A 139862-nucleotide genomic window follows, 5' to 3' on the forward strand; every position below is an offset into this window, starting at 1 on the left:
TCAAACTCCCTCAAAACCCACAACTTTCCCCTTCAGAACTCCACCTGAATTTCCCCCCTGGGGCTCCCCAAGGTCACCCAAACTTTCCCTGGGACCCCCAAACCCTTTTTGGTGTCCCCCAAACACCACCCTGAACCCTCAACTCTCCCCCTCTTGAAGCCCCCAGATCCCTTTGGGGCCACACAAACACTTTCTAGAACCCCACAAACACCCCCTGGGACCCCCAAATCCAATGGGGACCCTCAATCTCCTGCTGGGAGACCCCAACGCCCTCACCCAGAAACACTCCAGCCCCTCCCATTTGAGACCCCTAAACTTCCCCAGGGACCCCCAATCCCAAGTTCATCCCTGATGGAGCTGCATGGCATGGGAACTGCAAGTCCCAGGGACTTGAGCCCACCTGTCCCTGCATGCTGACACCACCTGAGAACTGCATGGGGACAGCAGCTGGAGTTCCAGGCACACACAGTTGGACATGGAGATTTCCAGCAGGGTGGCAAAGACAGAACAGCAGCTGATAACTGGTGCAGGATCAAGCTCTGAGGGGAGTGGGCAAAGATGGAGAACCAACCAAAGCAGTGGTGCAAGGACTTGCTGTGGCCATGGCAGTGTTAAGGAAAGGATCCAGGGTGAGCATTCCCAAGACTCTCTGGGAAAGCTCCCAAGGCAAGAGATTTTAACTGCTGGAACTGGAGCCCCTTCACAGAGGTGGCTTCAGTGACCCCACAGGTCACATTTCCCCCCCTTTTCCCCTGAAGTTTCTCACCACTTTTCCCCTCACACTTCCCGCCCTTTTGTCTCCTCATATTTCCTATCATTTTTTTGGCTTTATATTTCCTGCCTTTTTTCTCCTTATCTTTTGCAGCCTCTTTTCCTCTTCACATTTTCCCTATTTTACCCGTCACGTTTCCTGTTCTTCTTTCCACCTCACGCTTCTTGCCATTTTGTCCCCTCACATTTTTCCCTCCTCACACTTCCTGCCCTTCTATCTCCTCACATTTGCCATCATTTTCTCCTCTGACATTTCCCACCTTTTTTGGACATGTTCTTTCTCTCATTTCCTGTCTTTTTTGCTCAAGTTTCCTGTTCTTTTTTGCCTTCCATTTCCCTTTTCTTCCCTCATGTTTCCATCCTTTTCCCCCATCATGTTTCCTGCCCTTTTGTCCCCTCACACTCCCTTCCATTTGGTTCCTTCATGTTTCCCACCCTTTTCTCCCCTCACGTTTCCTGCCCTTCTCTCCCCTCATGTTCCCCACCATTTTGTCCCATCATGATCCCCACCATTTTGTCCCTTTATTTTTTGTACCCTACTGTCTCCTCACATTTCCCACCCACAATTCTTGCTCATCCACGCCAAGTTTCTCTTTTAGATTTAACGTAAGTGCTTCCATTTTGCTTCAAAAGTGGTGCACTATATGTGTAGGTAGAGTTACCAGTGTGAGCAATCATTATAATTTCTGTAATATATTTAAATAGATTGTTTGTTTTATTTATAAAGCTTATATATGTACAGCTTGTTGTAATGCATTAAGAAACATGGTATGATCCGGAGATATACCCTCTGAGCTGCAGAGGGGTTAGTCCCCTCCCCTGACTCCTCCCTTGTAATTTTTTCCTATTGGTTGTAATTTGTAACCCTTCGCCCTTTCCCATCCCTTCAAAAAGCAGCGTGGGGTCAGTCTCTTCCTCTTTTCTGCACCGAATCCCCTGAATAAAGCTGGGACCTTGTCCCAGGAGGGAAAGAGCCTAGTATTTATCTCTAATCCTTGCTATTTAGATATAACTCCCACCTCTTCTGGACCATGGCTGGGCAGAACACAGCCCCAGGCAAGCAGGGGACTACAATAACAGTTGGCGCCCATTGGGGGGCTTTTTAGAGCCCTGCCTCGAGCGGCTGGAAACTCAGGTGTGGGTTTCACAAGCCTGGAGGACATCAGCTACCTTGGGAGCTACAGTGTAGGCACAGCCCACAAGGAGGAGGCTGGCAGCCTTCTCAAGCCCAGAGAGGGTCAGTCACAGGAACAGGGATCTTCTTACACTGCCCAAGACAACCGAGGACATAAAAGCAGTGAGTCAGACCGGCCGACAGCAGCTGCAGCCACACAGGCGAGCGGCGTGGCTGAGTGGGAGGGTGAGGGCGGCGGTGGGCACCGAGCCGGAGTGCATGGGCCAGGCCAGTGGCGGTCTTGACCCGCACCCGGCGCCGGGCAAGTGGTGCTGCAGGTGAGCAGTGTCAAGGTTAAACTTGGCTGGACACACACCCAGGGTGGCAGCTTGGTGAGCACGGCCTGTGCGGGTGGCGGTGGGCAGCCGGGCGGTGAGGAGCACTGCGGAGCCCGGCGGCTGTGGCAGAGTGGGTTCAAGTGGGCCGTTCAAGCAGTGGGCTCGGCGCAGAGACGGCTGCAGAGCATTGCGTGGGACAACCTTGTGACACAGGCATGTGGGCGCCGCATGACCCAGCGGCCGTGATGCGAGGGATGGGCGGCGGCGTTTTCACAGCCTCGGCCACATGGTTTTAGTGGCTCAGCAGAAGCAGCTACGGATGGGCTTAGCAGTTTGTGTCTTACCCTGGTGTGTGGCAGGGGGCCGAACTGAGAGAAGCCTGCCACTGCTGGCTTTGTTACTTTTATGGTGAAAGAAGGTAAGAAATGAGTTATGCTAACAGCTTTCTAACAGCAGAAATGGGATCTAAGATGTCTGCATCTGAAAAGAATTTTGAATCCAAATTGCAAGAATTTTTAAGCACCGCAGATGTTAAGATTTCTAAAAATAAGTTGAAACATTTTATCTCATGGCTGTCTCATAACTTTCCACAGCTTGACATGCTAGATGTAGATTCTGTCCCTGCATGGGATAGGATCGGAATCTTGTTGTCCTAGTTTAGGGCAAATTTGCGAGAGAACCTCTAAATGGGGTTCCCCCAGGAAAGCAAAATTCAAACGATCCCTCCCCCCAACTGGTTCAGGAAAAAAGAGATTTCCTTGGAGAGAAGTGGAAAAAACTGTTTATTTAACAGAAATTGAATAATATTAAACAATAAAACCTCTCACTCTTCGATGGGATGGCAAATCCAGGAAGAAAAGTCCTTTCCATGTGGTGTAGCTCAGCCCACTCAGCTTCTTATCAGTCCCTCAGGTGCCAGATAGTCCCAAGACCCAGGCCCTGGTGGGCCACAGGCGTGAGCTCCTGGGGTTTGTCTGGGTGTTTTTCAGTCCAGAGCAGGTTTGCACAGATCTGAGAAAAAAGGAAGAAAAAGATCCAGGGAACTCCTCTGCCTCAGCTAGCTAAAACTAAAAGCCAAAGAGAAGCTCTGTCCCGCTGTCTCTCCGTGCTGCAGACACCACAGTCTAGGAGCAGGACGCGGGGGAGTGATGTTTTCTTCCAACACAACCTGTGTGCTTCTTCTTCCCCCACTTCACTCTCAGAGCCAGTCTTAAAGGTGCTAAACTTAATATATAGCATAAACCAGGCGACTGAGGATACCAGTATCATAAAGTCACCCCAGGACATTCCACCCCTTATCCCCATATCGTCAACTTATTATCAAAATTAATATATATTCTAACTCTACAACACATACATTATATACAGACAAGGGCATTCATTCATGATCTTCACCCAACCATCAGATCTCCCTGAGGTACACATTGTGTTGTTCCATCCTTCTGCATTATCCACCCTGTGCAGCCCGGTCCCTGAGCAAAGACAACCCCACGAATGGGTTTGTCTGTACTCGGGGTAGAATTGATCTAAACTGTCTTTCCTAACAAACCTCTGAGATGTACCACTGGGACTTTGTCTCCATCTACTGTATGCAGGGGCTCAGATTGGGCTGGGCCTGCTCGGTTGGTGGAACCTCGGGTATTAACTATCCAGGTGGCTTTTGCTACATACCGCTCCCAGTTTTTGAAAGATCCCCCACCCAACGCTTTCAAGGTAGTCTTTAACAGTCCATTGTACCTCTCCACTTTCCCTGCAGCAGGTGCATGGTAGGGGATATGGTACACTCACTCGATGCCATGTTCCCTAGCCCAGGTATTTATAAGGTTATTCTTGAAATGAGTCCCATTGTCTGACTCAATCCTCTCAGGGGTGCCATGCCTCCAAAGGACCTGCTTTTCAAGTCCCAGGATGGTGTTCTGGGCAGTGGCATGAGGCACAGGGTAGGTTTCCAACCATCCAGTGGTGGCTTCTACCATCGTGAGCACATAGCGCTTGCCTTGGCGGGTTTGGGGCAGTGTGATGTAGTCAATCTGCCAGGCCTCCCCATACTTGTATCTGGACCACCGCCCACCGTACCAGAGGGGCTTCAACCGCTTGGCCTGCTTGATCGTGGCACACGTCTCACAGTCATGGATAACCTGGGAAATACTGTCCATGGTTAGATCAACCCCTCGGTCTCGTGCCCACTTATAGGTGGCATCTCTACCCTGATGACCTGAGGCGTCATGGGCCCATCGAGCTAGGAACAACTCTCCCTTGTGTTGCCAATCTAAGTCTGTCTTTGACACCTCTATCTTTGCAGCCTGATCCACCTGCTCATTGTTTCGGTGCTCTTCATTAGCCCGACTCCTGGGGACACGGGCATCTACATGACGGACCCTCACAGTTTCTTTACCCTGGTGGCGATGTCTCTCCACTCATCAGCAGCCCAGATTGGCTTTCCTCTGCATTGCCAGTTGGCCTTTTTCCACCTTTCCAACCATCCCCACAGAGCATTGGCTACCATCCATGAATCCGTGTAGAGGTAGAGTTTTGGCCACTTCTCTCTTTCAGCAATGTCCAGGGCCAGTTGAACAGCTTTGAGTTCAGCAAGTTGGCTTGATCCACCTTCTCCTTCAGTGGCCTCTGCGACCTGTCGTGTGGGGCTCCATACGGCTGCTTTCCACTTCCGGCTCATCCCTACGATGCGACAGGAACCATCAGTGAACAGAGCGTAGCGTGTTTCTTCTGCTGGCAGCTGGTTATACGGTGGAGCTTCTTCAGCCCGTGTCACTTGTTCCTGCTCCTCTTCATCAGTGAGACCAAAGTTTTCACCTTCCGGCCAGTTTGTAATTATCTCCAGGACAGACCATGGCTCCCAGCTAGAGAATACAGCACATTCTTCATATCTGGTCCTGTCCTAAATGGGCCAAGAGCTACTGCATGAACAATCTCCTGCTTGATCTAGGCAAAGGCTTGTTGTTGTTCAGGACCCCAGTGGAAATCATTCTTTTTGCGGGTGACCAGGTAAAGAGGGCTCATGATCTGACTGTACTCAGGAATGTGCATTCTCCAAAAACCTATAGCACCTAGGAAAGCTTGTGTTAACTTATTGTTGGCTGGTGGAGACATTGCTGTGATCTTGTTGATGACATCGGTAGGAATCTGACGCCGTCCATCTCGCCACTTTACCCCCAGGAAATGAATTTCATGAGCTGGTCTCTTAACTTTGTTCTTCTTGATGATGAAAGCAGCTTCCAGGAGAATCTGGATGATTTTCTCTCCTTTCTCAAAGACCTCTGCAGCCGTATTTCCACACACAATGATGTCATCAATGTACTGCAGATGTTCTGGAGCCTCACCCTTTTCCAGGGCAGCCTGGATCAGTCCAGGCAGATGGTGGGGCTGTGCTTCCACCCCTGGGGCAATCTCCTGTAAGTTATATAACGATAGAGTATAAAACATGTTCATCTTGAAACCAAGTCGGGTCAGATTTGAGTATGTGTATACCCCTGACACCCAGAGCTCTTTAATAAAGCACCTTCATAGAATCATTCTATGATTATGTGTTCCTGAACACTAACAATAGAACTACAAGAATAAGAAACCAGAATAAAACTTTTAGAAACTTTTCTTTCTTCCACTTAACAGTTTCTTTTCTTAAATGATACCATAGAGACAAAACCTGGGATGTTAAAGTAGTACTAACTATACAATAGTCTTTTCATCAGTCTTTGTAGAGACAGGAGTTTTTTCTTGTCATTTTATGGAGAGTTCTCTACAAGAAAAACAGTTTTTCCATGTCTTTTCATTTCCATGCCTGGCGGCCACCCAGAAAAACACTCTGCTATCATGCCTTCCTCCCATTTTCACACTACTCTGAGGTGCATTCATGGGCTATGAACTCAATGTGTATTATTTTAAGGATGAGTTATTCAAAGGCAAAGGTTCTCTTCATTTGTCTCTGTGATCATCTCTGGGAACAGAGGTTTTCTTCTCTCCCTTGGGGCAAAGGGTTTTCATCAGCTCTTCTCTCTCGCTTTGCTCATGCATCTCATGGGATCACAGCTACTCTACCATCTGCTTACTTCATTAACAGAAACTTTTGCTCAGATTTACAGTTTGAATAGTTCATTCCCCCCCAGTATTCTTTCATGAATTAAAGGGGTTTTTCAGAATATTATTGTCTATCTTCATGGCCCTACCAAAAGAATATTTCAGCTTATTAAAGCATCTCCTCATTCTCCATTTATCTGGAGCTCGACTCTTTCTCTTACTGACTCTGATGTTTCCTGTTGTCTCTTTACATGTTGATCTCTCCCACTTTCCTCTTTCATGTAGAGGGAATTTAAGTCTGCAGGTCTCATCTGCGTAGCAAAAGGGTTAAATCTGGCCCAAGCCGCGACCAGGTGTTCATGGTGTCGGATTTCAGCACTGCAGCTGCTGGAAGGCAGCGATGGTTTTCAGCTGTTTTTCAGCCTGTAGCTATCTGTGTGGGCCGTGGCAGTGGGGAGGGGGGGGTAAGATGTCAACAGCCATGGCCCAGCCCAGCCTAGGGCCAGTGGCCCCCCTGAGAAAGGCTTCAGCCACCCCACTGGAATGGGACTCAGAAGGCATCCCAAGAAGTGCTGCAGCAGATCCTGGCCTCAGCCTGCGGCCAGGGGAGCCCCTCAGTCTCCATCCCCTGCCCGGGAGCTGCTGGAGGCTGAGCCAAACCCCACCGGGCTGCACAGGCCACGGGGGGAAAGCAGGGCCAGCCACACCAGAGCTCTGATAGCTTTCAAAGCCAAAACAAAAGCAACCCGAAGTTCCCTGGCTTGGGTTTAAAAGGTGGTATTCAAAAAGGTGATATTACTTTTCAGTGGTCCAAAATGCTGTCAGTTCTGAGGACTGGCTAGCTATTGGCCTGATCTCAAGCAGACAAAAAACTCCCAGCAGCATCTCTCAAGAGTCACTTCCGTGGGTGTTTCCCACTTTTTTTTTTTTAAATGCCAAACTATCACATTCAATGGGTGAAAAAGTTTAGGGTATAAGCTATATTAGAGAATAAAAGACAATATGGAGGATTTAGGGCATTGTCTCTTTCTCCTCCTTCTTCCTTCTTGTTCTCCTTCTAAGGGTTTTTGGGTAATAATGAGTGATAAAGAAATCCACAGTGCAGCACACAGGTGTGGGGTCACTGGGTCATGAAATAAAATAACTTACTTAGCATTTGATTATTGGACAAATAGACACATAAAAGACTTTGGAAAGATTCCTCATTCTCTATTTTGCACCTTTCTATTTTAGTATATATAGCTCCTTGTACTCTATATATAAGTAATATAGATAAAGAAAGAATGAAGAAATAATAAACAACTAAGCCCAAACACAAAAAAACAGTCTCTCTCTCATCAGTCTTGGTCCTAGGGAAAAAGAACCTAGCCACCAATGTTGCACCTTGGAAATTTTTGGAATGATTTGGGGTGATTTGGGGTGTTTTAGGGTGATTTTGAGGGTTTGGGGGGGTTCTTGAGGCAATTTTGGGGCTTTTTGGGGATGCCACTTCCCAAAGATCAAACTCTGAGGGGGTTAGGAGACACGGGAAGAAACCTCAGAGATCGGCCAGAACTAACTCATTAGATGTTAAAGCAGCTCTTACCATTCCCTTAAAGATCTCACTGCTGCCAAACTCCCTTTGGACTTTACAGATCTCTTTTATGTTTTGGTAAGAGAAAGGCTGATTATGTCTATTCACCCTTCTCTTACCAGTATATATGACAGGAGCAGCTGAGGGTATGGCTTCCTCTTCCTGATCCCTAGGGTCCCCATCCCCTGGGTCACTCCCCCCTCCCCCTCCAGGGTACCAGGCAGGGGCCCAGCCCTCACACCATGGGAGCAGGGAAGGGGGATACCCCCCCACCGTGGGAACGGGCTGGGGGCCACCCCCCATCCCCTCCACCGTGTCCAAGGAGGGGCCCAGCCCTCTCCCCCGTGGGAGCAGGGGGCGGACCTACCCCTCATCCCATGGGAACCAGGTGGGGACCCATCCTTCCCACTGCGGGAACGGGGTGGGGAGCATGGGAACCAGGGTTGCAACACCTGGGGGAAGGTTGCAGGGTGATGTCATGCGGGGCAGGAACATGGTGGAAGGGGAGGGATATCTGAGGGAAGGAAGGGGTTGTGGTAGGGGTAAGGGTTGGGGACAGGTGGGTAAAAGGGATTGTGAGAAGAAGAAAGGTAGGATGGAGGGTCCACCACGTGGACGGCCACTACGTGGCCAGTGCCATCTTGGCCCCCAGCCGTGTGGGGATAGCGGGGGTCTTTTAAAGTTAACAGTGAAACAGAGAAATTAAGAATTAGGAAATAAACATAAAGAAATGCTTGACTAAAAGGGGAGTTTGACAAAAAACATACCCTGACACCGTGAACCACAAGAGCGGGAAAAGGGTCAGACTGCAAGATAAGATAAGGAGCTGGAATACACAAACAAGATGCAAAGACAAAGGCACCACAGGATAAAGGGGATTCCTCGGACCCTAAGCCGGAAGGAATGGATTTAAAGTCCCAAAAGGTGGCCAAAGGACTGAAAGGGGCATGGAGCTAATTGTAATATGAAGTGAAGACAGGCGGGGTTAGGAAATTAATATGTATTAGGCGTATTGTGTAAACCTGCTCTGTAAAGGATAAAAAAGGAAAACCAAATCAAAAAGGTGTGCATGCTTTTCAGAGGAGATATCCCCCATGCACCTCAGCGCTGAATCAATTTATACCTACTCTTATAACTACTCTGCGAGTTATAGAGTTCCTTTTATTCCACATATCGTTTTGGCGAGCCAGGCAGGAGGGTCTCTGTCTGGCTGCGGGAGCGGCCGAGGAACGGATTCCCTGGCGCGCCCCCAGGACTTCCCGGGAGGGACCCCGAGCCTTGGTTCGCTCACCACGGGGACAGACAACAACCTGCCGGTCTGTGGATAATGGTATGAATTAAATATCAAGGAAAGGGCTGCTGGTAAAGCGAGCAGAGACGTCTGTCGTACAGCACAGTCCCGGTGGGCTTGCAAGCAGCCGGCCAGGAGGGGCCGGGGACAGAGGGAAAGGATCAATCCTGGCCGATAGCGCGGCCGATGAGGGGGGTTCTCACTGAGCTGATAGAGCAGCCCGTAGCGACTCTGGGGGTGAGTCGAGCGAACCCTTGTTTTGTGTGAATGCTACGTCCGGACACGGTGAGTCACTGAGTGTGTTTGGTGTGTGAATGAGCGAGTGAGACGCACCAGAGGTGCGGAGCGAGTGTGGAGCTCTATCCACGGTTCCGACCTCGAGTTTTCTCTGGAGACTGAGGCGGCCAGAGAAAAGTGAAAGCGACGGGAGTCAGTGTGGGGCAAACCCAAGTGTAAATGAAGAGTGTTGTGCTTGAGTGTTAAGTGGTTAATATTTGTTTTAACCGTGGGTAGACGCTGGTATTGTTGCTTTAATAACCATCAGGGCATATGCTCCACGTGCAAAGTGAAAACTGAAGTTTGTGTGTGGAAAGTCACATTGGGTGCCCAGAAATTGCAATTGTGTGTGAGAATACTGGGAAGAGGCAGTGGAATTGTGTGAGGAAAAGTTTAGGTGGAAACAGGACAGGAAAAGAAGGGGGAAATAATGGGCACTAGACAGTAGAAACAAAGAAATCCCCAAAGCAAGTCCACTAGGTTGTATTCTTGCACATTGGAAAGATATTGCTAGACATGGGGGAACTGAGAACAAGAGGGATTTAATCAGGTTCTGTAAGGACTGGTGGCCACTATATAAATTGGATGAGGGAGTGAAGTGGCCACCTAGTGAAACTTTGGACTATAACATGTTATTGCAACTCGTGCTCTTTCTCAGCAGGGAAGTGGAAAAGGTATCATATGCTGATATGTTTTTCTCCCTTCAAAATCACCCCGAATGGCAGAGGGACTGTGGGATCAGGGCTCCCTCTGACCCTCTGGCATTGGCCCTGGAGAAGGAGAATAAGACTAAGAGGGGGAGGCTTAAGCGGTGTTGTTCAGCACATAGCATAGGGCAAAGATGCACAAAATCAGATAAAGTTTACCAGAATGTGGCCCAGGAACAAGATCTGGCAGACGATTTGCTTAAGCCTCCCCACATAAGACCAGAAAGGGAGGAGGATGAGGATGTGGACTCAGGGGACATAGACACCCCTCCAGTTGCACACCGCACTAGACAACAGACCCACATGTTACAGGCACCTCTGCATGAGGCAGTGGCACCAGAGGGAGGAGTGGTATTGGTTAAAGTTCCCTTCTCCACAATCGATTTGGAGGCATGGGAGAAGGTTGCTAAAAATTACCGCAATGATCCAGTTAACACAGCTAAACGTCTGCGATATATAATAAAACAACACAATCCAGACTGGAGTGATATGCAATTATTATTGGATGCACTGACCAAGACAGAAAAACAATTAATTATAAAAACAGCAGGGGATCTGGCAGAAGATTATTATAAAACCCAGCAATTGGATGTGAAAGATTATTTCCCACTCCAAGACCCATAGTGGGATCCAAACAGATTAGCAGAATTGAAAAAACTAGAAAGCTATCAAGAGTAGATCGCAAAGGGGATGGAAAGAGCCATCCCCAAAACTATAAATTGGTCAGCCTTATATGCAATCAGGCAGGGGCCCTCTGAGTCGCCATCCAAATTCCTCAAAAAATTAAGAGATGTCATGCGCCGTCACACATCACTGGAGCCTGGGTCTGAAGTAGGGATACAGCAGTTAGTTAATTTATTCCTGGGGCAGTCTACGGGTGACATAAGGCGCAAACTCCAAAAGCTTCGGGGGGCAGATGGGAGGAACTTAGAGACTTTGTTAGATGAGGCGTGGAGAGTTTTTAGTAACCGGGAAGAAGGATATAAACAAGGAATGAGGAAGTTTGTAGCTGTTGTAAGTGAGGGAGAGAGAGGAAAACATAGACAGGGATCATATAGACAAGGTCCGTCCCAACTGGGCAGAGACCAGTGTGCCATCTGTAAGAAATATGGTCACTGGAAAAATCAGTGCCCAGAGCGGAGATGGGGTGGCTTCCAGGAAAAGGGAGACCAGGAAAAAGGAAAAATGATTGCATATGTGAAAGAAGATTGAAGAGGACCAGTAGATCTCACCCCAGAAGATCCACTGGTTATAAAATTGAAACTGGGGAACAAAGGGAAAGAGGTGGAATTTCTGGTTGACACGGGGGCAACATATTCAGCCTTGAATAAGACTTTAGCACCTGTGGGGAAGATTATGTTACAGTAATAGGAGCAACTGGTCAACCTGAAAAAGCATATTTTTGCAAGCCATTAAAGTATAAGCTTGGAAAGCAATAGGGCATTCATAAATTCCTGTATCTGCCCAGCTCCCCAAGACATCTGTTGGGTAGAGACTTGTTAGAACAATTACAAGTAACTATTAAATTTAAAAATGGAGAGGTTATTCTGGAGGCAAATGATGAACAGTACACAGAGCATTGAGTTTAATGTTGACAGCCGTTCACATGGAGGGGGAAATTAGTGAAGAAATAATAAATCAAGTATTTCCTGGAGTGTGGGCCTCCGATGTACCAGGGAGAGCGAAAAATGCACTTCCAATATTAATCAAACTCAAGGAAGGAAGACAACCAGTTAGAATTAAACAGTCCCCCCTGAAAAGGGAAGATAAGGAAGGAATTAGACCCATAATTGAAAACTTTTTGCAGTTAAGCTTGTTAAAAGAGTGCCCATCTGAGTTCAATACTCCCATTTTGCCAGTCTGAAAACCTGATGGGTCATATCGGATAGTACAAGATCTAAGGGCTGTTAACAAAATAACTGAGGATCTCTATCCTGTAGTCACAAATCCATACATTCTGCTAACGTGCCTGACACCTGAGCTAACTTGGTTTACTGTTTTAGACCTGAAAGATGCCTTCTTTTGTCTCCCTATCCATGAGGACAGCCAGAAAATTTTTGCATTTGAATGGGAAAACCCCAAAAGTGGGCACAAATCCCAGCTCACTTGGACTGTGTTGCCTCAAGGATTTAAAAACTCTCCTACTCTGTTTGGGGAGCAACTTGCCAAGGATCTGGAATCCTGGGAGGCTCCCCCAGAAGAAGGAAAGATACTGCAGTACGTGGATGACATCCTCATAGCCACCCGGACAACAGAGGCATGCATAGCCTGGACTGTAAGCCTGCTAAACTTTCTGGGACTTCAGGGATACAGGGTAGCAAAGAAAAAGGCCCAGGTAGGGAAGCCAAAGGTAATTTATCTGGGTTATGAGATCAGTGCTGGACAGCGGACTCTAGGGCAAGATCGCAAAGAAGCGATATCCCAAACCCCAAAACCTCAAACAGTGAAGGAGCTGCGAACGTTCTTAGGGATGACAGGATGGTGCAGACTATGGATACACAGCTACGGGTTGCCTGTGAAACCTCTGTATGAACTCATTACAAGCAGGAACAGAGAACTCCAGTGGACAAAAGAGGCCACACAAGCCTTCCACCAGCTGAAGAATGCCCTAATGTCGGCTCCATCGCTTGGATTCCCGGATGTAAGTAAACCGTTCTTCCTGTTTTCCCATGAGAAGCAGGGAATTGCCCTGGGAATACTGGCCCAGGACTTGGGTCCGTATAGAAGAGCAGTTGCTTACTTCTCCAAACAACTAGATGCAACAGCCAAGGGATGGCCAGGATGCCTTAGAGCTGTTGCTGCCGTGGTGCTGAATATTCAGGAAGAACACAAATTCACCCTGGGCCAGAAAATGACTGTATTGGTGTCTCACACAGTGTCTGCAGTCCTAGAAGTAAAGGGCGGGCACTGCCTTTCCCCACAAAGGTTCCTGAAATACCAAGCCATCATGGTAGGACAAGATGATGTAGAGATAGTTGTAACTAACATTATCAACCCAGCTTCTTTTCTCAGTGGGAATCAAGGGGAGCCGGTGCACCACGACTGCCTGGAGACCATCGAAGCCTCCTACTCCAGCCGCCCAGAGCTGAAAGACACCCCACTGAATGACACAGAAACCTGGTTCACTGATGGGAGCAGCTACATCATCAGTGGAAAGAGACATGCTGGATATGCAGTTACCACCTGCAAAGAGGTAATAGAATCTGGACCCTTGCCAGCAGATACCTCTGCACAAAAGGCAGAGATCATCGCTCTAACGCGTGCCCTGGAGATTGCAAAGGGAAGAAAAATAAACATCTATACAGACTCGAGATCTGCATTTGGGGTTATACACGCACATAGAACCATCTGAAAAGAAAGAAGACTGTTAAGCTCGCAAAGAAAAAGCATCAAACACGCACAGAAAATATTGCAGCTACTGGAAGCAGTCCAGCTACCTGAGCAGGTAGCAATTATGCACATTAAGGCACACCAGAAGGTGAGCTCAGAATCAGAAAAAGGAAACGAGCTGGTGGACAGAGAGGCAAAAGGTGAGATAATGATTGAGGGTGCCCTAATTCCCGATGGACAGGTCTCCCTTAAAAGTAAACCAGTATATACCAGAAAAGATAGAAAACTAATTCAAGATCAAGGAAAAAAATATAACCAAGAAGGATGGGCTATTACTGCAGAAAGGACAATAGTCATCCCTTCTCATTTATTATAGTCACTAGTAAGAGAAGAGCACCAGAAAACACATTAGGGAATAAATGTCCTGTATGACTATCTCATCAAAAAAAATCACTGCCAGAAATCTATACTCTACTGTCATTCAAGTAACCCAGCAGTGTGACATTTGCCTCCAGACTAGACCCAAGAATACCCCCAAACCAAAACTTAGTCAGATTAGGAAAAGCCACAGGCCTGGACAACAGCGACAAATTGACTTTTCAGAACTCCCAAGAAAAGGGGGGTATCAATATTTGCTGGTTTTAACAGATACCTTTTCAGGGTGCCCAGAGGCTTTTCCCACCAGGACTGCCAAAGCCCAGGAGGTAACCAAGGTATTGTTACAAGAGGTAATACCACACTTTGGGGTTCCAGCCACAATATCTTCAGATAGGGGGCCACATTTTATCTCAAAAATAGTACAACAAATCAGTTGTCAGCTGGGGATAGACTGTGACCTCCATACCCCTTATCGTCCCCAGTCAAGTGGCCAAGTGGAAAAAATGAATCATTTAATTAAACAGCAAACTGTGAGGCTAAGACAAGAAGTTAATTTACCCTAGCTTCAATCTCTCCCATTGGCATTGATGTGGATCCGAACCAAGCCTAGAGCCAAAGAAAAACTAAGTCCCTTTGAAATGCTTTATGGGAGATCGTGTGGCATACAAAAAAGATTGTCTACCCAAGTGAGAGAGGAGAGGCTGACTGCCTGTATGATAGCCTTAAGCAAGCAACTCAGAGCAATTGAGAAACATGTGGCTGGAGCCCAGAGCAGAAAGCTGGATAGGCCAGTACATCACATACAGCCTAAAAATTATGTGTAAAGTCTCCTACAAAAAAATCTTTAGAGCCACAGTGGGAAGGACCGTTCCAAGTGCTCCTCACCATCTTCACTGAAGTTAAGATCGAAGAACAGAGCGCCTAAATTCACCATTCTCGAGTGAAGAAGGCTCTAAAAGCCCCTTAGAAAGTAACACTGAGTGACAATAAACTGAAACTAAAACTTAGGCAAACAAAATGAGTACACTGCAGTTAAGAGTATTCCATGATTTAGCTTGCAGAAACCTAGTTAATAGAATCATTCTGTTTGTGTTACTTGTAACTATAAATGTAATCCCAGAATTGGAAAGCACCTCTAGCCAGAAAAGTGCTAAATGGCCTCAGTCCCAAACTTTCATTCAACCCACTGGATTCATGGGAAAATATTCTGATATAAAGGATTTAAACCTGTCAACTGTGGTTATGCATGAAAACCAGGTGTATAAAAAGCAAGAATGGCAAAGAGAAAAGTTGTGGTTCCTTCAAAGGACTATAAGAAAAGTAATCAGAATAAGAAGCCAAATGATTAACAAAACTATGAAAAGGCAATTCAAATTAGTGTTTCAACTTACCCCACAGGCAAGCACCGAAAAATTTGTAATCATCTAAGTGGATTGGATTGTTAGTATAACTTCACATTAGTGCAGACAGTAAATGTGGTTTGCCTGTGGAGTTGTGGTATTACTAGGCTCTCATTCAAATTTAAAATAAAAGCCATGCCTATTTCAACAACCAAATCAACTGTAACCCAAGCTCAGGCCACACCACCTAAAATTGAACCTGAAATTTATGAAGTTGGCCCCTATGTAATAAGGAATAGGAGACAACAACAACTTTTATTTAACCCAGAGTGGTCTCTCAAGCGTATTGAATTACTAATGCAAACTAAAATCTCTGAGATTCAGCCAGCCTGCTCCTCTTTCCTAAAGACAACATCTGAGGGCTGGGCAACATGGCTGCAAAAACAAATTTACTTCAAAAGCAAAAGACAGAGATTTAACTGAAATATTAGGAACAATATTAGGAGTCCTAAATAGAATTCATTCAAAAATATTAATGAATAAATTAGCTGCTACAACAAGTGATTTGACCAAACTAAAACAGCCCTTACAATCCTCTTTATTAACACTAAGAACTAACCAATGGCAAATTTCCAAAGTTTTACCAAAATAAGAAGAAACTAGAAGCCAAGACCACAATCTAATAATAAATGCACTTAATATGGCCCAAAACAATGTGTCCTTAGCCCTCAGCTGCATACAAGCACAATTATGAGTACAATCAATAGTTGCTTTAATAATAAGAGAAGGAAATGAAGGTGCTTTCCCAATTGAGATTTGGAAGATTGTCTGGGACAATGCAAACAATTTAGAAAGGAAACTTCAGTTCTGGTGGACTCTGGTAAACTTTACTTATGACCCCACCACCGAGACCGCTACTACTTTTAAACTAACTATACGTAATTCCACAATTTACAATAGCCACCCTATTATTGCATTAGGATTGAATCATGAAAGGACAGGGGCCATGCTCTACCCCTCGGAGCATAGAGCATGGGCCCAGATGATAAATGAAAAATGGCAAACTGTAAATTTAGAATCTTGTGTTACCCGAGAACAACAAAGGTTTATCTGTGAGACTAACACAATTGATGCACTAAATATATGTCTGGACACTGAGCAAAACATTTGCCACTTTAAGATTCATCCAGATACTGATCAAAGACTGTACTTATATATCTTAGCCTAAGCTGTGTATGTTTAAGAACTGCATGTGTTCCCATAGAAATAAATGATAACAATGTAGCCTTACCTACCAAGAATCATTCTAATTTCTGTATTTGTAATTTTGTTAAAATAATAGGGTGTGATTTTTCATATGTGGCACCAGTTACATCCCACCAGTTAATAAGATCTAACTGCACAATGTACAATACATTATCACTTACACCCATTGGAATGAACCTTACATTAATAAGATAGCTAATGAACCACCAAGACTTGGCAAAAATCCTGTAAGGAATTCAAGAAAATGGTCAAAAGACTCTAGTTACTGTTTATCACGATATAAAAGAAATAAGCAAAGTATTACAAAAAGTAAACCAAGACACAAATCATCACTGGTGGGATGCACTTTTTGGATAGTCACCAACTGCAACTGAGATTTTGAACACACTTTGTCACCCTATCATTGTCATACTGACATTAGTAAGTGTAAGTCTGGTGCTATCTATTACACTGCTTGTTTAGAATTGAAAGATGTTAAAATGAATGGCAGTACTGACTTCCCTAGCAGCAGCATATGGTAATGCAATGAGGGATACATACCGAAGACAGCAAGCTGTGGAAGTAGACTGAAAAAAAAAAAGCATTAGTATTGCTAAGTAAAAAAATTTACTGATTTTCTAGAAAAAGGGGGACTGAAACAGAAAAATTAAGAATTAGAAAATAAACATAAAGAAATGCTTGACTGAAAATGGGGGGTTTGACAAAAACCATACCCTGACACCCTGATCCACAAGAACAAGAAAAATGTCAGACTGCAAGATAAGATAAGGAGCTAGAATATGCAAACAAGATGAAAAGACAAAAGCACCACAGGATAAAGGGGATTCCTCAGACCCTAAGCCAGAAGGAATGGATTTAAAGTCCCAAAAAGTGATCAAAAGACTGAAAAGGGCATAAAGCTAATTGTAATATAAAGTGAGGACAGGCAGAGTTAAGAAATGAATATGTATTAGGCGTATTGTGTAACCCTAGTTTGTAAAAGATAAAAAGAGAAAAACAAATCTCAAAAGTGTGCATGCTTTTTGGAAGAAATATCCCCATGCACCTCAGCGCTGAATAAAATTCATACCTACTCTTATAACTATTCTGCAAGTTATAGAGTTCTTTTTCTATCCGCATATCGCTCCAGAGAATCCTGTGTGGGGAGCAGCCTGGGAGCAGGGTTTATATGTCAGGGAGGGAATTCAGAGCCCTTTTCTCCCCTGTGGCCGGAGGCTCTGGCCCTTGCCCTTTCCAAGGGCCCTGCAGCTGCCTGCCAAGGGGCCTTTTTCACTCGGATAAGAGTCCTGCTGCAAGGCTGTCTTCAATCTGCTTTTGCTGCCAATATGCCTGAGGAATGCTCATTGCTTGCAGTCTGAGGCGCTGTGTGTGTGAAGGTGAAACTACAGGAGAGAGCAGCTCTGCTGGGGGCGGAGTTGTCTTTTTCTTGGTGTGTTTTTTTTATTAACTTTCCCTGTCAGCTGTGGGCAGAGCTCTGTAACTGTGTCTGACACTTGTCTGTGGCACTGGGGAGGTGGCCAAGGGGACCTTCCCCGAGCTGTCTGCAGAGAAATCCACATCAGCCCAGGCTGGGGGTGCTCTGTGGCCGCTCAGTTCTGCTGAATGGACACAGCTCTGGGCACTTCCCTTGGAGCATCTCCAGGGAGGGAACGCTGGGGCTGCCACGGCTGTGGTGTCACTGCCAGGGGAACGCTGGGGCTGTCCCGGCTGTGGTGTCACTGCCAGGGGAACGCTGGGGCTGTCATAGCTGTGGTGTCACTGCCAGGGGAACGCTGGGGCTGTCATAGCTGTGGTGTCACTGCCAGGGGAACACTGGGGCTGCCCCGGCTGTGGTGTCACTGCCAGGGGAACGCTGGGGCTGCCCCGGCTGTGGTGTCACTGCCAGGAGAACGCTGGCACTGCCACGGCTGTGGTGTCACTGCCAGGGGAACGCTGGAGCTGTCATAGCTGTGGTGTCACTGCCAGGGGAACGCTGGGGCTGTCATGGCTGTGGTGTCACTGCCAGGGGAACGCTGGGGCTGCCCCGGCTGTGGTGTCACTGCCAGGGCAACGCTGGCACTGCCACGGCTGTGGTGTCACTGCCAGGGCAACGCTGGGGCTGCCCCGGCTGTGGTGTCACTGCCAGGGCAACGCTGGCACTGCCACGGCTGTGGTGTCACTGCCAGGGCAACGCTGGAGCTGTCATAGCTGTGGTGTCACTGCCAGGGGAACGCTGGGGCTGCCCCGGCTGTGGTGTCACTGCCAGGGCAACGCTGGGGCTGCCACGGCTGTGGTGTCACTGCCAGGGGAGCGCTGGGGCTGTCATAGCTGTGGTGTCACTGCCAGGGGAACGTTGGGGCTGCCACGGCTGTGGTGTCACAGATAGGGGAACGTTGGGGCTGTCATAGCTGTGGTGTCACTGCCAGGGGAACGCTGGGGCTGTCATAGCTGTGGTGTCACTGCCAGGGGAACGCTGGGGCTGCCCCGGCTGTGGTGTCACTGCCAGGGGAACGCTGGGGCTGCCCCGGCTGTGGTGTCACTGCCAGGGGAACGCTGGGGCTGCCCCGGCTGTGGTGTCACTGACAGGGGAGCGCTGGCACTGCCCCGGCTGTGGTGTCACTGCCAGGGGAACGCTGGGGCTGTCATGGCTGTGGTGTCACTGCCAGGGGAACGCTGGCACTGCCACGGCTGTGGTGTCACTGCCAGGGCAACGCTGGCACTGCCACGGCTGTGGTGTCACAGATAGGGGAACGCTGGGGCTGCCCCGGCTGTGGTGTCACTGCCAGGGCAACGCTGGCACTGCCACGGCTGTGGTGTCACGGATAGGGGAACGCTGGGGCTGTCCCGGCTGTGGTGTCACTGCCAGGGGAACGCTGGGGCTGCCCCGGCTGTGGTGTCACTGCCAGGGGAACGCTGGCACTGCCACGGCTGTGGTGTCACTGCCAGGGGAACGCTGGGGCTGCCCCGCTCCTGCCCCACCCCATCAGCTCTGCCAGCGCCTCCAGGGGACACAAAGGCTGAGCCAAAGGGTGAGAGTTGCACAAGGGGCTGAGCTGGGATCTGGGACCCATTGGGATCATGGAGTCCAGCCCCCGGCCCTGCACAGACACCCCAACAATCGCAGCCTGTGCATCCCTGGCAGCGCTGGCCAAAGGCTCCTGGAGCTGCGGCAGCCTCGGGGCCGTGCCCATTCCCTGGGGAGCCTGGGCAGTGCCCATTCCCTGGGGAGCCTGGTCAATGGCCAAGCCACCTGCAGAGGAAGAAGCTTTTGCTGATCTCCAGCCCAGCCCTGCCCCGGTTCAGCCGCAGCCGTTCCCTTGGGTGCTGTCCCTGCTCACCTGGGCAGAGATCGGAGCTGCCCTTGTGCTGCCCCTCTGCCACTCGGGAGGAGCTGCAGCCCCCAGGGAGTCCGAGATCCATCTGCTGGGCTGTGGCCAAACTGACTCCGTGCCTGCAGAGCTCGGGGGAAAGGTCCTGCCCTGCTGGAGTCTGGAATACAGTGTGTGCCCTTGTTTCTGATACTTAGTTTTAAGATCCATAAAAACACTGAATTTCATATAATATGAAATTCATGAGCATGTTTTCATGGTGATACATGAGAACAAATGTTAAAGTTAGATAGAAAAAGCTAAAAGTGTGTGTAGATTAGAAAATTTTCTTAAATCACTGGGTGAAAAAGTTAGTTTACAGAACAAGAGACAAGATGGAGGATTTAGGGTGTTGTCTCTTGTCCCTTCTTTCTTCTTCATGTTCTTCTCCTAGAGGTTTTTGGGTAATAGTAAGTGATTGGACAGAAGATGTTGCAGTGCAGCACATAGGTGAAGGGTCATTGGGTCATTAAGAAAAATAATATACGTGTCTATTGTTAATTGGGTAAAAATAGGTATAAAGATAAAATAACTGTGTATTTCAGGGCCATTTTGTGCATCAGACACGAAGTGTGCCACAAGGCCTTGTTTGTGCCATCAGAAGAAAGAAATACACCAGATTGCAAAGATATAACCTTGAGTAACCAGCCTGGAGAGACCTGTTAAGTTTTGTGATGACCTCTTAATAAACATAAGAAACAAGATTCTAACAAGCTTGGGAGTTTTCTTCAAATCATAAGAACTGAGATAAGCAGGGCTCCCCACGAGGGAGGATCCCAAAAGAATTCAGTCCAAAGGAGGCTGAGAAATCCAGGAAGAAAAAGAAAAATACAGAAGAAATGCAGCAGGATCAGAGAAACAGAAAAAAGATTTTTTAGAGAAAAGTTACCCTGCCCTTTCCCTGTCTCTTTCTTAATCACCGCAGGCAATTTTTGGTGCATTGCTGAGCTTCTCCTTTTGTGATTCTTTGCTTCTTTGAACTTTAGAAAATTACAATGATTCCTTCAGTTGGTGTCTGTGTCTTTGGTGCTGACCTTGCCCATTGGTAAAACCAAATTGGAGTACTCCAGCCGGATCACCACAAAATGTCTCTTTTTAAATGCAAATGTAAGGAATCAGTCCCATCTGAAATCCCCAGACAGAAAGACCTTCCCTAGAGTTTATGGCCTCTGAAGGGTCTGAGGTCAGAGCACCATGCAAGCAATGGAGCAGTTGAACCACTGGATGTATTAAAATGCATCAAAAAACTACATTTTGGAGAAGAACTTGTGGGTTTGGGAAGACAAGGATGAATTTTGTTAGCAGCATATTGGAAACAGCACCAACAGAAGGAACAATTGTTTTTGCAATGCTCCCACACGGACCAACAGAAGAAGGTTTTAATCTTGAGCTCATGTTCATTTGTGCAAATGAAATAATAACAATGACAATAGTATACAACAAAATATATGTTTATACATGTGGGAACTGACAATGGTCAAATAAGAGATTTTTAGGCTTTCAGGCATTAGCTTGAGTCTGTGTGAAACCAAGTCAGACTGGCCTGAGAAGTGTGGCCTGGGAAATCATAAGGAGAAATCAAAATAGTCCTTGGAGAAGGAAAACAACCTTTGCGGGTATTGTTTGGATCCTTGTTGTTTACTTGCAAGAAACAGTCAAGGGGTGGTGTTCCCCAGCTGTCCAATGATGGTGATGTGTTACTTTAATGACCAATAAGAGTTTTACCTCTCCGGACCTTCTCAGACCTGTCTATAAAAGAAGATCTGGAATAATAAAACTTGCTCTCTTGTGTAACCCAGAAGAGAGTCTGTGTCGTGCTTCTGCCATTCCTAATATAGCACAACATATATATATATATATCATTAAAAATTGCTAATGTGAAATAATGCTGACAATACTAATTTGTTAGCTTTGGTGTAACGCTAAATACCCTACAGAAAAGAACCAGCCAAGACCCAAATGTCACTGGCAAACTTAGTGAGATTGTATACAATGAAAAAATGAGGAAGGGATGAAATTGGCTATTTTTATAGGATGTGGAATGCTTTGTTTGCTGCTGTGAGAAATAAAGTGATTAAGACTTCTGGGTTTTTAATATACCAGACTATCCACAAGCTGCAGGATTGATTGAATGGATGAAGGGATTGTTAAAAAAGCAGTAGAAAAAATGAGATGTGAACCTGTCCCAGTGGAGAACCCATCTCCCAGATGTGTTCCATGCCCTTAACAATGGGCCCACTGGGGAAATGGAAACTCCCCAGATGTGCACAGCTGGACCTAATTTGCAAACACAGCCGTGGACAGTGAGACTTGGACTGCCTTGGAAATTGTTCTGAGTGCGATGGCCTTGGGCAGGGCCACCCCAGAGGCTGCAGGGCTGGATCTTCATGCACTGGAATTAATTAGGATAAATCAGAAGCAAATGAGAGTTATTAATATCGAAACAGAAATTCAGATTTCTCCAGGACACTTTGGCTGGGTAACTGCTCACTGGAGCTTGGCCTTGAAAAGTGTTCATGTCACAGGAAAAGTAACTGATGTAGATTATCAAGGAGAAATCAAAGTAATCCTTTTAAACAATGGTGAATGAGATTGGATTATTTAGCCCTATGGCACAGTAGCACAATTATTGATATTCCAGTTTTAAAAACAACAATGAAAAAAGGATATCCAGCTCAAATCAGCACTGTTTGTGGAGATAAAGGGTTTGGATCCAGCAGTCCTAATAATGGAGCCAAACTGGGGGTCCAGAGACCAAATGGCCCTCCTGAACCAGCTGAAGGAACAGCTCTGGGGAGAGACAACACTGTTTGAATCCTGAAACCTGGGCTGGAATAATGGGAATATATCTCTGCAGCCAAGTGTTCTCTGCCAGAACAAGCTGATGTTATGGGATATTGTTTTACACATGCTGCCAGACCAAATCTCCCTGTTTGCCCCAATGACCCCTTTGGAAAATGCTCTGATCCATGGGGCTCCATGTGAAGGTTGATGTGACACTGAGGGACTTCCACACCAATTCCAGCCAGGAGCCTGGGTGTCCCTCAGGGACTGGGACCCCAGCAAGCCTTGTTAGCCACAGACAGCGCGGTAAAGCTGAACAGCAAAGGACCTTGGGGGCATTATTCTGGAATTAAAAAGGTGCCAGCTCCATGGACAACAGAATTATTGTTCCTAACCCAAATAAGATTGAGGAAAAAGAATGACTAACCTTGTCACTGAAGTACTGCTTATGTCTGTATGCTGTATCTTGAGAGTCAGCCAGAACCTTTCTGTTTGCCAGAAACACCTCTAGAGTTTCACCAAGGATTAGTCATGAAAAGTCTTACGAAAATGTCAAGATCAAAGTAGCCAAAATACTCAATGTAACTAATTGCTGGGTACGTTCTTAACCAGTGATCTAGTGCAGGGACACTTAGAGAAAACTGTGCTGTGGAACACGGGAACACAATTACCAGTTTTACAGGATTCACTGAGATTTCCCTTCAGGACAAACCAAACCCTGTTCTAGTTGGAGGCCACAATGTGAAAGGATTTCTGTGCTTTACCATCACTCCCAATATCAATGGAACTTGGGGTGCTGGAGCTGGTTAGTGTCAGTGTTACACCACTCCCAACTGCAGGGTCACTGTGAAATTCCTCTGGCCCAAAGGCACAGGGGACACAACAGGGGCACAGGGAGGAGCCCCGGATCTATCAGCAGCCAGTGGGAAATAGAAAATCAGACCTTTGGTACTGGGAATGGGAGCTGCTGGGTGTGTGGACACTGCCCAGAAATGGCTTCCGAAAGGATGGTTTGAGTCCTGTTTCCAGGCAGTATTGATGCCTCCCCTGAGGGTACTTGGGCAACAACAAGAAGGAAGAGTTGGGGCCAAGAGAACATTTTCCACCCAAGGAGTGCCTTTGATTTCAGAAAGCAAAAGATTCTGGTTCACCTTGTGCCCCAGGTGCACTGCCTCATCCTGTGGAGTTTACATTAATGAGCTAAACTGATTATTAGAAGAAGTAGAAAATGATGCTGTTAAACTATCCAATAGCACATCCTATGAGCTCCAACAAACATGACTGGGGACTCCAATAGAACTGCAGGGCCTTGGATTATCTGCTTGCTGGCCAAGAAGGAACCTGGGCTATTACAGGACAGGAATGTTGCACTTCTGTCAGTGCTGGGTGTCAGGAATCACCCTGATAGAAAGAGCAGTAGAAGAGTGGCAGAAAGAAAATTCTTGGTGGGACTGCCTTCATGGCTGCCAGATTGGAGGCTGCTAGGAAATGCATTTGTGGAAATCACCATAACCACTGCAGTGTGAGCACTTGGTGTATCACGATTCCATGTCAGAGCTGCTGTGACACTTTGTACTGGGAAACAGAGAACTGAAACTTGTCTTAATAGAGACACAGTCTCAAGAAAAAGTGGGGATTTGATAAACAACAGAGAATAGCAACTAATTAGGCATGTTTTAAAAGGAATGGGAATTACAGCTCTGAGTAATGAACCTGACCAGCACTTTAATTAAAGAACAAGAGGCGATGCCTTTATGCCTCATACCTAAATCTAAGATTCAATTATTAAAAGAATGGTTATGGAGGTTGAAGTTCATCTGTAGGTCAAAGCACTGACTGAAGACCCAAGCCCTGAACAGCAGGCCTGACTGAGGCCTGAACAACAGGCCCTGAGGCAAAGGTGCCCTCTAGATGAACCAAATGTTGTATTTATATCTGCTCATTAATGCAGCATTGTTAGCAATATGAGCTGTATATATCTGCATTGGTGAAATGTGGATTTATCTTTCTAATGGAAAACTGCTCGGAATATTCACAGAGTCCTTACAGAGGTAAAAGTGAACTTCACTTTATTTCTATCTTTAGCACACTCTTATAGGGTCCTGCAGGGTTAGCGCGGTTTAATAAGCTACTATTGGCTAATACATTTTGTGTATCATTCCTTTTCTTGTACACAACATCATTGTTTTTCTTCATTCTTGCTGCTCTAGGAAAGTTCCAAGGACACTGTCTCTGGAATTGTCGTCTGGGTTGAAAGCTGGGCTGTGCAGACAGGCTTTGACTAAAATATCATGCCCTTGCTTGTTAAAATGTTCTCCTACATCTTTCTGTATTTAGAAGCCAGACAATGCCACATCTGGCTTTGTCTGGGGGTGTTTGGTCAAAGTCAACTCCCTTGGTTCCTCCTCGAGACCTGGCCAGGCTTTGGGAGAAACCAACAGGAAAATTAAACCAGATGTTCCTGCACTTGAAGTGCTGTCAGTTTTATTCAACATTGTCAAAGCTGGGCTCTCTCACAGTAAGGCTGGAAGCCATACCTGTGTCTGGATGCACCTGCAGGAATTCCCAGTGTCCAGGAGTTGCTCTCCAATCCTTGGCTGTGACAGCTTCCCCCAGCTGATGTGTGGATCTGGGTGATGGTAAAGGCTGAGGGGAACTGGTGCTGGATCTTTCTAAACCATTACGGGCAATCTTTGGTAGTGATGATTGGGTGCATTGCTGAGCTGCTCCTTTTGTAATCCTTTGCTAATGATTATGGGCTTTGCTGAGCTTCTCCTTTTGTGATTCTTTGCAGATTTGCACTATATAAATTATACAATTCCTTAAATTGGTGTCTGTGTCTTCAGTGCTAACCCTGCCCACTGGTGTAACAGGGCCCCCTCCTGCCTAAGTGTTATCTGGGAAGACGAGAACCATCACTTTAAATATCCCCTCCTTTCTACCTTCTTCCCCCCATGTTATACACAGAGTGTGATATCCTATAGTCTGGGATATCCCTGGGGTCAGTTTGGGTCACTTGTCCTGGCTGTGTGAAAGGCCTTGTCTCTGCAAGCTCAGCAAGAGCAAAACCATCTCTGTGTGATCAGCCCTGTGCTCAGCACCCGACCCCAGCAGTGTCTCAGTGCCAGCATCCGTGGCACCGGTCCTCACAAGGGGTTTCCATGGCAACTGCCAGGACAGGTGACCCAGGTGTGGCGTCCCAGTGAGGGTTGCCATGGAAACAGGTCCCAGCACTGATCCTTTCTGTCTGGCTGAGCTGACCTTTGGCCCTGGCAGTGGCGTTTGCTGCTGGTTCCACGACGCCTGAGCAGCCAGCGCGGCACAGGGCAGGTGGCCGTGGCACAAGCCCCCAGCAAGGGATCCCCTCTGGCTCTGGGCAGTGACAGCAGCCCTGGGCAAAGGGCTGGCACAGTGGGGTCAGTGCAGTGTCCATGGCAACAGCCCCTTGCAATGGCCCAGGGCAGGTTGGGATGATAATCCACCCTCACAGCTGGCCCAGGGCAGCTCTGCAGTGCCCTTCCCCACAGCCTGGCTGCACAGAAACACTTCCAGGGCTCTCTGCATTTCCCTTCCCTCACTCCTGGGTCACTCACACACCTCCCAACAACCCACTGGGTGCTTTCAGCTGAAAGGAGTTCAAAGTTGCTCTGTCCTTCAGCATTTGGTCTAATTCTGCCCTAAACCAACTCAGGATTTGTGTTTATTGTACAACTTCCTGCATACTGAGAGGGATGATGGGTTTGTCTTTACAAACAAGCTGTGGGTCTGCTGATAAGATGAAACTATCACTGAGAGATAACAGAAACAATGGGATGGACTCCACTGAAAGATGAAAGAGGCACTGAGGAAGCACCAAGAATTCCACAAGAGTTAAGAATTAAGAAGGGATTATGCATTGTGGGGTGGGGAAGGTATTGAAGGTATCAGGCGTTCTGGGCAGTCTGTACCTCTCAAGTACCTCAGCCTATGGGGAAAGGGAGAAGGGACAAGCGGCCGGGAATTAGGATAAAAGGGAGGCTGAGCCCTCCAAAAATTTGAGAGACCCCAGGGGAATGCCCCATGGCCTCTCCCTTTATTCAAATAAAGAAGAAGGACTCCTCTGTCTCCTTTTTGGACATAAACCTCTGGTGTTTGTGGATTAATTTTCCTGACAATACCTAAAACATTCCTTGCATGGTTCTGCCTTGGAGGCAGCTTGGCCTTGGAACACACTTGAGAAGGGTGTCAGTTTGCAATGGGGAAACTCAGGAGTTTTAAATTGCTTCAAAAAATAAAAGAAGAAAACCCCTCTTTGCCTGCATACAGCCAGTTCTCTGAGCAAAGCAGGTGAGTGAGGAGAGACAGGATAGGCTGGGGAATGTGGAGCAAGGTTGTCCACACTCGGTCAGACCTCAAGGCACAGCTTCTCTGACCTGGCCAGACCTCCTTAGGAGAGACCCTGGATCAATATTGATCACTGAATGCTGCCATCACCTCTGCTCTAAATAGAACAGGAATAAATTGCACACTTTAAAAGAGGAATATGTTTCCTAGAAGATCGTTGAAATATTCCTCCATAACTGTAGTAGGAAACTTTCCCAATGAACTGCACCAGACCAGAGAGAAATCAAGGCAGAGCCATGGTTTGTTGGGATTTGCTTCATCCTAATGAGCCCCGTGGTGCATTTGGAACTGACCCCTTGAACCTCAGGACCTGAGAGGAGATTGCACAAACCTTTCCAGGAGTCAGTCAGAGGAAAAACCCAAAGTGTCTCAAAGTATTAATGGGTCCCACTGAGGTCCATCCCCAACACAGGCTCCTTGGAGAAGAGAACTGGAAGCCGGGATTGCATAAAAACCCCTCAAGAGACTCAGTGTGGGAAGGCAAAATCCAAAGTACCTTAAAAACCTTGAATATCTCAAAGCATTAATAGCTCCACTGAGTGTCAATGCAAAGCTCTTAAGGGACTCATTAAAGCAGATAACTGGGGCCATGATTGCACAAACCTCTCACAGAGTCTGTATCAAAAGGAAAACACCAAGTACCTTAAAAGATTGAAGTACCATGATCCATTAATGAGCCCCACTGAGTGTTGTTACTGACAAAGTTTCTCAAGGGACTAATTAAAGCAGAATTGGAGGCCATGACTGCACAAACCTCTCAGAGATGCCAGTACAAAAACAAAACCCAAAGTCCTTTGAAAACTCTGCAGTCCCCGGGAGCATTAAGGAGCCCCCCAGGGCCATTCCTGACCAAGGCACCTCAGGGGATGTGGGGGATTTTGGGTTTGAGGGAGTTGAGGCTGCCTGGGAGGAACTTGGAGGTTGCTCAGGGCTTTGGGGACCCCAGGACGAGCAGCTCTGGCTGTGCTGGGAGACCCTGGTGGAGGTTCTGGAGAGCTGATCAAGGACCCCCTGTCCCAGAACTGTCCCCATGTCCCCCGGTCCTGGTTCCACCACCCAGGACTCCCCTCCCTACGTTGTCACTCCTCTTGCCTGTTCCCGTGCCATACCTCTCCCGGTCCCGTCCGGATCCCATCCCAGTCCCGATCCCATTCCCAGCTTCAGTCCCTGTCCCATATTCTGTCTGGTTGCCGTTCCCATATTCCCAGTCCCATATTCCCCGTCGTGTTCATATTCTCCTATTCTCGGTCCCGATGACGGTCCTGCATTTCCATTTCTATATTCCCTGTCCCGTTCCCATATTCCCAGTCCTGTTGCCGTATTCCTGTTTCCGATCCTGCTCCCATCTTCCTAATCCTCAACCCATAGTCTCTCTCTGGTTGCTGTTTCCATATTCCCTGTCCAGTTCCCATATTCCCATTCCAGGTCCCATTCCCGCTCCCTGTCCTGTGTTCCCGGTCCTATTCCCGGTCCCTGTGCTCATTTCTGGGCCCATTCCCAGTTCCTGTCCCGTATTCCCGGTCCCTGTCCCATTCCCAGCCGCTATCCCCACTCCCTGTCCTGTATTCCCGGTCCCTGTCCCATTCCCTGTCCCCATTCCCGGTCCCTGTGCCCATTTCTGGGCCCATTCCCAGTTCCTGTCCCGTATTCCCGGTCCCTGTCCCATTCCCAGCCGCCGTCCCCATTCCCGGTCCCTGTCCCTGTGCCCATTTCTGGGCCCATTCCCATTCCCTGTCCCCATTTCCTGTCCCCATTCCCGGTCCCTGTGCCCATTCCCGGGCCCATTCCCAGTTCCTGTCCCGTATTCCCGGTCCCTATCCCATTCCCATTCCCATTCCCATTCCCATTCCCATTCCCATTCCCATTCCCTGTCCCTGTCCCCATTCCCGGTCCCTGTCCCCTCTCACCAGACGCCGCCGCCATCGCTCCGGCCCCTCCAGCCCTCACGTGACCAGAGAAACACTGGAATGCTCCCGCCCACCAATCACAGCGCGCGATCGCTCTGTTATTTGCATAATCACGCCCTTTCTGTTTGGCCACGCCCACCGCGGGTTGCAGTCCTGTCCGGGCGCTGTTCCCTCCCAGTTCCCCCCAGTGCTCCCAGTAAGAGCCGCACTGGGAGGGAAAGCGCTCCCGGTTCCCTCCAGTGCTCCCAGTAAGAGCCGCACTGGGAGGGAAAGCGCTCCCGGTTCCCTCCAGTGCTCCCAGTAAGAGCCGCACTGGGAGGGAAAGCGCTCCCGGTTCCCCCCAGTGCTCCCAGTAAGAGCCGCACTGGGAGGGAAAGCGCTCCCGGTTCCCCCCAGTGCTCCCAGTAAGAGCCGCACTGGGAGGGAAAGCGCTCCCGGTTCCCTCCAGTGCTCCCAGTAAGAGCCGCACTGGGAGGGAAAGCGCTCCCAGTTCCTTCCCGGTGCTCCCAGTAAGAGCCGCACTGGGAGGGAAAGCGCTCCCAGTTCCTTCCCGGTGCTCCCAGTATCGCTCCCAGTGCCGCGCGAGGCGGGGCCGCATTGGGAGACGCCCCAGGGCAGAGCTCGGCTGCTTTTGGGTGTCGGCAGCTGCCGGGGCCGGCCTGGGAGAGGAGGAGGAGCGGGAGGAAGAGGAGGAGCAGGAAGAGGAGGAAGGGAAGCAGCGGGAGGAAGAGGAGCAGCAGAACCACGCGGTTTCCCCGCCCGCCCGCAGCTTCCCCGGCTCCAGCAGCATCACCTGACGCCCCCCCGGAACCCGCAGGTGAGCGGGGAGGGGGACTCGCCCTAAATCCATCGTGGGAGTCTCCGGGAGGGTTTTCTTGCAGGGCGGGGGATATTTGGACCTTGCAGGACCGCAGAACTGAGCAGCAGATGCCCTTTGTGGGGGTCCCACGTGGCGATCGCCGCTATCGGTGGGCAGAGGGGCGATATCGGATTTGAGGATCCCCGGAGGAGCCGGGGGAGAACGCGAGAGCCCCGGAGTGGGGAGAGCACAGAGGGGCGATCCCGGAGCCAGGAAACCCCTAAAGCCTGCAGGGGGTGGGGGAGGCTGCGATGAGCAGGGTCCGGGCCCCCCCGAGACTGAAAGGGCCGGCGACTTCTCCAGCTGGACTTCGGCAGCGGCATCACCACACCCAATGCGCTCAGCCCTTTTTTTCCACCCAAACCAGGATGTCCCATTCCCAAACCTTGGCCCGATGGAGGTGGAGGCAGCTGTGAGGAAGAGGAAGATGTCCCGGGAGCCCCAGGTGAGGAGGAAGTCAGTGCCCCTTTCCCCCTCTCTCCTGCTCCATCTCCCAGCCCAGCCCGGCCCCCGGCTGCAGGACAACCCCGCTGCCGACGCCGTCCTGCCGGGGACGCACTGGGGGGGATCTCCTTCCCCTTCCCTCTGGCACGGAGGCAAATCCCATCCTCTCCTTGTCCTTCCTCCCCCAGACAAGAAACACTTATAAATTAAAAGCTAGACTTGCCAATACATCAAGCAATATACTAAATTTATTAATTTGTTCAATAAAAGGGTGATCAATGACAAGTCTGGGTGCACAGGCATCTCCGCCCCAAGAAATGCACAAATTCAGATCTCAAACTTAGCCTCATATACCATTCTAGGCACTTCACTTCCTCAAGTTTTCAGTTATTTTCTACTTCTTTTTCTTCATAATCAGCAGTTGTGGTTTTTGAAGATCTGTTGGGGAGGTGGTCTGAGATGGTCTTCTCATGTCTCTCCAGCCTCCCATTCTTCTTTTAAAATATCTTTCTTCCACTAGCATTATTTTTGGTTATACAGTTTGTTTAAGCAAGCATACATATTCTGTTAGTCAGCATACATTTTGCAAGCCTTCTTTCATTCATTTCACAACCTAAAGCTAGCATGTCTAAAAAATGTCTTCATAGGGCCTCTTCCTCAGTTATAAAGTCAGCATGTTTTAAAATGCCTTTATAGAGCCTTTCAGCTCATGTTAGTCCTACTTCCCCTTTTTAAATGATTACCAATTCTTTCATATTCAAAGAAATTATAACTTGTACAAAAGATAGCTTGAAACTTATAGTACAAGTTAGTTTGAAGTTTATATTAATTGCTTGCAAGTAATTACAGTTTTGTTGTTAAATTATTAGCTAAAAGTTTACTGTTATATAGTTACCTTGTTAAACCCTACTTCCACGCCTTACTTGTTTTCACCTAAAATTTTAAATCCACTGTTTTCTCCTAAAATTACTATGCAATTTTTAACCTTTTCCTTCCAGCTTGGCCCATTAGGAATGTCATGGCTTCTTCCTAGCTACAGCATTGGTAATGAAGTTTTTTCAGCTGATTTTTAAAACTCTTCTTTATAATAATCCCATCGTCTCTGTCCATATTGCCCACAGACACACATACATAGGTGAATGCTATTCAATTGACACAAATTACAACCTGATTTCTCACAGAGCTGAGGATGGAGACACGGGGGGACAAATCCCTGCAGCAGAACCTCATGGAAGAGGCCGTTTTGAGCAGCTCCATGGCGCAGGAATCCAACGGGGAGGAAAATCCCCAGAAATCCCTCACAAGGAGGGGCTGCAAACGCAGATCACAGGGATCTGAGGGGTTAAGAGCCACCTTGGGCCGGAGAGGCGACTGGAGCTCAGAGCTGGGGGTCCATGAGAAGCTTCACAATGGAGAGAAGTCCTACAAGTGCTCAAAATGTGGGAAGAGCTTAAGCCAGAGATCCTCTCTGATCCGCCACTTGAGAATCCACACCGGGGAGAGGCCCTATGAGTGTGAGAAATGCAGGAAGAGATTTCATTACAGATCCACTCTCCTCAGGCATCAGCAGACTCACACAGAGGAGAGACCCTTCTGCTGCCCTGACTGTGGGAAGGGCTTCAAGCTCAACTCCGCCCTTGTCACCCACCGGCGCATCCACACCAGGGAGAGGCCCTACGAGTGTGGGGAGTGTGGGATGAGCTTCACCCAGAGCTCCACCCTGACTGCCCACCAGAGGAGACACACAGGGGAACGGCCCTATGAGTGTGCTGAGTGTGAGAGGTGCTTCAGGACGAGCTCTGAACTGACTGTCCACCAGAGGATCCACACGGGGGAACGGCCCTACGAGTGTGGGCAGTGTAAGAAGAGCTTCAGACGGAGGTGCCACCTGTTCCGCCACATGGGAGTGCACACAGGGGAACGGCCCTATGAGTGTGGGGAGTGTGGGAAGAGCTTCAGGACGAGCTCTGAACTGATTGTTCACCAGAGGAGCCACACAGGAGAGCGGCCTTACGAGTGTGATAAATGCAGGAAGAGGTTTCACACCACTTCCCATCTCCTCCTGCACCAGCGGATTCACACAGAGGAGAGGCCCTTCCGCTGCCCTGACTGCAGGAAGGGCTTCAGGCAAAACTCTGACCTTATCAAGCACCGGCGCATCCACACCGGGGAGAGGCCCTACGAGTGTCCTGAGTGTGGGAAGAGCTTCTCACAGAGCTCTAGCTTGACCCAACACCAACAGAGGCTCCACAAAGGTAGCCCTGCAAGTGCCCCAAATGCAGGAAGAGCTCCATGCACTGCTCCAGCTCCATCCCCCGTGGGAGGATGTGCGCTGGATGATCCTCAGTGATGCCTGATGGGCAGAGTCCCTGTGATCCATGGTGCCAGTGATCTGTGTTGGCAAGACACCTGGCTGGGGGACTCCACCTCCTCCTGGCTCCCCGTGGACACCTGGACACATCCACAGACCAACATCAGAAATCCATCGTGGACAACAGAATTGTTGACTTCTGACCCCAGAAAAATCTCACTTTTTGCATCTTCTGGTGGCATCAAGCAACACTGGATGGCCTTGGAGGTCTTCTCCAACATAAATCCATTGTTTTAATTCTCCCTGCCCACAGGCATCTTCAACAGCCAAGTGGGGATGGATTGGGGCAAAACTCACGATTTTGGAGACAGTGGGGTGGAAACACTTCCAAAAATGGTTCTTCCCACCCACCCAAGCACATGGATGCTGTGCTGGCAGGGACACATAAATCCTTTTGTTTTGGCCTTGAAAGGAAAAAGTTTCTTTTCATCCCTTTGAAAGCCCTGAAACAGGGGTAAAAACAAAGAAGTTGAACTGAGGCATGGATGGGGCCATGGGGAAATAATGACATGGGGACCATGGCCAAGGATGGGGACATGTACATAAATGGGGACTTAGCCATGGATGGGGACATGGGGGGGACACGTGGGGACACAGCCCTGGGTGGGGACATGAGGGGACATGGGGAACATGGATGGGGACATGCGGGGACACAGACATGGAGAGTTAAATGGGGAGGACATGGACATGGATGGGGACATGAACTGGGACAGCATCAGTGCCACCACCTGTGTTACCAGCATCTTCATCTTGGCCATGGCAAAGCGCTGCCCGATGCAGTTCCTGCCACCACGTCCCCACTGTTACCACCACGGTATCCCAGCCAAATTGACAAGTGGGCCAGACATGAGTTGAAGCCACCAGGGTGTCCCAGGGCACTGAAATCAGGGGACCCCAACTGCCCCTGGGGATAGACTGGGGACGGGGCAAGGGTCAGTGTGACCCAGGGGGTCACATGGCCCTGCACTGGATGTCACCAGAGGTGTTGTGGCAGCATCCCCACAGGTGTGGTGACACTGTCCCCTGATGTGTGTCCTGGTGGCATCATGTCCCCTCCCTATGTCCCCATCCCCTGCTTTGGGTCCCTGTCAGCTATTTGTGTGTCACTGTCCTGCCCTGGGTGTCCCTGTGCCTCCAGTGAGTTCCTGTCACCATCTCTCCTGTGTGTCCCCATCCCTCCCCCGTTGTCCCTGTCCCCCACCCTGGTGGAGCCAAGGTCTCTGAGGTCCCAGGCCCACGTCCTGCAGGGTGTCCCCATGTCCTACCGTGTCCCTCAGGATATTCCCGTAGCTGCTCCTGGTGCTGAGTGTCTACACCCACCCCAGCACATTTAGGGACACTCCAGGACACCCATTCTCCTCTGATTTTGGGTCCTTTCCCCCTCTTTTAGATCCTTTCTCACTCTTTTGGGTCCCTTCTCCTTCTTTTGAGTCCTTTCTCCCTATTTTGGATACTTTCTTCCTATTTTGGGTCTGTTCTCCCCTCTTCTGGATCCTTTACCCATATTTTACATCCTTTCCCCCAATTTTGGGCACCCTCCCCTTGACTTTAATACATTTTTGGGTGTATCCCCCCCTGTCCCACCCCCTCTGCACCCCTTAACCCCCTCACTCCCCACCCCCTGTCCCCCCAGGCGTGTCACCAGCTGTGTCCCAACTATCCCCCCATGCCACATGGACTCTGTGCTTGCCATCCTTCATGCCCTTGAGTCCCTGGCTCAGGACTGTGGATCTTCTCTTCCAGGAGATCCAGAGCTGGGCTGGCTTCCAGGAGACACCAGTGGCCCCAGGGCTCAGGGTGGGTGGCCTGGTGGGGTTGGTGGGAGGGGGTTTGGGGTCATCTTGGCACTGACCGTGAGTCTTGTCCACTCTGCAGTGAGGAGCAGCCCAGGCTGGGGAGCTTGGGATGGGTGGGGGCAGGAGAGATTGGGCACTGGTCCAGATGGACACCAGACCATGGATCCCAGCTGGACACTGGAATGGATAGCCCCTGGCCCACCCCACTGGCCCACCAGCCCATCCCTGTAGCCCCCACCCCAAAATCCCACAAAATGAACCGAATTCCGTAACACCAGCTCCAGGTGGTCCCTGCAGAGCAAGGGGGAAACAGGCATGGGCTGGGGTGGGGGCGGGGGATGACTTTACAGTAGTGGGAGGAGACTTGGGGACCCACCCTGGAGACACCAAAATGAGCAATCACCCCCCAAATTGTCACCACAGAATCCTGCGCCCCTCCAGCTGTCCCACTGGGAGGGCTTCAGGAGCCACTGCAACCCTGCAGTCCCTTTGAGGGGTGAGCCCTCGGTGTCACCAGTGTGTCCCCAGCAGGAGAAGCGACATCACCTCCTGGAGGAGGAGGAGGAGGAGGAGGTGAGGGTGTGAGTAAAGCTCCTGCCCGGTCACACGGGGAAGCCGCGACATGAACCAGGCACAGCAGCGGAGGTCCTGCAGGGATGGGGTGGGGGACACAGGGACAGTCCCCAAGGTCCCCTTGGGGTATGCTGTGGCTGGAGAAGCGTAGTGGGTGCTGGGTCAAGCAGCATCCTTGGGGGGGATGTGGGGGGGTGGAAGTGGCTGGGGTTGAATCGCGATTTTTGAAGGGTTAAGATTTAGCTAAGGGTTAGAAACAATTTATAGTGATTAAAATGTCAATCAGATAAGGAAATGGTAAGTTAATGATTATTAGATGCTTAAGCCAGAGCTGATTGTTATATTGTTTGCTATTATGAGCCTGTTTATAGAAGAAAGTGGAGTAAGTGAACTGTTATAAGAACAGATTGAAACCAGTGAGAACAATGCCAGCACCAGGACTCTATACCAATCAATCACCAAGCAGAGCGTCTTGGATTGTGCCAGAGGGTCACAGATGTAGGAGTCTAGAAATGCAGGGACATTATATATATATATATAATTATATATAATATTGACATTATATATATATATAATTATATATAATATTGACAGAAAGGCTTCCAAATATCCCTGAGCAAGCCAGAGTTAGTGAGAAATTAAATAGAAAGTAGAAAAATGTTTCTTTTAACACAGAGGTGAAAATATAGATTTTAAGAGGGTTTCACACATGGAGTAAAGATGGAGGAAAAAGGGTGTAGTTTTTAATCCTTCTTCCTTCTTATCCATGCTTCTGCAGTTTATAGAAGCACAAAATATGATTGGTTTAGAGTTAGTCGCACTTTTAATTACGTGAGTAGATATAGAAAACTTATTTGTTAAGATATAATAACAATACACGTGTCTGTAGTTAATAGGATAAAAATTAGTATAAAGGTGAAAAGACCGCGTGGTTCGAGGCCATTTTGTATCGTTAGTACGAGATGAGCCAGGCTGTGGTGATTTGAGCTTGTGCAGCTAGTCTGGATAGACCTGCCAAGTTTTGTAAGGATCCTTTAATAAACACAAGAAACCTGAATCTAATGAGCCCAGGAGTTTTCTTCGAGTAATAAGGACTGAGATAAGTGGGACTCCCCACGAGGGAGGATCCCAAGGGAATTCAGCCCAAATGAGGCAAGGAGAGAAGATACAACAGAGACCTGATGAAGACCTTCCTGACTTCATCTTTCAAGGACCACTGACCCAATTTGCGACCACCGACTCAAATCAAGAGAAGAATTGCACATGTGTGAAGGACTAATAGCCTTATTATCAGTATTAATCAGTATTAATATCAGTATTTTAATATTGAATGGGGATGAGAGGTGCTGAGGTTATGTGTAGGTATTGTATGTAGTATTTTGGGAAATAGAGGGGAGAGAACCTTGTTCAAGGCAGTCACGCCTTTTGGGGATGATCCCCGTGCCACCCACTGAACACAGAATAAACATACTGCTTTCTAACTTTAACTAGTCAGAGGGTCTTTGTCTGTGATCATATCAGTTTTTAACAATTCATTTTGGTGAGCCAGGCAGAAGCAAGCTCTGCTTGGCTGTGAGACCAGCTCAGGTTGTGGAGCCCCCTCGGGCACCGCCAGGATATTCCTGGAAGAGTGGACTCCACTGCTCAGCCTGTTCATCTAGCAGCAGACAAGGACTCCTGATTACTAAAATTCCAGACAAAAGGGTACATTTTAAGGAAAAATTTTTGAAATAGTTTAAACAAGGAACTGTAAGGCATACACGTGGTCAGAAGAGGAGTGTTGGTAAGTCATGGGAGATGTCCCAATGTCCTGGGTTGATTATGATGTTAAATTGTATCCCCATTCGTCCACCTAACCCAGACACCGGTTTTGTATTCTTAAAATTTCATCTAAGAGTAAAAGTGAGTGGAAAAGAAGCACCGAGTCTGTTATCAGAGACTGTACTTGCTCCCCCCGCATCGGGAGTTTTGACTACAGCACAGACAGACAACAAGACACAGATCGCCTTGGCTTTCCAACTAGCCGGAGCAGAGAGGTCTTCCTGGACTGTTTTCTTTCCCTTTTTCTGAAACGAATCGAACCTGCTCTGGACTGGGGACTCGGGGGAGCACCGGGAGCTTGCACCCGTGGACTACCGGGAGCCCAGCCTGGGCAGTGGCATTTTCCAGCGCCAGAGGGACTGATAACAGAGCGAACACCCACAGGAAAGAGACCCTCTGAAGTTTGTCATCTCTTCTGAATGGCGAGAGGTTTTGTAATTTGATATCGTTCATTCTTGTGCTGGGTAGTGCTGTGCCTGTGAAATAAACAGGTTTTTTCCACTTCTCTCAGAGAAATCTCTTCCTGAACCAGTTGGGGGGTGAGAGAAAAGGGCCACGTGGGTTTGCTTCCCTGGGGGAGCCCCATTGGAAGTTTTCTCCCAAATTTGCCCTAAACCAAGACAAATACACCCACACACAACCTGTGCCTCTGTAGAGAGCTTGCAAGCAGAACTGCTCTCTGCTCAGTCGTATTTGGTTGCCAGATATAGAGGACAGAGCCGTTGTGCCAGGCTGGGGAGGACTCGGGCTTCGGCTGCTGGCAGAAGGGGATTTTGCCATTTTTTGTGCCATAGAGGGCAATGGAGAAAAAGGGTTTCTGGAAGTTTTATTCTGGTTTCTTATTCTTGTAGTTTTTGTTAATAAACTTTCTTTGTTCCTTTTAAATTTCAAGCCTGTTTTGCTCTTTTTCTAATCCATATCTCACAGCAAGAAATAAGTTTTCTAGTGATTTTTTAGCTAATGCTTTAAAACCACAACATGGACACCAGAGCCATGGATCCCACACTGGATGGACATGGGTCCAGATGGACAACAAACCCATGCATACCACTATAGATGGACACTGCTCCAGATGGACACCAGAGCCATGGATCCCACCCTGGATGGACACTGGTCCAACAGTTTGTGTTCTAATGGATCTCAGCTGGACACACACCGGTCCATGTGGTCACCAGAACCAAAGACCCCACTCTAGATGCGGGACAAAAAGCACAGGTGCCACCTCGGGGATGGCACAGAGAGGGTGTCCTGCAGTGCCACCAAGCCCTCACCGCTGAGGGGCACCCCAGGGTGACAGAGAGGGGCCAGGGGTGTCCCACGGTGGGAGTGGGGCGGGGAGGGGAAGCATGGTCAAGGCGCAATGAAACGTCTCCATTCCTGCCTTTGCCTGGGGCACAGGGGTGGCTGGGCACCTGTCCCCCTGTCCCCCGTTGTCACCCACTGTCACCTCTGCCAGGCAGCAAGGGCTGGTGGCACACCCAGATGGCCACATGGGTGTCCAGGCGGATCCACACTCATCCACTGTGGGCGTAGTTGTCAAATGTGACCTGGGGACATGGAGTGGCACTCTCATTGTCACTGTCACCATCACTGTCAGTGTCACTGTCACTGCCATCATCACTGTCACTGTCACAGCACTCGCTGGCTGCCCCCCAGGGCCTGCAGAGGGAGTGGGTGACAGCCAAAGGACAGAGGGACACTCGAGAGGGACATGAGGGGTACATGAGAGACATTGGGACACCAGGAAGGACATGAGTGACACAAAATGGACATGAAAGGATACAAGGACACTCAGGAGAGACTGAAGGGACACCTGGGGACATTTAGGGGACATTGGGGGACACTTGGAGGATACTGGGGACACTCAGAGGACACCCAGAGGACACTTGAGGGACACTGGGGACACTTTGGGTTATTTGAGGACACTCAGAGACATTTGGGGACACTCAAGGTGACACTGAAGGTGTAGCAGTCGGGGATTTCATGGTTCAGCCGCACTTGCATATTGATGGCCTTGAGATAGAACTCCACATTGGCACTGATCAGGCTGATGGGATAAAAAACATCCCAGGAGGCTCCAAAATCCCCAAAAAAGAGAAAAATTCCACCTCAAAATCCAAAAAGAAACCAATGAAAAAGGGAAAATTCCACCCCAAAATTCCCAAAAAAACAGGAGAAAAAATCTGCTCCAAAATCCCATGAGTTCCCAAAGTCAAAAAAAAAAAAAAAAACACTCAGAAAATGAAAAATTCCATCCCCATATCCCCCAGAAATGAAAATTCCACACCAAAATCCCCCAAAAAACAATGGGAGTGGAAAATTCCACCTGAAATACCAAGAAAAACAAAAACAAAGGGAGTTCCCAAAATCCCCCCAAAAAACCCTAGAAAAGGAAAAATTCTGCCCTAAAATCCCCCCAAAAAAAACAATGGGAAAGGGAAAACTTGGCCACCAAATTCCCCCAAAAATCCTGGGAAAGGGAAAATTCTGCCCCAAAATCCCACACAGGAATATGGGAAAAGGGACAGCAAATCCCACACTGGAGATTTTAAGGATGGGAAATGCCCCTGGGTGAGATTTCTGGGAATTTTGAGGGTTTTTGGAATTTACCTGTGGAATTGGAGGCTGAAGTTGCTGGTGGTGCCATCCAGTGCTGGCAGCCAGGGGTCCCTGGGAGCACCCTCAGGCACTTTGTGGGGTCAGGGAATGCCAGGAACCCAAAGCCCCTGGGACTTTCCAAAGCCTGAATCCCAAATGCCCCAGGACCACTCTGAATGTTCCAGGACCATCCCAAATCCCAAACCCCAAATCCCAAACCCTGAATCCCAAATCACCTGGGGCCCTCCCAAATCCTCTGAGACCATCCCAAATCCTGAATCTCAAACTCCAAACACCCTGGGACCATCCCAAACCCCAAATGTCAAATCCCAAACCCCACATCCCTCGGGACCATCCCAAACCCCAAACCTCAAACCCCAAACCCCTCATCCTGCACCCAAATTCCCAAGTGTCCCCATTAGTGACAACCCCGGGGTTGATGTCGAAGGTGTCATTGCCAGGGTCGGTGTGTCCCCTGTGGAAGAGGTGCTGGCACAGCTGGAGCCTGGTGCCAACTCCAGTGCCACTGTAGGTGTAGTGGTCCAGGGTCTTGCTAGGGACAGCCAGGTACTGTGGGGACAGGGACACTAGGGCTGGAGGTGGCCCTGGGGCACCTTGATGGCCCCAAACCACCCCATGGCCCCAAAATATATCTATGACTCCAAAACATCTCCATGACCCCAAAGATCTTCACAACCTCAAAATAACTGTGTCCCCACCAGTAGCTGTGGTGGCCAAAGCTCTCGTTGGGGACAGCCAGGTACTGCAAGGATGGAACACGGGGCTGGAGGTGGCACTGCCACCTCTCAGTGTCCCCAAATCACCCTGGTGACACCAGTCACTTCCATGGCCCTAAAGACCTCCATGTCCTCAAACCACCACTCAAAGCCAACTCCTCCAATGTCCCCAACCCCTCCCAGTGTCCCCAGCCACCCTGGTGTTCCTGTGCCACCTTCTCGAGGGCATAGGCCACATGCTCCAAGTCTCTGTGTCCCCAAACCCCTTCTGGTTTCCCCAACCCTCCTGATGTCCCCAACCCTCTCCCGATGTCCTCAACCCCTCCCAGTGTCCCTGTGCCAACTTCTCAAGGGCTTAAGCCAGGTGCACCAGGAGGTCCCAGTGTCCCAAATCCCTCCTGGTGTCCCCAGCCACCCCAGTGTCCCTGTTCCACCTTCTTGAGGGCATAGGCAACATGCTCCAAGAGGTCCCAGTGTCCCCAACCCCTCCTGGTGTCCCCATCCCCTCCCAATGTCCCCAACCCCTCACCGTGTCCCCATGTCACCATCTCGAGGACAAAAGGCCAGGTTCTCCAGGAGGTCCCCACAGGTGTAGATGGCCTGGGTGTCACTGGCACCATCCTCATAGCCCTTGAGGAACAGGTGCTTGAAGGCCACTGTTGTTCTCCTTGAAGGCCACCACCAGCTGGCTGCTAAGCTCAAACAGGATCAGCTGGGGATAAAGGCCACCATCTTCGTCACCACCTGTCCCATCATGGTGACACTGCTGTGTTTTGTCCCAAAATGGTGTTACAGCTTGGGGACAAAGGCCATCACTCATGTCAGCCCCTGTCCCACCACAGTGATGCAGCTGTGTTTTGTCCCAAAATAGTGCCACTCCATGCTTGGGAACAAAAGCCATCATGGTCAGGCCTTGTCCCACCCTGGTGGCACCACCATGTTTCATCCCAAAATGGTGTCACCCTATGGTTGGGGACAAAGGTCAGTGCTGCCATCAGCCCCTGTCCCACCACAGTGGCGCTGCCATGCTTTGTCCCAGGACACCCCAGCATCCCTTCTGAAGTGTCCCCATGTCCCTGTGCTCCCTCCATGCTGTCCCTGCCTCCCAAGCCCACCATCCTCACTGTCTCCGGTGTCCCCATGTCCCTGTCCCCCCTCTTTGGTGTCCCAGCCCATCACACTGCTGTCCCTGCCTGCCACCCCACTATTCCCAGCCCGCTGTCTCTGCTGTGACAGTCTCTGCACGGTGACACGGACGATCTTGGTAAGCTGCAGCAGAGGCTTCATGGGCCACCTGCCTCAGGCCCGGTCTTCTCACAGGGGCTCATGAGGAAATCCTTGAGGGGGCACCGCAGTTCCTCCTCCTCCTCCTCCTCCTCCTCCTCCTCCTCCTCCTCCTCCTCCTCCTCCTCCGCCGGCGCTGGCGCCGGCGCCGTGCTGAGACCACCCTGGCCATGCCGTACCCGGAGCCGCAGCTCAGCAGCTGTTCGGTCTCTGGGGACACCTGCCAGTGTCACCTCAGTCCGGTGTCCCCCCTGCTCAGTGTCGCTCCCCCAGTCTGTATCCCCATTGCTCTGGTGTCACTCCCCTGCCCCGGTGTCGCCGCTGCCCAGTCCACAGTGTCCCCTGTCCCCGTTAAACCCCACCCCAGTCCGGATTCCCTGTCCTCAGTGTCACTCCTGTCACCGAGTAACCCCTACTCCCTGTCCCCGCTGCCCGGTGCACAGTGTGCCCCATACCCGTTAGCCCTTCCGGCCAGCTCCCCGGTGTCTCCCCTCGCCCCGGGGTCATCTCCCCCTGCCCGGTTCCCGGTACTCCTTGTCCCCATGTCCGCCTTGTCCCGGTCCCATTCCCGGTCGCTGTCTCCATTCCCGGTCCCATTCCCGGTCGCCGTCTCCATTCCCGATCCCATTCCCGGTCGCTGTCTCCATTCCCGGTCGCTGTCTCCATTCCCAGTCCCATTCCCGGTCGCTGTCTCCATTCCCGGTCCCATTCCCGGTCTCATTCCTGGTCACTGTCTCCATTCCCGCTCCCATTCCCGGTCGCTGTCTCCATTCCTGATCGCATTCCCGGTCGCTGTCTCCATTCCCGATCCCATTCCCGGTCCCATTCCCGGTCCCATTCCCGGTCGTTGTCTCCATTCCCGGTCCCATTCCCGGTCGCTGTCTCCATTCCCGGTCCCATTCCCGGTCGCTGTCTCCATTCCCGGTCCCATTCCCGGTCGTTGTCTCCATTCCCGGTCCCATTCCCAGTCGTTGTCTCCATTCCCGGTCCCATTCCCGGTCACTGTCTCCATTCCCGGTCCCATTCCCGGTCGCTGTCTCCATTCCCGGTCCCATTCCCGGTCTCATTCCTGGTCACTGTCTCCATTCCCAGTCCCATTCCCGGTCGCTGTCTCCATTCCCGGTCGCTGTCTCCATTCCCGGTCCCATTCCCGGTCGCTGTCTCCATTCCCGGTCCCATTCCCGGTCGTTGTCTCCATTCCCGGTCCCATTCCCGGTCGCTGTCTCCATTCCCGGTCCCATTCCCGGTCGCTGTCTCCATTCCCGGTCCCATTCCCGGTCCCTGCCCCCTCTCACTCGCCGCCGCCCCCGCCGCCATCGCTTCGGCCCCCTCGGCCCTCACGTGACTGTGACAATGACGCGCTGCTTCCGCCCACCAATCACAGAGCGCAATCGCTCCTGTATTTGCATAACCACGCCTTTCTGTCTTGGCCACGCCCACCGTTGTCTGTGGGCGCGTTCGGGCGCTGTTCCCTCCCAGTTCCCTCCCAGTTCCCTCCCAGTTCCCTCCCAGTTCCCTCCCAGTACCGCTCTTACTGGGAGCACTGGGAGGGAAAGCGCTCCCAGTTCCTTCCCGGTGCTCCCACTATCGCTCCCAGTGCCGCGCGGGGCGGGGCCGCTTTGGGAACCGCTCCGCCCAGGGCACAGCGCGGCTGCTTTTGAGTGTCGGCACCTGCCCGGGCCGGCCTGGGAGAGGAGGAGGAGGAGGAGGAGCGGGAGGAAGAGGAGTGACAGAGGAGGACGAGGAAGAGCAGGAACAGGAGAAAGAGGAGCACCTGCAGCAGAACCCAGCGGTTCCCCGGCCCGCAGCTCTCCCGGCTCCGGCAGCATCGCCCCCCGCCGGAACACGATGGTGAGCAGGGGAGCTCCCCCCAAATCCATCGGGAGCGGGGGGTCGGGGAGGCTCCTGGAGGGTTTTTTTTTGCAGGACAGGGCATGTTTGGCTCTGGTAGGACCCCAAAGCTGAGCCTCAAATGCCCCTGGAGGGTTCTTGGAGGGTCCCATGTGGCAGCCGCCCGGTACCGGTGGGCAGAAGGGGAGATCGAGTTGGGGAATCGCCGGGAGATGTCCGGAGTGGGGAGAGCGCAGAGGGGCGATCCCATAGCCGGGGGATCCCCGGCAGCCTGGAGGAGCGAGGGAGGCTGGATATGAGGGGGATATGAGCTCCCCGAGGCTGAAAGGGGCAGTGACTTCTTGAGCTGCATTTGGGCACCGGGACCATCAATCCCAAAACGCTGAGACCTTGTTTTCCCCCCCAAACCAGTATTTCCCATTCCCAAACCCTGGCTGAATAGAGGAGGAGGAGGAGGAGGAGGCCACGAAGAAGAGGAAGATGCCCCGAGACACCCAGGCAGGTGAGGAGGAAGTCAGTGCCCCTTTCCCCCTCTCTCCTGCTCCATCTCCCAGCCCAGCCCGGCCCCCGGCTGCAGGACAACCCCGCTGCCGACGCCGTCCTGCCGGGGACGCACTGGGGGGATCTCCTTCCCCTTCCCTCTGGCACGGAGGCAAATCCCATCCTCTTCTTGTCCTTCCTCCCCCAGACAAGGAGCTGAGGATGGAGACCAGGGAGGACAAATCCCTGCAGCAGAACCTGGTGGAAGAGGCTGATTTGAGAGGCTCCACGGCACAGGAATCCAACAGGGAGGAAAAGCCCCAGAGATCCTGCTTGATGAGGGCCTGCAAACGCAGACCACAGACATCCGAGGAGGAAAGACCCACCCGGGGCCAGAGATGTGGCCAGAGCTCAGAGCTGGGAGTCCATGAGCAGCTTCATGGCAGGGAGAAGCCCTACAAGTGCTCGAAATGTGGGAAGAGCTTTGGCCAGAGATACTCTCTGATCCGCCACTGGAAAATCCACACAGGGGAACGGCCCTATGAGTGTGGGGAGTGTGGGAAGAGCTTCTGCGAGCACTCCAAGCTGGTTGTCCACCAGAGGATCCACACCGGGGAGAGGCCCTATGAGTGTGATAAATGCAGGAAGAGGTTTCAGATCAGCTCCACTCTCGTCAGGCATCAGCGGATTCACACGGATGAGAGGCCCTTCCGCTGCCTCGACTGTGGGAAAAGCTTCAACCGCAATTGCACCCTCACCAAGCACCGGCGCATCCACACCGGGGAGAGGCCCTACGAGTGTCCCCAGTGTGGGAAGAAATTCTCACAGAGCTCTAACCTGGCCCAACACCAACAGAGGTTCCACAAAGGTAGCCCTGCAAGTGCCCCAAATGCAGGAAGAGCTCCATGCACTGCTCCAGCTCCATCCTCTGTGGGTGGATATGCACTGGATGATCCCCAGTGATGCCTGATGGGCAGAGCCCTGTGATCTGTGTTGGGAAGATACAGCTGGGGGACTCCACCTCCTCCTGGCTCCCCGTGGACACCTGGACACATCCACAGACCAACATCAGAAATCCATCGTGGACAACAGAATTGTTGACTTCTGACCCCAGAAAAATCTCACTTTTTGCATCTTCTGGTGGCATCAAGCAACACTGGATGGCCTTGGAGGTCTTTTCCAACATAAATCCATTGTTTTAATTCTCTCTGGCCCACAGGCATCTTCCACAGCTAAATGGGGATGGACTGGGGCAAAACCAATGTTTCTGGAGACAGTGGAGTGGAAATCCCTCCAAAAAAGTTTCTTCTCACCCACTCAAGCACATGGATGCTGTGCTGGCAGGGACACATAAATCCTTTTGTTTTGGCCTTGATTTTCTTTTCTTTTCCATTCATCCCTTTGAAACCCCCGAAACTGGGGAAAAATAAAGACATTGAACCAAAGCATGGATGGGGACATGTTGGGGACAATGACATGGGTGGGTGGGGACAAGGAAATAGATGGGGACATGGGGGACACAGACTTGGAGAGTGACATGGGGGTGATGTGTAAAGTCTTAGCTTACATATTATTCAGATTCTGTACTGCCTTGGTGTGTAACTATGAACTTCATATTAAGTGTTAGTAAGTTCTCTTCACAGGGTAGTTAGACAAAACAGTCCTTTTCCAGCTTGAGAAGCAAGGACAACCATTACAGCCTCAGGCCCAAAAAGCATAAACAATGGTGAATTGAAGAGAGCAAGCAAGGAGGATGGGACTTCATAACCTGAAGCTGTAATTGGACAATTAACCTAAATACATAAATGTATCAAAACTTAGAAAAGTGTGAAAACTTGTGACTGGTAGTCCATCTTGTGTCTATCTTGGGCAGAGCCTTGGCTGGGCTCTTGTACTGCCCAAGGTGTATCCTTTAAAGGATAAGGATAAATAAAAGGATATTTAAAGGATAAATATCTACTTTATTCCTTTAACTCTGTCTAGACTCTGCTCCAGGTCAGCCTCTTTTAGGCATCAGGGGGACATGGACATGGATGTGCAGAATGTGGATGGGGACACGAACTGGGACAGCACTAGTGCCATCACAGTGCCACCACCACCATCATCATCTTGGCCACACTGAAGTGCTACTCGATGCAGTTCCTGCCACCACATCCCCACTGTCACCACTGTGGTGTCCCCCCCACAGGGGGGGATGGGGACCTTGTACAGCTAGTGACAAGTGGCCTGGAAATGAGTGACAGTCACCAGGGTGTACCAGGGCCACTGAGCTCACAGGACCCCAATTGCCCCTGGGGACAAACTGGAGACAGGTCAAGGGTCAGTGTCATCCAGGGTGTCACATGGCCTGGTGGCAGCATCCTGATATGTCCTGCTGGCTTCATGCTCTGATATGTCCTAGTGGCATCATCCCCACTTGTGTGGTGACATTGTCCCCTGATGTGTATCCTGGTGGCATTGTGTCCCCTCCCATCCCTGTGTCCCCATCCCCCACTGTGGCTCTCTGTCATATCTCTGTGTGTCCCCATCCTGCCCCATTTGTCCCTGTCCTCCCTTTGAATCCCTGTCCTCATCTCCCCTGTGTGTCCCTGTCCCACTCTGTGTGTCCCTGACCCCTGTCCCCAGTAAGGCCAAAGTCCCCAAGGTCCCGGGGCCATGTCCTGCAGGGTGTCCCCATGTCCCACAGGGTGTCCTTGTGTCCTGCAGAGTGTCCCTCAAGGATGTTCCTATGGCTGCTCCTGGCACTGAGCATCTGCGCCCAGCACAGGTAGGGACATGCTGCAACGCCCTGTGACAGCCTTTCTGATTTCAGGTCCTTTCCCTCTTATTTTGTGTCATTTCCCCCTATTTTGGGTCCTTTCCCCTTGATTTGGATTCTTTCCCCCAATTTTGGGTTCCCTCTCCTTACTTTTGGCACGTTTTTGGGTGCCTCCACCTCCTCTAACCTCCTCCCCACACCTTAAGCCCGCTCATTTCCCACCCCCTGTCCCCCAGCTGTGTCCCCAGCTGTCCCCCTGTGCCACATGGACTTTGTACTCACCATCCTGAATGCCCTTGAGTCCCTGGCGCGGGGGGTTCCACTGGCACTGCCACAGCCTTGGGGAGGGCTCTGTGAGTCTGCAGCACTCCGGGGTGCCGAGTATTGCTGGGTGAGCCCCCTGGGACCCCTGAACGCCCTCCAGCTCTCACCCCGGGCCAGTGGCAGCTCCTGACCAAGCTCCTCTGCCACAACCCAGCGACTCCAGAGCTGGGGTTGGTGCTGGCCCCTGACGGTTCCACAGTGGCCCTTGGTCCCCTACTCGCTGGCATTGAGGCGGGGCTGGGATCCAGCAGCTTTGGGTGACCCCTCCTGCTATAACTGCGTATCTTCTGCATCTCTATAACTACCTTCCTCCTCACAGTAGCCAGGGAAGCAGAAGAGATACTATAGCCTTGAACAGAGAAACTAAACTGAGGCCCTTTCCCTTGCTGAGATAGAAGTGCAGCTTTATTTCTTGGGATCCCGCGGAGAAGGAGAGCTGGAGGGAAAGAGGAAGAAGTATTGATAAGCGCCTCTTTTTGAAGGCAGGGGGAAGAGGGTGGCTTACTTTCACACAGCCAATAAGGGGATCTGGGGGGAAAGAGATAAGGGAAAGAAGCTAACATTCTACATTTTCGGGGGTACATTCTTTGGGTTATACCGTTTTTTCTAAATGCATTACAACACCCTCCCCACCCTCAACCCGCCCACCGACCCCCTCTTGGCTGTCACCTCTGCCAAGGCTTTGGGGACATCCTTCCTGCTGGTGCAGGGGGATGACAACAACGGCTCCGTGCTGGGACCTGGCAGCTGCTGGGACACCATGGAGAACCCCCAAAATTACACCTTGAGGGGTCCCCCAACCCCATGGCCATTGGGACCATGGATGGTGTTCTCCTGGGGGTGCAGCTGGCCCAGGGACCCCTCCTGGTGGCCAAGCTGCTCCAGGGCTACTGGGAATGGCTCAGTGTGGCACTCTTGGGAACGGTGAGGCAGTACAACACGGGCTCTCCTGTTCAACTCACAACAGCGTCCGTGTTGTTCTGCTTCACCGCTCTCAATAGTGCGACAGCTTGGAAGCGGGGAGACCCCCAGCAGTTACTGACGCCGGGATTTTGGGGCACTAGTGGGACAGGGATGGCTGGAGAAGGAGGTGGCAGCAATTTCAGGGGTGCTGAGGATGCTGTCGCCCAGCCTGGAGCTCCTGAGGGTCGTGAGGACAAAGGAGGTGGCAGCTGTGGCTCGTCGGGCAGCTACTTGGGTATGGGCAGGGTAGCACCTGCTAAATGGTGGTGTCACCCCTCAAATGAGGGTTGTCACCTCCCAAATGGCAGTTGTCAAACCTAAACAGGGCTTGTCACCTCCCAGTCAGGGATTGTCACCCCCTATGTCCCCATCAAGCCCCATATCCCCCAAAGGAATCCCTTTTCCCCACATGGCCTCTGCCATGTCCCCAAGGAGCCTCTTGGCTGTCATATGGTCTCTGTAATGTCCCCAGTGGCTCACAGGAAATACCCAGCCCCTTGTCCCCATGTGGACACCACCAGAACGCCAAGGAGCCCCTTGTGGATCTTCTGGTGCCAGAGAAAGTAGAAATTGCTGCAGCTCTTCACACATTCCAAGCACTGAGAGGGCCATTCCCCAGTGTGCATCCACTGGTGGTAGAGGAGGTGGGAGCCATGCCTGTACCTCTTCCCACATTCCCCATACTCATAGGGCCATTCCGCCATGTGCACTTGAAGGTGGGTGAGGAGATCGAAGCTGAAGCTCTTCCCACATTCCAAGCATTTGTAGGGCTTCTCTTCCATCATGAAGCTGCTCAGGGACCATCAGATCTGAGCTCCAGCTGGATCTCCAGCTGCGTCCCCTGCCCTGGGTGCGTCTTTCCTCCTCAGACCACCCTGGGATAGTTTTATCCTGCAGCAGGGAGCCATTCTGGGCTGGGAGATGGAGTAGGAGAGGGGGAAAGGGGCAGTGACTTTCTCCTCACCTTCCAGGTGTCCTGGGCCATCTTCCTCTTCCTCACAGCCTCCTCCTCCATCCAGCCAAGTTTTGGGAAGGGGAAATCCAGGTTTGGGGGGAAAACAAGGTGTGAGAGGGTTTGGTTGGGGATTCCTTCTGAACAAGCCCATCTCTAGAAGTCACTGGACATCTTGTATGCATGAAAAACCTCCAGACCATCAAGATTTAGCTGGAAAAGCCCTCAGAAATACCAAGACTGAATCCCTCAAGACTTGAATTAATCATAATCATCCCAAAAAAAGCTCCCCAGGAGTTTGTCCTTTCTGGTCTCCCCACTTTGGAGTTCTGGGGGTCCTGCATGTATTGATGATTCTTCTCTCTGGGGTCCCCACCCACTCCAGGCTATCAGAGGTCCCAGGAATCCCTAGTGTCCCCCCTCTCTGCTCTTCTGACCTTGGGCTTCTGAAGCTCCCCCTTCTCTGTGCTGCTGGAGGTTGCCTGCAGACCCTGGGTGTTCCCTGGCTCCCTCTCTCTGGGCTCCCACTTAGCGATGCTGGGGCTCTTGGGGTCCCAGTGCTCCCATTTCCCCTGACTCTGCTCCAGGCTGCGGGGAGCTCCAGGCATTGCCCCTCACCAGGGTGTTCCCCTCTCCAGGCTGAATCCTGGAGGTCTCCTCTCCCTGGACTGCAAACTTCGGTGTCCTCAGTGTTCTCCCCTCTCCTGCCCACCCCCGCAAAAAAAACAACCTCTCGGGAACCCTCCAAAACTTCCCCAAAAGCCATTTGCGACTTAGCTTTGGAGTCCTTCAAGCTCCAAAACTGCCCACTCTCTTTCCCCCCTACAATCCCCCCAAAATACCCTCCCCCAGCATATTTGGGCGAGCTCCCCTTCTGTGGTCACCTGCGAGATATGGGGGAACAATGCCCCAGGGGCCGCGAGGGCTGCGGACACAGCAAGGGCTGGACCGCGTGGTCCCTCCGCTTCCTCTGCTCCTCCTCCTCCTCTATCCCAGGTCTTCCTCCCACTCCTCCTCCTCCTCTTCCTGTTCCTCCTCCACTCCTCCTCCTTCTCTTAATCCCTCCAGCCCTTCTCCTGCTGCTTCTCCATCACCACTCCACCATCCTCATTCCTCCTGCCCGGTTCCCGAACCCCTCACAGCCCACGGCAGGAGCGGGGATGGAGCCAGGACAGGTCGGGATGGGCAGCGCGGGGCTCTCCGCTGCTCCCACCCGCTGGGGACGGGGGGAACCCGGCCCGGGGAAAAGGAGAGGGAAACTGGGAAAATTGGGGGCTGCAGATCCAACCTGGGTCTGGCTGGGGACCCTGGGTAGGGAATTACAACCCTTTGGGCTGATGCCTGAAAGATACACATTACATTGAATAACGTTATTTGTATCGGGTTATATAGGTATAAAAGTTATGATTCAGGTTACATAGGTATAAAAAGCTATAATTCAATACAGATATCAGGTCATATGGATATATAAAAAGTCATGATTTAGGTTATATTGGTATCAGGTTATATAGATATATCAAGTTATGTTGATATCCTATAACTCAAGCTATAGAAGCATCGTGTAACTTAGATCAAAGTTATACTGGCATCAGGGCTCTTCCCACAGGCCTGGAGATGTTGGAGCAGGGACTGCAGAGATGGGTGAAAGATCCCAAGAGTGGGATTTCGGGGATAGGATCTGTGGGGATGGGAATATCCCGCTCCCTTCCTGAGGCAGGGTCACACCTGAGCCAGGTGTGCAGGACCTTGTCCTGACCCCGAGCACTGTCCCTGCTGCAGGATCTGCTTCCCATTGGCCTCTTCCTCCTGCAGCCCCAGGCCCAGCTTGGTGCTGAACAAAGGCGCTGGGGCAGGGTCATCCCCTGGTGGGGGCTGCACACCCCTTCTGCCCCCTCCCCAAATTCTCTCCCAGGGGAGCAGGAGCTGGGTCAGGAGCCCTGTGGGAGGGAAAAGGGGGTGACACCAGGATGGGGGGGTCACACACAGCCCCCGAGGAATCCCCCTCACTCCCATGTTGTCAGGAAGAAAAACACCTACATGGAGCCCTCATCTCCCAGCAACATCTTGAGGGTGAGGTCTGGTGGCAGCTTTAAGGGTCTGGGGGTCATGACCAGCATACAATCCCCTCCCAGCCCCACAGCCACTCCTGGAACCCTCAAACCTCTGCACAGATCACAGCCAGGACCCTCCCCAACCACTCTGTGCAACAGAAATGGCCCCAAGAACCACCAAAACTCCTTTCCCATCTCTCCCAAGACCCATACAGATTGTCTCCAAGCCACACAGCCTGGCCAGGACCTCCAAAACCCCCTCACAGACTGCTCCAAAAGACCCCTAAAGCCACTCCCACACCACAAATGTCCCCAAGAGCCACCAAAATCCTCTTCCAATCCCTTCAGGATCCCCTACACCCCTTCCCAGCCCCCATGGTACTGACCAGGAGAGATTTGCAGACAGGAATATCCACAGCTGGGAGCAGTTTAGGTACTTCAGCAAGGTTTTAGGCACTTCCATCCCCTTGGGGTCTTCCCAGAGGCCTGGAGATGTTGGTGGGGGGACTGCAGAGAAGGATGAGGGATCCCAAGAGTGGGATTTCTGGGGACAGGATGAGGGGCTGTGTGAGTCACTTGCTGGGGTGTTGGTCTGGAGACCACTCTGGTGGTCCTGGGACCCCAGGCTGCAGAGTTGCCACCACCTTCTACTTCAGGTGGTGGTTCTGGTGGGACCTCCATTCCTTGGGGCTCTTCCTGCAGCCAGAGAACTTGTAGGGATCCTCCTCTGGGTGGGTCCTCCAGGTGTTCCATGAGCTTTGGGCTTCTACTGGAAGTGACTGGACTCTCCTGGGATCATACAGAGATTATCACACTGTGACGCTGCTCTTGGCTGCACTGGAGCTCCGGGGTAGCTCTACGGTGCCACTCCGGCACGGGCAGTCTCCAGGAGTGGGGAACTGCAGGGGAAAGGCGATCCCACTGCAGAACCTTCAGAGCACCGAATCCTGCTGGGCTCTGCCAAATCAGGCGTCGTGGGTGATGGCAAAAGGAAGGAGGAGACTCACTCGGCTGTACTTCCCTGGAACAGGTTTATTTGGGAGAGGGGATGAGCACAAGGGTCTGGGCTGGGAGAAATCAGGACCGAAGAGAGCCCAGAGCATCTCTGTGCACGGGGTTTTATCTCAGGGGTGGGCACAGTCCAGGGTCCAATGGGAGCTCACGGAGGGAGGGGTAAGGGGACGAGGTTACAATGTCAGGGACCGATGGGGATACAAAGAAGGCAGGAATATAACATAACAACCAATAGTGTTTTGAGGAAGGGATGATGTACATGGAAGGAGCTGGAAGGAGAGGTGGGGTTTATGATAATGGATGGGGGAGATGGGGCAGGGTAAAGGTGATTGACGGGGAACATTCAGGAAAACTGGGAGGGGTTTACATAACAGACAAATGGAACCAACCAAAGCAGTAAATGGGGGAGAACCAGGAACATACCAAACAGACAAAACACCAACAATATTAACAGAACTGAATAAACATACCACAACACCCTACCAACCCTAAAAACTGCCGTAACTCTTTTTTGTCTGGGGTAATGGCATCTGTAAAATCCCTTGTATTCTTTCTGAATCAATACTCCACAACTCTCCAGTTAGATTGTGTGCTCAATATTTGGCAATTTTTTGCAAAAAAAATTATTTTTTTTTTCCTACCAACTGGCCTTCTTTTCAGACACTCTAAGTCTTTTTTTAGCAAGAAAATTAAGCAGCTTTACAGTAGCCTCTTCAACCACCTTCTCCTGTTCCCCTGACAAAAGAAAATCACCCACATACTGCAACAACCTAACTCCTGAGGCTGGAGTAAACTCTCTTAGTATTTTCTGCAAAGCTTGACCAAACAAAACCAGTGACGCTGTATATCCCTGTGGGAGGACTGTCCATGTCAATTGTTGTTGTACCCTTTTCCATCCTTTTGTTCCACTGATTTTCCTTTCAAACATGATCCAGTTCAGTTCAAGCAACGCCACTGCCTAAAACCAATCACTTTTTTTTTTTTTTAGTAACCAATTGCTCCCTGTCCCAATTTTTCACATCAAGTCCATCTTAGGCATTGGGACGTGTCTAACAAATTTACCAAGGAAAGATAATACAATACTTTCCCCTAAAGTTTTCCTATAACCCCCAGAGAAAGCTGCATGAGAAATACCTGGGCCTGCATGGGGACAACACCAGCCCCACAAGGAAGCAGCTGCAGAATCAGCCTCAGGATTAGAATCTGCCAATTCTAGCTCTCCACAACAGACCACAGACTGGTGGGGGGTTCCCTAACAAGGTAAGAGTTTCAGAATTGGCTTCAGAACTGAAACCTGCCAATTCTGTCATTTTACAACAAAACATACAAAAAGCAGAGGGGTGTAGTCCCCTCCAAACTGGAGCCTTTCAGTTCTGCACAAAACCCCATGCAGACAAATGAATTAAATCACTAAATTAATTTACTACAATTTCCACAATTTTCTCAGAGAAAAATGCGTTCAAACTTCTGAGCCTACAGAAGAAACCACAGTTTTCACAACTTGTTTGAACAAAGATCCTTTTGACAATTTTTCCCCCTCTGGTATAAAATTTAAGGTGGATTGACAGGCCCTGTGTGTCCTGTGTGGGCACACACCTCCTCTCAATCCGGACCCACCTTAAAAGTTAACATAGGCTCCAGGGTGGTGGGTCCTTGGTACAATGGGAGCCCTTGACACCCCTAACAATCCATTTCCATTCTCCTCTGGACTTCCTCCTCTTGAGGGTCCAGCTGTTTTTGTGGACACTGCCGTTCCCAGTGTCCCTCTGCCCTGCAGACAGCACACTGATTTTTCCCAACCGCTATTTGGGTTGGGTCTCCCCTGCTGGGGAAGGAATGCCTCTGCCACACCCTTGTGGTCGACCCTGTCCCCTCTGTCCCAGGGAACCCCTCGGGCCCTGCAATTTTTCCCTCTTGGGCCGGAAAAATTCTGCCATCACCTTCGCCTTTCCTCCTTGTGCTCACTCTGTTCACCACACACCGTATACCAGAGCCAGTCCCTGTCCTGCCACATTGTCCAAACAGCTCCTCCCCTCTCTGGCACTCCACCCGCGGCCAGGGCATCCCACAGCCTCATGGGGCCAGCGGCCACTGCCACCCCTGCCCAGGGCTGGTGGGGTCAGGCACTACCCAGCACTGAGTCCCAGCAGCCCCACAGGCCCCTAGCCCGTGCTCCTGGTCCCACACCTCCACGCCTGGTCCTGCTGCTCCTTGCCTCAAACATATCTCCTCACCACACTCCCCTTTAACCCGTTCTGTTCCAACACACCAACATGATCCGTCCATCCCCTGTTATCAAGACTCCTTCTTGACTCCCCTTATTGCCCCCCAGGTATGGATTCTCAAGACCCCTTCTCAACTCCCCTGATTGCCCCCCCTGGGCATGGAGTGCCAAGACCCCTTCCTTTATTGCCCCCTTTGGGCATCTATATCCTTAATGTTATAAATGCAATGGCAAAATAGGGTTAATAAAAAAGCGATTTATTATAAAACAATTTCAAGCACCAGCAACGAGAGAAAAAAAACACAATAAATAGATCAGCGCAGCGCCGGGTGGACAGGGATCTGTACCCAGAGGTACCGAGTTCCTAAATCCACGAAGTAGGCACTGCAGTCCAGGGTTCTTATAGGGGTTTTCGTATCCTGGGGCAAAATGCGGAGTAAGCACCGTCCAACAAAGGTGTTTGAATAGACTTTCCAGATCCGTTGAGCTGAGTCAATGGTCGGTGGAGCAGAGTCCTTTCACATGCGAGAGGCTCTGAGTGTCCTCCGATTGCATTTCCCAGAATGGAGCGGCCAGTTTGGGTGCGGGAGCAGATGGATATCTCGATGGAGCAGAGTCCCTTTCACATGCAAAATGGCTCCAAGTGTTTTCTGATTGCACCTACCGGGGTGGAGTGGCCAGTTTGGGTGCAGAGGAGGTGGATATCTCGACCGGGCCACTCTCATTGTCTGGTTTGATTGCTCGTGTCCTGCTCTTTATTTTGTGTTGATAAGCGTTGCTGCCGATCTTACTGCCCGACTCGGGAAGGTATCTCTGGATTATTTTATATTTTGTATCTTTACAGTATTACAAATATAACATATAATTCTTTATTCTCTTTCACGAATTTTTATGCAATGTTATATTTATCACACTTAACTACCTCTGGGAGAACATGCAAACCAACATTCTTCCAAGGGATTCTTTGGAGATATTTTGGGATCGTCATCCCTTTTGCTGGGCCCCTTCCTGGCTGTACCCTTGCAACCCACCATGGGTGCCTTATTTTACCTGTGCTACCCTCCATGGCTGCCCTCTCAGGTTTACCTGTGCTACCCTCCATGGGTGCCCTCCCAGTTTTGCGCTCCAAAGATCCCATTTTACTCACTGGTGAGATTTTCAGGAGTCCTTCCCTGTGGACTCTTCACGGACCCCCCTGGTCCACCTCTCGTCTGTCTCCTGGACAGTCTCGGGAGCCCAATCGATCACCCAGTGTCAGCCACCACCAAGGGGAGCTGATCACCGAAACTGGGTGAGGCACCTTCAGCTCCACTCGTCGCCTGCTGCCCTGGATGGTGGAAATATCCCAGACTGAGCGCCCAAATTGTCAGGAAAATTAATCCACAAACACCAGAGGTTTATGTCCAAAAAGGAGACAGAGGAGTCCTTTCACTTTATTTGATTAAAGGGAGAGGCCATGGGGCATTCCCCTGAGGTCTCTCCTATTTTTGGAAGGTGCAGCCTTCTTTTTTATCCTAATTCCCAGCCGTATGTGTCTTCTCTCTTTCCCCATAGGCTGAGGGACTTGAGAGGTACAGACTGCCCAGAACACCTGATACCTGCGATACCTCCTCACCCCACCTCCCCCCCCCCCACCCCAAAGCATAATCTCCTTCTTAATTCTTAACTCTTGTGGAATTTTATCGTGTTTCCCCAGTGTCCCTTTCATCTTTCGCTCAATCAGTGGAATCCATCCTTTTGTTTCTGCTATCTCTCAGTGATAGTTTCATCTTATTAGCAGACCCACAGCTTCTTTGTAAAGACAAACCTGTCATTCCTCTCAAGACTATCCCCTCTTTTTAAAAGAAAATAAAAAGGGGCAGTTGCAGAATGCCCCTGCCTCATGAGGGGGGGATTCTACCTAGACAGACAGCATCGGGTGAGAGGCATAATTTAAAGAAGATTCCGTTCCTCCACCCTATGGGGCGTGCCCCTGCAAGCCTGGGAAAAGACACTCCACCCCATTTTGCCAGATAAGGAATGGCCCAAGAATGTTCTTCTTTTCCTTTGCCCTCATGGGTTTAAATTCTACTGCAGTGTCCCCGCCTTAGTTCTTTCCATTGCTTGTCCTCCTCGACCCACCCCTTTGCAGTCCCCTGCTCCTCTCGCTATTCAGTCTGGACTTTAAACTCCACCCCTACCCTGGCATATAAAACCCATGACTCTACCCTAGTTCTTGTCTTGGTCCCTAGCTCAATAAAGGATCCTGAATTCTAAACCATGACTCATCCTGTTGTCTTTTCCTTTTGGTTGTTAGTAGCTGCCTGAGGTCTGAGACTCCAGGGCCTGGGGCAGTTGTTGTGCCCCTCCCTGTGGTGGAACACAACAACAAAAAAAGTTCATTAACAGGAAAAAAAAATATAATAAAAATCAGAATAAACCTTCAGAACACTTCTCCTCCCCCCATAGCTCTTGTTTCTCACTGACAATGTGCAGAGACAAAACCTGGGACTTTCAGTCAGTTTACCACTTCTACAATAGTTGTTTTCAGTCCACTTAAGGAGATGAGTCTCTCTTGCCATGCCATGGAGACATCTCCACAAGAAACAGTTTTCTTGTGGCTTTTAATTTCCACAAATAGCAGCTGCCCAAAAATCTGCAATTATGAATCCCTCCCATCTTTTACAGCTTTTCCACAGCTGCATTGTTGACCCATGTCAGCTTAATTGAGTGCTGTTTTGAAGGATGAGCTCCATGTCCATGCTGCTTTCTCTATGTGTTTTCACTCCTTTTTCTTGACACAGGAAAGAATTTGTGTTCATAGGTTTATTTGTTCTCAAGCTTTATCAGTTGAAACAGTTTTTATAGAGTTCTGTATCGTTGGACTGATTGATCTCATCCAGGCTCCGCAATCAAGGAATCACTGTTTTTGCTGCCATGGTGCCCACCAGCACTGCCCTCGCTGTGCTGGCTGCCGGTGCCACCTCGCGTTTTTCCTTCCTGTGGGGCACCAGGAAAAAAAAAGAAAAAAAGCTTTTGTCCTTCAGTCTGCAGCATAGCTAAAAACAGCTAAGCAAGCAAAGTCTATTGAGTCATGCTGAGATAACTGTGGCTGCACGGTGCCACCCTGGCCCCTCTGATCCCAGCCATGCAGCCCTGGCCACGTGGCTGCTCCTGGTTGTCGGTGGCTGCTTGGCTGCTCCTGCCCCCAGCCCTTTTTGGTTTCAGGGCCGCTCCTGGCCCTGGACCCTCTTGGCTTTGGGGCCACCCCTGGCCCCAGACCCTCTCAGCTTTGGGGCCACTCCCAGCACCAGCCGTGGGGCCATTCCCGGTGCTGGTCCCCAGGCTCCACCAGGAAAGGGGCCTGGCCCAGTTGAGAAGGGGCCCCAGCCATCCACCAGGATGGGGCCTGGAAAGCTTCCTGGTGACAGGCTCTGCAGCCTGCTCTCCACACCTCTGGGGGCTGAAAAACTCAACCGTGCTGTGTGGCAGCTGCCACGGCGACACACCGACTTGGCAGTGGCGGGAGGGCCGTCCTGGGCCTGGCAGCGGGGTCCGTGTGGGGCCAGCCCAGGCCCAACCTGTTCAAAGGCCACAAGTCAAGAGAGATTTCCCAGGCTTTTTTTCCTTTATAAAATGTGCTTTTCCAAAGAGGCATATTCAACTCTTTTAAGTGGTTTAACCAGGTGTCAATCTTCAAATTTAGACAGATGATTGGCTCGTCAAAACCAGGCAGTTCATTGGCTCTGGCAGGTTCCCTACAGAGAACCACTCCCGCAGTCTGAGGACCTCTTCCCCTCAACTGAAACCAGAATTCATTAAACCACAACACTGTCCATGGGCACAGCCCCAGGGGATGGGATGGGATGGGATGGGATGGGATGGGATGGGATGGGATGGGATGGGATGGGATGGGATGGGATGGGATGGGATGGGATGGGATGGGATGGGATGGGATGGGATGGGATGGGGCAATGCTGGCTGGAAGTTCCAGCTTTGGAGCCCAGCTCTCCCACTCACCCTCCTGCAGCGGCTGGAACTGCTGCACCTCTTCAGTCTCATATTCAGGAGCAGCTCCAGGGCCTCCTTCGTCCTCCTCTACCCAGGCCAGCTTGGGCACTCTTGGGGGCCTCTTCTCCATGTCTTTTCCTATCCTTCTCCATCCTGTCCATGGGCACAACCCAACGGGATGGGATGGGATGGGATGGGATGGGATGGGATGGGATGGGATGGGATGGGATGGGATGGGATGGGATGGGATGGGATGGGATGGGATGGGATGGGATGGAATGGGATGGGATGGGATGGGATGGGATGAGATGGGATGGGATGGGATGGGATGGGATGGGATGGGATGGGATGGGATGGGATGGGATGAGATGAGATGAGATGAGATGAGATGAGATGAGATGAGATGAGATGAGATGAGATGAGATGAGATGAGATGAGATGAGATGAGATGAGATGAGATGAGACGTGATGGGATGGGATGGGATGGGATGGGATGGGATGGGATGGGATGGGATGGGATGGGATGGGGCAATGCCCACTGGAATGAAGTTCCAGCTGGAAGTTCCAGCTTTGGAGCCCAGCTCTCCCACTCACCCTCCTGCAGTGGCTGGAACTGCTGCACCTCTTCAATCTCATATTCAGGAGCAGCTCCAGGGCCTCCTTCGTCCTCCTCTACCCAGGCCAGCTTGGGCACTCTTGGGGGCCTCTGCTCCATGTCTTTTCCCATCCTCCTCCTTCCTGTCCATGGGCACAACCCAACAGGATGGGATGGGATGGGATAGGAAGAGATGGGGCTGGATGGGATGGGATGGGGCAATGCTGGCTGTAAGTGCCAGCTTTGGAGTCCAGCTCTCCCACTCACCCTCCTGCAGCGGCTGAAACTGCTGCACCTCTTCAGTCTCATATTCAGGAGCAGCTCCAGGGCCTCCTTCGTCTTCCTCTACCCAGGCCAGCTTGGGCACTCTTGGGGGCCTCTGCTCCATGTCTTTTCCTATCCTTCTCCATCCTGTCCATGGGCACAACCCAACGGGATGGGATGGGATGGGATGGGATGGGATGGGATGGGATGGGATGGGATGGGATGGGATGGGATGGGATGGGATGGGATGGGATGGGATGGGATGGGATGGGATGGGATGGGATGGGATGGGATGGGATAGGATGGGATGAGATGGGATGAGATGAGACATGATGGGATGGGATGGGGCAATGCTCACTGGAAGTTCCAGCTTTGGAGCCCAGCTCTGCCACTCACCCTCCTGCAGCGGCTGGAACTGCTGCACCTCTTCAATCTCATATTCAGGAAGAGCTCCAGGGGCTCCTTCGTCCTCCTCTACCCAGGCCAGCTTAGGCACTCTTGGGGGTCTTTTCTCCATGCTAGTGCCTGAATTTATGGCTATTTGCAAGTGAGATGCTTTGGAAAAGACCTGATGTTCTGCAGTCCAGCAAGTCCTGCATATACGTGTGGAAGACACCCGGCAGAGGGAAGTCTCAAGAATGTGACAGGCCAGCAAGTCCTGCAGTTGCCTCTTGATTGCTCCTGCCACAAGGACAAGAGACGCCTTGTCGAGGTTTGTATTCAGCAAATCCCACAGTCTGCCCTTGAGGGCACCAGGAGGTCTAATGCCTCCAAAAAGCTCTGGGGCAGGCACCAATGAGTGCACTCTGTAGGGGCTCCTCGCAGCACGGCTCTGGTGCGTCCTGTCCTGTTGTGTGCACCAAGCACTGTGGTGTAGCCCTGTCACTGCCAGCTCCCATGTCCCTACGTGTCACAAAGGGCCCTCTGACACCTGGTCCCATTCCATTCCACGGTGACCATGCTACACCGTGTCACAAAGAGCCCTTGCACACACTTCCAGCTGCCCTGCTTCCACCCCATCCCCCCCAAAGTGGCCCAGGTTGGAAGGAATCCCTTGCCCAAAGCGTCTAAGACAGCCCGACAGGATCTTTAGGAACGCCTCAAACCATCAGCAAACGCTGCCCTGCTCTGCAGGCTCAGGGCAGCAGAAGGAGCCCCCAGGGCTGCCGACGCAGCCGCAGCAGGAAGGGCACGGGGCCTTGCACAGAAGCTGGCACGGCCTCCTTGGGACACGTCCCAGCTGGTGGCCATTCTAAACCCGCAGGTGTGACACAGACAAGGAACGTGTGGGCCAGGGCACGAATGCTGCTCTGAGCCCTGGGGCCCGGCCAGCACTGAAATCAGCAGGTGTAGCAGAGTCCCCGCCAAGGCAGACCTGACAGTGCTGGTGCCCATCTCCTGCCCCAGAGACCTGTACCCCTGGGGGGCTTCTGTGCCAGAGGGCAGCCAAAGCCCACATGCATTGGGGACAGTGCTCCTTCCTGCAGGGGCTGTTGGCAGGAGCTCCTGGAGCTACTGCTGGCCACTCTTGCTATCTGTCAGATGATGTTGCTCCTTCCTGGAATGAAGATTTTTCATGTAAAATATTGGCAGTAACACCAGAACACCATCAGTTTCTGCGTTTCCCTGGATAATTAGATTGCAAAGAGACACTGTGAACTTTCCTTTGATTTTTCTGTCTCTTCTGTATTCTGGAAAAAGAATCATCTGCCTGGGCTCTGATATTCTACGCTCCACTTGCTGCATGTCTGGCTGTGGCAGCTCATGTCCAGACACAACTGCGTCCCTGATGAACATGGCAATGGATGGCCACAGACAGGGAGGTTCCCAGTGATCTTCAAGGTGGGAGGGTGTTACCTTCAGAGTGCCCTCAGCAATGTATATTTGCCACTTGCAATGGGAGTTCCACTGCCTTGGGGAGCCTGAGGGTTTCTGTTGCATATTTGACGATCTTTAGTGCAGTCAGGATTCCTCTTTCCCTCCATATGGCTCCGTGGGCATGAACAATTCCATAAGCATACTTGGAATCAGGGCAAATATTAAAGTCACTTTTATCGTTTATTTCAAAGCGATGGGCAGCTGGCCAAGAGGTGGGGAAATTCATAGACTATTGTGATGAGACCCCCTTGCTCTGGGAAGCAGGTGTGAGGTACAGAACAGGCCGCTCCTTACAAGTCCCTGCTCAGCAGCAGGAGTGAAGGCAGTGTACCTTGACAGCACAACAAGCACACCTGCAAACCATCACCTGGCAAGCACCCACCTCAACCAGGCCAGAACCCCTGCACAAAGTCCCCTGGGGTCTTCAGGGTCTCGGTCTCTGTTCTTGTGATGGTTGTGAGGCAGATGAGGAAAACTTCAGACCACCTCTTACACCACCCTGTGACTCATGATCATCGTTAAGAGGGTTCTTTCTTAGTGTTGTTGCAAAGTCTTCAGTCAAAGTTGGAAAACGGAGATAGAAAATTAGACAGAAAAGAAAAGGAAGTAGGAAAGGAAAAGTAGGAAAAAGATAAGGGAAAGGAAAAATAAAAACAAAAACAAATGGTCAATTTTCAATTAAAATATACATTCAATTTCTTATTACAAAGAATGAACAATTTCAATTAATGCAACACAATCAAAACAAGCAATTTCAGTCAATTTCCTTATCATGATGGCTGATTTCCCATTTTAATTGCTCGTGTTGTTTGCCTTATATCAATAACCTTGGGGGCACCTGCAGCGAATGGGATATTGACTAAATTGTGTACGTTCATTATAGCTGTCAGTTGTGTTAAGCGTTTCATCATTTTCCAGTTTATAATGTATAAGATTGCTGATAAAACAAAACCAATAAAAACTAAAATCAAGGCAACAATGATGAGATGACACAATTTGTTCAGGACACCTGTAGCAGTAGGTGACCACCCAAAAAGAGTATCCCACCATCCATGCTTGGCATCTTTCTTTACTGTTTCCAAAACACAATGTATTTCTCTCACATTGTGATGAACAATTACTAAGGTTTTCTGTCCATTATTCTTGACCTTTTCCAAAACTTCAGTTAAATCATGGTGAACCAACAATTGCTTTACCAGAGTGAGGTTCATCCAAATAGAGGTAGGCAATAGATGGTGGATCAGTGTGTAATTGGACAGTAAAAGGTGATAAGAAATAACTTGGACTGCATAAGAAAAATCACATCCTGCAATTTTAGTAAAGTTACAAACACAAAAATTTGCATGATTTTTTTGTATTCACTACTAAATTTTCTATAAGTACACTATCACAAGCAATTCTCAAACATGTACATCCATGGCCTATATGCACAAGTACTGTCTCAGGAGTCTTGTTAGGATGAATTTCAAAGTTACAGACATTTTGTTCTGTGTCCAAACAAATATCTTGAGCTCTGATTCCATTACTTTTACAGATAAACCCTTGTTATTCCTGGACAATACAAGTTTCCAAATTAACCGTTTTCCACTTCTCACCAATTTGACAGGCCCTTTCCCTATGCTCAAAAGGATAGAGAGCAGCTCCATCATGATTCAGCCCTAATGCAATGATAGGGAATTGTTGGGGGTTAGGTGTCCTTTTTTAGTTCTGGCTTGCCCGTGGAATTTTTATCCATTAGTTGCGGGGACAACCTAACTCTGGGTACTTGGTGGGTGCTTGACAAAAGACAAAGAGTGGCCGGGCCCAGGGGGGGAAGGGGAGCAGGAAAAAGGAGTGTGGGGACAGTTTGGCGGGCTTTCTTCAGCTTCAGGGAAAGATATTTTTTGGGCGCGGAGCTGTTGCGGTGGAGAGAAGGGAATTTCGCCATCACCCAGACAGAGCTGCTGCTTCTTCTCCTTCTTCCCTCTTTGTTGGTGTCCTCACACCCCCTGTCCTGCTGGGACGTGTGGCAGTGCCAGGCACCGCCGTGGAGGTGCTGATCCACCTCATCCACCAGCCCAGGATCTCAGCTCATCCCTGCTGATCCACCTCATCCACCAGCCCAGGATCTCAGCTCATCCCTGCTGATCCACCTCAGCCACCAGCCCAGGATCTCAGCTCATCCCTGCTGTTCCACCTCATCCACCAGCCCAGGATCTCAGCTCATCCCTGCTGTTCCAGCTGAGTGTTCCTCAGAGCCCTGCAGGAGCACCAGGACTGACTGCCCGAGGGGTTTGTGAAAACAAAGCCTCTCCTCCATCCCATCTCAGCCGAGGAAGCTGTCCCGGGGTCCCTGGGTCTGTGTTCTTGTTATTGCTGTAGTTATTGTTGTTTGTTTGCCTGGTTATACTAGTAAAGAACTGTTATTCCTATCCCCAGATCTCTGCCTGAAAGCCCCCTTGATTTCAGAATTATAATAATTTGGAGGGAGGGGGTCTACATTCTTTCATTCCAAGGGAGGCTCCTGCCCTCCCTAGCAGACACCTGTCTTCTAGAACTGAGACACCATGTCACTAATTTGTAAGGACCTTCAATTCTTCCACTCTCAGGGTCTCTCATCAACACTGGTGGATGTTCCTTGTGTTTGTGTTTGCTATGAGGGGAGAAATGCTTAACCACTGGGGGGTTTTGATCTTCCATAGAACAGTTTAAAAAGTTGAGAGTGAACAGGGCTTTGCATAATCTTTCCTGTGGTGTTAACTTTACTTTGTTTCCCATTTTTCAAAACTCTTTTGAGTGATGGGTGTGCTCTCTCCACCACTGCTTGACCTGTTGGAGAGTGGGGGATTCGGTCTTGTGTCTCACTCCCCATTCCTCCAAAAATTCTTTAAACACTTTGGAAATACATGCTGGTCCATTATCTGTTTTAATTTCTTTAGGGATTCCTAGCACAGAAAAAGCTTGCAACAGGTGCTTTGTGGCATGCACACCTTTTTCTCCTGCATGGGCCGAGGCAAAAATTGCTCCAGAGAAGGTATCGATGGATACATGTACATATTTTACCTGTCCAAATTCAGGAATGTGTGTTATATCAGTTTGCCATACTTCACAGCTTTCAAGTCCCCTTGGATTGACTCCAGCACCCAGAGATGGCAGAGCTGTGCGCTGACAGTGGGGACATGTGGCCACAATGGCTTTGGCTTGATCTCGTTTCAGATTAAACTGTCAAATCAAACCTGGCACATTCTGATGAAACATTTCATGGCTTAATTTTGCCTGTTGAAACAGGTCAGGGAGTCTGGCCAGCCCAACAGGGGCAGCAGCCAGGGAATCAGCTCTGTCATTCCCTTCTGCTATGAAACCAGGTAATTCCATGTGCGACCGGGTATGCATAACAAAATAGGGATGTTCTCGATGGGACACTGCATCAATCAATTTTGAGAGCAATTCAAACAACGTTCTGTTTGAGATCTCCTTGGGGACTGCATTCTCTGCTCTGGAAACCACTCCTGCTACATAAGCTGAATCAGTGACCAAATTGAATGGTTCTGAAAACCTCCCAAATGCTCTAACCACTGCTGCTAACTCAGCAATTTGAGGGGATCCTTCCACATAATCAACATCTGATTCCCACTGCTGCGTCTGAGGATCCTTCCAGGTCATTACTGACCTTCGGGATGCTTCAGAAGCATCAGTAAAAACAGTCAAAGCCTCAAGGGGCTTCTGACTTCTCTTATCTTTTGGTACCAAATTAAATTTTGAATTAAACAATTTGTGAGCAGGGGCATGAACTGAAATCTGCCCAGTAAAATTCTCCAGAGCAATTTGCAGGGTCTCTTGATTCCTCAAGAGGTGCTCAAACATTTCCTTGGTCATCTTCACTGAGGAGGTTTCTTCCTCAGAGAGGCTTAGGGGCAAATGTATACATGAAAAATCACAGCCAGCAAGTTCTCTCAGTCTCAGCCTGGCCTTTCCAACCAACAGGGACATCAATTCCTGTGGCCTTGTAATATTTTTGGACCGATGGTGACTGAGAAAGACCCACTCTATGATAATCAAATGGTCTTTCTGGTCCTTGTCCCACTGAAAAATCAACCCCTGAAGGTGTGGCAATTTCCCCATTACAATAAATTTGAAAGGCAGCTCTGGATGGCATCTATGTGCCTGTCTCTTCTCCATCATGCTGCTTACCTTCTCTAAAGCATCCCTGGCTTCTGGAGTCAGAGTCCTTGGAGCACTCAGCTCATTTCCCCCTTTCAATAAATTGAAAAGAGGGGCTAGGTCATCCGTGGCAATGCCTAGCCAAGGCCTAACCCAATTCAGTGTTCCACACAGGGAGTGCAAGTCGGCTAAGGTTTTGGGATTGCTGTTAAAAGCCAATTTCTGAGGAACAATTGTTTTTGCAGTGATTTCCAGACCTAGGTATTTCCAAGGAGGCATCTTTTGCACTTTTTCCTCCTGAAGGGTGAATCCTGCAGTTGTTAAAACTTCAGTCACCCAGTCCAGTGTGGACTGGAGCAATTTTTCCTATGGGGCAATTTTTCCTACTAGCACATCATCCATATAATGCAGGATGATGGCTTCCCCCACCTCAGCTCGCACAGGGGATAACAAGGCGGCAACATACCATTGGCAAATCACAGGTGAATTTTTCATCCCTTGGGGGAGGGATTTCCAATGAAACCTTCTCATTGGGCCTTCTCTGTTGAGGGAAGGCACAGAAAAAGCAAACCTGGGGGCGTCAATAGAGTCTAGAGGAATTTTGAAAGAGCAATCTTTCACGTCAATCACAGCCAATTCCCAATCTTGAGGAAGCACGGCAGGGGAAGGCATTCCTGGCTGAAGAGGTCCTATGTCCACAATGACTTTGTTAATTTCTGTCAGATCATGAACCAATCTCCACTTGTCTTTCCCTGGCTTTTTAATGACAAACACAGGGGAGTTCCAAGGGCTAAAAGTGGGTTCAATATTGCCTTGAGCCAATTGCTCATTTACTAACTCATTTAGCGCCTTTAATTTCTCTTTGTTTAGCGGCCACTGGGGTATCCAAATTGGGCAATCTGTGGTCCATTCTAGTTTCTGGGTCTGGTGCTTCTCAGTGGCCGCAATCAAAAATCCCAAGGTGTTTTCGGAATTTCAATGCGGACTCCCCGTTGGGACATGACATCTCTTCCCCACAGGGGATCCTGGAAATCAGTGACAATGGGGCGAATAGATGCTATTTTCCCATCAGGTCCTCTAATCTGAATGGGTTCCTTTGATACCTTGGCCAATTGGGCTCCCCCTATACCTTGGATGTTGTTTACCATCGGTTGCAATTCCCATTGCGGTGGCCATCTCCTTTCAGGGATGACAGTCACATCTGCTCCTGTGTCTATCATGCCTGTCATTCCCATGCCTTCACTACCTTTTTTCAAATGGCATGAGGTGATGGGTTTGTTTTCTCCCACTGCTTGAGCCCAGTAGATCTGAGGTGCTACATCATCTACTGGGATCCCTGATGGAAATGGAATAGCTTGAGCAATTACCTGCCCTTGTGCCAGGTAGAATGGTGGGTTGATGCACCGTGCCTGAAGGATGAGTGCATCCAAGTCAGCTGAAAGAGTGACAGGAGAAATTTCAATCTCTGGGGGTGTGTTTTTTGTGTCCCCAATAACAAGAAACTTACAATTCAGGTCGGGGGTCAGTTTTTCCCTCAGCAGGTCAATGGAAACAACCGTCCAGTGGCGAGATCTAAAAAAATTATCTTTCACAGTAAACAATTTGAGAGGTAATTTTGGCTTCCAAACCTCACAATCCTTGGTGTAATTTCGGTGGCAGAAGTCAGACCTGTGAGAAATGTCACATTTAAGAGTGTTATCACATTCAATTTTCCCTCTCCTGTGACTTCTATTCCACTTGTGTCTCTGCGTGGAATAGATTCTTGCTGGGTATCTAGTTTTTTTTGTTCTGAGGACCCTCTCTCTTTTCCCAGTTTCCCTGTCCTTGCTTGTTAGGATATGGCACTTGGCAGAACTTTGCACAATGTCCTGTCTGTCCACACCGATGACAGGTGAATGGTCCCTTCGGCTTGGCTGGTGATGGCAGGGTGGGTACAGCTGTGGCTGCAATTCTTCCTGGGGTTCTCTGGGAATCCTCAGTCCTTGGCATTGAAGTGCTGATTACATCCGTACACATCTCAATTAAAGTTGTCAAGGTCGGTGATGGATCCTTTGGCAGCATTTAAATCAGTGCTTTGCAGGCTTCATTCGCATTCACTCGAGCCATTTCCAACAGCAAGTCAGAGTGCAGGGTGGTATTCTGCACTTGTCTTTCAATCTGTACCTTTAATCTATTCACAAAGTCTACAAATCTTTCATCAGAATGATGAGCATAGGAAACAACAGATTCAGAAAGAGGAATATTGAAAAATGCTTTCTCTGCAGCCTTCTGTATTTTTTCTCTAGCTCCTTTTGGCAAATTTTGGGCCTGGTCAATAGGTTCGCTCCAATCACCTTCGTCACATAAATGATTCATGGTAATTATTTTACCATTTTCATCTCAAGTTTCAAAATCACTGCTCAGTAATTCTCCCAAAAGGGTTTTCAACAATCTTTTCCAAGCCCCTTCCCAGAGCAAATACTCTCCTGGGGATAGAAGGCAGGAAAATAAATCCTTCAAATCATGTGGGAACAATTGATTGGAGGGGAGGGTTGCCTTTAAAAGACTTTTAAAAAATTGGCTTTCCTTTCCAAACTCTTTTGCTGCTTTGCATAATTCCATTTTCAACCGAAATGACATTGCATTCCATTCTGGTAATGTTTCTCCCCTCCCATAAGTTACAGGTGCTGCAAAGAAGGCAGGCCTCTGTTCCTGGTGTGTCCCTTCACCCCTTCCCTTCTCCACAGCTGGAGGGGGTGACCTGGGAGCCAGCAGCAGAGAGAGGGCAGGCGGGGTTGCAGGGGGGGTAGGAGGGGTCAGGGGCGGGGTGCCTTGGGAGGGAGACACCCCTGGGAGGTGGGGCTGAGGCAGAGGAGGGAGGAGGTCTTGAGGACCAGGAGGGAGGAGGTCTTGAGGGAGGAAACGGTTGAGGGAGGGGAAACAAAGGGATTGTGGGAAGAAGAAGCAACCTGGGGGTCGACCATGTGCTCACCAGCATTTTGAAGCTCCTGGGCCCTTTGTGTAACACCTGGTGGGGGGGACCCACCATGTGGTCTCCTCCATTTTGTGCACCCAAAAGAACACCAGGAACAAAAGGAGAGGGATATTGAGGGTAAAGAGGGGTAGGAGAGGGAGCTGGGATGGATTTTAGGGAAAGGTTTCCAAGAGCTTGGTCAGAGCTGCTGGAACAGGGGTGCTGAGAGCACTCCCCCAGCTTAGGGTAACAGGGTTGAGGTAAAGAGACGGTTATCAGGGTTAGGATTGGGTAAGCTTTTTTCCTTTTCTTCTTTTTCAATAAGGGTTAGTCTAATCAAAACAAACAAATGGATTACTTTCGCTGCTGAACTATCTCCAGCATTCACAGATTCAGTCAATTTTGTCCCCACTCTGTTCCAGAAGGAAATAGAAGTTACATCTGCAGGAGATACTTGAGGAAAGTTTAAAAAAAAACCAATTCACTAATTTTTTCACTTTTTTCTTAGAAAACGGTTTCTCTCCAATTTGCAAAATGCTAATCACTTGATTAAAAATCCCCCTTTGTGTTACATACAGTCTTGCACCCATCTCTGTGATCTCACCTGTCTGTTACAGCTATTTCACCAACAGCTCCAAACTGCTCTGCATCCAGAAGTTTCACCCGGGATGGGACTCTTCTCTCACCCACTCCCTCTTCACCACTTCCCCCTTTTGAGAAATTCAGTCTTCTGCATGCTCCTGCCATTGTCTCGCTCTCAAAAGCAGCCCCTTGGTGCTCAGGGGTTCTTGCTTTTCTCCCCAACACGTCTTCCACTTAGAACAGCGAAGAGACACTTCTGGGGTAGATGTCGTCCCAGTGGTGGTCAGAATCTCACCTTCCGTGGTTCTTCTGTCCCCTTTATTGAGGGACAGGCCAGCCCCACGTTCTGGGCGCCACCTGACTCGATCTTCTCGAGTGTGGCCCGGCTGGCTCAGTGATGAGGTTTCTCTTCACTCTGGTTTCAAACCAGCATATGTTTGTGGGGTTCACTGATTTTCTTCAAGAATCCGAGTCTATCAAGCGAACAAAGAAATCAGGGGTGGACTCTCTCCCTGGGGTTGCATTCTGCAGTTTGTTTCTGTGAAGGGGAATCCAAGGGACGAGAGACAAAGGATTTGCGGTCTGGTGGTCTCTTTTTAACAGGGTTTCTCGGAGGGAGGGAACATCAGAGAGAGAAACAATTATTTTTCTCAGTTAGTACATCTTACAAACTTTCTACAAATCAAGGTCACACACACCAAGATAAGAAAAAACAGACACCAACTTCAAATGCCCACAAAGGTGTAGGAGTATTCTCCACAGAGGGGCAGAGGGGGAGAGAGGGGAATCCATGGTTTCCTGGCAACACGGGGTGTTATAGATACATATGTTGTTGGCTTTTCGCAAATATTAAAATGAATGTTATATGTATAAGAATGGAAATTTTTGTTGTATTAATATAATTTTCTTTATTTCTGTTATTGATGAAACTTAGAAATAGTGGTATAATACGAATATGTTAGGCTATGGCATAGTATTAAAATAAAAACTACTTTTGTCTGTATAACCCAAAGACTGAAAAAGATAGCTGGAGACACTTTCTTTTTCCTTTTGTAAACTATCTTATCCAGATGAAGACAGCAGTGACCAGAACTCTGGGGAGACAGATTTATTGCATTTCTGGTATCAGGGGATGTAAATCTCAATGGCGCCAAGAAGACTGATCTATTGGGAAGAGGGCAAGAGAAAACTAAACAGAAGAACACCAAAGATCCTAAGAAGAATGTATGAATATGTATGAGAATTTAGGGATATGTAGCAGGGTTCTGTTTTTAAGGGACAATCCTTTGTCAGTAAGGTGTGTTCTCTTAGCTGAATGCAGAGACACCCGGCCGTATCTGTATACTTTATTTTTTTCTCCTAATTGTTTTTTTGTTAAACTTTTCAATTCTATAAAAATTATGTGAACCTCGTTTTTCACAGGGGGGAAAGAAAGGCAAGGCAAGAATACCCTTGTGGCTTCCATAACTCAGAGGCATTCTGGGACCAGAAAAACAGAGTTACAAACTTCCATGTTGGAAAGAAGAGTCTCCTGGGCTAAAGAAATTTCAAGCAGCTGGAAATGCCAGAAGGTCTCCCCTCCACTCCATCCGACTTCTCTCGCAGTGGAGCTGAGGAGAAAAACTTCAGTAACCATGGGAACTTGACACCAGGTAAACAGTTAGGAGAAAAAGAAGTGGGGAGGGGGAAAATCACAACTAAAATAGGGGAAAGGATACATTTCAAGCTATCAACTACTAACATAAACTAACTTAACAACATTCTAACAACTCTACCACAACAAAAATGTATAAAAAGCAAAAATCTTTTTGTCATCATCTCAACTTTCCCACCCTGCTTAAAGCAAGAAATTGAAAACAGTCTCAGGAAATCTCCTGATCTTTACAGCAATCCCAGGCTCACCTTCCTTTGGGAAGTGTCCTCCGGAGCTGTGTCCAGGCAGGTCTGGAGCTGGGAGCAGCCCTGCCCCACACAGCCCCTCTCAGCAGCAGCCCCTGCCCTGCTCAGGGTGGCTCCTTCCCCCCACAGCTTCTCCCCAGCGCTGGGAGCAGCTCCCCGGGCCGGCTGAGAGCTGTCCCTGGCAGGCAGCAGAGTCCCTGCCCCAGCACAGCGCCCTGGGCTGCAGGACCCTGCTCTGCAGGACAGCCCTGGGCACCCCTGGCTGCTCTACACAAGGGATACTCAGAGAATGTACTCACAGAGTCTGCAGGCACTGGTGTTGCTCTGTTAGGAACGGTGAGAAGAACAACACAGACTCTCTTGTGCGTTGAACAGGAGAGCGAGGTTTATTACCTCAGATCTTCTTTTATAGACCAATATGTGAAAGTACAGAAAGGCAAAACTCTTGTTTTCAGTGAACTAACACATGACCATCACTGGTCAGTGGGGTTCACCACCCCTCGACCTTCTCTTGTAAGAAAACAAGAAACTGACAAACAGCTCCTGCAAGGCTGCCTTCTATCTCTAAGGATTGTTTTAATTCCTCTTTATGATTTCCCAAGCCACTTTCTCAGGCAAGACTGAGAAAGTTATGCGGCCTGCTTTTCCACAGGCACTGTGCTCCCTGCTTTTGCTCATAGTTAGCATCCATACACTGAGGATCTGCAGAAAATCTATAGGTGATATATTGAGGATCTACAAGGGATCTATAGGTGTCTCCAGGGGCCTGGCAAGGGTTCAGGGGTGCTTAGGGGAGTCTGGGATCTATAGGGGATTGGAGAGTATCTGGGGAACCATAAAGGGGGTCTGGGGCATCCATAGGGGCTCTGTAGGCTCCCCCAGGAGCCTATAGAGAGTCCAGGATCTCTATAAAGGAATTCTGGGGTCTTTAAAGGAAATTTTTGACAATTTTGGGCTCTGTACAAGGAATTCTTGGGAATTTGGCATCCCTATAGGGAAGTTTGTGATTCCTATAGAGAATTTTGGGGTCTCTTGGGAATTTTCAGGTGCCCACAAGGAAATTTTTTAATTCTGGAGTCCTTAAAGAGAATTTGGAAATCTGTAGGGGATTTTGGGAAGTTTGGGGCCTATATTGAAAATTTTAGGAATTGTGGAGTCTCCACAGGGAGTTTTTTTGAGTATTTGGTCCCAACATGGGAATTTTTACATCTCTGTTGGGACTTTTTGAGATTTTGGTGTCCTCAATGGGAATTTTTGGGGTTCCCATAGGAAACTGTTGGGAATTTTGGGGTCCCTATAGAGAATTTTGGGTCCAAACATGGGAAGTCTGGGTTCTCTATAGGAGATTTTTGGGAATTTTGGAGTCTACGAAGGGAATATTTGTGAATTTGGGGTCCAAAAGTGGGAATTTTGGGGTCTCTGGAGGGAATCTGGGGGGATTTTGGGTGCCTAAAGATGCTGGTGAACAGCTGGCCTGAAGCCTCCCAGAGCCCTGAAGTCGATAAGGCCGTTCCTGTGAAAGAATGGAAATCAAACACCTTTGGGAGAGAGGGCACGGAGAAGCAGAGGCACTCGGCTGCAGAGGAGCGCGGACGCAGGCAGCTATCGGTCAGTGGCTGGGGGGGCACCAAGGTTCCGGCCCATCGGGATCAACCATCAAAAAGCAACTCCTGAACAATAAAGATTGCTCTTGCCATGTGAACCTCGCTGCGTCGTGTGTCCGTCTCGAGCGCCACAGTGGCACTCTGCAAAGAGAGCTGCACCTGACTGAAAATGAATGGGACAGAAATCAGGAACTCTGAAAGTTTGATTTCCTATCAAATACAGCCCAGCCAGCCAGCCCCACACAATCCCCATCCCACCGCTCCAAATGTGGATCCCACTTCTCCCAACCTCCTTCTGGCCTGGGGTGACTTTATGATGCTTGGATCCCCAGGTGTCTGTTCTGTTTCTGCTGCCTATTAAGTTCTGCACCTTCAAGACTGGCTCTGAGAGCAAAGCGGGGGAAGAAGAAGCTGCAGTTTGTTTGCAGAAATGGCACTCACTGCCTTGCACACTTCCCCAGACTGTCGTCTGCAGCACAGACAGACAGCAGGACAGAGCTCTCCTTTGCTTTTGGTTAGTTTAGTTTAGTTTAGTTTTTAGTTTTAGTTTCATTTAGTTAGCTTTTAGGTAGCTGAGGCAGAGAAGTTGCCCAGACTGTTTTTTCCCTTTTTTCTTGGATCTGTTCAAATCTGCTGTTGACTGAGAACCCAGACAAACCCCGGGAGCTCAAGGCTGTGGCCCACTGAGGCCTGAGCCTCAGAACATTCCAGCACAGGAGGAACAGATCAGCGAATGAGTGAGCTGAGCTACACTCCATGAAAAGGACTTTTCTGGATTTGCCATCACTTCAAACAGCAAGAGGTTTTATTGTTTAATATTAATCATCTTTTTTATGTTTGTAGATACTTTTCTTGTTTAAAAAACAGCCTTTTACCCTTTTTCTCCAAGGAAATATATTTCCCAAAACAGATGGGGGAGAGGCCACTTAAATTTGCTTTCTGGAGGGACCCCATTCAGAGGTTTTCTCCCAAATTTGCGCCAAACCACAACACCTTCCAACCCCATCTCATTCTGCCGCCAGTGGAATCAAAGACATCTCCCATGGGATTGAGTTTTTCTGAGGTGGTACAAGCCATTTTGAGGTGGGATTGAGCCCTTTGGGGATAAGATTTACTTATTTTCAGTGGGATTGAGTTGTTTTCAGGTAACAGATCAATCCCCCTTGGCATTTGGAGTGCAAAGAGATGGAGAATATGGCCCAAAACGCCCCAAGAACCCAGAAATCTTCCAGAATGTGTCCCCAAACCCTATATTCCCCCTCAAACACCTGTGAAATGGTGGGACAATAGACACAGTTGATCAACTTCTTTCTTTTAACCCTGTTTGGGCTGTTTTTAAGGGATGAAGATGAATCAGAAGAAAACTGAGGCCAAAACAGAAGGAGAAGCAGCCAGGTGGATTCCCAAGGTGGATCCCAGGGAATGTGGGTCACAAAGCTCTTCCCGCACTCGGGGCACTCGCAGGGCTTCCCTTACCAGTGCCTCTGTTGGTGTTGGGTCAAGGCTGAGCTCAGTGAGAAACTCTTCCCACACTGGGGACACTCTGGGGCCTCTCCCTGGTGTGGATGCGCCGGTGAGTGACAAGGCTGACGTTGTGCTTGAAGCCCTTCCCACAGTCGGAGCACTGGAAGGGCCTCTCCTCTGTGTGAGTCCGATAGTGCAGGAAGAGACTGGAGCTGGTCTGAAACCTCTTCCCACATTTGGAACACTCGTAGGGCCTCTCCCCAGTGTGGATCACTTGGTGGCTGATCAGATTGAATCTCTGTCTGAAGCTCTTCCCACATTCCCCACACTCATAGGGCCGTTCCCCCGTGTGCATCCTCTGGTGCAGGATCAGGTGGGAGCTCTGTCTGAACCTCTTCCCACATTCCCTACACTCGTAGGGCCTCTCCCCAGTGTGGGTCCTCTGGTGCTGGATCAGGCTGGTCCTGTCTCTGAAGCTCATCCCACATTCCCTACACTTGTGGGGCCTCTCCCCAGTGTGGATCCTCTGGTGGCAGATCAGGTGGGAGCTGCGGCTGAAGCTCTTCCCACATTGCTCACACTTGTGGGGCCTCTCCCCAGTGTGGATGCGCTGGTGCCTGACAAGATGGGCATTTTGCCTGAATCCCTTCTTGCAGTCAGGGCAGCGGAAGGGCTTCTCCACAGTGTGCGTGCGCTGGTGCAGGAGGAGACTGGAAGTGAACTGAAACCTCTTTCCACATTCCCCACACGCGTGCGGCCGTTCCCCAGTGTGGATCATCTGGTGCCTGATCAGTTCGGAGCTCCACCTGAAGCTCTTCCCACACTCCAAGCACTTGTGGGGCTTCTCCCCATTGTGAGGCTGCTCATGGACCACCAGCTCAGAGCCCTGGCTGGATCTCCGGCCGCCTTCCCGGCACAGGCTGGGTCTGTCCTCCTCAGATCCCCGTGATCTGCGTTTGCAGCCCCTCCTCGTGCGGGATCTCCGGGACTTTTCCACCCTGTTGGATTCCTGTGCTGTGGAACTGCACAAAACGGCCTCTTCCACCAGGTTCTGCTGCAGGGATTTGTCCTCCCTGGTCTCCATCCTCAGCTCCTTGTCTGGGGGAGGAAGGACAAGGACAGGATGGGATTTGCCTCCGTGCCAGAGGGAAGGGGAAGGAGATCCCCCCAGTGCGTCCCCGGCAGGACGGCGTCGGCAGCGGGGTTGTCCTGCAGCCAGGGGCCGAGCTGGGCTGGGAGATGGAGCAGGAGAGAGGGGGAAAGGGGCACTGACTTCCTCCTCACCTGCCTGGGTGTCCTGGGGCATCTTCCTCTTCCTCACAGCTTCCACCTCCATCCTGCTAAGCGCTGGGATTGGGAAATCCTGGTTTGGGTGGAAAACAATGAAGGAGCACATTGAGTTTGAAGGTCCCTCTGCCCAAGTCCATCTCTACAAGTCACCGGCCATCTGGGGCCCATAACAACCTCCCAAACACCAAGATTCAGCCCTAAAAAAGCCTCCCAGGAGTTCCCCATCTCTGTTCTCTCCCCTTTGGTGTTCGGGAGTTCTCCCCTGTCCCAGCTGATTGGGGACACACTTGGATTGGGGCTCCCCCTTCTACTCGGTCCCCCACCTCCCCAGGCTGCTGGGAGTCCCAGGAACCCCAAAAGCTCCCCCCATTTCCATCTCCTCACTTAGGGATACTGGGATCACTGGGCTCTTGCTGGGAGCAGCCACTGCCGGCACCGGGAGCCCCAAACCCCTTTCCCGGCCATGCCGCCCCTCCAGCCCCAGCACCCCCGCCGGGGTCCCGGCAATCCCAGGGGTCCCCCCCTCTCGGGGTCCCGGCTTTGCGGCTCTGGGGCTCTCCTCTCTCTGGGGTCCCGCTCAGGGAAGCCGCGGCTCTCCCGGGGCTCCCCAAAACCGCTCTCCCCCCACTCCCGCACGGTCCCCACATGGCCCCGGCAGAGCTCGGCGGGCCCGGCCCGGGAAGCCCAACCCCCACCGCGGGGGGACCCGCATCCCCCCGGCCCCTCTGCCGGGGCTCTGCCGCCACCGCCGCCGGGACCCCCCAAAAACACCTCCCGGGGACCCCCGCTGTCCCCCCGAGGGGCATCTGCGCCTCGGCTCTGGAGCCCTGCCATCCACAAACATCCCCCACAAAAACCCCAAACCCACGGACCCCCGGGGGATCTGGGGCGAGCTCCCCCTCCCCGCCCACCTGCGGGATGGGGGGCGATGGTCCCGGGGGGCTGCGAGCTCAGGGATGGCTGGAGCCTCTCGGGTCCTCCTTTGCTCTGCTCCTCCTCCTTCCTGCTGCCGCTGCGCCCCTTCCTCCCCCCTCCTCCTCCTCCTCCTATTTTCCCTTCCTCCTCCTCCTCCTCCTCCTCCTCCTGCCCCGTTCCCGAATCCCGAACTGGGAGCGCGGATCAAGGAAAGGGCGGGAACTGTGAGGGGAAAGGGGCGGGGCCAAAGGGACGCGCGGCTCTCGGGGGACCCGCTTTGGCCTCAAATCACCCAAAAGGGCCTCAAATGCAGCCTAAATACACCGGCTTTGGCCGAAAATCAGCCAGAGGGGCCAAAACCCATAGGAAGGGTTCTAAAGTCATACACATTTGCATACACCTGTCCGAAGTGGCCGAAAATACATTCTCAAACCGATCAGGTTCTGCCTAAAATCGCCCAAAGAAGCCTGAAATCCCCACAAAATGGCCTGAAATCATCCCAAGGAACCTAAACGCCACGCTAAATCCATATGGTTTGGGCAAAAATCAGTCAAATGGTGTTAAAATCATCCCAAGGGGTCTAAAGTCCAACCAAAACGACCAAACTGCTGGAAAACCCACAAAAAATGGCCTAAAATCACCCTTGAATCTCCCAAGGGGGCGTAATATCCACCCTGAAAGTCGCTGGTTTTGCCTAAAATCACCCAAAGGGCCCCAACATCACCCAAACTGGCCTGAAATGCACACAAAGGGACCTAAAATCACCCGAAAAGGGCTCGGTTCGAGCGGCACCTGGACTGGGAGTGAGACCAAGACTGGGCCTGAGACTGGGACTGAATCCGGCACCGGCACCGAGACCGGCACCGCTCCGGGACCGGGACTGAGACCGGGACCGGCACCGCTGCGCCATTGAGATCGACACCGGGACCGAAATCGGCTCCGGGAGTGCCCCGGAACTGCTCCGAGACTGAGACCGAGGCCAGCACAGGGACTGGGATCAACACCAGGAGTGCTCCGAGACCGAGATTGAGACCAGAACCGGGACCAGCACCAGGATCACTCCAGGACCAGCACCGGAATCAGCACCAGGACCAGCACCGGGATCAGCACCGGGATCGATACAGGACCAGCACCGGGATCGCTCCAGGACCAGCATCGGGATCACTCCGGGAGCAGCACCGGGATCACTCCAGGACCAGCACTGGGATCGCTCCAGGACCAGCACCAGGATCACTCCAGGACCAGCACCGGGATCACTCCGGGACCAGCACCAGGATCGCTCCAGGACCAGCACCGGGATCACTCCAGGACCAGCACTGGGATCGCTCCAGGACCAGCACTGGGATCACTCCGGGACCAGCACCAGGACCAGCACCGGGATCGCTCTGGGACCAGCACTGGGATCGCTCCAGGACCAGCACCAGGATCACTCTAGGACCAGCACCAGGATCACTCCAGGACCAGCACCGGGATCGCTCCAGGACCTCTGCGTTCACCCCTGGGAGTTCTGGCCATGCCTGCAGGTAAAACTGCGTGAGACTGCGAGGGACTGCGAGGGGTCCCTGGGCAGGGCGGGACCGCCTCGGTTCGCATCGTGCCGGTGCAGCCATCCCGGTCCATGGGGTCCCGGTCCATGTGATCCCAATCTCTGGTGCTGATCCATATGCTCCCAGCCTGTGCAATCCCAGTCCATACAGTCCCAGGGCAGCTTATCCCACTATGGTCCCAGTCCGTATGCTCCCAGCCTGCGCAATCCCAGTCTGTCGCATCCCACCACTCCAAATGTGGATCCCACCTCTCCCCATCTCCTTCCAACCCCATCTCACTCTGGTGCCTGTGGAACCATTGAAGTTTGGGGTGGGATTGACTTTTTCTGAGGTGGTACAAGCCATTTTGAGGTGGGATTGAGCCCTTTTGGGGATAAGATTTACTTGTTTTCAGTGGGATTGAGTTGTTTTCAGGTAACAGATCAATCCCCCTTGGCATTTGGAGTGCAAAGAGTTGGAGAACATGGCCCAAAACGCCCCAAGAACCCAGAAATCTTCCAGAATGTGTCCCCAAACCCTATATTCCCCCTCAAACACCTGTGAAATGGTGGGACAATAGACACAGTTGATCAACTTCTTTCTTTTTAACCCTGTTTGGGCTGTTTTTAAGGGATGAAGATGAATCAGAAGAAAAATGAGGCCAAAACAGAAGGAGAAGCAGCCAGGTGGATTCCCAAGGTGGATCCCAGGGAATGTGGGTCACAAAGCTCTTCCCGCACTCGGGGCACTCGCAGGCCTTCCCTTACCAGTGCCTCCGTTGGTGTTGGGTCAAGGCTGAGCTCTGTGAGAAGCTCTTCCCACACTGGGGACACTCTGGGGCCTCTCCCTGGTGTGCATGCGCTGGTGAGTGACAAGGCTGACGTTGTGCTTGAAGCCCTTCCCACAGTCGGAGCACTGGAAGGGCCTCTCCTCTGTGTGAGTCCGATAGTGCAGGAAGAGACTGGAGTTGGTGGGAAACCTCTTCCCACACTTGGAACACTCGTAGGGCCTCTCCCCAGTGTGGATCAGTTGGTGGCTGATCAGATTGGATCTCTGTCTGAAGCTCTTCCCACATTCCCTACACTCGTAGGGCCTCTCCCCGGTGTGGGTCCTCTGGTGCTGGATCAGGTTGGCACTCTGTCTGAAGCTCATCCCACATTCCCTACACTCGTGGGGCCTCTCCCCAGTGTGGATCCTCTGGTGGCGGTTCAGGTGGGAGCTGCGGCTGAAGCTCTTCCCACATTGCTCACACTTGTGGGGCCTCTCCCCAGTGTGGATGCGCTGGTGCCTGACAAGATGGGAATTTTTCCTGAATCCCTTCTTGCAGTCAGGGCAGCGGAAGGGCTTCTCCTCAGTGTGCGTGCGCTGGTGCATGAGGAGATTGGAAGTGAGCTGAAACCTCTTTCCACATTCCGCACACTCATAGGGCCTCTCCCCAGTGTGGACCACTTGGTGACGCATCAGGGTGTAGATCATCTGAAACCTCTTCCCACACTCCCCACACTCATAGGGCCTCTCCCCAGTGTGGATCATCTGGTGCCTGATCAGTCGGCAGCTCCACCTGAAGCTCTTCCCACACTTCAAGCACTTGTGGGGCTTCTCCCCATTGTGAGGCTGCTCATGGACCACCAGCTCAGAGCCCTGGCTGGATCTCCGGCCGCCTTCCCGGCACAGGCTGGGTCTGTCCTCCTCAGATCCCCGTGATCTGCGTTTGCAGCCCCTCCTCGTGCGGGATCTCCGGGCCTTTTCCGCCCCGTTGGATTCCTGTGCTGTGGAACTGCACAAAACGGCCTCTTCCACCAGGTTCTGCTGCAGGGATTTGTCCTCCCTGGTCTCCATCCTCAGCTCCTTGTCTGGGGGAGGAAGGACAAGGACAGGATGGGATTTGCCTCCGTGCCAGAGGGAAGGGGAAGGAGATCCCCCCAGTGCGTCCCCGGCAGGACGGCGTCGGCAGCGGGGTTGTCCTGCAGCCAGGGGCCGAGCTGGGCTGGGAGATGGAGCAGGAGAGAGGGGGAAAGGGGCACTGACTTCCTCCTCACCTGCCTGGGTGTCCTGGGGCATCTTCCTCTTCCTCACAGCTTCCACCTCCATCCTGCTAAGCGCTGGGATTGGGAAATCCTGGTTTGGGTGGAAAACAATGAAGGAGCACATTGAGTTTGAAGGTCCCTCTGCCCAAGTCCATCTCTACAAGTCACCGGCCATCTGGGGCCCATAACAACCTCCCAAACACCAAGATTCAGCCCTAAAAAAGCCTCCCAGGAGTTCCCCATCTCTGTTCTCTCCCCTTTGGTGTTCGGGAGTTCTCCCCTGTCCCAGCTGATTGGGGACACACTTGGATTGGGGCTCCCCCTTCTACTCGGTCCCCCACCTCCCCAGGCTGCTGGGAGTCCCAGGAACCCCAAAAGCTCCCCCCATTTCCATCTCCTCACTTAGGGATACTGGGATCACTGGGCTCTTGCTGGGAGCAGCCACTGCCGGCACCGGGAGCCCCAAACCCCTTTCCCGGCCATGCCGCCCCTCCAGCCCCAGCACCCCCGCCGGGGTCCCGGCAATCCCAGGGGTCCCCCCCTCTCGGGGTCCCGGCTTTGCGGCTCTGGGGCTCTCCTCTCTCTGGGGTCCCGCTCAGCGAAGCCGCGGCTCTCCCGGGGCTCCCCAAAACCGCTCTCCCCCCGCTCCCGCACGGTCCCCACATGGCCCCGGCAGAGCTCGGCGGGCCCGGCCCGGGAAGCCCAACCCCCACCGCGGGGGGACCCGCATCCCCCCGGCCCCTCTGCCGGGGCTCTGCCGCCACCGCCGCCGGGACCCCCCAAAAACACCTCCCGGGGACCCCCGCTGTCCCCCCGAGGGGCATCTGCGCCTCGGCTCTGGAGCCCTGCCATCCACAAACATCCCCCACAAAAACCCCAAACCCACGGACCCCCGGGGGATCTGGGGCGAGCTCCCCCTCCCCGCCCACCTGCGGGATGGGGGGCGATGGTCCCGGGGGGCTGCGAGCTCAGGGATGGCTGGAGCCTCTCGGGTCCTCCTTTGCTCTGCTCCTCCTCCTTCCTGCTGCCGCTGCGCCCCTTCCTCCCCCCTCCTCCTCCTCCTCCTATTTTCCCTTCCTCCTCCTCCTCCTGCCCCGTTCCCGAATCCCGAACTGGGAGCGCGGATCAAGGAAAGGGCGGGAACTGTGAGGGGAAAGGGGCGGGGCCAAAGGGACGCGCGGCTCTCAGGGGACCCGCTTTGGCCTCAAATCACCCAAAAGGGCCTCAAATGCAGCCTAAATACACCGGCTTTGGCCGAAAATCAGCCAGAGGGGCCAAAACCCATAGGAAGGGTTCTAAAGTCATACACATTTGCATACACCTGTCCGAAGTGGCCGAAAATACATTCTCAAACCGATGAGGTTCTGCCTAAAATCGCCCAAAGAAGCCTGAAATCCCCACAAAATGGCCTGAAATCATCCCAAGGAACCTAAACGCCACGCTAAATCCATATGGTTTGGGCAAAAATCAGTCAAATGGTGTTAAAATCATCCCAAGGGGTCTAAAGTCCAACCAAAACGACCAAACTGCTGGAAAACCCACAAAAAATGGCCTAAAATCACCCTTGAATCTCCCAAGGGGGCGTAATATCCACCCTGAAAGTCGCTGGTTTTGCCTAAAATCACCCAAAGGGCCCCAACATCACCCAAACTGGCCTGAAATGCACACAAAGGGACCTAAAATCACCCGAAAAGGGCTCGGTTCGAGCGGCACCTGGACTGGGAGTGAGACCAAGACTGGGCCTGAGACTGGGACTGAATCCGGCACCGGCACCGAGACCGGCACCGCTCCGGGACCGGGACTGAGACCGGGACCGGCACCGCTGCGCCACTGAGATCGACACCGGGACCGGAATCGGCTCCGGGAGTGCCCCGGGACTGCTCCGAGACTGAGACCGAGGCCAGCACAGGGACTGGGATCAACACCAGGAGTGCTCCGAGACCGAGATTGAGACCAGAACCGGGACCAGCACCAGGATCACTCCAGGACCAGCACCGGAATCAGCACCAGGACCAGCACCGGGATCAGCACCGGGATCGATACAGGACCAGCACTGGGATCGCTCCGGGACCAGCACCGGGATCAGCACCGGGATCAGCACTGGGATCACTCCAGGACCAGCACCGGGATCGCTCCAGGACCAGCATCGGGATCACTCCGGGAGCAGCACCGGGATCACTCCAGGACCAGCACTGGGATCGCTCCAGGACCAGCACCAGGATCACTCCAGGACCAGCACCGGGATCACTCCGGGACCAGCACCAGGATCGCTCCAGGACCAGCACCGGGATCACTCCAGGACCAGCACTGGGATCGCTCCAGGACCAGCACTGGGATCACTCCGGGACCAGCACCAGGACCAGCACCGGGATCGCTCTGGGACCAGCACTGGGATCGCTCCAGGACCAGCACCAGGATCACTCTAGGACCAGCACCAGGATCACTCCAGGACCAGCACCGGGATCGCTCCAGGACCTCTGCGTTCACCCCTGGGAGTTCTGGCCGTGCCTGCAGGTAAAACTGCGTGAGACTGCGAGGGACTGCGAGGGGTCCCTGGGCAGGGCGGGACCGCCTCGGTTCGCATCGTGCCGGTGCAGCCATCCCAGTCCATGGGGTCCCGGTCCATGTGATCCCAATCTCTGGTGCTGATCCATATGCTCCCAGCCTGTGCAATCCCAGTCCATACAGTCCCAGGGCAGCTTATCCCACTATGGTCCCAGTCCGTATGCTCCCAGCCTGCGCAATCCCAGTCTGTCGCATCCCACCACTCCAAATGTGGATCCCACCTCTCCCCATCTCCTTCCAACCCCATCTCACTCTGGTGCCTGTGGAACCATTGAAGTTTGGGGTGGGATTGACTTTTTCTGAGGTGGTACAAGCCATTTTGAGGTGGGATTGAGCCCTTTTGGGGATAAGATTTACTTGTTTTCAGTGGGATTGAGTTGTTTTCAGGTAACAGATCAATCCCCCTTGGCATTTGGAGTGCAAAGAGTTGGAGAACATGGCCCAAAACGCCCCAAGAACCCAGAAATCTTCCAGAATGTGTCCCCAAACCCTATATTCCCCCTCAAACACCTGTGAAATGGTGGGACAATAGACACAGTTGATCAACTTCTTTCTTTTTAACCCTGTTTGGGCTGTTTTTAAGGGATGAAGATGAATCAGAAGAAAAATGAGGCCAAAACAGAAGGAGAAGCAGCCAGGTGGATTCCCAAGGTGGATCCCAGGGAATGTGGGTCACAAAGCTCTTCCCGCACTCGGGGCACTCGCAGGCCTTCCCTTACCAGTGCCTCCGTTGGTGTTGGGTCAAGGCTGAGCTCTGTGAGAAGCTCTTCCCACACTGGGGACACTCTGGGGCCTCTCCCTGGTGTGCATGCGCTGGTGAGTGACAAGGCTGACGTTGTGCTTGAAGCCCTTCCCACAGTCGGAGCACTGGAAGGGCCTCTCCTCTGTGTGAGTCCGATAGTGCAGGAAGAGACTGGAGTTGGTGGGAAACCTCTTCCCACACTTGGAACACTCGTAGGGCCTCTCCCCAGTGTGGATCAGTTGGTGGCTGATCAGATTGGATCTCTGTCTGAAGCTCTTCCCACATTCCCTACACTCGTAGGGCCTCTCCCCGGTGTGGGTCCTCTGGTGCTGGATCAGGTTGGCACTCTGTCTGAAGCTCATCCCACATTCCCTACACTCGTGGGGCCTCTCCCCAGTGTGGATCCTCTGGTGGCGGTTCAGGTGGGAGCTGCGGCTGAAGCTCTTCCCACATTGCTCACACTTGTGGGGCCTCTCCCCAGTGTGGATGCGCTGGTGCCTGACAAGATGGGAATTTTTCCTGAATCCCTTCTTGCAGTCAGGGCAGCGGAAGGGCTTCTCCTCAGTGTGCGTGCGCTGGTGCATGAGGAGATTGGAAGTGAGCTGAAACCTCTTTCCACATTCCGCACACTCATAGGGCCTCTCCCCAGTGTGGACCACTTGGTGACGCATCAGGGTGTAGATCATCTGAAACCTCTTCCCACACTCCCCACACTCATAGGGCCTCTCCCCAGTGTGGATCATCTGGTGCCTGATCAGTCGGCAGCTCCACCTGAAGCTCTTCCCACACTTCAAGCACTTGTGGGGCTTCTCCCCATTGTGAGGCTGCTCATGGACCACCAGCTCAGAGCCCTGGCTGGATCTCCGGCCGCCTTCCCGGCACAGGCTGGGTCTGTCCTCCTCAGATCCCCGTGATCTGCGTTTGCAGCCCCTCCTCGTGCGGGATCTCCGGGCCTTTTCCGCCCCGTTGGATTCCTGTGCTGTGGAACTGCACAAAACGGCCTCTTCCACCAGGTTCTGCTGCAGGGATTTGTCCTCCCTGGTCTCCATCCTCAGCTCCTTGTCTGGGGGAGGAAGGACAAGGACAGGATGGGATTTGCCTCCGTGCCAGAGGGAAGGGGAAGGAGATCCCCCCAGTGCGTCCCCGGCAGGACGGCGTCGGCAGCGGGGTTGTCCTGCAGCCAGGGGCCGAGCTGGGCTGGGAGATGGAGCAGGAGAGAGGGGGAAAGGGGCACTGACTTCCTCCTCACCTGCCTGGGTGTCCTGGGGCATCTTCCTCTTCCTCACAGCTTCCACCTCCATCCTGCTAAGCGCTGGGATTGGGAAATCCTGGTTTGGGTGGAAAACAATGAAGGAGCACATTGAGTTTGAAGGTCCCTCTGCCCAAGTCCATCTCTACAAGTCACCGGCCATCTGGGGCCCATAACAACCTCCCAAACACCAAGATTCAGCCCTAAAAAAGCCTCCCAGGAGTTCCCCATCTCTGTTCTCTCCCCTTTGGTGTTCGGGAGTTCTCCCCTGTCCCAGCTGATTGGGGACACACTTGGATTGGGGCTCCCCCTTCTACTCGGTCCCCCACCTCCCCAGGCTGCTGGGAGTCCCAGGAACCCCAAAAGCTCCCCCCATTTCCATCTCCTCACTTAGGGATACTGGGATCACTGGGCTCTTGCTGGGAGCAGCCACTGCCGGCACCGGGAGCCCCAAACCCCTTTCCCGGCCATGCCGCCCCTCCAGCCCCAGCACCCCCGCCGGGGTCCCGGCAATCCCAGGGGTCCCCCCCTCTCGGGGTCCCGGCTTTGCGGCTCTGGGGCTCTCCTCTCTCTGGGGTCCCGCTCAGCGAAGCCGCGGCTCTCCCGGGGCTCCCCAAAACCGCTCTCCCCCCGCTCCCGCACGGTCCCCACATGGCCCCGGCAGAGCTCGGCGGGCCCGGCCCGGGAAGCCCAACCCCCACCGCGGGGGGACCCGCATCCCCCCGGCCCCTCTGCCGGGGCTCTGCCGCCACCGCCGCCGGGACCCCCCAAAAACACCTCCCGGGGACCCCCGCTGTCCCCCCGAGGGGCATCTGCGCCTCGGCTCTGGAGCCCTGCCATCCACAAACATCCCCCACAAAAACCCCAAACCCACGGACCCCCGGGGGATCTGGGGCGAGCTCCCCCTCCCCGCCCACCTGCGGGATGGGGGGCGATGGTCCCGGGGGGCTGCGAGCTCAGGGATGGCTGGAGCCTCTCGGGTCCTCCTTTGCTCTGCTCCTCCTCCTTCCTGCTGCCGCTGCGCCCCTTCCTCCCCCCTCCTCCTCCTCCTCCTATTTTCCCTTCCTCCTCCTCCTCCTCCTCCTCCTCCTGCCCCGTTCCCGAATCCCGAACTGGGAGCGCGGATCAAGGAAAGGGCGGGAACTGTGAGGGGAAAGGGGCGGGGCCAAAGGGACGCGCGGCTCTCAGGGGACCCGCTTTGGCCTCAAATCACCCAAAAGGGCCTCAAATGCAGCCTAAATACACCGGCTTTGGCCGAAAATCAGCCAGAGGGGCCAAAACCCATAGGAAGGGTTCTAAAGTCATACACATTTGCATACACCTGTCCGAAGTGGCCGAAAATACATTCTCAAACCGATCAGGTTCTGCCTAAAATCGCCCAAAGAAGCCTGAAATCCCCACAAAATGGCCTGAAATCATCCCAAGGAACCTAAACGCCACGCTAAATCCATATGGTTTGGGCAAAAATCAGTCAAATGGTGTTAAAATCATCCCAAGGGGTCTAAAGTCCAACCAAAACGACCAAACTGCTGGAAAACCCACAAAAAATGGCCTAAAATCACCCTTGAATCTCCCAAGGGGGCGTAATATCCACCCTGAAAGTCGCTGGTTTTGCCTAAAATCACCCAAAGGGCCCCAACATCACCCAAACTGGCCTGAAATGCACACAAAGGGACCTAAAATCACCCGAAAAGGGCTCGGTTCGAGCGGCACCTGGACTGGGAGTGAGACCAAGACTGGGCCTGAGACTGGGACTGAATCCGGCACCGGCACCGAGACCGGCACCGCTCCGGGACCGGGACTGAGACCGGGACCGGCACCGCTGCGCCATTGAGATCGACACCGGGACCGAAATCGGCTCCGGGAGTGCCCCGGGACTGCTCCGAGACTGAGACCGAGGCCAGCACAGGGACTGGGATCAACACCAGGAGTGCTCCGAGACCGAGATTGAGACCAGAACCGGGACCAGCACCAGGATCACTCCAGGACCAGCACCGGAATCAGCACCAGGACCAGCACCGGGATCAGCACCGGGATCGATACAGGACCAGCACTGGGATCGCTCCGGGACCAGCACCGGGATCAGCACCGGGATCAGCACTGGGATCACTCCAGGACCAGCACCGGGATCGCTCCAGGACCAGCATCGGGATCACTCCGGGAGCAGCACCGGGATCACTCCAGGACCAGCACTGGGATCGCTCCAGGACCAGCACCAGGATCACTCCAGGACCAGCACCGGGATCACTCCGGGACCAGCACCAGGATCGCTCCAGGACCAGCACCAGGATCACTCCAGGACCAGCACTGGGATCGCTCCAGGACCAGCACTGGGATCACTCCGGGACCAGCACCAGGACCAGCACCGGGATCGCTCTGGGACCAGCACTGGGATCGCTCCAGGACCAGCACCAGGATCACTCTAGGACCAGCACCAGGATCACTCCAGGACCAGCACCGGGATCGCTCCAGGACCTCTGCGTTCACCCCTGGGAGTTCTGGCCGTGCCTGCAGGTAAAACTGCGTGAGACTGCGAGGGACTGCGAGGGGTCCCTGGGCAGGGCGGGACCGCCTCGGTTCGCATCGTGCCGGTGCAGCCATCCCGGTCCATGGGGTCCCGGTCCATGTGATCCCAATCTCTGGTGCTGATCCATATGCTCCCAGCCTGTGCAATCCCAGTCCATACAGTCCCAGGGCAGCTTATCCCACTATGGTCCCAGTCCGTATGCTCCCAGCCTGCGCAATCCCAGTCTGTCGCATCCCACCACTCCAAATGTGGATCCCACCTCTCCCCATCTCCTTCCAACCCCATCTCACTCTGGTGCCTGTGGAACCATTGAAGTTTGGGGTGGGATTGACTTTTTCTGAGGTGGTACAAGCCATTTTGAGGTGGGATTGAGCCCTTTTGGGGATAAGATTTACTTGTTTTCAGTGGGATTGAGTTGTTTTCAGGTAACAGATCAATCCCCCTTGGCATTTGGAGTGCAAAGAGTTGGAGAACATGGCCCAAAACGCCCCAAGAACCCAGAAATCTTCCAGAATGTGTCCCCAAACCCTATATTCCCCCTCAAACACCTGTGAAATGGTGGGACAATAGACACAGTTGATCAACTTCTTTCTTTTTAACCCTGTTTGGGCTGTTTTTAAGGGATGAAGATGAATCAGAAGAAAAATGAGGCCAAAACAGAAGGAGAAGCAGCCAGGTGGATTCCCAAGGTGGATCCCAGGGAATGTGGGTCACAAAGCTCTTCCCGCACTCGGGGCACTCGCAGGCCTTCCCTTACCAGTGCCTCCGTTGGTGTTGGGTCAAGGCTGAGCTCTGTGAGAAGCTCTTCCCACACTGGGGACACTCTGGGGCCTCTCCCTGGTGTGCATGCGCTGGTGAGTGACAAGGCTGACGTTGTGCTTGAAGCCCTTCCCACAGTCGGAGCACTGGAAGGGCCTCTCCTCTGTGTGAGTCCGATAGTGCAGGAAGAGACTGGAGTTGGTGGGAAACCTCTTCCCACACTTGGAACACTCGTAGGGCCTCTCCCCAGTGTGGATCAGTTGGTGGCTGATCAGATTGGATCTCTGTCTGAAGCTCTTCCCACATTCCCTACACTCGTAGGGCCTCTCCCCGGTGTGGGTCCTCTGGTGCTGGATCAGGTTGGCACTCTGTCTGAAGCTCATCCCACATTCCCTACACTCGTGGGGCCTCTCCCCAGTGTGGATCCTCTGGTGGCGGTTCAGGTGGGAGCTGCGGCTGAAGCTCTTCCCACATTGCTCACACTTGTGGGGCCTCTCCCCAGTGTGGATGCGCTGGTGCCTGACAAGATGGGAATTTTTCCTGAATCCCTTCTTGCAGTCAGGGCAGCGGAAGGGCTTCTCCTCAGTGTGCGTGCGCTGGTGCATGAGGAGATTGGAAGTGAGCTGAAACCTCTTTCCACATTCCGCACACTCATAGGGCCTCTCCCCAGTGTGGACCACTTGGTGACGCATCAGGGTGTAGATCATCTGAAACCTCTTCCCACACTCCCCACACTCATAGGGCCTCTCCCCAGTGTGGATCATCTGGTGCCTGATCAGTTGGCAGCTCCACCTGAAGCTCTTCCCACACTTCAAGCACTTGTGGGGCTTCTCCCCATTGTGAGGCTGCTCATGGACCACCAGCTCAGAGCCCTGGCTGGATCTCCGGCCGCCTTCCCGGCACAGGCTGGGTCTGTCCTCCTCAGATCCCCGTGATCTGCGTTTGCAGCCCCTCCTCGTGCGGGATCTCCGGGCCTTTTCCGCCCCGTTGGATTCCTGTGCTGTGGAACTGCACAAAACGGCCTCTTCCACCACGTTCTGCTGCAGGGATTTGTCCTCCCTGGTCTCCATCCTCAGCTCCTTGTCTGGGGGAGGAAGGACAAGGACAGGATGGGATTTGCCTCCGTGCCAGAGGGAAGGGGAAGGAGATCCCCCCAGTGCGTCCCCGGCAGGACGGCGTCGGCAGCGGGGTTGTCCTGCAGCCAGGGGCCGAGCTGGGCTGGGAGATGGAGCAGGAGAGAGGGGGAAAGGGGCACTGACTTCCTCCTCACCTGCCTGGGTGTCCTGGGGCATCTTCCTCTTCCTCACAGCTTCCACCTCCATCCTGCTAAGCGCTGGGATTGGGAAATCCTGGTTTGGGTGGAAAACAATGAAGGAGCACATTGAGTTTGAAGGTCCCTCTGCCCAAGTCCATCTCTACAAGTCACCGGCCATCTGGGGCCCATAACAACCTCCCAAACACCAAGATTCAGCCCTAAAAAAGCCTCCCAGGAGTTCCCCATCTCTGTTCTCTCCCCTTTGGTGTTCGGGAGTTCTCCCCTGTCCCAGCTGATTGGGGACACACTTGGATTGGGGCTCCCCCTTCTACTCGGTCCCCCACCTCCCCAGGCTGCTGGGAGTCCCAGGAACCCCAAAAGCTCCCCCCATTTCCATCTCCTCACTTAGGGATACTGGGATCACTGGGCTCTTGCTGGGAGCAGCCACTGCCGGCACCGGGAGCCCCAAACCCCTTTCCCGGCCATGCCGCCCCTCCAGCCCCAGCACCCCCGCCGGGGTCCCGGCAATCCCAGGGGTCCCCCCCTCTCGGGGTCCCGGCTTTGCGGCTCTGGGGCTCTCCTCTCTCTGGGGTCCCGCTCAGCGAAGCCGCGGCTCTCCCGGGGCTCCCCAAAACCGCTCTCCCCCCGCTCCCGCACGGTCCCCACATGGCCCCGGCAGAGCTCGGCGGGCCCGGCCCGGGAAGCCCAACCCCCACCGCGGGGGGACCCGCATCCCCCCGGCCCCTCTGCCGGGGCTCTGCCGCCACCGCCGCCGGGACCCCCCAAAAACACCTCCCGGGGACCCCCGCTGTCCCCCCGAGGGGCATCTGCGCCTCGGCTCTGGAGCCCTGCCATCCACAAACATCCCCCACAAAAACCCCAAACCCACGGACCCCCGGGGGATCTGGGGCGAGCTCCCCCTCCCCGCCCACCTGCGGGATGGGGGGCGATGGTCCCGGGGGGCTGCGAGCTCAGGGATGGCTGGAGCCTCTCGGGTCCTCCTTTGCTCTGCTCCTCCTCCTTCCTGCTGCCGCTGCGCCCCTTCCTCCCCCCTCCTCCTCCTCCTCCTATTTTCCCTTCCTCCTCCTCCTCCTCCTCCTCCTCCTGCCCCGTTCCCGAATCCCGAACTGGGAGCGCGGATCAAGGAAAGGGCGGGAACTGTGAGGGGAAAGGGGCGGGGCCAAAGGGACGCGCGGCTCTCAGGGGACCCGCTTTGGCCTCAAATCACCCAAAAGGGCCTCAAATGCAGCCTAAATACACCGGCTTTGGCCGAAAATCAGCCAGAGGGGCCAAAACCCATAGGAAGGGTTCTAAAGTCATACACATTTGCATACACCTGTCCGAAGTGGCCGAAAATACATTCTCAAACCGATCAGGTTCTGCCTAAAATCGCCCAAAGAAGCCTGAAATCCCCACAAAATGGCCTGAAATCATCCCAAGGAACCTAAACGCCACGCTAAATCCATATGGTTTGGGCAAAAATCAGTCAAATGGTGTTAAAATCATCCCAAGGGGTCTAAAGTCCAACCAAAACGACCAAACTGCTGGAAAACCCACAAAAAATGGCCTAAAATCACCCTTGAATCTCCCAAGGGGGCGTAATATCCACCCTGAAAGTCGCTGGTTTTGCCTAAAATCACCCAAAGGGCCCCAACATCACCCAAACTGGCCTGAAATGCACACAAAGGGACCTAAAATCACCCGAAAAGGGCTCGGTTCGAGCGGCACCTGGACTGGGAGTGAGACCAAGACTGGGCCTGAGACTGGGACTGAATCCGGCACCAGCACCGAGACCGGCACCGCTCCGGGACCGGGACTGAGACCGGGACCGGCACCGCTGCGCCATTGAGATCGACACCGGGACCGAAATCGGCTCCGGGAGTGCCCCGGGACTGCTCCGAGACTGAGACCGAGGCCAGCACAGGGACTGGGATCAACACCAGGAGTGCTCCGAGACCGAGATTGAGACCAGAACCGGGACCAGCACCAGGATCACTCCAGGACCAGCACCGGAATCAGCACCAGGACCAGCACCGGGATCAGCACCGGGATCGATACAGGACCAGCACTGGGATCGCTCCGGGACCAGCACCGGGATCAGCACCGGGATCAGCACTGGGATCACTCCAGGACCAGCACCGGGATCGCTCCAGGACCAGCATCGGGATCACTCCGGGAGCAGCACCGGGATCACTCCAGGACCAGCACTGGGATCGCTCCAGGACCAGCACCAGGATCACTCCAGGACCAGCACCGGGATCACTCCGGGACCAGCACCAGGATCGCTCCAGGACCAGCACCAGGATCACTCCAGGACCAGCACTGGGATCGCTCCAGGACCAGCACTGGGATCACTCCGGGACCAGCACCAGGACCAGCACCGGGATCGCTCTGGGACCAGCACTGGGATCGCTCCAGGACCAGCACCGGGATCACTCTAGGACCAGCACCAGGATCACTCCAGGACCAGCACCGGGATCGCTCCAGGACCTCTGCGTTCACCCCTGGGAGTTCTGGCCGTGCCTGCAGGTAAAACTGCGTGAGACTGCGAGGGACTGCGAGGGGTCCCTGGGCAGGGCGGGACCGCCTCGGTTCGCATCGTGCCGGTGCAGCCATCCCGGTCCATGGGGTCCCGGTCCATGTGATCCCAATCTCTGGTGCTGATCCATATGCTCCCAGCCTGTGCAATCCCAGTCCATACAGTCCCAGGGCAGCTTATCCCACTATGGTCCCAGTCCGTATGCTCCCAGCCTGCGCAATCCCAGTCTGTCGCATCCCACCACTCCAAATGTGGATCCCACCTCTCCCCATCTCCTTCCAACCCCATCTCACTCTGGTGCCTGTGGAACCATTGAAGTTTGGGGTGGGATTGACTTTTTCTGAGGTGGTACAAGCCATTTTGAGGTGGGATTGAGCCCTTTTGGGGATAAGATTTACTTGTTTTCAGTGGGATTGAGTTGTTTTCAGGTAACAGATCAATCCCCCTTGGCATTTGGAGTGCAAAGAGTTGGAGAACATGGCCCAAAACGCCCCAAGAACCCAGAAATCTTCCAGAATGTGTCCCCAAACCCTATATTCCCCCTCAAACACCTGTGAAATGGTGGGACAATAGACACAGTTGATCAACTTCTTTCTTTTTAACCCTGTTTGGGCTGTTTTTAAGGGATGAAGATGAATCAGAAGAAAAATGAGGCCAAAACAGAAGGAGAAGCAGCCAGGTGGATTCCCAAGGTGGATCCCAGGGAATGTGGGTCACAAAGCTCTTCCCGCACTCGGGGCACTCGCAGGCCTTCCCTTACCAGTGCCTCTGTTGGTGTTGGGTCAAGGCTGAGCTCTGTGAGAAGCTCTTCCCACACTGGGGACACTCTGGGGCCTCTCCCTGGTGTGGATGCGCCGGTGAGTGACAAGGCTGACGTTGTGCTTGAAGCCCTTCCCACAGTCGGAGCACTGGAAGGGCCTCTCCTCTGTGTGAGTCCGATAGTGCAGGAAGAGACTGGAGTTGGTGGGAAACCTCTTCCCACATTTGGAACACTCGTAGGGCCTCTCCCCAGTGTGGATCAGTTGGTGGCTGATCAGATTGGATCTCTGTCTGAAGCTCTTCCCACATTCCCTACACTCGTAGGGCCTCTCCCCGGTGTGGGTCCTCTGGTGCTGGATCAGGTTGGCACTCTGTCTGAAGCTCATCCCACATTCCCTACACTCGTGGGGCCTCTCCCCAGTGTGGATCCTCTGGTGGCGGTTCAGGTGGGAGCTCCGGCTGAAGCTCTTCCCACATTGATCACACTTGTGGGGCCTCTCCCCAGTGTGGATGCGCTGGTGCCTGACAAGATGGGAATTTTTCCTGAATCCCTTCTTGCAGTCAGGGCAGCGGAAGGGCTTCTCCTCAGTGTGCGTGCGCTGGTGCATGAGGAGATTGGAAGTGAGCTGAAACCTCTTTCCACATTCCGCACACTCATAGGGCCTCTCCCCAGTGTGGACCACTTGGTGACGCATCAGGGTGTAGATCATCTGAAACCTCTTCCCACACTCCCCACACTCATAGGGCCTCTCCCCAGTGTGGATCATCTGGTGCCTGATCAGTCGGCAGCTCCACCTGAAGCTCTTCCCACACTTCAAGCACTTGTGGGGCTTCTCCCCATTGTGAGGCTGCTCATGGACCACCAGCTCAGAGCCCTGGCTGGATCTCCGGCCGCCTTCCCGGCACAGGCTGGGTCTGTCCTCCTCAGATCCCCGTGATCTGCGTTTGCAGCCCCTCCTCGTGCGGGATCTCCGGGCCTTTTCCGCCCCGTTGGATTCCTGTGCTGTGGAACTGCACAAAACGGCCTCTTCCACCAGGTTCTGCTGCAGGGATTTGTCCTCCCTGGTCTCCATCCTCAGCTCCTTGTCTGGGGGAGGAAGGACAAGGACAGGATGGGATTTGCCTCCGTGCCAGAGGGAAGGGGAAGGAGATCCCCCCAGTGCGTCCCCGGCAGGACGGCGTCGGCAGCGGGGTTGTCCTGCAGCCAGGGGCCGAGCTGGGCTGGGAGATGGAGCAGGAGAGAGGGGGAAAGGGGCACTGACTTCCTCCTCACCTGCCTGGGTGTCCTGGGGCATCTTCCTCTTCCTCACAGCTTCCACCTCCATCCTGCTAAGCGCTGGGATTGGGAAATCCTGGTTTGGGTGGAAAACAATGAAGGAGCACATTGAGTTTGAAGGTCCCTCTGCCCAAGTCCATCTCTACAAGTCACCGGCCATCTGGGGCCCATAACAACCTCCCAAACACCAAGATTCAGCCCTAAAAAAGCCTCCCAGGAGTTCCCCATCTCTGTTCTCTCCCCTTTGGTGTTCGGGAGTTCTCCCCTGTCCCAGCTGATTGGGGACACACTTGGATTGGGGCTCCCCCTTCTACTCGGTCCCCCACCTCCCCAGGCTGCTGGGAGTCCCAGGAACCCCAAAAGCTCCCCCCATTTCCATCTCCTCACTTAGGGATACTGGCATCACTGGGCTCTTGCTGGGAGCAGCCACTGCCGGCACCGGGAGCCCCAAACCCCTTTCCCGGCCATGCCGCCCCTCCAGCCCCAGCACCCCCGCCGGGGTCCCGGCAATCCCAGGGGTCCCCCCCTCTCGGGGTCCCGGCTTTGCGGCTCTGGGGCTCTCCTCTCTCTGGGGTCCCGCTCAGGGAAGCCGCGGCTCTCCCGGGGCTCCCCAAAACCGCTCTCCCCCCGCTCCCGCACGGTCCCCACATGGCCCCGGCAGAGCTCGGCGGGCCCGGCCCGGGAAGCCCAACCCCCACCGCGGGGGGACCCGCATCCCCCCGGCCCCTCTGCCGGGGCTCTGCCGCCACCGCCGCCGGGACCCCCCAAAAACACCTCCCGGGGACCCCCGCTGTCCCCCCGAGGGGCATCTGCGCCTCGGCTCTGGAGCCCTGCCATCCACAAACATCCCCCACAAAAACCCCAAACCCACGGACCCCCGGGGGATCTGGGGCGAGCTCCCCCTCCCCGCCCACCTGCGGGATGGGGGGCGATGGTCCCGGGGGGCTGCGAGCTCAGGGATGGCTGGAGCCTCTCGGGTCCTCCTCTGCTCTGCTGCTCCTCCTTCCTGCTGCCTCTGCGCCCCTTCCTCCCCCCTCCTCCTCCTCCTCCTATTTTCCCTTCCTCCTCCTCCTCCTCCTCCTCCTCCTGCCCCGTTCCCGAATCCCGAACTGGGAGCGCGGATCAAGGAAAGGGCGGGAACTGTGAGGGGAAAGGGGCGGGGCCAAAGGGACGCGCGGCTCTCAGGGGACCCGCTTTGGCCTCAAATCACCCAAAAGGGCCTCAAATGCAGCCTAAATACACCGGCTTTGGCCGAAAATCAGCCAGAGGGGCCAAAACCCATAGGAAGGGTTCTAAAGTCATACACATTTGCATACACCTGTCCGAAGTGGCCGAAAATACATTCTCAAACCGATGAGGTTCTGCATAAAATCGCCCAAAGAAGCCTGAAATCCCCACAAAATGGCCTGAAATCACCCCAAGGAACCTAAACGCCACGCTAAATCCATATGGTTTGGGCAAAAATCAGTCAAATGGTGTTAAAATCATCCCAAGGGGTCTAAAGTCCAACCAAAACGACCAAACTGCTGGAAAACCCACAAAAAATGGCCTAAAATCACCCTTGAATCTCCCAAGGGGGCGTAATATCCACACTGAAAGTCGCTGGTTTTGCCTAAAATCACCCAAAGGGCCCCAACAGCACCCAAACTGGCCTGAAATGCCCAAAAGGGACCTAAAAACACCCGAAAAGGTCTCGGTTTGAGCGGCACCTGGACTGGGAGTGAGACCGAGACCGAGACCGAGACTGGGACTGAATCCGGCACCGGCACCGAGACCGGCACCGCTCCAGGACCGGGACTGAGACCGGGACCGGCACCGCTGCGCCACTGAGATCGACACCGGGACCGGAATCGGCTCCGGGAGTGCCCCGGGACTGAGACCGAGGCCAGCACAGGGACTGGGATCAACACCAGGAGTGCTCCGAGACCGAGACTGAGACCAGAACCGGGACCAGCACCGGGATCACTCCAGGACCAGCACCGGAATCAGCACCAGGACCAGCACCGGGACCAGCACCGGGATCGATACAGGACCAGCACTGGGATCGCTCCGGGACCAGCACCAGGATCAGCACCGGGATCAGCACCAGGACCAGCACCGGGATCAGCACTGGGATCACTCCAGGACCAGCACCAGGATCGCTCCAGGACCAGCACCGGGATCAGCACTGGGATCACTCCAGGACCAGCACCGGGATCACTCCAGGACCAGCACCGGGATCACTCCAGGACCAGCACCGGGATCGCTCCGGGACCAGCACCAGGATCACTCCAGGACCAACACCGGCATCACTCCAGGACCAGCACTGGGATTGCTCCAGGACCAGCACCAGGATCACTCCAGGACCAGCACTGGGATCGCTCCAGGACCAGCACCGGGATCGCTCCAGGACCAGCACTGGGATCACTCCAGGACCAGCACCGGGATCACTCCAGGACCAGCACTGGGATCACTCCAGGACCAGCACCGGGATCACTCCAGGACCAGCACCAGGACCAGCACCAGGATCGCTCCGGGACCTCTGCGTTCACCCCTGGGAGTTCTGGCCGTGCCTCCAGGTAAAACTGCGTGAGACTGCGAGGGACTGCGAGGGGTCCCTGGGCAGGGCGGGACCGCCTCGGTTCGCATCGTGCCGGTGCAGCCATCCCGGTCCATGGGGTCCCGGTCCATGTGATCCCAATCTCTGGTGCTGATCCATGTGCTCCCAGCCTGTGCAATCCCAGTCCATACAGTCCCAGGGCAGCTTATCCCACTATGGTCCCAGTCCGTATGCTCCCAGTCTGCACAATCCCAGTCTGTCGCATCCCACCACTCCAAATGTGGATCCCACCTCTCCCCATCTCCTTCCAACCCCATCTCACTCTGGTGCCTGTGGAACCATTGAAGTTTGGGGTCGGATTGACTTTTTCTGAGGTGGAACAAGCCATTTTGAGGTGGGATTGAGCCCTTCTGGGGATAAGATTTACTTGTTTTCAGTGGGATTGAGTTGTTTTCAGGTAACAGATCAATCCCTCTTGGCATTTGGAGTGCAAAAAGATGGAGAACATGGCCCAAAACGCCCCAAGAACCCAGAATCTTCCAGAATGTGTCCCCAAACCCTATATTCCCCCTCAAACACCTGTGAAATGGTGGGACAATAGACACAGTTGATCAACTTCTTTCTTTTTAACCCTGTTTGGACTGTTTTTAAGGGATGAAGATGAATCAGAAGAAAAATGAGGCCAAAACAGAAGGAGAAGCAGCCAGGTGGATTCCCAAGGTGGATCCCAGGGAATGTGGGTCACAAAGCTCTTCCCGCACTCGGGGCACTTGCAGGGCTTCCCTTACCAGTGCCTCTGTTGGTGTTGGGTCAAGGCTGAGCTCTGTGAGAAGCTCTTCCCACACTGGGGACACTCTGGGGCCTCTCCCTGGTGTGCATGCGCCGGTGAGTGACAAGGCTGACGTTGTGCTTGAAGCCCTTCCCACAGTCGGAGCACTGGAAGGGCCTCTCCTCTGTGTGAGTCCGATAGTGCAGGAAGAGACTGGAGTTGGTGGGAAACCTCTTCCCACATTTGGAACACTCGTAGGGCCTCTCCCCAGTGTGGATCACTTGGTGGCTGATCAGATTGGATCTCTGTCTGAACCTCTTCCCACATTCCCCACACACGTAGGGCCTCTCCCCGGTGTGGGTCCTCTGGTGCTGGATCAGGTTGGCACTCTGTCTGAAGCTCATCCCACATTCCCTACACTTGTGGGGCCTCTCCCCAGTGTGGATCCTCTGGTGGCGGTTCAGGTGGGAGCTCCGGCTGAAGCTCTTCCCACATTGCTCACACTTGTGGGGCCTCTCCCCAGTGTGGATGCGCTGGTGCCTGACAAGATGGGAATTTTTCCTGAATCCCTTCTTGCAGTCAGGGCAGCGGAAGGGCTTCTCCTCAGTGTGCGTGCGCTGGTGCATGAGGAGATTGGAAGTGAGCTGAAACCTCTTTCCACATTCCGCACACTCATAGGGCCTCTCCCCAGTGTGGACCACTTGGTGACGCATCAGGGTGTAGATCATCTGAAACCTCTTCCCACACTCCCCACACTCATAGGGCCTCTCCCCAGTGTGGATCATCTGGTGCCTGATCAGTTGGCAGCTCCACCTGAAGCTCTTCCCACACTTCAAGCACTTGTGGGGCTTCTCCCCATTGTGAGGCTGCTCATGGACCACCAGCTCAGAGCCCTGGCTGGATCTCCGGCCGCCTTCCCGGCACAGGCTGGGTCTGTCCTCCTCAGATCCCCGTGATCTGCGTTTGCAGCCCCTCCTCGTGCGGGATCTCCGGGCCTTTTCCACCCCGTTGGATTCCTGTGCTGTGGAACTGCACAAAACGGCCTCTTCCACCAGGTTCTGCTGCAGGGATTTGTCCTCCCTGGTCTCCATCCTCAGCTCCTTGTCTGGGGGAGGAAAGACAAGGAGAGGATGGGATTTGCCTCCGTGCCAGAGGGAAGGGGAAGGAGATCCCCCCAGTGCGTCCCCGGCAGGACGGCGTCGGCAGCGGGGTTGTCCTGCAGCCAGGGGCCGGGCTGGGCTGGGAGATGGAGCAGGAGAGAGGGGGAAAGGGGCACTGACTTCCTCCTCACCTGCCTGGGTGTCCTGGGGCATCTTCCTCTTCCTCACAGCTTCCACCTCCATCCTGCTAAGCGCTGGGATTGGGAAATCCTGGTTTGGGTGGAAAACAATGAAGGAGCACACTGAGTTTGAAGGTCCCTCTGCCCAAGTCCATCTCTACAAGTCACCGGCCATCTGGGGTCCATAACAACCTCCCAAACACCAAGATTCAGCCTCCTCTTTGGTGTTCGGGAGTTCTCCCCTGTCCCAGCTGATTGGGGACACACTTGGATTGGGGCTCCCCCTTCTACTCGGTCCCCCACCTCCCCAGGCTGCTGGGAATCCCAGGAACCCCAAAAGCTCCCCCCATTTCCATCTCCTCACTTAGGGATACTGGCATCACTGGGCTCTTGCTGGGAGCAGCCACTGCCGGCACCGGGAGCCCCAAACCCCTTTCCCGGCCATGCCGCCCCTCCAGCCCCAGCACCCCCGCCGGGGTCCCGGCAATCCCAGGGGTCCCCCCCTCTCGGGGTCCCGGCTTTGCGGCTCTGGGGCTCTCCTCTCTCTGGGGTCCCGCTCAGCGAAGCCGCGGCTCTCCCGGGGCTCCCCAAAACCGCTCTCCCCCCGCTCCCGCACGGTCCCCACATGGCCCCGGCAGAGCTCGGCGGGCCCGGCCCGGGAAGCCCAACCCCCACCGCGGGGGGACCCGCATCCCCCCGGCCCCTCTGCCGGGGCTCTGCCGCCACCGCCGCCGGGACCCCCCAAAAACACCTCCCGGGGACCCCCGCTGTCCCCCCGAGGGGCATCTGCGCCTCGGCTCTGGAGCCCTGCCATCCACAAACATCCCCCACAAAAACCCCAAACCCACGGACCCCCGGGGGATCTGGGGCGAGCTCCCCCTCCCCGCCCACCTGCGGGATGGGGGGCGATGGTCCCGGGGGGCTGCGAGCTCAGGGATGGCTGGAGCCGCTCGGGTCCTCCTTTGCTCTGCTCCTCCTCCTTCCTGCTGCCGCTGCGCCTCTTCCTCCCCCCTCCTCCTCCTCCTCCTATTTTCCCTTCCTCCTCCTCCTCCTGCCCCGTTCCCGAATCCCGAACTGGGAGCGCGGATCAAGGAAAGGGCGGGAACTGTGAGGGGAAAGGGGCGGGGCCAAAGGGACGCGCGGCTCTCAGGGGACCCGCTTTGGCCTCAAATCACCCAAAAGGGCCTCAAATGCAGCCTAAATACACCGGCTTTGGCCGAAAATCAGCCAGAGGGGCCAAAACCCATAGGAAGGGTTCTAAAGTCATACACATTTGCATACACCTGTCCGAAGTGGCCGAAAATACATTCTCAAACCGATGAGGTTCTGCATAAAATCGCCCAAAGAAGCCTGAAATCCCCACAAAATGGCCTGAAATCACCCCAAGGAACCTAAACGCCACGCTAAATCCATATGGTTTGGGCAAAAATCAGTCAAATGGTGTTAAAATCATCCCAAGGGGTCTAAAGTCCAACCAAAACGACCAAACTGCTGGAAAACCCACAAAAAATGGCCTAAAATCACCCTTGAATCTCCCAAGGGGGCGTAATATCCACACTGAAAGTCGCTGGTTTTGCCTAAAATCACCCAAAGGGCCCCAACAGCACCCAAACTGGCCTGAAATGCCCAAAAGGGACCTAAAAACACCCGAAAAGGTCTCGGTTTGAGCGGCACCTGGACTGGGAGTGAGACCGAGACCGAGACCGAGACTGGGACTGAATCCGGCACCGGCACCGAGACCGGCACCGCTCCAGGACCGGGACTGAGACCGGGACCGGCACCGCTGCGCCACTGAGATCGACACCGGGACCGGAATCGGCTCCGGGAGTGCCCCGGGACTGAGACCGAGGCCAGCACAGGGACTGGGATCAACACCAGGAGTGCTCCGAGACCGAGACTGAGACCAGAACCGGGACCAGCACCGGGATCACTCCAGGACCAGCACCGGAATCAGCACCAGGACCAGCACCGGGACCAGCACCGGGATCGATACAGGACCAGCACTGGGATCGCTCCGGGACCAGCACCAGGATCAGCACCGGGATCAGCACCAGGACCAGCACCGGGATCAGCACTGGGATCACTCCAGGACCAGCACCAGGATCGCTCCAGGACCAGCACCGGGATCAGCACTGGGATCACTCCAGGACCAGCACCGGGATCACTCCAGGACCAGCACCGGGATCACTCCAGGACCAGCACCGGGATCGCTCCGGGACCAGCACCAGGATCACTCCAGGACCAACACCGGCATCACTCCAGGACCAGCACTGGGATTGCTCCAGGACCAGCACCAGGATCACTCCAGGACCAGCACTGGGATCGCTCCAGGACCAGCACCGGGATCGCTCCAGGACCAGCACTGGGATCACTCCAGGACCAGCACCGGGATCACTCCAGGACCAGCACTGGGATCACTCCAGGACCAGCACCGGGATCACTCCAGGACCAGCACCAGGACCAGCACCAGGATCGCTCCGGGACCTCTGCGTTCACCCCTGGGAGTTCTGGCCGTGCCTCCAGGTAAAACTGCGTGAGACTGCGAGGGACTGCGAGGGGTCCCTGGGCAGGGCGGGACCGCCTCGGTTCGCATCGTGCCGGTGCAGCCATCCCGGTCCATGGGGTCCCGGTCCATGTGATCCCAATCTCTGGTGCTGATCCATGTGCTCCCAGCCTGTGCAATCCCAGTCCATACAGTCCCAGGGCAGCTTATCCCACTATGGTCCCAGTCCGTATGCTCCCAGTCTGCACAATCCCAGTCTGTCGCATCCCACCACTCCAAATGTGGATCCCACCTCTCCCCATCTCCTTCCAACCCCATCTCACTCTGGTGCCTGTGGAACCATTGAAGTTTGGGGTGGGATTGACTTTTTCTGAGGTGGAACAAGCCATTTTGAGGTGGGATTGAGCCCTTCTGGGGATAAGATTTACTTGTTTTCAGTGGGATTGAGTTGTTTTCAGGTAACAGATCAATCCCTCTTGGCATTTGGAGTGCAAAAAGATGGAGAACATGGCCCAAAACGCCCCAAGAACCCAGAATCTTCCAGAATGTGTCCCCAAACCCTATATTCCCCCTCAAACACCTGTGAAATGGTGGGACAATAGACACAGTTGATCAACTTCTTTCTTTTTAACCCTGTTTGGACTGTTTTTAAGGGATGAAGATGAATCAGAAGAAAAATGAGGCCAAAACAGAAGGAGAAGCAGCCAGGTGGATTCCCAAGGTGGATCCCAGGGAATGTGGGTCACAAAGCTCTTCCCGCACTCGGGGCACTTGCAGGGCTTCCCTTACCAGTGCCTCTGTTGGTGTTGGGTCAAGGCTGAGCTCTGTGAGAAGCTCTTCCCACACTGGGGACACTCTGGGGCCTCTCCCTGGTGTGCATGCGCCGGTGAGTGACAAGGCTGACGTTGTGCTTGAAGCCCTTCCCACAGTCGGAGCACTGGAAGGGCCTCTCCTCTGTGTGAGTCCGATAGTGCAGGAAGAGACTGGAGTTGGTGGGAAACCTCTTCCCACATTTGGAACACTCGTAGGGCCTCTCCCCAGTGTGGATCACTTGGTGGCTGATCAGATTGGATCTCTGTCTGAACCTCTTCCCACATTCCCCACACACGTAGGGCCTCTCCCCGGTGTGGGTCCTCTGGTGCTGGATCAGGTTGGCACTCTGTCTGAAGCTCATCCCACATTCCCTACACTTGTGGGGCCTCTCCCCAGTGTGGATCCTCTGGTGGCGGTTCAGGTGGGAGCTCCGGCTGAAGCTCTTCCCACATTGCTCACACTTGTGGGGCCTCTCCCCAGTGTGGATGCGCTGGTGCCTGACAAGATGGGAATTTTTCCTGAATCCCTTCTTGCAGTCAGGGCAGCGGAAGGGCTTCTCCTCAGTGTGCGTGCGCTGGTGCATGAGGAGATTGGAAGTGAGCTGAAACCTCTTTCCACATTCCGCACACTCATAGGGCCTCTCCCCAGTGTGGACCACTTGGTGACGCATCAGGGTGTAGATCATCTGAAACCTCTTCCCACACTCCCCACACTCATAGGGCCTCTCCCCAGTGTGGATCATCTGGTGCCTGATCAGTTGGCAGCTCCACCTGAAGCTCTTCCCACACTTCAAGCACTTGTGGGGCTTCTCCCCATTGTGAGGCTGCTCATGGACCACCAGCTCAGAGCCCTGGCTGGATCTCCGGCCGCCTTCCCGGCACAGGCTGGGTCTGTCCTCCTCAGATCCCCGTGATCTGCGTTTGCAGCCCCTCCTCGTGCGGGATCTCCGGGCCTTTTCCACCCCGTTGGATTCCTGTGCTGTGGAACTGCACAAAACGGCCTCTTCCACCAGGTTCTGCTGCAGGGATTTGTCCTCCCTGGTCTCCATCCTCAGCTCCTTGTCTGGGGGAGGAAAGACAAGGAGAGGATGGGATTTGCCTCCGTGCCAGAGGGAAGGGGAAGGAGATCCCCCCAGTGCGTCCCCGGCAGGACGGCGTCGGCAGCGGGGTTGTCCTGCAGCCAGGGGCCGGGCTGGGCTGGGAGATGGAGCAGGAGAGAGGGGGAAAGGGGCACTGACTTCCTCCTCACCTGCCTGGGTGTCCTGGGGCATCTTCCTCTTCCTCACAGCTTCCACCTCCATCCTGCTAAGCGCTGGGATTGGGAAATCCTGGTTTGGGTGGAAAACAATGAAGGAGCACATTGAGTTTGAAGGTCCCTCTGCCCAAGTCCATCTCTACAAGTCACCGGCCATCTGGGGTCCATAACAACCTCCCAAACACCAAGATTCAGCCTCCTCTTTGGTGTTCGGGAGTTCTCCCCTGTCCCAGCTGATTGGGGACACACTTGGATTGGGGCTCCCCCTTCTACTCGGTCCCCCACCTCCCCAGGCTGCTGGGAATCCCAGGAACCCCAAAAGCTCCCCCCATTTCCATCTCCTCACTTAGGGATACTGGGATCACTGGGCTCTTGCTGGGAGCAGCCACTGCCGGCACCGGGAGCCCCAAACCCCTTTCCCGGCCATGCCGCCCCTCCAGCCCCAGCACCCCCGCCGGGGTCCCGGCAATCCCAGGGGTCCCCCCCTCTCGGGGTCCCGGCTTTGCGGCTCTGGGGCTCTCCTCTCTCTGGGGTCCCGCTCAGCGAAGCCGCGGCTCTCCCGGGGCTCCCCAAAACCGCTCTCCCCCCGCTCCCGCACGGTCCCCACATGGCCCCGGCAGAGCTCGGCGGGCCCGGCCCGGGAAGCCCAACCCCCACCGCGGGGGGACCCGCATCCCCCCGGCCCCTCTGCCGGGGCTCTGCCGCCACCGCCGCCGGGACCCCCCAAAAACACCTCCCGGGGACCCCCGCTGTCCCCCCGAGGGGCATCTGCGCCTCGGCTCTGGAGCCCTGCCATCCACAAACATCCCCCACAAAAACCCCAAACCCACGGACCCCCGGGGGATCTGGGGCGAGCTCCCCCTCCCCGCCCACCTGCGGGATGGGGGGCGATGGTCCCGGGGGGCTGCGAGCTCAGGGATGGCTGGAGCCGCTCGGGTCCTCCTTTGCTCTGCTCCTCCTCCTTCCTGCTGCCGCTGCGCCTCTTCCTCCCCCCTCCTCCTCCTCCTCCTATTTTCCCTTCCTCCTCCTCCTCCTGCCCCGTTCCCGAATCCCGAACTGGGAGCGCGGATCAAGGAAAGGGCGGGAACTGTGAGGGGAAAGGGGCGGGGCCAAAGGGACGCGCGGCTCTCAGGGGACCCGCTTTGGCCTCAAATCACCCAAAAGGGCCTCAAATGCAGCCTAAATACACCGGCTTTGGCCGAAAATCAGCCAGAGGGGCCAAAACCCATAGGAAGGGTTCTAAAGTCATACACATTTGCATACACCTGTCCGAAGTGGCCGAAAATACATTCTCAAACCGATGAGGTTCTGCCTAAAATCGCCCAAAGAAGCCTGAAATCCCCACAAAATGGCCTGAAATCACCCCAAGGAACCTAAACGCCACGCTAAATCCATATGGTTTGGGCAAAAATCAGTCAAATGGTGTTAAAATCATCCCAAGGGGTCTAAAGTGCAACCAAAACGACCAAACTGCTGGAAAACCCACAAAAAATGGCCTAAAATCACCCTTGAATCTCCCAAGGGGGCGTAATATCCATCCTGAAAGTCGCTGGTTTTGCCTAAAATCACCCAAAGGGCCCCAACAGCACCCAAACTGGCCTGAAATGCCCAAAAGGGACCTAAAATCACCCGAAAAGGTCTCGGTTTGAGCGGCACCTGGACTGGGAGTGAGACCGAGACCGAGACCGAGACTGGGACTGAATCCGGCACCGGCACCGAGACCGGCACCGCTCCGGGACCGGGACTGAGACCGGGACCGGCACCGCTGCGCCACTGAGATCGACACCGGGACCGGAATCGGCTCCGGGAGTGCCCCGGGACTGAGACCGAGGCCAGCACAGGGACTGGGATCAACACCAGGAGTGCTCCGAGACCGAGACTGAGACCAGAACCGGGACCAGCACCGGGATCACTCCAGGACCAGCACCGGAATCAGCACCAGGACCAGCACCGGGACCAGCACCGGGATCGATACAGGACCAGCACTGGGATCGCTCCGGGACCAGCACCAGGATCAGCACCGGGATCAGCACCAGGACCAGCACCGGGATCAGCACTGGGATCACTCCAGGACCAGCACCAGGATCGCTCCAGGACCAGCACCGGGATCAGCACTGGGATCACTCCAGGACCAGCACCGGGATCACTCCAGGACCAGCACCGGGATCACTCCAGGACCAGCACCGGGATCGCTCCGGGACCAGCACCAGGATCACTCCAGGACCAACACCGGCATCACTCCAGGACCAGCACTGGGATTGCTCCAGGACCAGCACCAGGATCACTCCAGGACCAGCACTGGGATCGCTCCAGGACCAGCACCGGGATCGCTCCAGGACCAGCACTGGGATCACTCCAGGACCAGCACCGGGATCGCTCCAGGACCAGCACTGGGATCACTCCAGGACCAGCACCGGGATCACTCCAGGACCAGCACCAGGACCAGCACCAGGATCGCTCCGGGACCTCTGCGTTCACCCCTGGGAGTTCTGGCCGTGCCTCCAGGTAAAACTGCGTGAGACTGCGAGGGACTGCGAGGGGTCCCTGGGCAGGGCGGGACCGCCTCGGTTCGCATCGTGCCGGTGCAGCCATCCCGGTCCATGGGGTCCCGGTCCATGTGATCCCAATCTCTGGTGCTGATCCATGTGCTCCCAGCCTGTGCAATCCCAGTCCATACAGTCCCAGGGCAGCTTATCCCACTATGGTCCCAGTCCGTATGCTCCCAGTCTGCACAATCCCAGTCTGTCGCATCCCACCACTCCAAATGTGGATCCCACCTCTCCCCATCTCCTTCCAACCCCATCTCACTCTGGTGCCTGTGGAACCATTGAAGTTTGGGGTCGGATTGACTTTTTCTGAGGTGGAACAAGCCATTTTGAGGTGGGATTGAGCCCTTCTGGGGATAAGATTTACTTGTTTTCAGTGGGATTGAGTTGTTTTCAGGTAACAGATCAATCCCTCTTGGCATTTGGAGTGCAAAAAGATGGAGAACATGGCCCAAAACGCCCCAAGAACCCAGAATCTTCCAGAATGTGTCCCCAAACCCTATATTCCCCCTCAAACACCTGTGAAATGGTGGGACAATAGACACAGTTGATCAACTTCTTTCTTTTTAACCCTGTTTGGACTGTTTTTAAGGGATGAAGATGAATCAGAAGAAAAATGAGGCCAAAACAGAAGGAGAAGCAGCCAGGTGGATTCCCAAGGTGGATCCCAGGGAATGTGGGTCACAAAGCTCTTCCCGCACTCGGGGCACTTGCAGGGCTTCCCTTACCAGTGCCTCTGTTGGTGTTGGGTCAAGGCTGAGCTCTGTGAGAAGCTCTTCCCACACTGGGGACACTCTGGGGCCTCTCCCTGGTGTGGATGCGCCGGTGAGTGACAAGGCTGACGTTGTGCTTGAAGCCCTTCCCACAGTCGGAGCACTGGAAGGGCCTCTCCTCTGTGTGAGTCCGATAGTGCAGGAAGAGACTGGAGTTGGTGGGAAACCTCTTCCCACATTTGGAACACTCGTAGGGCCTCTCCCCAGTGTGGATCACTTGGTGGCTGATCAGATTGGATCTCTGTCTGAACCTCTTCCCACATTCCCCACACACGTAGGGCCTCTCCCCGGTGTGGGTCCTCTGGTGCTGGATCAGGTTGGCACTCTGTCTGAAGCTCATCCCACATTCCCTACACTTGTGGGGCCTCTCCCCAGTGTGGATCCTCTGGTGGCGGTTCAGGTGGGAGCTCCGGCTGAAGCTCTTCCCACATTGCTCACACTTGTGGGGCCTCTCCCCAGTGTGGATGCGCTGGTGCCTGACAAGATGGGAATTTTTCCTGAATCCCTTCTTGCAGTCAGGGCAGCGGAAGGGCTTCTCCTCAGTGTGCGTGCGCTGGTGCATGAGGAGATTGGAAGTGAGCTGAAACCTCTTTCCACATTCCGCACACTCATAGGGCCTCTCCCCAGTGTGGACCACTTGGTGACGCATCAGGGTGTAGATCATCTGAAACCTCTTCCCACACTCCCCACACTCATAGGGCCTCTCCCCAGTGTGGATCATCTGGTGCCTGATCAGTTGGCAGCTCCACCTGAAGCTCTTCCCACACTTCAAGCACTTGTGGGGCTTCTCCCCATTGTGAGGCTGCTCATGGACCACCAGCTCAGAGCCCTGGCTGGATCTCCGGCCGCCTTCCCGGCACAGGCTGGGTCTGTCCTCCTCAGATCCCCGTGATCTGCGTTTGCAGCCCCTCCTCGTGCGGGATCTCCGGGCCTTTTCCACCCCGTTGGATTCCTGTGCTGTGGAACTGCACAAAACGGCCTCTTCCACCAGGTTCTGCTGCAGGGATTTGTCCTCCCTGGTCTCCATCCTCAGCTCCTTGTCTGGGGGAGGAAAGACAAGGAGAGGATGGGATTTGCCTCCGTGCCAGAGGGAAGGGGAAGGAGATCCCCCCAGTGCGTCCCCGGCAGGACGGCGTCGGCAGCGGGGTTGTCCTGCAGCCAGGGGCCGGGCTGGGCTGGGAGATGGAGCAGGAGAGAGGGGGAAAGGGGCACTGACTTCCTCCTCACCTGCCTGGGTGTCCTGGGGCATCTTCCTCTTCCTCACAGCTTCCACCTCCATCCTGCTAAGCGCTGGGATTGGGAAATCCTGGTTTGGGTGGAAAACAATGAAGGAGCACATTGAGTTTGAAGGTCCCTCTGCCCAAGTCCATCTCTACAAGTCACCGGCCATCTGGGGTCCATAACAACCTCCCAAACACCAAGATTCAGCCCTAAAAAAGCCTCCCAGGAGTTCCCCATCTCTGTTCTCTCCTCTTTGGTGTTCGGGAGTTCTCCCCTGTCCCAGCTGACTGGGGACACACTTGGATTGGGGCTCCCCCTTCTACTCGGTCCCCCACCTCCCCAGGCTGCTGGGAGTCCCAGGAACCCCAAAAGCTCCCCCCATTTCCATCTCCTCACTTAGGGATACTGGCATCACTGGGCTCTTGCTGGGAGCAGCCACTGCCGGCACCGGGAGCCCCAAACCCCTTTCCCGGCCATGCCGCCCCTCCAGCCCCAGCACCCCCGCCGGGGTCCCGGCAATCCCAGGGGTCCCCCCCTCTCGGGGTCCCGGCTTTGCGGCTCTGGGGCTCTCCTCTCTCTGGGGTCCCGCTCAGCGAAGCCGCGGCTCTCCCGGGGCTCCCCAAAACCGCTCTCCCCCCGCTCCCGCACGGTCCCCACATGGCCCCGGCAGAGCTCGGCGGGCCCGGCCCGGGAAGCCCAACCCCCACCGCGGGGGGACCCGCATCCCCCCGGCCCCTCTGCCGGGGCTCTGCCGCCACCGCCGCCGGGACCCCCCAAAAACACCTCCCGGGGACCCCCGCTGTCCCCCCGAGGGGCATCTGCGCCTCGGCTCTGGAGCCCTGCCATCCACAAACATCCCCCACAAAAACCCCAAACCCACGGACCCCCGGGGGATCTGGGGCGAGCTCCCCCTCCCCGCCCACCTGCGGGATGGGGGGCGATGGTCCCGGGGGGCTGCGAGCTCAGGGATGGCTGGAGCCTCTCGGGTCCTCCTTTGCTCTGCTCCTCCTCCTTCCTGCTGCCGCTGCGCCCCTTCCTCCCCCCTCCTCCTCCTCCTCCTATTTTCCCTTCCTCCTCCTCCTCCTGCCCCGTTCCCGAATCCCGAACTGGGAGCGCGGATCAAGGAAAGGGCGGGAACTGTGAGGGGAAAGGGGCGGGGCCAAAGGGACGCGCGGCTCTCAGGGGACCCGCTTTGGCCTCAAATCACCCAAAAGGGCCTCAAATGCAGCCTAAATACACCGGCTTTGGCCGAAAATCAGCCAGAGGGGCCAAAACCCATAGGAAGGGTTCTAAAGTCATACACATTTGCATACACCTGTCCGAAGTGGCCGAAAATACATTCTCAAACCGATGAGGTTCTGCCTAAAATCGCCCAAAGAAGCCTGAAATCCCCACAAAATGGCCTGAAATCACCCCAAGGAACCTAAACGCCACTCTAAATCCATGTGGTTTGGGCAAAAATCAGTCAAATGGTGTTAAAATCATCCCAAGGGGTCTAAAGTCCAACCAAAAGGGCCCAAACTGCTGGAAAACCCACAAAAAATGGCCAAAAATCACCCTTGAATCTCCCAAGGGGGCGTAATATCCACCCTTAAAGTCGCTGGTTTTGCCTAAAATCACCCAAAGGGCCCCAACAGCACCCAAACTGGCCTGAAATGCCCAAAAGGGACCTAAAATCACCCGAAAAAGGCTCGGTTTGAGCAGCACCTGGACTGGGAGTGAGACCAAGACTGGGCCTGAGACTGGGACTGAATCCGGCACCGGCTCCGAGACCGGCACCGCTCCAGGACCGGGACTGAGACCGGGACCGGCACCGCTGCGCCATTGAGATCGACACCGGGACCGGAATCGGCTCCGGGAGTGCCCCGGGACTGCTCCGAGACTGAGACCGAGGCCAGCACAGGGACTGGGATCAACACCAGGAGTGCTCCGAGACCGAGACTGAGACCAGAACCGGGACCAGCACCGGGATCACTCCAGGACCAGCACCGGAATCAGCACCAGGACCAGCACCGGGATCAGCACTGGGATCGCTCCAGGACCAGCACCGGGAACAGCACCAGGACCAGCATCGGGACCAGCACTGGGATCGCTCCAGGACCAGCACCGGGATCAGCACCAGGACCAGCACCGGGATCAGCACTGGGATCACTCCAGGACCAGCACTGGGATCACTGCAGGACCAGCACCGAGATCAGCACCAGGACCAGCACCGGGATCAGCACTGGGATCACTCCAGTACCAGAACCGGGATCGCTCCGGGACCAGCACCGGGATCACTCCAGGATCAGCACCAGGATTGCTCCAGGACCAGCACCAGGATCGCTCCAGGACCAGCACCGGGATCAGCACTGGGATCGCTCCAGGACCAGCACTGGGATCGCTCCAGGACCAGCACCAGGATCGCTCCAGGACCAGCACTGGGATCGCTCCGGGACCTCTGCGTTCACCCCTGGGAGTTCTGGCCGTGCCTCCAGGTAAAACTGCGTGAGACTGCGAGGGACTGCGAGGGGTCCCTGGGCAGGGCGGGACCGCCTCGGTTCGCATCGTGCCGGTGCAGCCATCCCAGTCCATGGGGTCCCGGTCCATGTGATCCCAATCTCTGGTGCTGATCCATGTGCTCCCAGCCTGTGCAATCCCAGTCCATACAGTCCCAGGGCAGCTTATCCCACTATGGTCCCAGTCCGTATGCTCCCAGCCTGCGCAATCCCAGTCTGTCGCATCCCACCACTCCAAATGTGGATCCCACCTCTCCCCATCTCCTTCCAACCCCATCTCACTCTGGTGCCTGTGGAACCATTGAAGTTTGGGGTGGGATTGACTTTTTCTGAGGTGGAACAAGCCATTTTGAGGTGGGATTGAGCCCTTCTGGGGATAAGATTTACTTGTTTTCAGTGGGATTGAGTTGTTTTCAGGTAACAGATCAATCCCCCTTGGCATTTGGAGTGCAAAGAGTTGGAGAACATGGCCCAAAACGCCCCAAGAACCCAGAAATCTTCCAGAATGTGTCCCCAAACCCTATATTCCCCCTCAAACACCTGTGAAATGGTGGGACAATAGACACAGTTGATCAACTTCTTTCTTTTTAACCCTGTTTGGGCTGTTTTTAAGGGATGAAGATGAATCAGAAGAAAAATGAGGCCAAAACAGAAGGAGAAGCAGCCAGGTGGATTCCCAAGGTGGATCCCAGGGAATGTGGGTCACAAAGCTCTTCCCGCACTCGGGGCACTTGCAGGGCTTCCCTTACCAGTGCCTCTGTTGGTGTTGGGTCAAGGCTGAGCTCTGTGAGAAGCTCTTCCCACACTGGGGACACTCTGGGGCCTCTCCCTGGTGTGGAATATTTGGTGGGGGACAAGAGTGGAGTTGTGCTTGAAGCCCTTTGGGGGCAAATTGCATCAGATAAGGGAATGACTGCGAGAGACTGGGCTCACAGTAGGTCACTCCAGGTTGTTCTCACTGTATTTCCAGTCCCCCCAGTATGGTTACACACACTTCCAGTACATCCCTGGTGGACTCAGCCTGCTTCCAGGCACTGCCAGTTACCCCAGTAAGGTTCCAGTTAACTGAGAATGATCCTAGTGTTTCCCAGTTACTCCCAGTTGCCTCCAGCATGACCCCAGTTTCTGTCTGTTGCCCAAAGTTTGGTCCCACTTTCTCCAAGTGCAATTCCAGTTGCCTCAGTGTTGGTCTCATTCCCCTCAGCGTGGTTCCGGTACTTTCCAGCTGATGCCAGTTGCTCCCAATGTGACCATATTTTCCTCCCAACATGGGCCCAGTAGTTCCCAGTAACCCCATCAGGTTCCATTTGCACCTACTACAATCCCAGTGGTTCCCAGTGCTATCCCTGTAGGAGCCATAGTCACTCCCAGTATGGTTGCAGGCACTCCCAGTCGATCCCAGTCACTCCCAGCATGATGCAAGTGGCCCCATATGTCCCTGTAGCTCTCTCTCTCAATTCCAGTATAATCCCAGTAGCCTTCAGTAGGATCCCAGTCACCTCCTGCCACTTCCAGTATGATCCCAATTGCTTCCACTCACTCCCAGTATGATCCCAGTGACTCCCAGTTCCTGCCAGTTGCTCCTAGCATGATCCCAGATGCTCACAGCTACTCCCAGTTACCCTCAGCATGATCCCAGTCACTCACAGTACATCCCATTTACCCTCAACCTGGTCTCAGTTGCCCCTACAGGCTCATACTCACTGCCAGGATGATCCCAGGATGATCCCAGTACAAACCAGTCCCTGCCAGTGCTGCCACTCCTGGGATCCCCCAGCCCTCTCTGTGTTCCCCCCTCCCTCATCTCCCCAGAGGAGCCCCAAGGGCTGGCAGTCCCCAGCCAGGGTCCCCAGCCAGCCCCAGGTTGGATCTGCAGCCCCCAATTTTCCCAGTTTCCCTCTCCTTTTCCCCGGGCCGGGTTCCCCCCGTCCCCAGCGGGTGGGAGCAGCGGAGAGCCCCGCGCTGCCCCTCCCGACCTGTCCCGGCTCCATCCCCGCTCCTGCCGTGGGCTGTGAGGAGTTCGGGAACGGGGCACCGAGGGTGTCACTGCTCCTGGGGGGGGAGGAGGAGGGATGGAAGGGGAGGAGCGGGGGGAAGAGGAAGAGGAGGGACAAAGGAGGATCAGGAAATGGAGAAGGAATCATGAGGTCAGGCGCAGCCTGAATTCACAGCCCCCCACGCGTGGGACCATCGGCTCCCATTCTGCAGGTGACCAGGGAGGGGGAGCTCGCCCAAATGTCCCGGGGGGATCCCTGAGTTTGGGGTTTTTGGGGGGGAAATATTGGGATGTTTGGGGGGAATTCTGGACTACGAAGAACTCCCAAGCTGAGCGGAAAATGCCCCCTGGGGAGACATTGGGGGGTCCCGGTGGCGGCTGCCGGCAGAGGCAGCCTGGAGGACGAGAGTGAGCATGTCAGGAAAATTAATCCACAAACACTAGAGGTTTATGTCCAAAAAGGAGACAGAGGAGTCCTTTTACTTTATTCGAATAAAGGGAGAGGCCATGGGGCATTCCCCTGGGGTCTCTCAAATTCTTGGAGGGTGCAGCCTCCTTTTTATCCTAATTCCCGGCCGCTTGTCCCTTCTCTCTTTCCCCATAGGCTGAGGTACTTGAGAGGTACAGGCTTCCTGGAACGCCTGATACCGGCGGTGATACCTTCCTTCCCCCCCGCATGCATAATCCCTTCTTAACTTTTATGGAATTCACAGTGTTCTTTTAGTGCCCCTTTGATCTTCTACTGGAATCCATCCCATTGTTTCTGTCGTCTCTCACTGATAGTACATCTTATCAACTGACCCACAGCTTGTTGTAAAGACAAACCTGTCATTCCTCTCAATCCCTCCTCTTTTAATTTTTGTTAATAATTGTCTTTACAAACTTTAGTTATCATTGACTTAATTTCTTGTTCTCGGGTCTTTTTTGGCTTTGCAATTATTTGCAGGGGCATCACTCTCTGCCTTTTTGTAGCTATCTCTGGGTCAGTAGGCACGGCTACTACCTGCATTCCTTTGATCACATGTTGAATGAGTTGTATGAAGCAAGGGATCATGCATGGTAAAAAGATTAGAGTTGCTACAACACATAAGAGGAAAAAAAGCATTTGTTTGACCCATAGGCCATCAGGTAACCATGAAAACATGTCTCATTCTCATCCTTTCCATGTCTGGACCGGTACATGGGCTAACTTTCTTATTCCTTTTGTTATTTGTTTTACTACTTTTCTATTGTCATCTATTTGCAAACAGCAGTTTGAGTCATTAAATTTTCCACACACCCCCCCTTCTTCTGCTAATAAATAGTCTAATACCATCCGATGTTGAAATATTGCATTTCTCATCTGGGTAGACTGGTCAGCAAGAAGGTCAAGAGCTGTAGCTGTCTGGTTGATTATTATTTCAAAGACAGCTTGCAACCTAATTATCCGATTTAGATTATAAATGGGTTCTCTGGCACCTGATATTAATTCATTTGGGTTCCAAGTAGCTGGTCCATAGTGTTATATGATTCGTTCAGGTGGCCATTCATCTTTTCCCCACTTTTGGGTGCTCTTTCCAACCAGGGATGTATCAATGGGCCGCTTTTCTCTAATTAGATCATCATATACTTTGATTCCTAACTGATTTTCCTGAACTTGTGGTAGCAGAAAGAACAATGGTCTAATATACTCCACATAACATATTCCTGACCAGTTTGGGGGTAGCCTGTGGTAAGCATTTTGGCCACAAATCCAATAATGCCCCTTTAGAGCCCAGGTCCCATTAGCGAAGGGACCTTTCCAATTTTCATCATCAACTGCTGTGTCAAAATACAGCTTGCTTCCAGGGCCTAGTGGTCCACCAACAATAGTTGCCTTGCCATAAGAATCACAATATTTACATTTCCAAGCTCCTACATGAGGCTTCCACTTGCAATCACATCCCAGATCTGTTTTATTAGATCTGGACCAGAACTTACTGAAAAGGGTTCAAGTTCCATTCCGGTGTTGCCATTTCTACTGATAGTCTCGGACAACATGTGTCGGACTTGTGGAATTATCCCGGGGGCAGCTTAAAAATAAAGGGTCAAAAAACTTATCCTTCCCCACTGCTTTACAGCCTTCAAAATCTTTTTGGTAATTATGGAAGGAACACCTTACCCAGCTACCATTAGTGAGCTTAACATGTGTTTGATTCCATCTGCCTTGATATCTGGAACAGTCATAAGGAGGGCAGTTGGGGGTCCAACAATCTAAACCCAAAGATAAAGTCTAGTCACAAACGCTCTTTCCTACATATGTGCTCCCTGTTCTGTTTAGGCAATAAATGCCTCTTTCAGAAGAATGAAGCTGCCATGGACTTCCTTCTTTGTCCCAAAATCCTGTTCCATTATGGACTTCACTCAGGGTGCTAACTCACCATTTAGGCTCGACTGGGCTGGCTATCCATGGCCAGCTTTCAGATCCCCCAGGCCCCCCGCAGACCCAACAGTTCCTAAGGTTAAAGGTCTTTGCTACTTGTTCTCCTAAAGTAAAAAAATTATTTTCCCACTTTAGACTCCAACTTAACTGAAAATATAAAGGTAAAATTATTAAGAGAAACATTCTAATAGTGTTACAATCTAATTTCTAATTTTCAATTTCACGTTGTCTTCTACACCACCTGTGGCAAGTGAAAGCACAGAAACAGTTTAGCATAAAGAAAGCAATGACAGCCTGGATTGGCTCCCAGTGTCTGGAGATTTGAGAGCAGGGATGCCTATACAGACTATTTCAGCAGTCAGTCTGTGGGTAGGCACTCAGGGCTTCCACCGATGTCGACACACGGCTACTGCTCCAGTCCACTCCAGCGGAGTGTCAGTCGCGGCTTCCCATCCTTCTCCTCCAGCTGAGATGTCCAAATCTCTGGAGCTTTAGAGACCTTGACTTGAGTGTGATGTGTCCACCCGTGTTCAGCTGTCTTGACGGCTGTTTCTGTAGTCAGTAACACCTGGAAAGGTCCACGCCACTTAGCCACCAGGGGTGCTTCTTTCCACTCCTTAACTAGGACCCAGTCTCCTGGCTGGATATTATGCACAGCAAAGTCCAAAGGCAGGGTCTGTGTCAGCTGAGCTTCCTGTCAAGAGATTTCACAAGAGACAGTATCCGAGCCACATACTGTTTTAGATATACATCACTTATCTCTACCCCTGCCTCAGGCTGAGAATTACAAGGATAAGGAATTCCAAACATCAATTCAAAAGGAGATAGTTGAATATCTTCTCTGGGTCTGGCTCTTATTCTTGCTAAAGCTAGTGGTAAGAGCCGCAGCCATGGCATTTTGGTTTCTATCACTAGCTTCAGAAGATGTTTTTTTATCTCTCCATTCATCCTTTCAACCTGGCCTGAGCTTTGGGGATGCCAGGGAGTGTGGAGGTTCCATTGTATCCCTAAAGCAGTCATTACTCCTTTAAGAATTTTTCCAGTAAAATGAGTTCCTCTATCTGAGTCTATTGCTTCTACCATCCCATATCTTGGAATTATTTGTTCCAAGAATACTTTAGTAACTGACCCTGTGGTTGCTGAAACAGCAGGGAAGGTTTCTGGCCATCCTGTTAATTGACATATTACCAAAAGATATTTAAATCTCCCCACTCGGGGCATCTCAGTAAAATCTACTTGGCATCTTTGGAAGGGACGTACGGCCCAAGGCCTTCCACCCCTGGCCAGTTTCTTTGTAACTTTGTTATTTGTCTTAGCACAAATTAAACAACCATTAACAGCTCGTTTTGCTAGAACAAAAATACCCACAGCAATATACATCTTGAGGAAGGTTTCTGCTATCCCTCGGGAGCCCCAATGACTCCCTTGTGGAGCTGTTTTAGAAGTTGTAAAGCTAAAGCTTTCGGTATCCACTGCTTACCATCTTTTGTAAACCAACTACCCCCTCTTTCTTCTGCCCCACTCTTTTTAACTATCTTAAGTTCTTCTGGTGGAAAAGACAGTTTCTCTGGCAAGGGGGCAATTACTGGGAGCAAGGGAAGTAACTTAGAGATTTCTGGCAACAGTGCAGCTTTTCGAGCTTCTTCATTAGCTAGTCTGTTTCCTATTGCCTCTTCCGAGCACCCTGCCTGGTGTCCCTTGATGTGTATTATTGCTACCTTTTTTTGGTAAATTCACCACCTCCAATAGGCGGGAGATTAAGTTCTCATGAGCTAACGTTTTTCCTCTGCAGGTTAATAAACCTCTCTCTTCCCACAGTTTCTCAAATGCATGTATCACACCATATGCATATTTAGAATCAGTAAAAACATTTACTGTCTTGTCTCGGTATAACTCACAGGCTCTCACGAGTGCATAGAGCTCGGCTGTCTGAGCTGACCAGGTGGGCGGTAACCTCCCCCCTTCCTTTAATTGCTTTCCATTCACGACAGAGTACCCTGTAAACCGTCTTCCTTCTATTACCCTTAAAGACCCATCAATAAACATATTTTCTCCTTCAGGCCACGGAATGTCTCGCAAATCATTCCTTGCCCTAGTCTGCAGATCTATTACTTGAATACAATCATGGACTTTGCCTTGGCTCTCCTCCTCGGGGCCATTCAAACAGGAGGCTGGGTTAAAACTTTCCCTGCTTTTAAATTCTAAATCTTCCTGTTCTAATAGACACATCTCATATTGTAACAACCGAGAGCTGGTCATCCACTTAGAGGCTCTCTCAGTTAACAAAGCTTTAATCTGATGTGAAACTTTAACAATCAGATAACCCCCCCTTGTCAGCTTTCGAGCCTCAGCGACCATCAGCGCTGTGGCTGCACAGTTTTGCAAACAATGGGGCCAGCCTCTGGCCACCGGGTCTAACATTTTAGGAAAATAGTCAACAGGTCTCTGTGTTCTCCCATGCTCTTGAACTAAATTTTTTTTGCATGACTTCTCCTCCTGTTCTCTTGATAACAGCAAATCATGCACATACTGCAACAACTTAACTTCTGAGGGTGGAGCAAACTCTCTTAACATTTTTCTTTTGTGAAGTTTGCTTAAACAAAACAGGTGACTTTGTATAAACATGATTTAGTTCAGCAGCAAGTAATGCTACTGCTTCAAGCCAATTACATTACCTTTCTCTATTTTTTTTAGTAACTAACCACTCTCCATCTCAAATTTTTTTTTGCATCAAGTCTATCCTAGGCGTATAGAGGTGACTAACAAATTAACTTCCATTAAGGAAACTCTAATATTTATAACATTTTATAACCTTTAACATTTAAAACTTTTATTAAGGAAAGAAATAAGATACTTTCCTTTAAAGTTTTCCCATAACTTCCACAGAGGAAGTGCATGACAAATACCCAGGCCTTCCATAGGACACTATTTTTACAAGGTTGTAGCTACAGAATTTGCTTTAAGGCTACAACAAACCACAGACTGGTGGGCGTGTTCCCCACAAGGTATGACTTGCTGCATTGGCTTTATAACTGAAATTTGCCAATTCTGGCTTTTTACAAGAAAACATACAAAAAGCAGAGGGGTGTGGTCCCCTCCAAACTGGAGCCATTCTGCACAAAACTTCATGTAGACAAATTAATTAAATCTCCAAATTAATTTACTACAATTTTTACAATTCTTTCAGAGAAAGATGTGTTCAAACTTCTGAGCCTACAGAAGAAACTACAATTTTCACAACTCCTTTGAACGAAAAAAATCTTTAGACAATTTTCCCCCTCGGGGATAAAAATTAAGGTGAATCGAGAGGTCTTTGTTTTTACTAAGACACACACCTCTCCTCGATCCAGACTCACTTTAAAAGTTGACAACGGCTCTAGGTTGGTGGATATAATGAGAGCCTTTGACACTCTTAACAATCCATTTTTCTTATCTTCTGGACTTTCTCGACAGTCCAGCTGTTTTTGGTTTTTTTGCAGACATTGCCGTTTTCAGTGTCCTACGCCCTGAAGGCAGCACACTGATCCTTTCCCAACCGCTGTTCGGCTTGGGTCTCCCCTGCTGGGGAGAGAAAGCTTCTGCCACTTCCTTGTGACCGACCCCATCCCCTCTGTCCCGGGGGACCCCTTGGACCTTGCGGTTTTTCCCTCTTTGGCCTGAAAAAGGCCATCACCTTCGCCTTTCCTCCTTGTGCTCACTCTATTTACCACACACCGAATACCAGAGCCAGTCCCTGTCCTGCCACATTGTCCAAACAGCTCCTCCCCTTTCCAGTGTTCCCGGTGGGCACGGCCGGCAGCACCACAGGCGGCCAGGGCGTCCCGCAGCTTCAAAGCGCCGGCAGCTGCTGCTGCCCCCCCTGCCCGGGGCCGGTGGGGTCAGGCACTGCCCAGTGCTGAGTCCCAGCAGCCTCACAGGCCCCCAGCCTGTGCTCCTGGTCCTGCACCTCCACTCCTGGACCCTGCTTCAACCATATCTCTCCACACTCCTCATTAACCAATTCTGTTCCAGCACACCAACACAATCCATCCATCTCCTGTTGTCAAAGACTCTTTCTTGACTTCCCTTATTGTTCCCCCCACCCCGGGAGTGGATTCTCGAGATTCCTTCTAGTTCCAGGGGGTGATATGATACGCTGCTCCCTTCCCCCTACACCACTGTTATTTTCAGGTGGAGCTGTAGGAACAGCATTTCCCTGATCCCTTTGCCCTGGAAGGTGAGGATACAGGGACCTGCAGCTGGCCTTGGGTCAGCTGGTAACACCAGAGGACAAGATGGGGGAAGGTGCTGAAAAGCATCCCAGTCTTTACCATTTTCCTCTTCCCCCCCTTTTTCCTCTTCTCCTCTTTTTTTTTTTTTTCTTAACACATAGATTTCTCCTGTTGCTTGTTTAAACCATATCAATCCACATTTCAATCCATCTTTTCCAAATCTCCTCTAGATACCTTCACAGAACTCAACACAAATGAATTCTGTTTTCTAAGGTGGCCATATAAGTCTATTTGGCAACTTATACTCTGGCCATACATAATAACAATATTGTACCACCATCTCCATAGTTACCTCTGGGTGAATGCATAATCTGTCCCAAGATCTCAGCATTCTCCCCAAGGGACTCTCCAGGGGTATTGTGGGATCGTCATCCCTTTTGCCAGGACCCCTTCCCGGCTGTACCCTTGCAACCCTCCATGGGTGCCCTGTTTGACCTGTGCTACCCTCCATGGGTGCCCTCCCAGGCTTGCCTGTGCAACCCTCCCTGGGTGCCCTCCCAGGCTTGCTCCCCGAAGATCCCATTTTACTCACCGGTGAGGTTTTCAGTGGTCCTTCCCTGTGGACTCTTCACGGACCCCCCTGGTCCGCCACTCGTCTGTCTCCTGGACAGTCTCGGGAACCCAATCGATCGCCCGGTGCTGGCCGCCACCAAGGGGAGCTGATCACCGAAACTGGGTGAGGCGCGCCTTCAGCTCCGCTCACTGCCTGCCGCCCAGGACGGTGGAAATATCCCGGACGAGCCCCCAAAAATTGTCAGGAAAATTAATCCACAAACACCAGAGGTTTATGTCCAAAAAGGAGACAGAGGAGTCCTTTTACTTTATTCGAATAAAGGGAGAGGCCATGGGGCATTCCCCTGGGGTCTCTCAAATTCTTGGAGGGCGCAGCCTCCTTTTTATCCTAATTCCCGGCCGCTTGTCCCTTCTCTCTTTCCCCATAGGCTGAGGTACTTGAGAGGTACAGGCTTCCCGGAATGCCTGATACCGGCGGTGATACCTTCCCCGCCACCCCCCCCCCCCCCATGCATAATCCCTTCTTAACTTTTATGGAATTCATAGTGTTCCTTTAGTGCCCCTTTGTCAGTGTCCCTTTCCCCCTCTCTCCTGCTCCATCTCCCAGCCCAGCCCGGCCCCCGGCTGCAGGACAACTCCGCTGCCGATGCCGTCCTGCCGGGGACGCACTGGGGGGATCTCCTTCCCCTTCCCTCTGGCACGGAGGCAAATCCCATCCTCTCCTTGTCCTTCCTCCCCCAGACAAGGAGCTGAGGATGGAGACCAGGGAGGACAAATCCCTGCAGCAGAACCTGGTGGAAGAGGCCGTTTTGTGCAGTTCCACAGCACAGGAATCCAACGGGGCGGAAAAGGCCCGGAGATCCCACACAAGGAGGGGCTGCAAACGCAGATCACGGGGATCTGAGGAGGACAGACCCAGCCTGTGCCGGGAAGGTGGACGGAGATCCAGCCAGGGCTCTGAGCTGGTGGTCCATGAGCAGCCTCACAATGGGGAGAAGCCCCACAAGTGCTTGGAGTGTGGGAAGAGCTTCAGGTGGAGCTGCCAACTGATCAGGCACCAGATGATCCACACTGGGGAACGGCCCCACGTGTGTGGGGAGTGTGGGAAGAGGTTTCAGATGATCAACACCCTGATGCGTCACCAACTGATCCACACTGGGGAGAGGCCCTATGAGTGTGGGGAGTGTGGAAAGAGGTTTCAGCTCACTTCCAGTCTCCTCCTGCACCAGCGCACGCACACTGAGGAGAAGCCCTTCCGCTGCCCTGACTGCAAGAAGGGATTCAGGCAAAATTCCCATCTTGTCAGGCACCAGCGCATCCACACTGGGGAGAGGCCCCACAAGTGTGAGCAATGTGGGAAGAGCTTCAGCCGGAGCTCCCACCTGAACCGCCACCAGAGGATCCACACTGGGGAGAGGCCCCACAAGTGTAGGGAATGTGGGATGAGCTTCAGACAGAGTGCCAACCTGATCCAGCACCAGAGGACCCACACCGGGGAGAGGCCCTACGAGTGTAGGGAATGTGGGAAGAGGTTCAGACAGAGCACCAGTCTGATCAGCCACCAACTGATCCACACTGGGGAGAGGCCCCACGAGTGTAGGGAATGTGGGAAGAGCTTCAGACAGAGCACCAGCCTGATCCAGCACCAGAGGACCCACACCGGGGAACAGCCATACAAGTGTGGGGAATGTGGGAAGAGGTTCAGACAGAGCACCAGTCTGATCAGCCACCAACTGATCCACACTGGGGAGAGGCCCTACGAGTGTTCCAAGTGTGGGAAGAGGTTTCAGACCAGCTCCACTCTCCTCGTGCACTATCGGACTCACACAGAGGAGAGGCCCTTCCAGTGCTCCGACTGTGGGAAGGGCTTCAAGTACAACTCCGCCCTTGTCACTCACCGGCGCATCCACACCAGGGAGAGGCCCCAGAGTGTCCCCAGTGTGGGAAGAGCTTCTCACAGAGCTCAGCCTTGACCCAACACCAACAGAGGCACTGGTAAGGGAAGCCCTGCAAGTGCCCCGAGTGCGGGAAGAGCTTTGTGACCCACATTCCCTGGGATCCACCTTGGGAATCCACCTGGCTGCTTCTCCTTCTGTTTTGGCCTCATTTTTCTTCTGATTCATCTTCATCCCTTAAAAACAGCCCAAACAGGGTTAAAAAGAAAGAAGTTGATCAACTGTGTCTATTGTCCCACCATTTCACAGGTGTTTGAGGGGGAATATAGGGTTTGGGGACACATTCTGGAAGATTTCTGGATTCTTGGGGCGTTTTGGGCCATGTTCTCCAACTCTTTGCACTCCAAATGCCAAGGGGGATTGATCTGTTACCTGAAAACAACTCAATCCCACTGAAAACAAGTAAATCTTATCCCCAGAAGGGCTCAATCCCACCTCAAAATGGCTTGTTCCACCTCAGAAAAAGTCAATCCCACCCCAAACTTCAATGGTTCCACAGGCACCAGAGTGAGATGGGGTTGGAAGGAGATGGGGAGAGGTGGGATCCACATTTGGAGTGGTGGGATGCGACAGACTGGGATTGCGCAGACTGGGAGCATACGGACTGGGACCATAGTGGGATAAGCTGCACTGGGACTGTATGGACTGGGATTGCACAGGCTGGGAGCATATGGATCAGCACCAGAGATTGGGATCACATGGACCGGGACCCCATGGACTGGGATGGCTGCACCGGCACGATGCGAACCGAGGCGGTCCCGCCCTGCCCAGGGACCCCTCGCAGTCCCTCGCAGTCTCACGCAGTTTTACCTGGAGGCACGGCCAGAACTCCCAGGGGTGAACGCAGAGGTCCCGGAGCGATCCCAGTGCTGGTCCTGGAGTGATCCTGGTGCTGGTCCTGGAGCGATCCCAGTGCTGGTCCTGGAGCGATCCTGGTGCTGGTCCTGGAGTGATCCCGGTGCTGGTCCTGGAGTGATCCTGGTGCTGGTCCTGGAGTGATCCCAGTGCTGATCCCGGTGCTGGTTGTTATAAATGCAAAGGCAATTTTAGGATAAAAATAAAAAGAGAAATTTATTAATAAACAACCAAGAACAAACAACGAGAAAAAACCACAATAAAACGGTCAGCGCAGCGCTGGGTGGACAGGGTCTACACCGGAGGTGTAGGGTTCCCAAATCCACGTTTGAGTGTTCTCAAGCCTGGGGTTTTATAGAGATTTTATGTCCTCAGGCTAGAATTCCAAGCAGGCTCCCTTCACCAAGTGTCCTTGTTTGTCCGGTGAATGGATTTCCTGGCATGGAAAAATAGAACTAACCAGTGTCCGGACAGAATCTCCTCATATGTAAAGAGATTCTGTAGGTATTTGAATTTGTGTCATCAAGGCAGAGTGGTGCCGATGGGTATCTCGGCAGTGTCTTTCCTTTGTTTCTTTTGATTGCTTCTCCAACACCGCTTTGACAGGTGGGGTGTTCAGGTCTGGCGACGACTACTTTTTCGGGGCTTGTCTTTTTTGTCGACTTGATTGTTTCCCAACAGAGATCTGCAGGGGCGTTGTTCAGGTCCGGAGATGGATATCTCCTCCCAGCCAGTTCTTTTGTTTTCCTGATGGCCCTCGTCCTGTCTGTTTTCTGAGCTGATGTTTGTTATCTGGGTGTTGGCTACAATCTGTTTCCTCTCGGAGGAAACTCCCAGCCAGACCCAGAGAAGGATTTTTTACATTTTGGATTTTATATCATTACAACACATACATATCTTATTTATACTTTTACGAATTTTTATTTACAGATTAATTTATTACATGGTCATGGAGCGATCCCGGTGCTGGTCCCGGTTCTGGTCTCAGTCTCGGTCTCGGAGCACTCCTGGTGTTGATCCCAGTCCCTGTGCTGGCCTCGGTCTCAGTCTCGGAGCAGTTCCGGGGCACTCCCGGAGCCGATTCCGGTCCCGGTGTCGATCTCAATGGCGCAGCGGTGCCGGTCCCGTTCTCAGTCCCGGTCCCGGAGCGGTGCCGGTCTCGGTGCCGGTGCCGGATTCAGTCCCAGTCTCAGGCCCAGTCTTGGTCTCACTCCCAGTCCAGGTGCCGCTCAAACCGAGACCTTTTCGGGTGATTTTAGGTCCCTTTTGGGCATTTCAGGCCAGTTTGGGTGATGTTGGGGCCCTTTGGGTGATTTTAGGCAAAACCAGCGACTTTCAGGGTGGATATTACGCCCCCTTGGGAGATTCAAGGGTGATTTTAGGCCATTTTTTGTGGGTTTTCCAGCAGTTTGGGCCCTTTTGGTTGTACTTTAGACCCCTTGGGATGATTTTAACACCATTTGACTGATTTTCGCCCAAACCACATGGATTTAGAGTGGCGTTTAGGTTCCTTGGGGTGATTTCAGGCCATTTTGTGGGGATTTCAGGCTTCTTTGGGTGATTTTAGGCAGAACCTCATCGGTTTGAGAATGTATTTTCGGCCACTTCGGACAGGTGTATGCAAATGTGTATGACTTTAGAACCCTTCCTATGGGTTTTGGCCCCTCTGGCTGATTTTCGGCCAAAGCCGGTGTATTTAGGCTGCATTTGAGGCCCTTTTGGGTGATTTGAGGCCAAAGCGGGTCCCCTGAGAGCCGCGTGTCCCTTTGGCCCCGCCCCTTTCCCCTCACAGTTCCCGCCCTTTCCTTGATCCGCGCTCCCAGTTCGGGATTCGGGAACGGGGCAGGAGGAGGAGGAGGAGGAGGAGGAAGGGAAAATAGGAGGAGGAGGAGGAGGGGGGAGGAAGAGGCGCAGAGGCAGCAGGAAGGAGGAGGAGCAGAGCAGAGGAGGACCCGAGCGGCTCCAGCCATCCCTGAGCTCGCAGCCCCCCGGGACCATCGCCCCCCATCCCGCAGGTGGGCGGGGAGGGGGAGCTCGCCCCAGATCCCCCGGGGGTCCGTGGGTTTGGGGTTTTTGTGGGGGATGTTTGTGGATGGCAGGGCTCCAGAGCCGAGGCGCAGATGCCCCTCGGGGGGATAGCGGGGGTCCCCGGGAGGGATTTTTGGGGGGTCCCGGCGGCGGTGGCAGCAGAGCCCCGGCAGAGGGGCCGGGGGGATGCGGGTCCCCCCGCGGTGGGGGTTGGGCTTCCCGGGCCGGGCCCGCCGAGCTCTGCCGGGGCCATGTGGGGACCGTGCGGGAGCGGGGGGAGAGCGGTTTTGGGGAGCCCCGGGAGAGCCGCGGCTTCGCTGAGCGGGACCCCAGAGAGAGGAGAGCCCCAGAGCCGCAAAGCCGGGACCCCGAGAGGGGGGGACCCCTGGGATTGCCGGGACCCCGGCGGGGGTGCTGGGGCTGGAGGGGCGGCATGGCCGGGAAAGGGGTTTGGGGCTCCCGGTGCCGGCAGTGGCTGCTCCCAGCAAGAGCCCAGTGATCCCAGTATCCCTAAGTGATGTTATAAATGCAAAGGCAAATTCGTGATACGAATTAAAAAAGAGAAATTTATTAATAAACAACAAAGAGAAACAACGATAAAAACCATAATAAAATGGTCAGCGCAGCGCTGGGTGGACAGGGTCTACACCAAAGGTATAGGATTCCCAAATCCACGCTTGAGGGTTCCCAAGCCTCAGTTTTTATAGGGATTTTATGTCCTTGGCCGAAAATTCCAAGCAGGTTCCATTCACCAAGTGTCCTTGATTGTCCAGTGAATGGATTTCTTGGCATGGAATAATGAAGTTAACTAGTGTCCCGACAGAATCTCCTCATATGTAAAGGAGATTCTGTATGTATTTCAACTTGTGTCATCAGAGCAGAGCATTGGAATCCGGGCCGGTGCCGATGGATATCTCGGCCGTGCTTTCCCCTTTGTCCTTTTTGATTGCTTTTCCAACACTGGTTTGACAGGTGGGATGTTCAGGCCTGGCGATGCCTATCTTTTTGGAGCTTGTCTTTCTTTGTCAACCTGATTGTTCCCCACGGAAATCTGTAGGGCGTTGTTCAGGTCCGGAGGTAGATATCTTCCCCGAGCCAGTTCCATTGTTGTTTTGATGATCCTTGTCCTGTCTATTTGTCCGAGTTGATGGGCCTGCCTGAGTTCGTTATCTGGGTGTTGGTAGCAATCTGCCGCTTTCCGGAGGGGATCCCGACCAGACCCGGAGAGGGGTTTTTTACATTTCGTATTTTTTGCATCATTACAAACACATGTCTTATTTATAACTTTCCGAATTTTTAATACATACAATAATTTATTACAGTCCCCCACCTAATAATTTATCACATAAAAAATTCGTTCTTTTAAAACTAATTACTCTGTGGAAGAGGAATATTTGCATTCCTCTTACCTATTTTTATTATCTTCTTCATCTGTTACTGAACTATCAATTTCTTGTGACAACATGTGTTTGTTCTCAAATTTTTCTAAGGCTTTTAGTGCATTTTTACTTTCTTTCTCTTCCTCTAATTTCATTATTTTAGAGAGAAGGGCTGTTTTATCTTGTGCCTTTTCTGGGTCTGTTGGGAGGGTGGCAATTTGCATTCCTTGGACCACAGAGTGTATTAATCTGATTAGACAAGGAATTAGACATGGTAGGAAGATGACTCCAGCAGCTGAACATCCTATAAAGAACACTAGCTTTTTCCACCAAGCCCCCTGACCAAAAATTTGGTCCCACCAGGAGGCTTGTAGGATGGAATTCCATTTTTGGACTGGCACATGTGCCACCTTTTTTATTTCTGCAGCTAGTCCCTTTATAGTTTCCCCGTAGTCATCTATCTCCATGCAACACTCAGATTCATTATATCTTCCGCACACTCCTCCCTCCTCAGCTAGCAAGTAGTCGAGAGCTAATCTGTTTTGGTAAACAAAGGCTCTCATTTAGGAATGTTGCCTTGCTAGGAGTTCCAGGGCTTCTGAAGTGTGGTTTGAAACTAATTCCATTACCGCTTGCAGTCTGATGAGCCGATTGAGGAGGTAAATGGGGGTTCTATAACCCCAACTGCCATCATTTGCCCAGGTGGCTGGACCATAATATTGTATGATTCTCTCGGCAGGCCATTCCTCCTCTTTCCATTTCTGGCTCCCTCCTGCCATTGGTAATATCTTTTTTAGATCCCTCTTTTGTCGGGCTAGAGTTTCAAAGAGGGGAGCACCTAAAGACTTGCTTTCACCTTTTGGTAATGTAAAGAAAAATGGCCGAATTAATCCGAGTGTGCATGACCCTTTCCACTTCCGAGGTAATTCACTGTATGCTTTCTTTCCGCATACCCAGTAAATTCCATCGGGAGCTTCCCAATCTCTATTAATTCTTGCCGGATCCTCCCAATAGTCCCTCAGGCCTATGAATGCATGGAAGGGATTGGCCCCTGGTTTTTTGCTCCAACAAAGTCCAATAGTTTCTATCCACTCGCAGTTATTTTCCCGATAGGGAATCCAATACCCTTCGGGCGATTCCGGTTGCCAGATTTTTGTTTTCTTATCTGAGTTTACCGTGAGGGTATTTACACACGGAGTGTATCCTACCAGATCGGTAAACTCCTTTCCCTCCCGGCTGATGCAAAAAGTTCCAATTATTCGATCGTCTATTACCCATCCCTCTGGTCTCCGGGTTGTTTTTGAGAATTTTAATTCTGTCCATTTTAGTAATTGTTCAGGGGTCAATCCCTCTCCCTTCCATGGCCATCTTTCAGCTGATTTTAAACCACCGCATATCCAACAGTTGGATAAACCCAATTCAGTGGCTATTTCCTGCATTAAGTCTACAAATAAGTTTTGGTCTGGGCTAGGTAATTTCCAATTGTCATATTGTTTCTCCAATAATTCATATTGTTTACTGAGAGAGTTTAACCTCTCTTGCTCCAATCTTTTCTTTTTATTTTCCATTTCCTGTCGTTTCATTTCCATGGCAATCTGTTTTATTTTACTTTCTGGGTCTAACCCTTCCTCATCCTTAGAAAAACAGAACACTGGGTCAAATTGAAGACACGCGTTTTCGTCATCTGACTTCAATAGATCCAAAATTATTGGTTCATTATTGAATGTCAGTTTCGCTTCGTGTTTCAAATTTTTCCCTTCCCAATACAATTTCCCCCCCATCATGCACGGTTTTAAGTTTGCTTTATTGCAGCATGTAGGGTTAACTCGGTGGTAAGCCAAAAATGTCGAATGTTTCTTTCCCCCAATCCAGACAGTTTTATTACACTGTCCACAGACCGCGATTGGGGAAATTCCCTTTATTTCTCTTTTATTCCGGAAGTGGGTCATTGCGACCCCTAATTCTTCCGAGGTCCGAATGGGTCTTTCCTTGATACTTGCTCCTGAATTCGAGCACCAGACTTTTTCTTTTAATTTACACAATTTGAACTGAGTACCGTTTAACCAACATATTCCCGCGTGTAGTTCTGGAGGACACTCGGTCAAACGCTCGATTTTTGTGGCAGTCTGACACTGCTCACACTTCCCCAGGGGACCCTCCCCTGGGGGCGCCTCGGGCTCCATTCCTTTGATCGAGCACATGGCTAGGCTCAGGGACATCAGGATTCCCCACAATCGCATCCCTCTGCCATTCCCTCCGCCCGTATAAGAGTATACGGCGGGGGTAACCATTTTCTCGGCAGCAAGGACTGTCTTCAGGGGACCTTGATGTCCTGATGGCAAACCTTCGCTTAAAGGTTGCCCACCGAGACGCTTTAACCGGGTCAAACCTGCACGGTACTTTCACGGTTCTACGGCACTCAATCTCCAAGGGTTCTGCTTTGCAATCAAGCTGACCCCCTAATCCTTTTTGATAAAACAGGAACCACTCCGGAGAGTCAAGTTCCAAAAGGCCCGCTCGAGTTGCAAGTATCAGGAATCTGTTGGTCTGATCTAATTCTTTCTCGTAGCACCTAGTGCACAATCCCTTTGGTTTATAACCTCTTATGCAATGAGCCACCCAAATCTGCTTACAATAAGCACACTTAAAATGCACAAACGGAAAACAGTAACAATCACGGATATTACAACTTATCCTTTCGCCACTGTTCATTTGTGTTGCCTTCGGAGCTTGATTTTCAAATCTCCTGGCGGGGTGGTGATCTTCCACTCAGGGGCTTTGCAATCGGGAACTTTCTTTGTTCGAGAAAAGTGAGTCCAACCTTTCTCGGCTGTTCGTACAGCGGTGTCTGTTGTCAGAAGAACGAGGAACGGGCCTTCCCAATGAGGGCTGAGGGGAAGTTCCCTCCACACTTTGATCAATACTTTGTCGCCCGGCTGGATTTTGTGAATTGGAAATCCCAATGACGCGCTTTGGGGAATCAATCCTCTTCTCCTGAGCTCCTGTAAATTTTTATTTACAGAAATGAGATAAGGTTGTAACTGCACATCCCCTATTTGAGGATGTGACACCGGCATTCCATGCCTATATGGCATCCCATATAGCATTTCAAAGGGGGACAAGCCGGTTTCCGAATGAGGCATGGTCCTGATGTTTAACAATGCCAAAGGAAGACATCGGACCCAAGTCATTTTTGTTTCAATTATTAATTTGGACAATTGTGATTTTAATGTTTGATTCATCCTTTCTACCTGCCCCGAACTTTGAGGATGCCAGGGAGTGTGATATTGCCATCTGATTCCCAATGCTTCCGACAATTGTTTAATGATTTTTGAGGTGAAGTGAGTACCTTGGTCTGAATCGATATGGTCTACTATCCCATATCTAGGAATTATTTCTTCTAGTAGAATTTTAGACACAGTTTGGGCTGTAGCCTTCGCTCTAGGAAATGCTTCTACCCAATGTGTCAGTTTATCTACTATCACTAGTAAATATTTATTTCTCCCAATCTTTTGTAATTCCGTGAAATCCACCTGGATTCTTTCGAATGGCCTGTACGACAGTGGCCGACCACCCCAATTTGTTGGTTTTGAATTTGATCGGTTAATTTTCTGGCATATCACGCACCCTTGTACCTCTTGTTTGGCAAGCTCAAAGATTCCTTTACATCCGAAAAATTTTAAAAATTGTTCAGCCAACGCTCTGGTTCCCCAGTGGGTTTGCTCATGCAATCTTCGGAGTATTCCCTTTGCTATACTTTTTGGAACTAGCTCCCTCCCATCCGGTAACCACCATTTATTTTCCTTGAAATATCCACCTACCTTTCTGAAATCTTCCAGCTCCTTCTCCGAAGGAAGCACGGATACTTCTGGTGGTTCCTTGGGACTAATCTCAGGAATACTTACCGCCAGCAACGCAGCTCGTTTCGCCTCTTTGTCTGCTAAATTGTTCCCCCTTGTGTGAAACTGCCACCCAGTTTGGTGTCCTTTTACATGGACTACCGATATCTCCTGGGGCTCCCTGACAGCTTCTAAAATTTGTCTAATGATTTCTCCATGTATTAATCCTTTTCCCTTTGTATTTATTAAACCTCTTTCTTCCCATATTTTTCCGAAAGTGTGCACTACCCCAAATGCATACTTTGAATCCGTGAAAATCGTTCCCCTTTTTCCCTTCAGGCCTTTGAGGGCTCTTAAGAGTGCAAATAGTTCACAGGCTTGAGCTGACCAGCTTGCCTGCAGGGGACCTGATTCAATGATTTGTCCGGTCATACCATTTATGATGGCATAACCTGATTTTCTTTTTCCTTCTACCATTTTTGATGAACCATCAATGAACCATTTCTCCCCCCCTTCTAACTCTTGATCTTCCAGGTCCGGTCTTACCTTAGTTTGCAATTCTACTACTTCAATGCAATTATGCAATAGCTCACCTGTTGGTTCCCCAAACAAAAACTGCGCCGGGTTCTGTGCAGTAGTCGTTCTTAACTCGAGGCCTGGCGAACTGATTAGCATGGCTTCGTATTTCAGAAGTCTTGAATCAGTTAGCCACTTCTCGGCCTTTTGTTGTAAGATATTTCTTACATCGTGTGGGGTGTAGACTGTTAAAGAGGCTCCAAAAGTTATCTTTTTTGCTTCCCCAACTAACAGAGCTACTGCAACAATTGCCTGTAAGCAAGTAGGCCACCCTCGACTGACTGGATCTAGGATTTTTGATAAAAATCCTATGGGCTTTTTCTTTTCTGCCCATTCCTGGGTCAGAACTCCTTGGGCTGTTTGTCCACTTACATCGACAAACAGCTGGAATTCCTTGTTCGTGTCTGGCAAGGTTAGAACTGGGGCAGTTATGAGTGCAGTTTTCAGTTCCTGAAACTTACTTTCATCTTGAGTGGTCCATTTCAATCTGTCAGTGTTTAATCTTTCATACAAAAACTTTACTTTTTCACTGTATCCTTCAATCCACTGTCTGCAATATCCCAGGAGCCCTAAAAATTGCCTGATTTGTCTTTTTGTTTTTGGGGCTGGGAGCACGAGGATCCCAGCCACTCTGTCAGGGTCTAACCTCTTTTTCCCCTGAGAAATCCAATGTCCAAGGTATTTTACCTCGGGCTCTGTGAATTGCAGTTTGGATTTTGATACCTTCAAACCCTTTTTTCCCAGAAAATTCAACAACGAAATTGTACTCTTTTTAACCTGTTCTTCTGTTGTTCCGGCAATTAATAAATCATCTACGTATTGTAATAGTTTTGTCCCTTCCTCTGGGATGAATTCAGTAAGTAATTGCTCCAATGCCTGTCCGAATAAATTTGGTGATTCTACGAATCCCTGGGGGAGGACCGTCCACCTTAACTGTTGATTTCTGTTCGTGTCAGGATCCTCCCACTGAAAGGCAAAGAAATTCCTACTCCCTTCATCCAAAGGACAAGTCCAGAATGCATCTTTTAAATCAATTACACTATACCATACATCCTCAGGTGAGAGTCTGTTAAGTAAAGTATAAGGATTTGCCACCACCGGAAACCTGGTTCGGGTTCTAGCATTTACTGCCCTGAGATCCTGAACCAGTCGGAAGCTCCCATCCGCTTTCTTTACTGCCAGGATGGGGGTGTTATGTTGGGACATGCAGGGTTCGAGGGTACCCCCTCTAAGGAGGTCATCAATTACTAATTTCAAACCTCTTCTCCCTTCTATCGGGATGGGATATTGTTTGATCCTTATCGGATCCTCTGGGTTTTCTATTTCAATTTTGATGGGGGTAATATCTAATTTCCCCACCTCCCCTTTCGAATGCCATACTTTGGGATCAATTTCCCTTTCATCTTTTGGAGTCAAATGGAATATCTTTATTACTAATTCAGAATTCTTTACAACAATGTTTATACCTAATGCAACAATCATATCTCTTCCTAATAAATTGTAATCAGCTTCTTCTACTAATAATAAATTTCCTAGACATATCTTATTTTGAGACTTAATTTCCACATCTTTTATTACAGAAACTTTGAAGGGATCTCCCTTAGCACCGATTACCACTACTTTTTCTTTACTTGCCACACATCCCCTGGGTAATTTCTGCAGGGTGCTTCTCTCAGCTCCCGTGTCAACCAAAAATTCTATTTCTTGGCGATGGGGACCTACTTTTAATTTTATCAAGGGCTCTTTTGCTGTTATCATCCCCATCCCCAAAGAGCCCAAGACTTCCCTAATCTTCTTGAAATACTTGTTCATCTTTTAATTTCTGACGGCAGTTCCGCTGAATGTGTCCTACTTTCTTACAGTAGAAACATTCTGGGGGATCCTTCCGCGGGGCGGAGCCATCCTTTTGAGACTCTTGCGGCTTTTTCGGCGCTGTTTTAAACTTGCCTTGTGCCTGTTCCTGTTTCTGAGCCTCCTTTACTGCGGCCACTAGTATTTTGGCCTGGAGTTTCTGTTTCTCATCCTCTCTCCTCATGTAAATCTTTTGAGCTTCCCTTAGAAGCTCTTGGAGACTTTTCTCTTGCCACCCTTCAATCTTTTCTAATTTCTTTCGAATATCCTCCCATGACTTTGCCACAAATTGGGTTTTGAGTAACACTTCTCCCACCGGAGAGCTAGGATCAGTCCCAGAGTAAATCTGCAGACTTCATCGCAACCTCTCCAACCATTCGGTGGGTGATTCCTCCTTCCCTTGGCATTCCCCAAACACCTTACTAATATTTTGGCCTCGGGGAACCGCTTCCCTTATTCCTTGCACAATGATATTTCTCAAATCATTCATACTTCTCCTGCCATCCTCTGTTTGGGCGTTCCAACTCGGGCTTACGCTCGGCCATTTCTGATCGCCTGGCGTTCCCTGAGGATTTCGCCGCTCCCAGTCTCTGATACCAGCCTGTTTAATCATTTCTCTTTCTTCTTGACTAAACAGGGATCTCAGGATAGCCATGAGATCCTCATATGTATAAATACTACTACCTAAAAATTCATCCAATCTCTCAGCCACTCCAAACGGATCATCTAACAATCGTCCCATCTCTTTCTTAAATGCTCGCACATCCCCTGAGTTTAGGGGTACATTCACAAACCCAATCACTCCTGGGGCGGTAGGCACCTCCCTGAGAAGGAACATTCTGTGCCTACTCTCATTCTCTTCCCATCCTTCACTCATTTGTCTAGACTTAAAACGAGTCCTGCTTGCGGGGGGGGAATTGGGGTTTTTGAGAGTCTGCTCCTTTATTATTGATGTAAAGTCCGTTGCCACCAGGTTACTATGAAGGATTCCCTCTGCCAAATTCGAGGGGCCTGGCTGTGGCAGTGGGACGGGCAATGGGGGATAAGGAGATCCCCGACCTCGCACCACCATAGATTCTGGAGAAGCGGCGGCGACAGTGGTACCCACAGGAGGAGCCAGAGGGGGGGCCACCGGAACCACTGCTGATGCCGGCTCCCCTGTTTGCGATGTGTGTGCTTCACCTGGTCGTGCCGGCGAGCCCGTGGGAGCTGATGGCACCACTTGATCCACCACGGGAGACCCTGCCGGCCCGTGGTATGGAGGGGGTAAATGATCAAGGGGTTCCCAGGTTTCTGTTTTTGTTTCACTTTTTAGTTTCATTGGGAATAGCCCTACTCTGGCCTTTAGCCAGAGCTTGGCATATTCCTTTTCCTCGGAGTCCGAGGAGACTTTGCTCTCTACATAAGAGAGTAATTCACTACACGTCCACCTTTCAAATGTTCCTAATATCGGCCAGGTGAGATGGGGTCTCAATTCCTGCCCACCCCAAACCTCGGCACAATAGTAGATCATTTTTGCCTTGGACTTCTTTTTCCTTTCAGGGCAATTTTCCCAATATTTTAACAACCAACCTAAAGGACTTTCTGGTGGGATGTCTAGCAATTCCTTCGTTGTTTTGGAAGGGTTTTTCTTATCAACTGGCTTTTGCACTTTACTCTTTCTCTGTCCCATGGTGAAAAGGGAGTCTTACCTGTTTTTCTGCGTTGTGTTCGTATTTGGAGAGTCAAAAGTCTGCTAATACTCACCTTCGCGGTTTGCTGTACCGGGGTTTTTCTTAGCACTTAGATCTCTCCTCCGGACCTCCCCTTGGGTCCCTGTTGCTGGAAGAGTTTACTAATTCCCGAGCTCAACTGGACATCCTCTTCCTCTTCCAGCCCCTTGTGATCGGTCCCCCAGAGCACCCCTTTGGCCCCAGGCTTTACAAACGTGAAGAGAGAGTCCTCTCACACCGACTCGCTTCCTCCGTGGCCGGCCAATTCCCTCGCGGGAGGATGGAAACGCGGCCTTGGAGTCCGCTCTCGCTCCGTGATCAGATCACGTCTCACACACGCTTGCCCAATCACCAGCTCAACCTCACAGTACTTACAGCAATTTTCTTGCGAGGATGTCTTCGTGCACGATTGACTTTTTATGAGCTACCAAGCCGCGGCTTTTCTTTCCGAGCTCCTTTGGATCCGTGTTCTCTTTTATTGTGGTTTTTACCTCAGCCTAAATTTTGGTTCGGATGTCGGAGTGAACTGCAGAGGTTCTCGGCTCCCCAGGCCGCCGAAATCAGCGGGGGTACCCGTCCTGGATAGCGAGGTTCTCCCACAGTTTTCCGATCCGAGTCACGGCACCAATCTGTTATAAATGCAAAGGCAATTTCGTGATACGAAATGAAAAAGAGAAATTTATTAATAAACAACAATAAGCGAAACAACGATAAAAACCCACAATAAAAAGATCAGCGCAGCGCTGGGTGGACAGGGTCTACACCAGAGGTATAGGTCTCCCAAATCCACCTCTGAGCGTTCTCAGGATTGGGGTTTTATAGGATTTTTAAGTCCTCAGGCCAAAATTCCAAGCAGGCTCCATTCACCAAGTGTCCTTGATTGTCCAGTGAATGGATTTCCTGACATGGAATAATGACATTAACTAGTGTCCGGACAGAATCTCCTCATATGTAAAGGAGATTCTGTATGTGTTGCAATGTTAGGTTTTCATGGCAGGGTGGTGGAATCCGGGCTGGTGCCGATGGATATCTCGGCCTGGCTGTTCCCCTTTGTCTCTCCTGATTGCCTTTTCAACACCGGGATGTTCAGGTCTGGCGAAGCCTATCTTTTGGAGCTTGTCTTTTTCGTTGATCAGTTTCTTTTCCCACCGGGATCTGCAGGGCGTTGCTCAGGTCCGGAGGTAGATAATTTCCCGAGCCAGCTCCATTGTCTTTCTGATGGTCCGTGTCCTGTCTGTTTGTTCGAGTTGATGGGCCGGCCTGAGTTCGTTATCTGGGTGTTGCTGGCAATCAGCGGCTTTTTGGAGAAAGCCCCGTTCCGCTATGAGGAGAGGCCTTTATACATTTTATATTTTTATGTCATTGCAAAACACATTTGTCTTATTGATATACTTCGAATTTTTAATACAACAATAATTTATTACACCACACTCCCCTTTAACCCGTTCTGTTCCAACACACCAACATGATCCGTCCATCCCCTGTTATCAAGACTCCTTCTCGACTCCCCTTATTGCCCCCCAGGTATGGATTCTCAAGACCCCTTCTCAACTCCCCTGATTGCCCCCCCTGGGCATGGAGTGCCAAGACCCCTTCCTTTATTGCCCCCTTTGGGCATCTATATCCTTAATGTTATAAATGCAATGGCAAAATAGGGTTAATAAAAAAGCGATTTATTATAAAACAATTTCAAGCACCAGCAATGAGAGAAAAAAAACACAATAAATAGATCAGCGCAGCGCCGGGTGGACAGGGATCTGTACCCAGAGGTACCGAGTTCCTAAATCCACGAAGTAGGCACTGCAGTCCGGGGTTCTTATAGGGGTTTTCGTATCCTGGGGCAAAATCCAGAGTAAGCACCGTCCAACAAAAGAGTTTGAATAGACTTTCCAGATCCGTTGAGCTGAGTCAATGGTCGGTGGAGCAGAGTCCTTTCACATGCGAGAGGCTCTGAGTGTCCTCCGATTGCATTTCCCAGAATGGAGCGGCCAGTTTGGGTGCGGGAGCAGATGGATATCTCGATGGAGCAGAGTCCCTTTCACATGCAAAATGGCTCCGAGTGTTTTTTCTGATTGCACCTACCATTGCACCTACCGGGGTGGAGTGGCCAGTTTGGGTGCAGAGGAGGTGGATATCTCGACCAGGCCACTCTCATTGTCTGGTTTGATTGCTCGTGTCCTGCTTTTTATTTTGTGTTGATAAGCGTTGCTGCTGATCGTTACTGCCCGACTCGGGAAGGTATCTCTGGATTATTTTACATTTTGTATCTTTACAGTATTACAAATATAACATATAATTCTTTATTCTCTTTCACGAATTTTTATGCAATGTTATATTTATCACACTTAACTACCTCTGGGAGAACATGCAAACCAACATTCTTCCAAGGGATTCTTTGGAGATATTTTGGGATCGTCATCCCTTTTGCTGGGCCCCTTCCTGGCTGTACCCTTGCAACCCACCATGGGTGCCTTATTTTACCTGTGCTACCCTCCATGGCTGCCCTCTCAGGTTTACCTGTGCTACCCTCCATGGGTGCCCTCCCAGTTTTGCGCTCCAAAGATCCCATTTTACTCACTGGTGAGATTTTCAGGAGTCCTTCCCTGTGGACTCTTCACGGACCCCCCTGGTCCACCTCTCGTCTGTCTCCTGGACAGTCTCGGGAGCCCAATCGATCACCCAGTGTCAGCCACCACCAAGGGGAGCTGATCACCAAAACTGGGTGAGGCACCTTCAGCTCCACTCGTCGCCTGCTGCCCTGGATGGTGGAAATATCCCAGACTGAGCGCCCAAATTGTCAGGAAAATTAATCCACAAACACCAGAGGTTTATGTCCAAAAAGGAGACAGAGGAGTCCTTTCACTTTATTTGATTAAAGGGAGAGGCCATGGGGCATTCCCCTGAGGTCTCTCCTATTTTTGGAAGGTGCAGCCTTCTTTTTTATCCTAATTCCCAGCCGTATGTGTCTTCTCTCTTTCCCCATAGGCTGAAGGACTTGAGAGGTACAGACTGCCCAGAACACCTGATACCTGCGATACCTCCTCATCCCACCCCCCCCCCCACCCCAAAGCATAATCTCCTTCTTAATTCTTAACTCTTGTGGAATTTTATCGTGTTTCCCCAGTGTCCCTTTCATCTTTCGCTCAATCAGTGGAATCCATCCTTTTGTTTCTGCTATCTCTCAGTGATAGTTTCATCTTATTAGCAGACCCACAGCTTCTTTGTAAAGACAAACCTGTCATTCCTCTCAAGACTATCCCCTCTTTTTAAAAGAAAATAAAAAGGGGCAGTTGCAGAATGCCCCTGCCTCATGAGGGGGGGATTCTACCTAGACAGACAGCATCAGGTGAGAAGCATAATTTAAAGAAGATTCCGTTCCTCCACCCTATGGGACGTGCCCCTGCAAGCCTGGGAAAAGACACTCCACCCCATTTTGCCAGATAAGGAATGGCCCAAGAATGTTCTTCTTTTCCTTTGCCCTCATGGGTTTAAATTCTACTGCAGTGTCCCCGCCTTAGTTCTTTCCATTGCTTGTCCTCCTCGACCCACCCCTTTGCAGTCCCCTGCTCCTCTCGCTATTCAGTCTGGACTTTAAACTCCACCCCTACCCTGGCATATAAAACCCATGACTCTACCCTAGTTCTTGTCTTGGTCCCTAGCTCAATAAAGGATCCTGAATTCTAAACCATGACTCATCCTGTTGTCTTTTCCTTTTGGTTGTTAGTAGCTGCCTGAGGTCTGAGACTCCAGGGCCTGGGGCAGTTGTTGTGCCCCTCCCTGTGGTGGAACACAACAACAAAAAAAGTTCATTAACAGGAAAAAAAAATATAATAAAAATCAGAATAAACCTTCAGAACACTTCTCCTCCCCCCATAGCTCTTGTTTCTCACTGACAATGTGCAGAGACAAAACCTGGGACTTTCAGTCAGTTTACCACTTCTACAATAGTTGTTTTCAGTCCACTTAAGGAGATGAGTCTCTCTTGCCATGCCATGGAGACATCTCCACAAGAAACAGTTTTCTTGTGGCTTTTAATTTCCACAAATAGCAGCTGCCCAAAAATCTGCAATTATGAATCCCTCCCATCTTTTACAGCTTTTCCACAGCTGCATTGTTGACCCATGTCAGCTTAATTGAGTGCTGTTTTGAAGGATGAGCTCCATGTCCATGCTGCTTTCTCTATGTGTTTTCACTCCTTCTTTTTCTTGACACAGGAAAGAATTTGTGTTCATAGGTTTATTTGTTCTCAAGCTTTATCAGTTGAAACAGTTTTTATAGAGTTCTGTATCGTTGGACTGATTGATCTCATCCAGGCTCCGCAATCAAGGAATCACTGTTTTTGCTGCCATGGTGCCCACCAGCACTGCCCTCGCTGTGCTGGCTGCCGGTGCCACCTCGCGTTTTTCCTTCCTGTGGGGCACCAGGAAAAAAAAAGAAAAAAAGCTTTTGTCCTTCAGTCTGCAGCATAGCTAAAAACAGCTAAGCAAGCAAAGTCTATTGAGTCATGCTGAGATAACTGTGGCTGCACGGTGCCACCCTGGCCCCTCTGATCCCAGCCATGCAGCCCTGGCCACGTGGCTGCTCCTGGTTGTCGGTGGCTGCTTGGCTGCTCCTGCCCCCAGCCCTTTTTGGTTTCAGGGCCGCTCCTGGCCCTGGACCCTCTTGGCTTTGGGGCCACCCCTGGCCCCAGACCCTCTCAGCTTTGGGGCCACTCCCAGCACCAGCCGTGGGGCCATTCCCGGTGCTGGTCCCCAGGCTCCACCAGGAAAGGGGCCTGGCCCAGTTGAGAAGGGGCCCCAGCCATCCACCAGGATGGGGCCTGGAAAGCTTCCTGGTGACAGGCTCTGCAGCCTGCTCTCCACACCTCTGGGGGCTGAAAAACTCAACCGTGCTGTGTGGCAGCTGCCACGGCGACACACCGACTTGGCAGTGGCGGGAGGGCCGTCCTGGGCCTGGCAGCGGGGTCCGTGTGGGGCCAGCCCAGGCCCAACCTGTTCAAAGGCCACAAGTCAAGAGAGATTTCCCAGGCTTTTTTTCCTTTATAAAATGTGCTTTTCCAAAGAGGCATATTCAACTCTTTTAAGTGGTTTAACCAGGTGTCAATCTTCAAATTTAGACAGATGATTGGCTCGTCAAAACCAGGCAGTTCATTGGCTCTGGCAGGTTCCCTACAGAGAACCACTCCCGCAGTCTGAGGACCTCTTCCCCTCAACTGAAACCAGAATTCATTAAACCACAACACTGTCCATGGGCACAGCCCCAGGGGATGGGATGGGATGGGATGGGATGGGATGGGATGGGATGGGATGGGATGGGATGGGATGGGATGGGATGGGATGGGATGGGATGGGATGGGATGGGATGGGATGGGATGGGATGGGATGGGATGGGATGGGATGGGATGGGACGGGGCAATGCTGGCTGGAAGTTCCAGCTTTGGAGCCCAGCTCTCCCACTCACCCTCCTGCAGCGGCTGGAACTGCTGCACCTCTTCAGTCTCATATTCAGGAGCAGCTCCAGGGCCTCCTTCGTCCTCCTCTACCCAGGCCAGCTTGGGCACTCTTGGGGGCCTCTTCTCCATGTCTTTTCCTATCCTTCTCCATCCTGTCCATGGGCACAACCCAACGGGATGGGATGGGATGGGATGGGATGGGATGGGATGGGATGGGATGGGATGGGATGGGATGGGATGGGATGGGATGGGATGGGATGGGATGGGATGGGATGGGATGGGATGGGATGAGACGTGATGGGATGGGATGGGATGGGATGGGGCAATGCTCACTGGAATGAAGTTCCAGCTGGAAGTTCCAGCTTTGGAGCCCAGCTCTCCCACTCACCCTCCTGCAGTGGCTGGAACTGCTGCACCTCTTCAATCTCATATTCAGGAGCAGCTCCAGGGCCTCCTTCGTCCTCCTCTACCCAGGCCAGCTTGGGCACTCTTGGGGGCCTCTGCTCCATGTCTTTTCCCATCCTCCTCCTTCCTGTCCATGGGCACAACCCAACAGGATGGGATGGGATGGGATAGGAAGAGATGGGGCTGGATGGGATGGGATGGGGCAATGCTGGCTGTAAGTGCCAGCTTTGGAGTCCAGCTCTCCCACTCACCCTCCTGCAGCGGCTGGAACTGCTGCACCTCTTCAGTCTCATATTCAGGAGCAGCTCCAGGGCCTCCTTCGTCCTCCTCTACCCAGGCCAGCTTGGGCACTCTTGGGGGCCTCTTCTCCATGTCTTTTCCTATCCTTCTCCATCCTGTTCATGGGCACAACCCAACGGGATGGGATGGGATGGGATGGGATGAGATGGGATGGGATGGGATGGGATGGGATGGGATGGGATGGGATGGGATGGGATGGGATGGGATGGGATGGGATGGGATGAGATGAGATGAGATGAGATGAGATGAGATGAGATGAGATGAGATGAGATGAGATGAGATGAGATGAGATGAGATGAGATGAGATGAGATGAGATGAGATGAGATGAGATGAGATGAGATGAGATGAGATGAGATGAGATGAGATGAGATGAGACGTGATGGGATGGGATGGGATGGGATGGGGCAATGCCCACTGGAATGAAGTTCCAGCTGGAAGTTCCAGCTTTGGAGCCCAGCTCTCCCACTCACCCTCCTGCAGTGGCTGGAACTGCTGCACCTCTTCAATCTCATATTCAGGAGCAGCTCCAGGGCCTCCTTCGTCCTCCTCTACCCAGGCCAGCTTGGGCACTCTTGGGGGCCTCTGCTCCATGTCTTTTCCCATCCTCCTCCTTCCTGTCCATGGGCACAACCCAACAGGATGGGATGGGATGGGATAGGAAGAGATGGGGCTGGATGGGATGGGATGGGGCAATGCTGGCTGTAAGTGCCAGCTTTGGAGTCCAGCTCTCCCACTCACCCTCCTGCAGCGGCTGGAACTGCTGCACCTCTTCAGTCTCATATTCAGGAGCAGCTCCAGGGCCTCCTTCGTCTTCCTCTACCCAGGCCAGCTTGGGCACTCTTGGGGGCCTCTGCTCCATGTCTTTTCCTATCCTTCTCCATCCTGTCCATGGGCACAACCCAACGGGATGGGATGGGATGGGATGGGATGGGATGGGATGGGATGGGATGGGTTTGGGATGGGATGGGATGGGATGGGATGGGATGGGATGGGATGGGATGGGATGGGATGGGATGGGATGGGATGGGATGGGATGGGATGGGATGGGATGGGATGGGATGGGATGGGATGGGATGGGATGGGATGGGATGGGATGGGATGGGATAGGATGGGATGAGATGGGATGAGATGAGACATGATGGGATGGGATGGGGCAATGCTCACTGGAAGTTCCAGCTTTGGAGCCCAGCTCTGCCACTCACCCTCCTGCAGCGGCTGGAACTGCTGCACCTCTTCAATCTCATATTCAGGAAGAGCTCCAGGGCCTCCTTCGTCCTCCTCTACCCAGGCCAGCTTAGGCACTCTTGGGGGTCTTTTCTCCATGCTAGTGCCTGAATTTATGGCTATTTGCAAGTGAGATGCTTTGGAAAAGACCTGATGTTCTGCAGTCCAGCA

General features: G+C 52.3%; 7 protein-coding genes, 1 long non-coding RNA gene and 3 pseudogenes across 10 annotated transcripts in view; 3 read left to right on the forward strand and 8 right to left on the reverse strand.

Annotated features, from left to right (window-relative positions):
- Nucleotides 1-4697: 4697 nt before the first annotated feature.
- Nucleotides 4698-29690, reverse strand: LOC131591033 (uncharacterized). Its single transcript, XM_058861463.1, has 4 exons — nucleotides 29584-29690; nucleotides 29363-29499; nucleotides 28841-28875; nucleotides 4698-5634 (listed from the first exon to the last, which is right to left on the reverse strand). The coding sequence occupies exons 1-4, from the start codon at nucleotides 29688-29690 to the stop codon at nucleotides 5167-5169; spliced, it is 747 nt and encodes a 248-aa protein (XP_058717446.1). The 3' UTR covers nucleotides 4698-5166.
- On the forward strand, nucleotides 29137-45593 carry LOC131591034 (oocyte zinc finger protein XlCOF28-like). Its single transcript, XM_058861464.1, has 8 exons — nucleotides 29137-29657; nucleotides 30067-30144; nucleotides 31325-32490; nucleotides 34258-34311; nucleotides 34752-34883; nucleotides 42921-43174; nucleotides 43275-43395; nucleotides 43871-45593. The coding sequence occupies exons 3-8, from the start codon at nucleotides 31333-31335 to the stop codon at nucleotides 44615-44617; spliced, it is 2466 nt and encodes an 821-aa protein (XP_058717447.1). The 5' UTR covers nucleotides 29137-29657; nucleotides 30067-30144; nucleotides 31325-31332; the 3' UTR covers nucleotides 44618-45593.
- A 781-nt stretch (nucleotides 45594-46374) lies between these two features.
- On the forward strand, nucleotides 46375-56668 carry LOC131591035 (N-acetylmuramoyl-L-alanine amidase-like; annotated as a pseudogene).
- A 15261-nt stretch (nucleotides 56669-71929) lies between these two features.
- Nucleotides 71930-75612, reverse strand: LOC131591070 (zinc finger protein 239-like). 2 transcript variants are annotated; one of them, XM_058861507.1, is made up of 4 exons: nucleotides 75511-75612; nucleotides 74594-74672; nucleotides 73322-74407; nucleotides 71930-72008 (listed from the first exon to the last, which is right to left on the reverse strand). In XM_058861507.1, exons 2-3 carry the CDS (start codon nucleotides 74643-74645, stop codon nucleotides 73356-73358), a joined length of 1104 nt encoding a protein of 367 aa, XP_058717490.1. In that variant the 5' UTR covers nucleotides 74646-74672; nucleotides 75511-75612; the 3' UTR covers nucleotides 71930-72008; nucleotides 73322-73355. The 2 variants fall into 2 exon arrangements, with proteins under 2 accessions (XP_058717490.1, XP_058717489.1); XM_058861506.1 differs by lacking the exon at nucleotides 71930-72008 and having other exon boundaries at nucleotides 72908-74407; nucleotides 75511-75611.
- A 1952-nt stretch (nucleotides 75613-77564) lies between these two features.
- LOC131591073 (zinc finger protein 260-like) lies at nucleotides 77565-84642 on the reverse strand (annotated as a pseudogene).
- Nucleotides 84643-86018: 1376 nt separating this feature from the next.
- LOC131591074 (zinc finger protein 883-like) lies at nucleotides 86019-92811 on the reverse strand (annotated as a pseudogene).
- LOC131591077 (uncharacterized) lies at nucleotides 87969-89198 on the reverse strand. Its single transcript, XR_009280244.1, has 3 exons — nucleotides 89097-89198; nucleotides 88180-88258; nucleotides 87969-87993 (listed from the first exon to the last, which is right to left on the reverse strand). It is a non-coding gene; the product is annotated as an uncharacterized LOC131591077 (long non-coding RNA).
- On the reverse strand, nucleotides 92741-98369 carry LOC131591069 (zinc finger protein 239-like). 2 transcript variants are annotated; one of them, XM_058861505.1, is made up of 4 exons: nucleotides 98217-98369; nucleotides 97338-97416; nucleotides 96066-97151; nucleotides 92741-92814 (listed from the first exon to the last, which is right to left on the reverse strand). In XM_058861505.1, exons 2-3 carry the CDS (start codon nucleotides 97387-97389, stop codon nucleotides 96088-96090), a joined length of 1116 nt encoding a protein of 371 aa, XP_058717488.1. In that variant the 5' UTR covers nucleotides 97390-97416; nucleotides 98217-98369; the 3' UTR covers nucleotides 92741-92814; nucleotides 96066-96087. The 2 variants fall into 2 exon arrangements, with proteins under 2 accessions (XP_058717488.1, XP_058717487.1); XM_058861504.1 differs by lacking the exon at nucleotides 92741-92814 and having other exon boundaries at nucleotides 95823-97151.
- A 2005-nt stretch (nucleotides 98370-100374) lies between these two features.
- LOC131591076 (zinc finger protein 883-like) lies at nucleotides 100375-107460 on the reverse strand. The gene is made up of 6 exons (XM_058861515.1): nucleotides 107359-107460; nucleotides 106442-106520; nucleotides 105234-106255; nucleotides 105127-105150; nucleotides 104998-104999; nucleotides 100375-101495 (listed from the first exon to the last, which is right to left on the reverse strand). The coding sequence occupies exons 2-6, from the start codon at nucleotides 106491-106493 to the stop codon at nucleotides 100640-100642; spliced, it is 1956 nt and encodes a 651-aa protein (XP_058717498.1). The 5' UTR covers nucleotides 106494-106520; nucleotides 107359-107460; the 3' UTR covers nucleotides 100375-100639.
- A 3601-nt stretch (nucleotides 107461-111061) lies between these two features.
- On the forward strand, nucleotides 111062-120352 carry LOC131591067 (zinc finger protein 501-like). The gene is made up of 2 exons (XM_058861502.1): nucleotides 111062-111141; nucleotides 118856-120352. Exon 2 carries the CDS (start codon nucleotides 118870-118872, stop codon nucleotides 120085-120087), a length of 1218 nt encoding a protein of 405 aa, XP_058717485.1. The 5' UTR covers nucleotides 111062-111141; nucleotides 118856-118869; the 3' UTR covers nucleotides 120088-120352.
- Nucleotides 120353-124360: 4008 nt separating this feature from the next.
- The window catches only part of LOC131591066 (uncharacterized), a 62273-nt gene continuing 46771 nt past the window's right edge, over nucleotides 124361-139862 (reverse strand). The window contains exon 2 of the mRNA XM_058861501.1: nucleotides 124361-127333. Within this exon, the coding sequence (XP_058717484.1) occupies nucleotides 124895-126622 (1728 nt within the window). The 5' untranslated portion in view covers nucleotides 126623-127333 and the 3' untranslated portion in view covers nucleotides 124361-124894. The remainder of the gene's footprint in view (nucleotides 127334-139862) is intronic.

Source organism: Poecile atricapillus, chromosome 37, assembly GCF_030490865.1.
Source record: "Poecile atricapillus isolate bPoeAtr1 chromosome 37, bPoeAtr1.hap1, whole genome shotgun sequence".
NCBI lineage: Eukaryota > Metazoa > Chordata > Aves > Passeriformes > Paridae > Poecile > Poecile atricapillus.

Bases quoted from the DNA above. Each gene is read 5' to 3' on its own strand.
- LOC131591076 (XM_058861515.1), bottom strand. From the start codon at position 106,493: ATGGAGGTGGAAGCTGTGAGGAAGAGGAAGATGCCCCAGGACACCCAG. The intron at 106,256-106,441 runs GTGAGGAGGAAG...TTCCTCCCCCAG, and splicing joins GCCCCAGGACACCCAGGCAG to ACAAGGAGCTGAGGATGGAG. The intron at 105,151-105,233 runs GTCCCCAGTGTG...AAGCCCTGCAAG, and splicing joins CCAGGGAGAGGCCCCAGAGT to TGCCCCGAGTGCGGGAAGAG.
- LOC131591067 (XM_058861502.1), top strand. From the start codon at position 118,870: ATGGAGACCAGGGAGGACAAATCCCTGCAGCAGAACCTGGTGGAAGAG.
- LOC131591070 (XM_058861507.1), bottom strand. From the start codon at position 74,645: ATGGAGGTGGAAGCTGTGAGGAAGAGGAAGATGCCCCAGGACACCCAG. The intron at 74,408-74,593 runs GTGAGGAGGAAG...TTCCTCCCCCAG, and splicing joins GCCCCAGGACACCCAGGCAG to ACAAGGAGCTGAGGATGGAG.
- LOC131591033 (XM_058861463.1), bottom strand. From the start codon at position 29,690: ATGGATTTAGGGCGAGTCCCCCTCCCCGCTCACCTGCGGGTTCCGGGG. The intron at 29,500-29,583 runs GTTCTGCTGCTC...CTCCTCTCCCAG, and splicing joins GCGGGCGGGGAAACCGCGTG to GCCGGCCCCGGCAGCTGCCG. The intron at 28,876-29,362 runs GTGCGGCTCTTA...TGGTCACGTGAG, and splicing joins TGGGAGCGCTTTCCCTCCCA to GGCTGGAGGGGCCGGAGCGA.
- LOC131591069 (XM_058861505.1), bottom strand. From the start codon at position 97,389: ATGGAGGTGGAAGCTGTGAGGAAGAGGAAGATGCCCCAGGACACCCAG. The intron at 97,152-97,337 runs GTGAGGAGGAAG...TTCCTCCCCCAG, and splicing joins GCCCCAGGACACCCAGGCAG to ACAAGGAGCTGAGGATGGAG.
- LOC131591034 (XM_058861464.1), top strand. From the start codon at position 31,333: ATGGAGACACGGGGGGACAAATCCCTGCAGCAGAACCTCATGGAAGAG. The intron at 32,491-34,257 runs TGATGCCTGATG...CTTCTCTTCCAG, and splicing joins GTGCGCTGGATGATCCTCAG to GAGATCCAGAGCTGGGCTGG. The intron at 43,175-43,274 runs GTGAGCAGGGGA...TGGCTCTGGTAG, and splicing joins CCCCCCGCCGGAACACGATG to GACCCCAAAGCTGAGCCTCA.